Source organism: Cricetulus griseus, chromosome 7 (assembly GCF_003668045.3).
Source record: "Cricetulus griseus strain 17A/GY chromosome 7, alternate assembly CriGri-PICRH-1.0, whole genome shotgun sequence".
In the NCBI taxonomy this organism is placed as follows: Eukaryota; Metazoa; Chordata; class Mammalia; order Rodentia; family Cricetidae; genus Cricetulus; species Cricetulus griseus.
The window spans coordinates 85,847,559-85,991,257 of NC_048600.1; the positions used below are offsets into that span (position 1 = coordinate 85,847,559).

General features: G+C 48.6%; 3 protein-coding genes and 1 pseudogene across 3 annotated transcripts; 2 read left to right on the top strand and 2 right to left on the bottom strand.

The window, feature by feature from the left end:
* Positions 1–9,730: 9,730 nt before the first annotated feature.
* LOC113836843 lies at positions 9,731–9,825 on the top strand (annotated as a pseudogene).
* An 11,894-nt stretch (positions 9,826–21,719) lies between these two features.
* On the bottom strand, positions 21,720–30,832 carry Aipl1 (aryl hydrocarbon receptor interacting protein like 1). The gene is made up of 6 exons (XM_027426179.1): positions 30,737–30,832; positions 30,003–30,182; positions 24,207–24,395; positions 23,231–23,407; positions 23,016–23,157; positions 21,720–21,922 (listed from the first exon to the last, which is right to left on the bottom strand). Exons 1-6 carry the CDS (start codon positions 30,830–30,832, stop codon positions 21,720–21,722), a joined length of 987 nt encoding a protein of 328 aa, XP_027281980.1.
* A 5,844-nt stretch (positions 30,833–36,676) lies between these two features.
* Pimreg (PICALM interacting mitotic regulator) lies at positions 36,677–39,927 on the top strand. Its single transcript, XM_035447469.1, has 4 exons — positions 36,677–36,961; positions 38,563–38,837; positions 39,251–39,346; positions 39,894–39,927. The coding sequence occupies exons 1-4, from the start codon at positions 36,677–36,679 to the stop codon at positions 39,925–39,927; spliced, it is 690 nt and encodes a 229-aa protein (XP_035303360.1).
* Positions 39,928–45,051: 5,124 nt separating this feature from the next.
* Positions 45,052–113,194, bottom strand: Pitpnm3 (PITPNM family member 3). The gene is made up of 20 exons (XM_035448128.1): positions 113,170–113,194; positions 112,750–112,845; positions 103,421–103,528; positions 85,040–85,087; positions 67,642–67,718; positions 67,061–67,296; positions 64,185–64,374; positions 63,663–63,785; positions 63,088–63,269; positions 59,756–59,928; positions 58,103–58,273; positions 56,698–56,892; positions 55,568–55,716; positions 54,210–54,326; positions 51,146–51,262; positions 50,701–50,849; positions 50,372–50,521; positions 48,331–48,514; positions 45,831–45,959; positions 45,052–45,357 (listed from the first exon to the last, which is right to left on the bottom strand). The coding sequence occupies exons 1-20, from the start codon at positions 113,192–113,194 to the stop codon at positions 45,052–45,054; spliced, it is 2,925 nt and encodes a 974-aa protein (XP_035304019.1).
* Between the last annotated feature and the right edge of the window lie 30,505 nt (positions 113,195–143,699).

The following is a 143,699-nucleotide window of genomic DNA, read 5'->3' on the forward strand; positions in this document are numbered from 1 at the left end:
TGCCACCCCTGGGCAGTGGTCCTGGGTGCTATAAGAAAATAGGCTGGGCAAGTTGGTAAACAGTGTTCCTCCATGGTCTCTTCACCAGTTCCTACCTCCAGGTTCCTTCCTTGAGTTCCTGCCTTGACGTTACTGGAAGGTGGACTATAAGCTGAAGGATGACATAAACCCTTTCCTCCCCAAGTTACTTTGATCATATTATTATTATTATTATTATTATTATTATTATTATTATTATTATTGAATAGACATTGTAACTAAGCTGGAGACGGAAACTCCTCACATGGTACAAACCAGGAAGCAAAGAATGCAGAGGGTCCCCAGACGTGAGTGAAACCTCCAAAGACCTATCCCTAGAGGTCTACTTCCACCAGGTAGTCTGCCACATCCAGAAGATTCCACAGCAGCGCCACCGTCAGGGATGCTAGTGCCCACACACATGAGCCTGTGGGGATGCTTCACACTCAAACCAAGGCACCCACTCTCTTCGTATTACAGAACAAGACTGAAGGCCTGGGAAGTGAAGTGACCCCTCAAGATCACACAACCAGGTGTGCAAACCAGACCTGGAGATCAGAGCTACTTTTGAAATCAGTGAGAATTCAACTTTCTCCCGGCCTGTGGTTCTAACTTGAGAACATTGCAGCCACTCAGCATGCATTTCTAGAATTTAGCACACATTAGACCAGCCTGTATCTTCTCTAAGGAAACATGATATGAGGCGTGTATGTATTTCAAATAAAAAGTAGCTTCAATTTTTCAAGGTTTATGAAATGAAGCGGCCTGAGGCATGTCTTGCAAGGGGGTCGGATTTACACAAAACAAGCTGCTGGTGCTGGGAGACATTCGCTTATCCCCTGACCTCTGGCAAGTCTCTTCCTCACCCAACAGTTTATTCTCAGCTGTTACACACCGGAATGGGATCAATGCTCACTGGAGTCTCTCTCTACTCGAAGAAAAATGCTTTAATCAATTAGGTCTGGGCATTAGGCCAACATTTTCACATTCTCACCATAAACCATTCTGTAAGCTGAAAGAGGAGGCAGAGGTATTTGGGGTTCACTGAAAGGAGTCTGAAGTGATCTCCCTCTAGGCCATGGGGCCTCTGGACATCAAAGCCAGCAGGAGCCAGAAAATGGGCAGGCCACTGTTGTAACTTTGCAGGTGGCCAGCAGCCTCTCCCTCCCAAAAAAAAATCACATACTTCTCAGACCTATACACTAGGGACCTCTGATCACAACCCAGCATTTCACAAGGGCACTAGACCTGAACAGGGTCTCTCTTCCTGTTCAGGAAGAGATCACAGCTAATACAACTTCCGTGAGGAGCTGGGGAGACAGCTCGATGGGTAAAGTGCTTGCTGCATGAGTGTGAAGACCTAGCTTTGAGTCCCCAGAATACACATCAAATCTGGGAGTAGTAGATCACATCAGTAATCCCAGCACTCCTACAATGAGACGGGAGCGGAAACAGGAGAATCCCCAGAAGCTAGAGGACCAGCTAGCCTGGAATGCACAGCAGGGAACAATAAAAGAGAGACTCTGTCTCAAAAAAAGATAGAAAGCAAAGATCAAAACCCAAGGTTATCCTCCAGCCTCCACACATGTACTGCAGCAAGCATTCATTCACCTGTGCTCATGAACTCACACTGGCATGCACACCCACAAACATGCAAATAAATAAATGTGGAAAATAAAAACTGTGACCTGGAGGAGCCAAAGCAACCCCTCACATATCCATCACTCCTTGAGGGAAGCTCAGCAGCCAGTTCCTCATCAGCACTGGGTCTCCAGCTCACCCAGCATCCATCTTCCCGGTGCTGCTCTGAGTACATGGTAGAGCCAATTGCCTGAAGTGGAGGAAAGAAAGCAGGTCAGAAATGGGGCTAGTGGGAATTATAGAGCATGTGTGGGGAAGGAAGCATTTGACGGAACTTCCTGGTCCATTCTGAATAGTAATGAGTGGCGTGTAGAAGTCAAGATTTTTATTTCTTGTTTTTCAAAAGCCACATTGATGGGAGAAGACTCACAATACAAACAGTGGTGATTGCAATCACTTGCTGTTCCCATGGCAACAGACAAGATTAAAAGGGCAAACAACGGAGCTGGAACTCTCTTCAGATTAAACTCTCCCGATTTTAATTGCCAGGCAGCACGCTGACACATGAAATCCCAGACTCTGTTTAACAAAATCAAAACCTCCCCTCTGCTACTGATGGGACTAATTCAGGCTGACCAGCCTAGTCCTCACTCTCCTCATTCAGAACTTGAAACACCACAAAAAGTCAAACCTCGAATATCTCCAGCACTGGAGTGTTCATTAGCTGCAGCAGAGAATGCCCCTATGTTGTACCCGTTGCTAGACTCCATTTAGGATCCCCTACTCTCACAGACACCAGCACCAAGCAGTCTTGTGCTTCCTGCTTTGCAGGCGAGGGGGCTGCAACTTGGGGAGATTAGGGTTAAAGTTATGTACTAGAAGGGGAAGAACCAAAAATGACACTCAGTACCATTCCATCTGTTCCCAGAATCCAGGTACTTTGCCAACCCTCTGCCCCTGGAGGAAGGAATGGAAAAGCATGGAGATGGTTGGCTTACAGGGGTGGCATAAGAATAGGACGGCTGGAGACAGCTAGACAGTTGACACCTGGTCCTGACCAAACTGTTCCCTGCTGGCCCCTGTCCCTCCCTAGAGAAGCTGCAGTTCTGAGTGAGGCCTCAGCTGTACCTCAGTGGCACTCAGCAGGGTGGCATTGTTGCTGTAGTATTCTTGGGTTTTCTTCATTCCTGGATGCCTGCTTTCCTTGGCTCCAGCTTCTTTCTCCCCTGAGTGGTGAGTTTCTGCCTCACACAGCTGCTCTGAGTTTGATCAGTCTGGTTCAAAGCCACCTCTGCAAGCCTAGGGGGGAGCAGACCTTCAGAAAAACAACACTGAAATGAAACAACAAAGAATTCGCTGGGAAATGATAATTGAACAAGCCACACGGGGCATCTGCTCTCCAGCCCTAGAAAAATGAAATCTATCTCTAAACTGTGCAGCCAGACATCAGTTGCCGCTCAACTTCTTATTGGGTACCTACTGTACTCAAGAGAAAATTGCTACATCATTCAGCACTGGGGCATACATCCAGGTGTTGCCACCAGCAATCACAGAGCAAGATACAAAGTAGCACATGATGCTGGACCACTGATGCTGAGCCCCGGTCCTGGAACGGAGGAAAGGAGCCTTTCCATCACTCACTCAGAGCAGCAACTTACCAAGTGTCCATACTTGCCCACTGCAAGTGTGAGTAGCAGGTTGGTTCCTACAGCCTGGAAGCCAGTCTGGAGAAGCCTGGAGAAAACAGTAAAAAGATTAAACATTCCCCTCACCACCCTAGAGTCCCTGGAGGGGCAAGAAGGGAAATAAAACACAGAAACTGATCTTGGACTTAATCCCTGGGTTGAGATGGGAGGAAAGGAGTTAGGAGGAGAGAGGGTTATTGAGGATGAGGGGTCTCCCTTGAAAACGAATGGCCCAAGCCAGACAATTCAGCTAGACTGACTGGTCAAAAGCCCCCAACAATCCTCCTGTCTCCACCTCCCCAACACTGGGGTTACAGACACATGCTGCCACACAATGGCTTATAAGTGGGTTCTGGCTTGAACATGAGTCCTCACACTTACACAGCAAGCCTGTTGAGCCATGTCTCCAGCCCCCAAAGCTATGAACAGTTTTGATAAACAAAATTTATAACTACCTCATACAAAAATGTTGTTATGACTCAGACCCTCATTCAGATGAGGGGCCCTGTGTGGCTTCAGGTCCATTCATCCTAAAGCATGCATTACAGGGCACACAGACCTGTGATCTGCCAAGGTGTAATGAACATCGGGTAACCAGGTTCCTTCCCTCTGTTTCCAGCCTCACATTTCTCTAAATGGTTTGTGCTACACTTAGTCATTTTAGTTTTTCTTCACATGAAACACAAACGCACATTCCTTCCCAAGTGGATTTTTAACACAGCTGCAGCAGACTGAAAGAGGAAAAAAACCCACTGGTGACGGATGCACCCTTACAGTGAGACTGAAGCCGAAACTGAAAACCAAGGACTGATCTTTGTGTACCTTTCAAATGGATGTGCTTTTTAAATTGGCAATTTGAAAAAATAAAATCAGTTTGAAGAATACAGTGCAAAGGGGGAACAGGCTGGGGTGTCGTTATAATTCTAAGTAGAGACTTCCTCCCTCTCAATTCAGATTTGCTTACAGAACAATTTGGTTTTAATGGGAAGACGCCCTTACTTCTCCTCTAGATTCTCTTCCTGCTGAGCCATCCCTCCAGCCCCCAAAGCTACAAACAGTTTTAATAAACAAACTTTAGAACTACCTAATGCAAAAATGCTGTTGCTGCTCTGACCTTCCCTTAAATGGGGGGGGGGGAAGGGCTGTGATTACTGCTATGGAGTTTTGCTTACATTGGGGTGGACTGCAAGGCCCTGGGGAGCATGGACTCAGAGGGACCAAGACAGGGTCACTTTCTCTTGCTACTAAAAAGAACTGCTGACCAAACACAGTAGAATCCCCTCAGAAACACAATGGCTACTCTTCTGTTTCTTTATTTCAAGTGTCCTGAGTGTTCCAAAAACAAATGGAGGTTTTACACTATCGAGGGTACCTGGAAGAACACGTGGGGGGGGCAGTGCCACAGCAGCCCCATCCTGTCACCATGGTTCAGGCACATCCCCGCTCTGGCTGATGGAGTTTTGGCAGCATGAGTAGAAATGTAAGGACTCCCCAGAAAATGTCAGGCTCAGATAGTTTGAGAGTCAGGAAACTCATGGTGGGGCTGTAAAAAGATTCATAGAAAACAGCTGTGGGGCTGGAGAGATGGCTCAGGGGTTAAGAGTTGCTGCCTGCTCTTCCAGAGGTCCTGAGTTCAATTCCCTGCAACCACATGGTGGCTCACAATCATCTATAATGAAGTCTGGTGCCCTCTTCTGACTTGCAGGCATACCTGCATGCAAAACATTATGTGTGATAAATAAATCTTTAAAAAAAAATAAAAGACAGCTGTGAAATGGAAAGACAAGAAGAGAAGTACAAAGCCTGGTGTGAGAATTCATGCTTGTTATCCCAACACATGATAGGCTGAGACGGGGAATAGTGAGTTTGTGGCCACCCTGAGCTACACAGTCAGAAGGTGGCTTGAACTCAACCTTGTCTCAAAAGGAAGAGGAGGGGAAGGGAGGGGAAAAGAAAAGGGAACAGAAGGGAGGGGAGGGGAGGAAAGGGGAAAGAGTAAGACAATAAAGATACAGGGAGGACAGTAAGAAAAGCAGATGTGTCAAGTCAATGAAAATGTCTGTTTCTGTGGTCCATGAAGAAAGAGAATCTAGAAAAGAATCCACTGTGGAATGAATCTTAGGCCAAACCTTTACGTTGACTTGGCTCTGGATGCTACTATTGCTAAATGCCAGCTAAACTTTGAACCAACATCCTAGAAGCTCATCAATGGACCTCCCCATCTGAGATCCATGCTGGTTACTCTCAAGACCATAACTACATACTCTACTGAGCCATGCTGGCTTTCTGTGGCTGGTTTAGCAATTTTCCATAACCAGTGGCTAAAAACAAAACACATTTATTATCCTATGCTTCTAGGGGTCAGAAGTCCAAGATGGGACACTGGGCTGGACTAACAATGCTGGGTCCCTGCTGGTAACTCAGTGTACTGGAGTGAGTGAACTATTTCCTTGGTTGTCCAGCATCTGAATCCTGGCTACACCCCTTCTCCATCTTCAAAGCCCTGTCCTTCCCATGCCATCCCATAGCCATCTCTCCCTTCCCTCTTCCATCGTAAAGACTCTCTGTGCATGTTGAGTACAGACAGAAGACTTAGGGTAATATTCCCATTTTTAAAATCAGCTCATTAGCAACCCAATACCCTCTTCCCTATAAATACTCATTTCACAGGTACTAGGAATGAAGATGTGGACAATGGTTGGGCCTTATCATTCTTGGATTAGAGAGTGCCTTAGAGTATTTCTATTTCTGTGAAGAGACACCATGACCACAGAAACTTATAAAGGAAAAGATTTAATTGGGACTGGCTTACAGTTCAGAGGTTTAGTCCATTGTCATCACAGTGGGGAGCATGTTGGCACATAGGCAGACTTGGTGCTGGAGAAGAAACCAAGATATTCTATATCTGGATCAGCAGGCAGCAGAAAGAGAGAATGACACTGTCCTGGCTTAAACATTTGAAACCTCAAATCCATACTTCAGCGACACACTTCCTCCAACAAGACCACAACTACTCTAACAGGGCTACACCTCCTAATAGTGTCACTCCCTATGAGCCTGCCTATTGGTGCTATTTTCTTTCAAACCACTATTGTGAGTTTTACTATTATACTTCAATGGGTAGAGAGCTTATCTAACATGCAAAAAGGCCTGGGTTCAATCCTACAATACCTTTGGCTACACAGCACATTTGAGGCCAGCCTGATTACACAGGCCATCTTTAAAAATGAGAGAGAAAGAGGAGAGAGAGAGAGAGAGAGAGAGAGAGAGAGAGAGAGAGAGAGACCTAACAATGCATTCATTCATAAATTCATCCCTCCCCATAGTGGCCTGTCTCTAGAGCCCCATTGTGACCCTTTTGGAAGAATAAGTTGCTAGTGAGAAACCACTGCACTCTGTGGTGGAGGGCCAGTTCATCAAGTCCTCTTGGACCAAGCTTTTCCTGTGAATGTCTCAGAATATGGGAGGGGGTTGTTAAGTCTCAAACCCTGGGACAAATAGCTGAGATGCCTATTTAATATATCAAAGTGATCAGGCCTGCCAAATTCTCCCAGCATCCCTCAGTCTCTACATGTTACAGAGTATAGCTGGTATACCCCACCCTCTACCTGTTAACTCTCCAGCCCTGGGGCTGAACTGCCCTTCCCCCAGAGGCTTTTCCCTATGTAATCCAGCCATTTTGGTCCCCTGCCCCCTTGGCTGCTGCACCTGGTTCCCCTCTCTCTCCTCCCTTTTCCCCTCCCCTTCTCCCCACATGGCCCAGTTCAGTCAGGGTCATGTCCACATTGGACTGTCCCAGATGGCCCTGTCTCTGCCTATACTCTCCCTTTTATCTACAATAAACTTTCTCCTCCAACATGCCTTGGAGCAGTCATGTCCTTTCCTTATTTCTTTTTTTCATTCAGAGGTCACTGTGGAAAATGGGACTTAAAACATTAGGACGCACTCTTGGCCCCCAAAGAGATGTCACACAGGCAGACCCATCCCCACAGGGACTCGGTCTCCAGCCCATTTGGCTCTGCAGTTTTCCTAACAATTTGTCAGGAGAAACCTCATCTCACCACAGACCCTGATGCCTTGATAAAGGATCAAGATGAGTGCCCTGAGTCCCCACATTGGAGGAGTACCAGGTTTCCAACTTCATCCATCATGTTCCCTTCTGAGGGCTATCAAAGAGAAGGCCTCCCAGCCCTGGGTTCCAACAAGTGAATTTGGATGCTATAAGATGTATTGAGATGGTGGTGTTCCGGCCTCTGACTCAACCCCTCCACTAGTTAAATCTGCATCTAATTTTAACCCAAATTACTGAAGAACATGACATCCTTCTATGGTGGGGACTCCTGCTTCCCAGAGCTATCATGGTGTGAATTCACATGAGAAAGCACAGCTGACACGTGTGGAGCCCGCAAGACTCTGATTCCAACTGCACGGTGTTATGAGGTGTTTGTCTGACACTGAGGGACCCCTTGCATCTGTGCAAAGTCACTATCCCTGAAATGGTTGGATGCACCCCCTCAGAATCCAAGCATTGACACTGAATGACAGTATTATAGCACTAAGAAGGAGGACCTTCCGTTGGCAAGAGGCTCATGACAGTGGGACTCTCCAAGCTGGAATCAGATGTCCCTATAGAAGAGCTTAACGGGGAATCATCCCTTTTGCCCCCACGTGAGGACAGTGTTCTCAAAGAGGATATAGGAGCCTCACCAAACAACCAACACCTTGACTTTAGAACTTCCAGCCTCCAGAACTGAGAAATAAAACAGTTTCATCTCTTCATAAGTTACCCAGTCCATGGTATTTTGTTATATCAGCATATGCAGACCTGCTGGCTAGTTTTATGTCAACTTGACATAGGCTAGAGTCATCTGAGAGGAGAGAACCTCAATTGAGAAAATGCCTTCATAAGATTGGGCTGTAGGGCATTTTCTTAATTAGTAATTGATGAGGTAGGGCCCAGCCCATTGCGGGTGGGACCACCCCTGAGCTGGTGGTCCTGGGTTCTATAAGAAAGTAGGCTGAGCCAGTAAACAGCACCCCCCATGACCTCTGCATCAGATCCTGCCTTCTGGTTCCTGCCCTGCATGAGTTACTACCCTCACTGGTTTTGATGATGAACTGTTACATGGAAGTGTGAACAAAATAAGCTCTTTCCTCCTCACATTGCATTTGGGCATGGTGTTTCATCACAGCAATAGAAACTTTAACTACGAAAACAGACTGAAAACACCAGAATATGCTCAAATAAAAGTCTTGAGGGAGGTCTGGAACTGCTGGGACAAAGTCTTATACCTAATCATGTAACAGTTGCATGTATCACCTTTCAGTCCAGGTTCCATGTACACCCAGGCTTCCCCATCTCCACAGGAGCCTCTCAGACACAGGAGTTCTCTGGGGCAAGGCAAGTGGTGTGTATGCCTCCATCCTATTCCATTGGCTGGGATGAAGGCCATGGGAGGCAGAATCACAGGACAGCTCCCAGGGGTCAGGGGAACAGTTTTGTGACCATCCACTCAGCCTGCCATGGGTTTCTCTCCACCAGAGTTCTAGGTTCTCAATTTGCTTTTAACTCTCCCAGAATATCCAAGTTCATTTACTCATCCTTGATAATGGAGGCCCTCACCAAGGGAAGAAAATGTCTTTGTAACATAGACTAAGGATCCCCAGCCTTCCTGTACCAAGGCTGGGTGGGATGGGAGAAGCAATTGTAGGGACCACTGCAGCTTCAGTGGATATGAGGAAAACCCAACCTCCACCAAGCCTCCTACTTCTGCAGGGCCAAAGGTTGTCTTTCATAATCTTCCCTCTGAATTTCAGGCCATTTTCACATCCCAGGACAGCAGCCTGGGAACAGCCAGGAGGAGTCAGCCAGGACTACCACTTCCCAGAAGCTCTCCTGAGAGGCCGGGGTTCCTAAGAGATAGACGTGAAGTTACTAGCAGAATGAATATCAAGCTGGGAGTCCGTGTCACTTGTCTTGCTTCAAATTCCCCAAAGTGTGTTCTTAAAAGAATCCATGAAAGAACTGAAGACTCTGTGCTGGCCACTTGGAATATTCATCACAGAAAAGGGACAATAGTGAAATGTGGCACACTGATGGAGTAGGCAGCAGCTTCCAAGGCCATGACGCTGCATCTCTCTCTGGAGTTGGCAATATTCACTCTCACCTAAAGCAGAATACAGAGGCCAACTGAGAAGATAGGGGTGGCAGGGTGAGCTCACAGGTGAGCCCAGGGTGTTGTTACATGAAAGTCACTGTAACAGAAGCAGACACTATGTACCTCAGTGAGATAGCAAAAATTATGAACTCCAGTGTACAAATGGAGAAACATTTGTAGCTCAGAGATGTTAAGCAAAATGTGTAAAAGCTGATTGTAATGTAAACTTGTGTAACCATTATGGAAGTCAATATGGAAGTTTCTCAGAGCGGGGAGGACTAAAAGTATGTACTGTATGAAAGGACAGAAGGTCAGCACACCCCTTGACAAGGATGGAAGAGGCCCATTGCCAACTGCTTTGTGGCATGTAACCACTGTCCTATGAAAGGAAAGCAGCAACTCCTGCAAGTTGTCCTGACTCCCACCTCAAATAAACACGTTTTTAAAAAGAAATAGGATGATCACATGACCCAGCTATGCCGCTCAGTAAACACACACCATGACACACCAAGCATGCTCAGTGCTGCTCTATCAAAAAAAAAAAAAGCCAACCTGATGACTGGATAAAGACAATATGGCCCATAGGCATGGCGGAATTTTATTCAGCTGTTAAGGAAAATGAAATCGTGACATTTGCAAGAAAATGGATGGAAATAGAGATCATTCTGTGAAGCAAAATAAGCCAGACTTGGAAAGACAAACATCACCTGTCATGTTCTTTCATCTACAGAATCCAGATTTAAAATTGGGAGGGCGGGTGGTTGCATGTGTGAACAGCCATGCAACTGGTAAATGTTCAGACCTAGTTAGGAACCCAGGTTTGTTTGACTATCCCTTTGTCTTAGCCTCCATTCTATCCTGGCCCCAGATGTGGACATAGAAGGACAGGTGTCTCTGAGATGGTCTCTGAGTGGACCCCTGGCCAGTCATAATTGAGTCAATGTAACACACGGACTGGCAACAGTGACCCTGTGTTGGAGGAAGGGGATGGCGAGGGGAACCAAAGAGGAACAATTTTTTTTTTTTTTGGTTTTGTGGTTTGTTTGGGTTTTTTTTGTTTGTTTGCTTTATTTTTAATCACCACACAGGGGGGAAATGTTTGGGATGGGGATGCTGCAAGTCAAGCTGTGAGAGGCAGGAGCACCAGGAATGGCAGCTCAGGTTTGGAGTCAGAGAGTCGATCTGCTGTAAATCCTGCCTCTGGACACTTTACCCTCAAATTCTCTAACAATAAAGTGGGAGATACATTGCAAAAATTGCTAAAAAGATTAAATCAGATTGGCAGTGACAGTCAGGCTTCTTAGAGGTCCAAAATTCCAACGCGCAACAGTGCCCTCTGCAGGCAACTTGAGGAATATCGGGTTGGGGTGGAGCTCAGCAAAAAGTTAATCTCCAGAAACACAGTCATCACATCAACAAACAACCTGAAGAAAAGAACACAATTTCTACAAAATTGAAACCTGAATGGCCATGACTACTGAAAATGTGTTTAGCATCCTCAGCCACTAGGAAAATAATAATTAAAACTGCCTTGAAAATCCTTCTTGCCCCAGGCAGGATGACTGTCATCAAGAAACGAATGACAACAAATGCTGGAAAGGATGTGGAGAAAGGGGAGCCCTGACTCACTGTTGGTGAGAGTTTAAACACTACAAAAATCAGTATCCAGGTTCATAAAAAATAATCTAGAAAAAGAACTTCCACAAGATTCAGCTATGCCACTCCTGGGCATACTCCCAAAGGACTCTAAGACAACACACCAGAGAGCTACTTGCCCATTCATAATTATTGCTGCACTGTTCATAATAACCAGAAAATGGTGTCAGCCTATATGTCCATCAACAGATGGATAAAGACAGTGTATAAGATAGACAGACAGACACACGGATGATGATCCATAAAAAGAAGATAGACAGATAGAAGATAGACAGATAGACAGACAGACAGACAGACAGATAGATAGATAGATAGATAGATAGATAGATAGATAGATAGATTTTATTAAATCATAAAGAAAATTAAATCATTACATTTTCAGGAAAGTGAATGAATCCAGAAATTGTTACATTAAGTAAAATAAGACTGACTTAGACAAAACAGCACACATTTTCTTTCACATACAGAACTTGGATTTAAATGTGTATGATTGACAAAAAATAGAAAGGGAACCATGAGAGAGAAGGAAGAGATCGTAAGAGAGGCTACTAGAACTCATGGGACATGAAAGAATGGGGCACTGTCTAGAGAAAGGAAAGAAGAAGACCATTGTGGGGGAGGGGTGTCATGGGACATAAGTGAGAATGTGGCATAAGGAATTCCATCACTTTGTATGCTAACTCAAAAAATTAATTAAAAACTAAAACTCAGAAAGAAGATACGTTAGAGTGGTGAGCACCCGGTGTGAGAAGTCACAGGAAACAGGTGAGCACCCTGAGGCCAACAGCAGCCAGGGGCCATTTACACCCCAGGAAGGAGGGGAGAGATGATCCCAGACAACATGTGTGCATTGCCCTTCAAAACTAAAATCCATGGGCCAACTGAGCTGTCACACAGATTCTGACCTAGCCAATATGGGAACTCTGCAAATTAGACAGAGGTGCCTTCTTCAATCTCTCTCTTGCCATCTACTGGGAACTGGCAGGCACTGCACATATCTAAGGAAGATGCGATGTGGTTAGGGTAGGGAGGCTGGAATTCTGCAGTCTATGGTACGTACAACCACAATAGCCCTTCCCAAGCCTCTCTGCCAGGTTAGCTGCATCCACAACACTAGTGTCTTCCATGAAGCCCCTTCTCTCCCCCAACACTGTTTCTTGCCTAAACTACTGCATGACTTTCCAAGCCGGCTTCCCCACTTCAATACAACTCAAACTTGCCACGGAAAGATCTTTCTAGAAAGCTAATTTGATCATATCCCCTTCCTGTGGGTGTTTCTTAAAGCCTCCTCACTAGCTTTCAAGATCCTTGGATATGGCCCTCTCTCACCCTCATGGCTTTTTCCTAAGGCATCCTGGTATATATAGGTTCCCCCAGTCCTCACCTAGACAACCCGTAGACCAGCCTCATGTCCAATTTACACTGTTCTGTCCTATATCAAGCAGAATGAAAAGCAAATGCCTGGTCTGGTGACAATAACGCCCTCCCTAGTGAGGGCCTTGAGAATTTTAATCAAGCAGAATGAAAAGCAAATGCCTGGTCTGGTAAAAATAACGCCCTCCCTAGTGAGGGCCTTGAGAATTTTCTAAGAAGGAAGTGTGGAGACAGAGATGTTTCTACAACCCAAGGCAACTGAGGAGTGCAAGCACACAACGATCCTCTGGAGACAGGCCCAGGACAAGCTTCTCCCTCAGAGCCTCAGAAGGAACCACCCACTGACACCTTGGTATGTAGCATTTGACCTCCAGAATTGACTGGTGACATTCTTGTATCAAGTTAAGTGGGCTCTCAGGCACCCGGAAGTTTAGTGGACTTTATACTTGACATGCACAAGAAGGTTTCAGGATGGGTTGACATTTGCATCAGTAGGTTCTCTTCCTCCTGTGGGTAGATCGAATCCAACCAGCTGAAGGTCTGACTAGACCAAGAAAGCCGACCTTCCCTCTTGCATGAGGTCCTCCTGCCTGGCTGCCTCAGGTGTTGGTCATAGAACTTACATACCCCTGAGCCAAGACACATGGGGGTGGACCTAGGCCCTATCCCAAAGGATATGATAGACTCTGATGACCTCCTATGGAAGGCCTCACCATCCAGGGGGAGCAGAAAGGATATGTGATAGGTAGGGTTTTAGTTGGAGGGGGTGGGGGGGAGAAGGGAACTGGGATTATGATGTAAAACAATCTTGTTTCTAATTCAAATTTTTAAAAATCTGCAAAAAAAAGGGGGGGGGACTTACATACCAGCTGTCCTGGCTCCCAGACCTATACACCTGACTCTCCTAAGTCCCATGCTTGCCCACTTAATCATGAGGAGGACCCTTGAACATCATCAAGACAACTCTGTCTTTGTGGGTAATAGAAAAGGCTGGGGAGAGGGTGCACTCGACACAGATGGTCAGAAAAGAGGCGTGGCCACATCTCAGCTTCTGCCTCACACTGTCTGCATGCTGGCCTATGAGAAACCGTGGTGAAGGACATCTCCAACTCTTTCGCTCAGAACCCAGCTCACACAGACCAAAGCAGAACAAGAAAAGCTTCTGACTGTCTGCTCCTGGTACCTGCATCCTCCAGAGGATAGTAGGGGACATTTAAGTCCATACCATGTTTTTCCTAAAGAACATGAACACATCTGTGAAGAGCAACAGACAAGACAGGCTGAGCAGCTACAGAAATTGCATTTGCAACCATCTGTCGCAAGGGGTGCTAGCAGGCTCCTTCCACCGCCAAGCTTTGTGTATCTCAATTCCCCAAACCTCTGCCTTTCCTTCCTAGAGGCTGGACAGGGTCTGCATGCCTCTTCAGCTACACCAAAAGGAGTTGGCAGACCTGGGGTCCTAACCCCAGCCAGGTAGAAGCTGTGTCTCCTTTTTCCCTTTCCAAGGGAGGCTGGGAACTTGGGAGTTGGCCGCCAAGCAATCTGCCCTGGGAGGCTACAAGCCAGAGGCTCATAAGAAATGAGAGGGAGGTACTGGAAAGATGGCTCAGCAGTTAAGAGCACTGGCTGCTCTTCTAGAGGATATGGGTTCAGTTCCCAGGACCCTCATGGCAGCTGACAACCATAAATCCAGTTCCAGAGGATCCAATGCCCTCTTCTGGCCTCTGTGAGTACCAGGCACAAATATGGGACATAGACATAGGCAAACTTCTACACACATAAAATCAAAATAAATCTTTTTTAAGAAAAAGAAATAGGAGGGAAGGAAATAACAGGGGTGCTGGTTTTAAGAGGAGAAGAAATTAAGACAAAATAAAGTTTAAAAGAGGAGCTTGGAAGATGGCTCAGCAGTCAAGAATATAAACTGCTCTTGCAAAGGACCTGAGTTTGGTTCCCAGCACCCATGTCAAGAAGCTCACAATTGCCTGTAACTCCAGCTCCAGGGAGGTCTGATACATCTGACTTCCAAGGGTCCCTGCACTCATGTACATAGAGCCCCACACAGACACATACACATAATTAAAAATAAAATATTTTTTAAAAAGAATGAGGAAGTTCAGGCCAGCAAGATGGCTCAGTATGAAATGGCCCCTGACACCAAGGCTGAGTTCGATTCCCCAAGCCCCACATGGTAGAAGGAGAGAACTGACTCCCATGAGTTGTCTTCTAACTTCCACACATAGTTACACAGGCTTACACAAAACAGTAATAATAATAGAAGAAAGTTCTCCAATGAGTCCACAGTGGGAGCAGGAGGGGAGCTGCAACAATGAGAAAATGTCAAGGCTATGGCTACAAAGGCCTGGATTTCATCCCTGGGACTGCAAGAACAAAATGACAACATCCAAAGCCTAAATAAAAGACGGCCATCAGAAAAAAAAAAGTTAAAAAAAAAAAAGAAGAAAAATCATGGGTGTGTTGACAGAAGTGACGTCAGACCAGAAGCCAATAAATATTCCCAGCTGTCCTGCCAGACTTTCTGCTTCCCCTTAGCCTTGGCTACTGTTGCTGGGCTTCAGTGGCCCTCTCCGCACAGCACTGTGTTGGACTAGTAAGTTTCTGAGAGTCTTTTCTCAGGCAGCAGCATGGACACGAGTTTTTCAAGGGGCGCCCATGGTTCTCACCAGGAGGAGACATTTCAGTGGTTCACCCCCGCCCGACACCTCTGTCTTGAAGAAGCACTGGCAATGGGTCCACCAGCCCTGACATTGCTGAGGAAACACAAGCACTCAGGCTCCTCCTCAGATGATATTTTTATTGATGGTGATAGGGAAGGTGAGACTCCTTGCTCGTCATAGTCTCGCACTAATGAGAACGGCAGAAGGAACGGAGCCATCAAAATTAGGCCAGGAGCTGCGCAGATTTGGGGCACGGGAAACAAGCATGAGGGCTTACCTTCAAGGAGGAGGTGGGAGGGATAAAGCAGAGCTCCAAACGGCCTCCCTGCCAAACAGTATGATGCCACCACCCACAGACCAGTGGATCAAGGTGAAGTTCAACATGGCACCTCCAGACACAAAACCTGGCAAGTCCAGGGAGGGAGAGTCCAGAGGATGACTGTCAGAGAAAGTAATAGTAGAGACCAGCCTCCTGGAAACTGTCATGAGCTGGGATGATGCCAGGGTTCCCTGACTTTGCACTGGAAGGACCTAGTGCTCAAATGAAAGCCCAAGTATGCCACATGCACTGTGTGTGTGTGTGTGTGTGTGTGAGAGAGAGAGAGAGAGAGAGAGAGAGAGAGAGAGAGAGAGAGGAGAGAGAGAGTATGCATATGTGAGTTGTGCGAGTGTGTGTGTGTGTGTGTGTGTGTGTGTGAGAGAGAGAGAGAGAGAGAGAATGTACATGTGAGTTGTGCAAGTGTGTGTATGAGAGAGACAGAGAGAGAGGGGGTGATGGGGCTTGACCTTCTGTGTATATGTTTCTCTTATTGGTTGATGAGTAAAACACTGTCTAGCCAATTAGACAGGAAGATAGGCAGGACTAGGATGAGGAGAATTCTGGAAAAGGTAGGCAGAGAGGGCCTGCCAGAACAGTCGCCATGTAAGCCACCAAAGGAGTAGCAGGTCCAGACCCTTCTCTGGTAAGATAAGACCACATGGAAATACTTAGATTAATAGAAATGGCTCAGTAATTAAGACATAGCTAGCCAATAAGAAGCCTTAGTCACTGGCCAACAGTTTTATAATTAATTAATATAAGTCTCTGTGTGTTCATTTGGGGCTGAAGCAGTGGCGGGACCTAGGTGGGAAAGAAAACCCACCAGCAACACATGTGTGAAAGTGTGTGTGTGTGTGTGTGTGTGTGTGTGTGTGTGTGTGTGTGTGTGTATGTATGTGTATGTGTGTGAGTGTAGTGTGTGTGTATGTGTATGTGTGAGTGTGTGTGTGTGGTGTGTGTGTGTGTATGTGTATGTGTGTGAGTGTGTGGTGTGTGGTGTGTGTATGTGTGTATGTGTGTGAGTATGTGAATGTGTGTGTGTGATAGAGAGAGTGTGAGTGTGTATGAGTGTGTGAGTGAGTGTGGGGGGTGGCTTCCCCCAGGTTGGAAGGGACCAGTGCCATCTTGAATCAGAATTGTGACTGCTCCCATGAGACCCTCACAAGATTGGAATTATTAACATCTTGGGTGGAAAGGGACTCATAGGCTTCATGAAATCAAGGCCCCTCCCTTCCCTGAGGTAAACAGTTAAATGGGGTGAGACTCTTCAGTGGCATAACTGCCAGGGGACTTCCCCACAGAGTAGCTGCCTTTGAGTGCTCCATGTTCTGTAAGTAACCCCAGCATACTCACTAGTCTACCAAGCTGACATTGAGCAGAATCCTCTCTTTAGTCCACCAGTATCCTCTCTGTTTGGGGCAAATAGACATTTCTTTATAGCACCCCAAGAAATCATGTGACTATGGTTACTATAGGTAAGACACACCTAGCCTCTGACTCTCAGGCTCCTCCCACCCTAAACTATTGCCAAGAACAATAGCCTTACAGGAAATTAAAGAAATGTCAGCCAGGCATGGTGGTGCACACGTGCAATCCCAGCACTTGGGAGACAGTGGCAGACAGATCCACAGTTCAAGGATAACAGTGACCACATGACACTATGTCTCAAGAAAAAAAAAGAGCCAAGCTCTGTTCACCCCACAGCCACTTAATGACCATCAGACACTCAGGTGAAAGGGCTCCAAGGTTTGGCTCTAAGCCCTGTCTATCAGTTCTGGCCTCTGCCACTTACAGCTGTGTGACCAACCCTGCTGTGCCAGCTACCTCCCAAAATGGTGGCTCCTCTGTCAAGTGTAGCTATGAGGCCCACCTTGAGGTGGGGAGAAGATAGTGAGGGGGACTATGGTTGTTATATTCCCCTGCTAAGCAAGCACACTGCAAAGCACAGAGCTGTTGTGTCAATTCAACATGACTGAGGCTATCTAGCCATTTCTCACAGACAGGTGCCTTGGTCTAATGACAAGCAAGCACTGGGCATGAACTTGTCCAGCTGCCAAGTCCCACCCGCAATGATGTGGACCCTAAGACTGTGTTCCTGGAAAACAGTTCTTCACTTGAAGCCATCAGACAATGTCAACTGAGAAGAGTCCCTGTAAGGGGTGAGGATAGGCTAAGACAGGAAAATGTCACCTCTGGTCCCTTTTGTGACTTCTGGGACTGAACCAATCCTGGCTCTGCCCTGCCTGCCTATGTCACCTAAGCTCACTCTCAGCCTGGCACTGCCCTACAGCCTGAAGGACACTTGACAGAAAATAGGTAGCCATTTGAAGAATCTGTGAGTGCCCAATGGAGGGGAGGAAGAAACAGAATGATGGACACCAGGAGCCTGGAGGGATCCATGACCACAGGCAGGCATGAAGAGCACATTACTGCCACTCTAGGGACATGGAGAGCTGGGACCAGGCAGCCCATGGGACCACAGGTCAAATATCATAACAGCTGTCCAGCTATGTCCAGCAAGGAGGAACTTGGAGTAACAAGTGTCCACAAATCTTTCTTCCACCTGAGGTTCCTGGAACCACCTGTTGGCCAAATCAAGTGGAAAATACAGGTGAAGGAGCAAGCTATGGTGTCTGTGTTCAGCCTTCAGGACACAGAACATGGTAGATGGGGACAACAGAGACCAGCTGACTGTGGTGAGATGAGTGATATCCCCCAGTAATGCCCATGTTCCCATCTCTAGAGCCTGCATATGGCTTGTGTGATATCACAAAGACTGTGCAGGTGTGGTCAAGTCAAGAGTCCCAAGGTAGAGACAGTCTTCTGAGCTATCCAGGTAGGCTTAGCACCATCCCAAGGGTTCCATAAGAAGGAAACAGAAAAGTCAAGAGGCACAGAGATGGTGACAGTCCAGGAGGACACAGAGACTGGAAGATGTTCCCCTACTGGCTTGGAAGGGGGAAGGGAACAGGAGCTAAGAAACAGGGGGTCTCTAGAAGCTAAAAAGGCAAGACAGATTCTCCCAGGAGAGTCTAGAGAGAAAGCTGACCTATTCCAGAACTTCTGCCCTCAGACCGAGAAGGGGTAATGTGTCATTTTCAAGCACTGTTTGTAGCACCTTGCTATAGGAACTATAAGCCCTAACATACCTGCAAAGGATGGGAGAAACCCACATGATTCCCACTCTCTGATCTCTGGATCTTTGCTACTCCAGCTAGCGCACAGTTCAAACAGCAGTTCACGCCTGGCCCAAATACCCTGACTAACCTGTATTGCCTCTAAGAGGGAGGGATCATGGCTAAGGAACCACATGGGCCCTGTCTTGGCCTTTCTAACTGTTCCCATGCAAAGACTACCAGTAAGCAGGCTTGCTTCGTCGTGTGAGTTTTACATTTTTCTCCTTTCCTTTTTAATGCATCATTTCCAGCATGGATCGGCTGCTGAGAAGCCCAGAGCCGCACAAGAAGTTCCAGTCAGGAGCCTAAACCTGAGTGTCCATGTAGGATCTACCTTCAGTTTGATTCTGGCCACTCTCTGAGCCTCAGTTTCCCAGACTGTACAAAGCCGATGGGAACTAGACTGTCTCCGAGTCCCTACTCTTCCAGTGATCTCATTCTACAGTTCTAAGTGTCCCCTTGGCTATGACCACTCTGTAGGCATCAGGGGTAATCACAGGGGCCTGAGAATGGCATCAGACCACCCAGGGACCTCAGGTAGCTTGTTGTCTGCTGCCCCCTGCTGGATAGACTCTGGCAAAGAAGCCTTCTGAAGACTACCTGTGAGATAAGCCCACCTCCTAAACCACTCAGCCAGAATCTCATAGGAGACTGCTTCTGGAGCACAGAAGGAAACCCAGGCAAGCACCAGAGCCCTGGATGGATAGCTGGCTGCATCTCTGCCACTTCCGCATCATGCTGTCTGCACTAGTGAGCTAACTATAAGATGCAGTGTCTTCTGAACAGGACTTGTATGGTCCCTTCATCATCTTTGGGTACCAGTAACAATAGGACTCTATCTCCAGTGTACTTCCCAGTGTAGTCCACAGGTGACCTGAGCCACAGCTTTCTTGGTTCTTGGTCTTGTAAATGTCCGAGAGCAGCAGAAGGGAAGATCCCCACCTAGGAGGGCCATAGAGGACCTACCAGGGCCCCGAGATGCCTTGAGGTATTGGTCATGCTGGGGAGCTGTGAGCTGTTTACTAACAAATAAGATGGGATCCTCTCTGTCTGCATAAGGGAGGGCATTGGAGTAGACAGCTCACACAGAAAAGGATAGCATGTTGGCCAGCCCCATGCTGCAATCCCAGCACATGGAAAGCAGAAGCAGGAGGATACAAAGTTCCAAGCCAGTCTGGGCTACACAGGGAGATCCTATCTCCAAAACAACACCTGGAAGAGGGAAGAGAGGATAGAAGAAAGGGGAGGGAAAGAGAGGAGAAAAAGAGGGAGAAATGTGAGGTGGGGAGAGGAAAGGGGAAGCCTAGGACCATCATTCCTGGCCCTTCAACAATGCTCCTCATCTGCTCAGAACCACACAGATGGCAATGTGCACCATCCAGGAGTCTCCTGGGGCAGCACTGCCGGAGGAGGTGGTGAAGGTCCTTCTGCCCTCCCCTGCTCCACAATTCAGGACTCTGCGGCCTTGTGACACTCCTCCCTGTACTTCAGCAGGTCACGATGACCCTTCCTCTGTCCACTCCTGCCTCATGCTCCCTCCTCACCATGGACACAGGTGGTCTAGTAGACTTAGACCCAGGTCAATTAAAAATGAGCCACCTCTTCTCCTAGGCTAGGTGGGCTGACACTGAAACCCCTAGATGGCAGGAGCATCCTCATTCTGGTGGCCTGGAGTTCAAAGAATTGGGAGAACTGCAGCAGAAGCCCTGCAGAGAAGGCACTAGCACAGCCACAATTATGTCAATGTTGTTTATTGATTTTCAGATTTTCCAGCCAACCTGAGCACCAAGTACCTCGTTTGTTTGTTGAGCTCAAGGTGGATGTTAACTACAGGCATGATGGAAAGGAAAGTACACCCCACCCTTGTGGAGAGAGGAGCACAGTAGCTACTGGCACTATCCCTCTTCCAGGAGTCCCCAGAGCCACCAAGGTCAATGACATTCCAAGGGGTTCTATGTCTAGTGACTATAAAGTGACAAAAAGAAAAAAAGGAGCCAACAGAATCAGAAATCCTAAAATACAGCTACCCAAATGCAGGAAAAAGGTAGGGGGAGTCCCTTTTGTAATCAGCATTGATAAAAGATACAGCAAGAGGTGCAGTGGGGACTAATATGGGGACAGAGGGAAAAACTAACAGAAAAATAAAACTGGGCACAATAGAAAGGGTGAAGGGAGAATCAACAAAACTAATTTTCTTGAAAACACCATAATGACAACTAATATTATGAGCACTATTTAAAAATATCTTTTCTTTTGGGCCTGGAGAGAAGGCTCTTGCTGCTCTTCCAGAGGACCTGAGTTTGGTTCTCAGAACTCAGGTAGGGCAGCTCACAACCACCTGTAACTCTGGCTTTACAGAATCGCAAACCCTCTTCTGGCCTCCTTGGGAACCCATACGTGTGTGGCATACACTCCCACAGACACGCTATACACACAAATTAAAATTGGTAAATCTTTTTAAAATATTTTAATTTAAAGTAAGGTTGATTTCTACACCTGAGCTAAGAAATGGGGGCTAGTCTGTGTCTTTTGTTAATTTGTTTTTTTGGGGGGGATGCTTTTGATTTTCATGGGCATCTATGACTTTAATCCCACAAAATACATATTTGTGTGTGGGGTGTGTGGGGGGGGTGTGGGTGTGTATGCGCGCGCGCGTGTCCATTTATTTATTACTGGAGATCAAACCCAGGGCTCCAGGGTTGCTAAACAAGCTCCCTACCAGTGAGCTATAACCCCAGCCCTCAGAAATTAGTTTTAATATGATTCAATATGAGGATGTGCTAAAAAGTGACACTGAAGTCCTGGTTAATTGAACCAGGGATGCTCGGGCCACACTTGGACCATAGGCTATGGAACCTCAGAGGAGTCACCGGCAGCCTCATGGTAGACAAGAAAACTGCTCCCTGGGGCACCCTGCAGCAAGTGGGGCAGTGTGAACGCAGCGCTCAGTCCCTAACCCAAGTCCTCAGCCCAGCATTTCAGCAAGCAGCTCTTACCCTACCTAACCCAACCCAGCCCAGCCCAGCCTGCCTCCATGCCCCCACGCCCCAGCGCAGTCCTCCAGTCCTGCCAGCCTAGCCCAGCATGCTCCGGCAGCGCTGCCGCTCCTCCTCCTGCTTGTCCGCCAGGCGGCTCTCCAGCTGCTGCAGTTCCCTGAGCACCGCCTTGCGCATGGAAGGCTCCAGCTCCAGTACTTTCTCGAGGTCCGCCTTGGCCTCCTCGGCGTTCCACACCTCTGCGTGAGCGCGTGCGCGCACATAGTAGGCCTTCACGATCCCTGCGGGGAAGAGTGAGCTGTATCTACCCAGCCACGCCAGAGAGCTTTGGCATCAGACCTCCTGACCTCGGTTTCTTCCAAGTCCTATAACCAATTTCATTTTCAGAACTCTTGCACTGTTCCCTCTGAGGACCCAAGCTTTGTCACCATCAGACCCCGTCCTTGTACCTGACCAATCTGGGTGGCTGTGGGGCTCAATAATAATGATAGAGTACTTAGGCGCCGGAAGCAAGTATGTGCTGTCACGCTTAGTGTTAGTCAAACGCCTTCTCAGATGCTGCCAGAGATTGATTTCCTATTTTTCTCTAGATTACCGGCCTCCTTTCAAAGCCTGGCTACTACTCCAAAATTCATGGAATACATGGCCACATGCACATTTGAAAAGCATAAAAATAAATAAGATTTAAAAACCACCTCTCCAAAGCCAATGGTGGTGCACACCTGTAAAACCCAGATCTCTGAAGGCTGAGGCAGGAGGATGGAAAGTTCCAAGTGAGCCTTGGCTAAATAGCCAGCCTCAGTCTGAAACAAACACCTCCCACAGTAAATGTCACCTCCCCAGAAGCACCTATAATACAGTTGCAGGCTTGGGAAAGTCAACTGGGTGAAGACAAGTTTCCATGCCTCACACCATGGAAAGGGTCCACTGAGGCCTTGGCAAGAGGCTGTGGCCCGGCTGCCTGTATCTCCCCCACCCCCACCCCATCTCCACGACCCCTATTCCTCTACCCTCACTCCCACTCCTTCTCTCCCACTCCCCCCACCCACAACTGTAGGGAGACACTGTAGCCCCGCCTCCTAGTAGCCCCTACAGGTGTGCCTGGCCACGCCTGTGAGGGCGTGGTCAGGGGAGGTCAAAGATGACAATTCTTAAGGGACCGGGCACACATGGATGCCCTCTCTCTGGCCACGCTAGCTTGCGGCCTCTGGGCACACTCTGGCTTGTGTTTGGGCTGATGTTTATCTGAATAAAGAAATCTTAGCCTTATGGACTACGGATCATCTTTGAGCGCAGGCAGCAGGCCATACTCAATACTCATCACCCAACTCTCCCACCCCTACTCCTACTCCCTCACCCCGGCCGGGGCTGCACCTGGGTGGTGTCGTAGGATGTCGCTGGTGTGCTCCAACACCTCGTAGTACTCCTCCCTCTTCAGCAGGCACTGGCAGTAGTTGAGGATCAGGGTGTTGATCATCTTCTCCAATTTCAGCCACTCAACATCCCAGGGCTTCTCCTGTGGGGCAGAGGCTCAGCCACCAGCTGATGAAGGCTCATCCCAGCCCACCCAGACGGAGATAGCTCCCAACCTTAGTCTGAAGGTTCCTCAGGCACACGATGGCCTCCTGGTACTTGGTGGCAGCCTGATCATAGCGACCCAGCTTGTAGAGCCTGTTGCCTTCCCCATGCAGGAGAGGCACGGCCTGCATCTTCTCCTCATTATTCAGATTCCACGTCTCCCTCTGGTACTCACTTGGGGCCTCCACCTAGCCCAGGAGCCACAGGTTAGCCAGGCGACGACCAGGCAAGATGACCCCAGCATCCTTCTGAAGTGGTTTGCCATGACCCACAGTGAGGCATCACACCAGAGTCAGGCATGATGGTCAAGACCTTGAGAACAAAGCAGGGAAGCAACAAGACCCAGCCCTGCCCTAAGCAAGTCAGCGCCTTCGGGTAAATCATGAAAAGGCTCCTTTCTAGGAAAAGTTTACTTCCAATAGTTGGAAAATTGTCATGAGTATTCACTGTGTTAGAACAAGACACTTTTATTGCCATCTGGTGGGAATTTGCCATTATAATAACACAAACATGTAGTATCTACAAAGAGCATCTTTGCTTAACACAACTGTTCTTTTTTAGTTTTTCTTCCCCATGTTTAGTTTTATTTTCTCAGGTTGGGCCTCAGCCTTGGTGATAAGCTGAGTCCTGACCTGGCCTCGACCTCGAGCCTGGCTCTCCTAGCTCCATGCAGGCTCTCTTACCGTGCCTGACGAAGTCCAAACCCACAGATCATAGAAACCAAGGAAGAGGCTGCAATTCTAAATCTTGCAGAAATGAAAGAAGATGACCAATTAAACAACAATGCTTCAAAAATGAAATGAAATCCCACTTTTCAGACACTGGTTCTAAATGAGCTTTTTGGGGGCCAAGGGTTTGCAACTTTCAATTCTGCTGGGGTCCCTGACCAGCCTCTTGTTTCCTAGAGAAGCAAATGAAATGGGCATGGGGGCGGGGCTGCAGGATCCCTCCTGACCTGGGCCAGCTCCTCCCACACCTGGCTCCCACCTGCAGCAGCTCAATCAGGAAGATGAGAGGCTGCGGCTCTTTCTGCAGTTCATCCAGGTCCTCGTAGCCCAGAGTATGGTACGCAAACATGTTAGCCAGTCCACACGTGTGTACATGCCAGCCTGTGGGGTCCTTGCCTTCAGCCACCTGCCGTAGACTGCGGGACAACATAGGGTAGACCCCTGTGTGCTGTAGGAGAAATGAAGGGAGGTGTCTTAGCTGTCTTTTAGAGCTAGCCAGGCCACACCTCACCCACGCTGCACCTTTCTCAACTGTCCTGCTGTCCCAGGACACCCACCAGAACAACTGTATTCTACAGTGTGCCAGCAACCGCTTTATACCTGTTGACACCTCTCACCCTTATGCCCACCCCGCCAAAGAGCCACTGTGAATATCCCTGTGCTACAGATGAAGAGACAGAAGCCCAGATGGGTTAAGCAACTTGCTCAAAGCTACACAATCAGGCACAACACAGACAGGACTTGAACCTGCCTCCCCAAGCTGTGCTTTTAGCCACATGGTGCCCCTTTATAGCCTGTGGTCAGCATTGCACATTTCTTCCCCAAGGAACCCTTGAGTCCCACAAGCCCAGGGCTCCCAGGATGCAGCAGTGGAGGGAGCAGGGTTCCAGATCTGAGAGAGCCATCTAATGCAACAGTGCAAATGCATGTCTGGTCTGATCCAGCTGCATCCAGCGTGGAGTTGGCCCTTGGGATTCAGCAAGGCCTGCTCCATACTAGCCCTCAGCTTTCCAGTAGAGCCTCAAAGCCCGTCTCCACAAAGGTGAAGCTGCCCAGTTCAGACTCCTTCAAAAACAACTCCAGTCCCTCCACTGGTGGAAAGGACAGATGCTGAAGGCTGAAGGTCACTCTCTCCACCCCACCCCTCCCCAACGGCCTGGATTAGCTCAAGATGCCCTGGGCTGACTTCTAAGATGCACAGCCAGATGGCAGGTGTCTAAAGGATTAAGGCTAGAATAAGGGAGGGAGCACCCACCTCCCACCAACTTGCTTTGGGGAGGAACCCACTGAGGCTATTTACATAGCACCTCAGACAAAGGCTATATTCTGCTAGATACCTGCCAACCTGGCAGGCCTGGTGCCCAGTGCCCATGCCTAGGGTTGTAGAATGTCATCAGGAGCAGAATAGAATCTAGAAGAAGGAACCAAGGATGAGGACAAGGCAGGTCTTCATTCTCCTAGCACCAACTTTGAGAAAGGGAAGGATCCTGGATCCACTTGTCCTTCACAGTGTGTTGGGCTTTGGAGGGGTAGGGTGGGGATCTGGTTTTTAAATTAATTGTCAGTGTTTAAACACAGAGAGTAATGCAGAGATGTCCAGAGCCCAAGTGTCCTGCCACTGCTAGCCCATTCCCTCCCATGGACTTGGAAAAGTTGCCCCTGCCCATTGGGCAACTGGGGAAACAGCTCCTGTGGAATCAGTTTGTTTCTCTGGCTTCACAAGACTGAGCACTAACAACAGGCCCTAAATGGAGACAGGCCCTTGGTGGCTGACAAAGGACCAGAAGCTCTCACCCACCCTGTCCCTCTGTATTGGGGGAGAGAAGGAGGAAACCCCTGTTCCTGCAAAGATCTAACTTCAAGGTGAATGAGCAAGGACAGTCCAGGAAGAGTGCAGGACAAGGAATGACACACAACAACTGTTTAATCGGGCCCTCTTTGGACCTGTGGTTACTGGGCTGGTGGCTGAGTCCATCTAGATCTCTGGTTCCTAAGTAGACACAGCTCACAGAGAAGGGGCTAACTAAATGTAGTTATACATACCCTTCCTAGACCAAGTATTTTAGTTAAGTTTCTATTGCTGTAATAAAAACACCATGACCAAAAGCAACTTGAGGAAGAAAAGGTTAATTTCAGCAGACAGGTCCATATCACAGGCCATCATCAAAGTAGTCAGGGCAGGAACCTGGAGGCAGGAGCTGATGCAGAAGCCATGGAGGATGCTGCTTACTAGTTTGCTCCTCATGGCTTGCTCATCCTGCTTTTTTATAGCACCCAGGACCACCAGGCACAATGGTCTGGGTCCTGCTAAAAACAATCATCAGTCATGAAAACGCCCCCACAGGCTTCCTCACAGGACAATATAGGGGGAGTTTTTTCACAGTTAAGGTTCCCTCTTCCAAAATGGCTTTAGCTTGTGTCAAGTTGACATAAAACTAGTCAGCACTCCATGTGAACTCTTACTCATCCTTCAAGATCCAACTCAATGTAACATTCTTGAAGAACTTCCCCCAAGACTCTAAAGCAGTTAGCTTCCCCCTTTTGTGACCCCAGAGCACTCCGCCCTTGTTCTTTATGGCATGCCCTGGTTGCCTGGAACCCAATAAAGGGGGACTAAGTGTCTGCTCTTCCAGAATTTGGTTCCTCCAGGGATGGAGACCACCTGTATCACTCCTAACACAGGAAACAGGCCAAATCAGGTGCCCTGCAAGGCTTGTTGATGTGAGAAAGAGAAAGGAGGAAGGAAAAAGAAAGCATAGGCAGATATGAGGAAATAAGGTAAAATATGCCATATATACATATGGTATAGATGTAGTTTTGAGTATTGGATTATGGGTACTCGGGAGATGGTACATTGGAGAAAGTCATTGCTGCACAAGTGTGAGGACCTAAGTTCAGATCCCTGGAAGTCACATAAAGCAGGTGTAGTAGGTGGTGCATCTACAGTCCTGGAGGACATAAAGCAGGCAAGGTAGGTGGTGCATCTATAGTCCCTGCAGTCCTACAGGCAAATGATAAGCAGAGACAGAAGAATCCCTGGAAACTCACAGGCCAGTTGGCCTGGTAAACTCAACAGTGAGCAACAATAGACTCTATCTCTAACGAAGAGGAAGGTGAGGATGACCATCTGAGATTGATCATGACCTCTGACCTCTACACATGCACAGACACACATACAGAAACAAAACCAAAAGCCTCAATTGTGAATGAACATTGAATTGAAACCTGGGTAGAATCATAGATGGATGGATAGATGAATGGATAGATGGGTGAATGGAAGGATGAGTGGAGATTGAGTAGATGGATAAAATCGTGGAGATGTGGGAGGTTTAATGATGACAGACTGGATTGCGACTGAACACTAGTTGAAAAGAAGTGTGAATGAACTGGTGCCTGGGTAGGTGGGTGGGTAGATGGATAAAATATGGCTGTATAGGTGGACAGTGACTCATATGCACATACACAAAAGCTATGACCATTGGGAAAACCAACAGTCACTGTGTCCTAAAACTTACCAACCTATGAGATGGACATCATATAACTGATGGCATGGCCAAAAGACCACAGAGTCGCATGGGACAGCTCCGAGAGGGAGCAGCAGCTTGTGACTTTGCCCAACAAATCAATCAACGGATCAAGATCGTGTTAAGAGCCTTCTATGCATGCAGCCTACCATGTTAGCAAATATGTACCCTGAGGAGGTGGGGGGCTCTTGCTGGTGACAAAGCCTTGTAGACATAAAGCCTGAAGCAGATACACACGGGTCTCAGGGATGCTTCACTCCCTGAGAGCAAAGGCAAGAGGGGTGCTTCTAAACTAACATATCACAGAGTAAGAAAACTGGATGAAGTCCCAAACTTACAGAAACACATTTTTCAAGTTAAAGGACATTAAAATTAAAGTAATAACAATGGGATTGTTGCAAAGAAAAGATGCTGGGCTCCCATATGCTGAGGATCACATGGGAGTAATGTGTTGCATGGCATCCCCTAGTGGTAGACAGTGGCACGGCCGTCTGGCTGTGTTAAAAGGTGCATGTACCCAACAAGAAGGCTAAGGTTCCCACTTGGATCCTGACCCTCAACTTGTTTGAACAATAGCAGGTTACTTCCTTCCTCAGACTATCACTCAGAATGAGGCTCCTCAGTAAAATTGGGGAGTTAATCTTCAACTTACTTCCAGCTCAAAATAATAGCTTCTACCCTTTAACCACCTTATGCACACCATGACTTCTGCTCATTGATATCATATCCTATGACTCCCAAAATAGCCCTGAACATGCCATTTGCTCATTTACAGAGGAGGAGACAGAGTGGCAAGAGGAGAAAGAGTCTCCCCAGGTCACTCCACACTAATAGAATACATCTCAAAAGCAATCTATCTCTCTAGCAAACTACTCTTTCAAAAAGGTCATTAGCTCCCCATGAAATAAAGAGGATCTATCCAGCATCCACTGGGAAGATCCAGAGGGAGCCTTGTGATGGACAGTTCAGCTTGTCAACACCTGAACTCACCCATCAATCTCAGTCTTACATGAGATAGACAGGCAGAGTGCCGCCCTCAGTGGGAAGTTCACAGAGCTCTCTGTGACTTTAAAACAAAAGCTGAGGGTAGGACTCTGTTGGTGGAGTGTTTGCCTGCCATGCATAAATCCCCAAGTTTGATCTCTAGTGCTACACAAACCAGATGTGGTGGTACACACCTGTAATCCTCACACTTGGGTGGTAGAGGCAGGAGGACCAGAAGTCCAAGGTCTTCCTCAGCTACACAGAAAGTTTGAGGCTAGCCTGGGCTACATGAAACCCTGCACATAAAAAAAGGAGAGGGGTAAGAAAGAACTAGAATCTTTTCAAGCTTTTGGGCAAAAAACAAAATGTTCATTTGTCAAAAGTGCAAGGAATAAAGGAACATATCAGACAATTACATTCAGAAGCAACCAGCAGAATCCAAATGTGCATCTCTCTAGGACTGCTAACTCAGTTACCTCCATGACCCAAATGGGGCAGGAGACCCAGGGAGAAAGGAGACACAGAGCCACACTGGTAAAGTCTAACACACTGGCTCTGCTTGGGTCCTGCTTGAGAACACACAAGTGCCACTCATTTCTAGGAATAAGTGAGAAAGCTGGGAGGATGGCTCAACAGTTAAGAGCATTTGCTGTTCTCTCAGAGGAGTGGAGTTCAGTTTCCACTACCCATGCCAGGCAGCTCACAACCATCTGCAACTCCAGGGGGTCGAACACCTGCTTCTGTACTCTTTGGGCACCTGCACTCATGTGAACGGATCCACACAGACACACAGAGGCATAAACACACTTAAAATAAAAAAATAAAGGTTTTAGAAGTGAATAAATGAGATGGTCAGAGAATTCTAACTGTGTCAGGCATGAGGGGAGTGTTTGGGTTTTCTGGAGATTTAATAATGTTGCTGTGGTTGTGTTTTTCAAATGTCCAGTAGTTTTAGCGTTCCCAGATGAATTGCCACAATGTCTGGAATTTCCCCATGTGGTGGGGGATGAGGAAGGAAAGTGCCCTGGAGGGAAGAGGACACAAGACAGAGGGGTGGGCTGGTGATGCCAGTCTAGAAGGCAGGAACTCGATAGCTTTTATCTTGACTTTTGCGTGTTTGAAAGTTTCTCTAAGAAACACTTGTCTCTCCAAATCAAGGAACAGAGGTTGTAAAGATGACTTATGAGTGATGTAACTCTGAGCTGAGCCATAGAGTTGGAAGGAATAGGGGGACGGCAAAAAGAACCCAGTGGCCACAAGTCTCCAGGATCTACAATGCTGAGCAAAAAGGGAAGGACAGGGGAGGCCCTCTCCTCCCATGAAAGTCCACATGCTCCCAAAGCCCTCCAGCCAACCATACGCTCCATGTCACTTTAAGGCATGCTTTGCCGGAAGGGCTGGGCACCATGTTTGTAACGGCAGAGAAATGGGTATTCAGACTATACCTACAGAGGCTTGTTTTGCCCTGACTTTCTTGAACCTTGACAGTTCTAGGGAGAGCGAGGGCGGGAGGGACCACAGGGGAAAGAGCCATGGGGCCTACTTACAATGGTGTCGCACCAATACTCAGCCACTTCACCGAGCCGCATGGATGTCAGCAGGGTCTCCCACACCTCCAGCTTGAACATGTTGCCAATGATGATGCTCATGGGTTGGCCCACCTGCCTGCTGTCATCAATCACTGTGTGTTCCGCATCACACTTCATAGTTCGGAAATGAAAGGTCACCTAGTCCCCAAAACAGAGGGTCCCGGTGTAGACATACCTCCTGAATTCCAGTGGCAGCCACCCCATCACCAGGGGCTCCTGGGGCTGTCCTCACTGTCATTTCACCCACACCTGACAAGCTAAGGTGCCTCAGGCACACACCCCCATACCTGCAAGTCCCCACAAGGAACCCATTCCTTTCTATTGTACTCCGTGCCCATTTATCACAGCCCGGCATCAAGAATCCCTTCCCTAATAAGTTCAAATGTCCAGGGATGTGTCCATCCTCCCCCAGAGACCCATCAAACACATGGTGACAAACATCACACTCAATTGACATTGGAGCTCTGAAAAATTCCCCCAAACTCCTCCTTTTAGCCCACACTAAAGTTACCCTGAAAACTACCAAAAAAAAAAGCCTGTTTATAAACTCCAAGGCAAGGCAGCCTAGGTGAGCCATTCCAGAGAAGGCCTGACTGGATGGATTAGGGCTGAGCCAAAAGCTATTTGAGATGCCCTGAGCACAGAAAGGGACCACGGGGTCCTGTCTGGGGGGGGGGGGGAAGGATACTCACTCGGGAGCCAGTGATGAAGGTAGGGAGTTCTCCCGTCCCCCCGTGCAGAATGGTCTTCTTGACACCCTCCACATTGAGGAGTAGAGAGACGTCCATGCTGCTGGTACGGGAGAGGTTTGTGCAGACCTAGATAATCCTACCAAAGCAGGGAGCAGTCATGTGGCTGACACCCGGTTAGAGGCCTGTGAGGGAATAGGTAATCCCACCAGAGGAGAGGACAGTTAAGCAGCTGACACCCAGAGGACTTCCCGGCAAGGAGGGAGACAGAAGGAAGGTAGGGCATCTGGCCGCTACAAACTCGTGGACTGCCATCGTACTCGGGACTCCTCGGTGGAGGCAAATACCGTCTGACACCCACAGTGACTACATCAAGCTTTGCTTTTGTTCCACCTCAACAAAAGAGGTCAGCAGATGTTTCTGTGAGGAGGGAGTGGAGAAGGAAGGCAGCAGGAGAGGCCTGGGGCCATCCGAGGCCCAAAGTCACCATTGCCCCTCCTCTGCCTGCAGTCCAGTCCAGTGCAGTCCAGCCTATGTCTCTTAGCACTTGCATTGTCCTCCAGGGAGCTGGGAGAAGCGGGCAGAGGGCAGCAGCGGGGTTCTGGCTTTAAGGTAACTAAGAGAGGTCAGAACAGTTCTGGGGGAAATTGAGGCATTCCTAGCACTGAGCTTCTGCCTCCACTCTAAGGTCTGGCTGGGCCTCAGTCCTGGGTCCAGCGAAACCAACAAAGCTTATTAGGAGCCCCAGGGACCCCCTTCGGGGACTAGAAAAAAAATGCAATGTGAGGGCTTGGTGTTTGGCGCCACCTTGTGGCCGGCTCAAGTTCTCATGCTTCTCTCCAGACTTAAGGCCGATAAAGGATTCCAAGCACAGCAAAACCAGTCTCTTCTGGACGTTGGCTTATGACCAGGAGAGACAACACTGACCTTGCCACAGGGTGACATTATAACTGGGCTAGGAACTTCCTACGTCAAAGTGAATGGCCTCATGGTCTTGTGTGTCTCCAATCCACCCTTCCTCAAGTCCCTTCTCCAGGAAGGCCAGGGTCCCGGGGCTCCCTATATCCAGCACCCTCAAAAGTCCTGATTTCCATGAGGACTCCTTGCCTTAAAGGACCACAAGCCTAGACCAACTGGTCAGATACAGAGTATGAAACTTGGAATTCTAGAAAGCCCTTCCTGAGTGGCATCTCCCCAACTCGGGGCTGGTTTCCATCCCAGTCTTGGGGAGCAGGTAAGACTGAAGGCCTTTTCCTTTTCTCTTCCATCTTTCTTTAGCCACATGGCAGCGTAATGGGGCATGTGTGCTGAGCGGATAGAACGGATAGTCAATGTGATTACCATGACCATGTAGTGGGCCGAGAACATAGGCCAGGGCCAGGCACTGACTCCGAGCTCCCTGCAGTAGTCTCCCCTGACATGGAGGATGGCCTTGTGCATTGCTTTATAATGACTCGTTATAATACAGTTTCTCCTTGGGACATTTCACTACCCTGATCAGATGCACAATGGGAGAAAAGGACCTGGTTGTGCTCCTTTTCACACTTGACACTTTGCTATTGTCTCTGTATCTTACTTTGCAGAGAGTCAAAAAGCAAACAGCAAAGAGAAGAGGCAAAGGAATTCTGAGGTGCAGACTTCGCTGCTGATGGGGATGCTCCATTGTCTATTCAGGCCATAGCCTCCAATCTTTTCAAAGCCTTTATTGGACTACAGTTCCGGTCACATGCTCCTCTCTTCAAAGCCAGCTGACTTCCCAACCCAGATCTATTCTAAGCCCCTGCCCTAACCTGGGCCTCTGCTCCTACCTATCCCACCCCACCCCTGGCCATGCCCTCTGCTTCTCTCTGCCTTAGTCCAGTCAGTCCTGGAATGTGGCAAGGTCTCTGACATCACTCTCCACCCAGTGCCTCAGCTAGAATGTCACATATTTGGAAAAGCCACCCAACCTCCAACCCCAGTAAGGTCCCTGGGTCCCCTTCACTTTCCATGGCCCCTGGTTCTTCATGTCCATGGCATTCTGCACATAGTAACTGTTGGGTGTCAGTTTTTTCTATGAGATGTGATAAATCCAGGGGTGGAGATGCTAGTGAAAGCTTTGTGGCTGGAGAGGAAGCTGGGAGAGAGGGGGCTGCTGAAGCACCCTCCCCCCCTCCCTCCTCAGCAGAGGAAAAGGTGGAGCTGAGCCCCACTTGTGCTACTTGCTGCATTGTTCTCCTCCAATGGAGCGGGAGACCCTGCACCCACCACTCATCTAAGAGTCATGCCTGTGTGGAGCCCCCACCCCCACCTCCAACAGCCACTCTCCATGCAAGGCTGAAGGGAGCAACTTCCCATTCAGAAGAAAATACTTCTTCTGCCTTCTTTCGTTGCCATGGAGACTTCCCTTCATTAACCTGGTCTGCCAGTTATGTCTCCAAGTGGCAAAAGGGGAGAGAGCTGCAAGCCCTGAGAATACTTGCTACACACATGCATGCACGCACACATTCCAGATGCTTGGCAAGGATGTGTGACCCGAAGACAGGAACACCGAGCTCAGAGGCAGAGACCCAGGATCTCGCCTGTCTGAATCTCCAGCTTCGTCATCAGTAATGAGAATAAAAATAGATCTGACTTCCTAGAGCTGCAGTGAGAACTGAGAAGGAAGCATATCGATACACTTAGCTGAGTGTCTGACACGTGGTAAGGACTCAGAAAATATAAGCTATTATTATGAATGCCTTGACACGCCAGGCGCTGCAGCAGGTGCTGAGGAGATGAATGTGGCGAAGTACTATTTGAGAGATCCATTCCCCAGTGTTTCATCTTCATTGAGACATTCCCTCGCTTTGAACTCTGCCTTCATAGAAACCACTCTCTCTTCCTCCATCTGATTCATTGCATGTAGCTTCTGATTGTGATCGCAAATACAAGTGTCATAAGCAGGTTGAGAGTCCTGGTAAACAGTCCCAGGGAGGAGAGGCTGGAGGACAAAGCAACAAGCCCATGAGAGCGGTGGCTTGCAAACCACAGCCTACACCCATTGTTTACCCGGGTGCAATAAAACCCCACAGAGCACATCACACAGTCACAAGCCACTCTCCAAAGAAGACTTATTTGGGATTGCATGTGTGTGTGTTTGTCAGGTTTCTTACTGAGAGTGGCCTTGAACATGATATGCCTTGTGCAAAAATGGCAAACACACATTGGCAAAGACGCATGCCTATAAAAACATAAATATGAGCATAAGCTCTGCCTGCCTTGGGCAGCTCATTCCCTGGGTCTCAGGTTTAGATAACATGTGGTTCGTTCTCTGCCTGATTATTAGAGATTTGATGTGGAAATATTCATCTCTCCAGACACGCTGTACTTGAGTCCCAGTTTCAGCCTATTTTTAGAACAGAGTTTAATAAATCACAAGTTCCCACTTGTAAGATTAGGGAGACCTGTAAGGGGGGTTGGGAAAACTAGGGTGGCTCCAACTTGGGTTTGTTAGCTCTCGGTAGCCAGCAGTTTGTGATAGGACCCAGGAGACTGCTGGCTTCAGAAGTCAGGGGAAAGATCCAGGCTGGGGAAGGAGGTGTAAGGTCTGAGAAGCAGCAATGAAGGAGTCAACCTGGTCCACATAGATGGTGCTCCTGTGTAGACAGCGTTTGGATCCTTCACCCTGTTGCATATTCACAATGAGTGAAATGTGACCAGCCTAAACTCTATACCATAGCCACCTCAAAGAGTTGTATGTCATTGGGGATAAAATGGGTTCATGAAAGTGCTATATACTAACCAATCATCATAGAGGGTTGGGAGGTGAACACAGAGGCTCAGGGAGAGGGTCAAACAATCCAGATACCAGGAGGAGGCCTGAAGAGTCTCTAGGAGTCCTACCCCAAACTTGGGCAAGGATGGGAAGGGAGAGGAGAGATAAGGCTTCTTGGAGAAGCAGGTAAGAGGGCCCCATTGTGCTGGAACAACTGGGCCCCTTGATCTCAATATTGGAGAGGCTGAGCCAGGAATGTGGCCAGTAAGAGCCCATCAAAAAAAAAAAAAAAAAAAAAAGGACAGATAGAGAGACAGAGACAGACTGACGGAGAGGTGGGGGAGAGATAGTTCAGTCCTTAAAAGCACTACTGCTCTTGCAGAAGGACCTGAGTCTGATTGTCAGCACCCACATGGGGTGCCTCACAACCACCTCTAACTCCAGCTCCGGAGGGTTTGACTTCCTTTTCTGCCTCACACCCCCACCCGGACCCTGCAAACACTCCCATGCATGAATCCACACAGAGACACATAATTAAAAACAAAAATAAAATCTTAAAAATAAAAAAGCATTGTCCCAGCATAGATATGGACTTCAAGAGCCCATTCCACATAGAGGAATACTCCCTGAGCCTAGACACAAAGGGGTGGGCCTAGGCCCTATACCAAAGGATACAATAGACTCTGATGACACCGTATGGAAGGCCTCACCATCCAGGGCAGCAGAAAGGATATGTGATAGGTAGGGTTTTAGTTGGGGGGGGAGTGGCAGGGGAGGAGGGAGGAGAGGAAACTGGGATTGTCATGTAAAACAATCTTGTTTCTAATTCAAATAAAAAATAAAAATAAATAAAATAAATAAAAAAGCAGAACATCAAAACAACAAAAATAAAAACTGGTACATGGGAGAAATCATAGCAGGCTGTTTGTTGTTGTTGTTGTTGTTGTTGTTGTTGTTGTTGTTGTTGTTGCTGTTGTTGTTGTTTTAAGCTTGCTGGGAAACTAAGGGAAAGATGGAAAGATGTCTGGGGCAAGACCAAGCGGAGGACCTGACTTAACGGGTGGAGAGGTGGTTCTACAGTCTGCCCCCTCCTCTGAGATGTGCTTTCTTGGGTGCCAGCCGGGTGGTGAGTTTGAGGAAATGACAGGGGCTGGGCGGTCTCTCAGGAAGGAAGAGGTTCAGGCGGGGGAATTTGAAACAAAACTTCCCAGGGAACGCAGAGTTCGGCAGTCCCAGCCGAACATTCTACAAAACTACTGGATGCGGGAAGTTAGGTGGGGTGAAGGACGGAAGGGATGCCCTGGGTGGCCGTGACCTGCGCTCTCGCAGCATCCCGCAGAGCAGCCTGACCGTAGGCTCTGGGAAGGGCCTGGACATGCGATGGACAAAGCGCGACCACTGGGAGGTGGCAAGGGGACTGGGCGGTGACTGACTGCTGGAACCTTTGCTGCGATCCAGGCGGGGGTCCCCAGAGATGTATGGGCGTGGCCCGGCCAATCCCAAAGCACGATTTATGGTCGCGAGAGAAACAGACCAATCGGAATTCAGGGGAGGTGGCGGCGGAGGGCTGATAGGGCCAATGGGCTGCGAGCACCAGGCTGGGGCGGGGCCGCGCGGAGTTTCAAATCTGCAGCGGTGGGCGAGGAGCGGGTGTTGATCTTCGGGTCCCCGGTATCAGAAAGGGAGGTGAGCGCACGGGGACATCGAAGGGCTTGGGGGGCGGGGTGCGGGGGGGACTCACGGGCAGCTCTGAGAGCGGAGCGGGCCAGGAGCTCTAGACAGGACCCGCAACGCAAAGGCGGTGTCTGGAAATTTAAAGCACCTTATCGGATTCGAGGCTTTGGCGGGGTGGCCAGAGTCTGCTCCATAGAGGAGCACGAATTTGTGAAAGAGCCGCTTGCTGATGGTGTCCTGCATAAGCGCCGAGACTCGGTAACCTCTGTGCCTCTCCGCTGAGCCTTAGTGAAGGAGGCTGGGATGGAAGTCAGACAATTTGCCGCCTTACAGTCGAGGCAGCTGCTGACCATGACGCCATGGTCATCTTTCTGGCATCCACAATTGCGCAACAGGCCCACCCAGATATGTTCCACTTCATCCCTTCCCCAGTTCCCAGGGTCTCTGACGCCTGGGAAATAGGGCCAGGGAGTATTCTGTTGACCTTTTGACCTCTCCAGGAACTAACCAGCAGAGGAGACTGGACCAAGCACATGGCGTCTCAGTGGCAGGGCATGACGGCCTCCATGCGCAGAAGATCACTCCTAAAAGAGGAACATCTAGAGAAGACGGTGACCCGGTCTGCTGAGGGCCATCAGGAGACTGGTCCCCTGGGCTCCCTGTGCAGACAGTTCCAAAGGAGGCTGCCACTGAGAGCTGTCAGCCTCAACCTCGGCACTGGCCCCTCCTGGAAACGCCTGGAAACCCCAGAGCCAGAGCAGCAGGGTCTTCAGGCTGCAGCTCGTTCCGCCAAAAGTGCTTTGGGTGCTATGTCCCAGGTAACAGTGACACCACTAGCCATTTGTTTACAGAAGTGTGCTATCCTCAGGAAGGCCCCAAGAATATAGAGTCAGTGGGGTCTTGGAGTTTGATTAGGTCCTGGCAGTTTCCCCCAACACCCTCAGTCATTCTGGCACATAATAGTTTTCCAACAAATCAGTGAGTGAGTGAGAAATCTCATGGAAGAAATTGATGCTCTCCGTGCAAGGTAACCTGCTGTGCCCTATGAGAGGAAATTGCAAGAAATGGCTAACTATAAAGAGATGCCAGTCTCAAGCTTAGTGGATAAAGACTCCCTAGAATAAAGACTTCCAAGATAACTCGGGAAAGGGGCGGTATATGGAGGCGCAGGACCAGGAGGATGGTGTGAGTCCAGCCTGGATGCTGAAGTGGCCTTGGTGTGAGGACTAAGTCACAGTGAGTGGGGACAGGGATGGTGTGTGATGACCCCTGTCTAGATTCTCCCAGTCAGACTACTTATTTCACTTTGGCTGTCAGCTACTTGGTGGGAAAAGGCAGAGGAGCAGGGCTTGCAGAAGGGTGCAACTTCTTGAGCGGTTCAGAGGCAGATTTGAGGGGTGGTGTCTGGGTGCAGTGTGCCCAGGAGCAGACATCTTTTTTAATGTTTATTTAAATGTTTGCGTTTATTTATGGGAGGAGAATTCACGTAATGGTATTCGTCTGGAGGTCAGAGAACAACGTGCAGAAGTACGTTCTCTCCTTCCACCTTGTGGATTCTGGGGATCAAACTCGAGTTGTCAAATTTTGGTGGCAAGAACCTCTACCTGATGAGCTATCTCACTGACCCCACACAGGTCTTTAACCCTGGAGTGGAAGATGCGGGCAGGTGTGCCCTGGAAAGGGCAGCAGCTATGAAAATGAGAATACCTGCAACGAGAGAAGCGGGGGGGGGGGGGCATCTCCCTGGGCATTCTGGTGGTGTGGAGAGAGAGCAGAGGCTCTTGGCAATGCTACAGAGAGGCCTCCTAGCCAAAGTCTAGCTCTGACTTGGAAGAGCCCTAAGATTGCTTTCAACAAATATAGCTCAGAGCAATGAAATGTGACATCTTGTCTAAGGTCACCCAACTCATCAAACTTACCTTGGGCCTTGCTCCAACCTCTGGGCTCTGATTTGCCAAGACAAAGGCAATCTAAGCAGAACTGTTTGATCAGGCCACATGTAAAAGATCCAAGGGTTGGGACTCGGCCCTGTAGATTATAGGGAGCCATAGAAGGGGTTATGATCAGAACTGTCATTGAAGGATCTGTGTGGACTAAGATGGAGGAGGGAAGAGAAGGAATGAGAGCAGAGGGGGATGGCAAGGGGTCCAGTAGTCAGGAAACTGTACCTCCCTCATTGTCTGGGTTAGTCTCTCCCAGAGGGCTTCAAATGTGGAGCCATCTTCTTGCGACTACCTGTTGTGTCCCTGCGCTGGGCCTCTGGGAAGGTCTTATAGGGAATCATACTCACTCTTAAGACTAACAGCAGACTGTATTAGTGGGACAGACCCTAGGATGGAGGGATAGCAAAAGGCTGGCAGCCCACCTTGGTCCTGTCTCTGCTAACCTCTGCTAACCTTCCCACATGAACCCATCACAGAGGATCCAGGAGTCCTGCCAAAGTGGCACCAAGTGGCTAATGCAAACACAGGTCAAAGTGAGGAGAAAGCGAGGAGCCCAGAAGGACAGAGGATCCCCGCCCAGTCTGAGCCAGAAGAACACTCGGCTATACAGGGCCAACCGGGATGCCAGAGTCGGGGGACATCCTCGCCTCTCTGGCCAGATGGGTCCACATGCCCATCGACGTCATCGGCTAAGGAGGGAGGCTGCCCTCCAGAGCCCCTGTTCCTCCACAGAACCTCTCTGCTCTCCCAGGCAAGTAGTCTCCGAGCCCAGTGTGATTTCCCTTTCTGTCCCACAAGTCTCCTCAGTGTTACCTAGGGTGAGGACACTCTGACCTGTCATATCCCTGTTCTGGCTCAGATCTGCCCCAGAGCTAGTGAGGACCTGAAGGGGAAAAAACCTCTCCAGAACTGTTTCCCTACCTGTGAAAGGGACAGGAGATGAGTTCTACTCCATTCTAGATAGGAAACATCTAGAAATCCCAGGCACTGGTGCAAGGCCAGCAGCAACCGTCATCTGACTACAAAATAATTTTCCATGGCTCAGCCTCACAGGTTTGCATGTCACATGCTGCAGTGAGGCTCTAGTGAGGCTTTCCCAGTCACCCGGGGTTGCCTGGCCCCTGCTCTGGGCTCTTGCTAACCCCTGCATCCTCTTGTGTTCAGTGAGTCTGACAGTGACCTAGAGCCTGTGGGGGCTGGAATCCAGCATCTCCAGAAGCTGTCACAAAAGCTGGACAAAGCCATCAAGGCTGAAGAGAGGTGAGCTGCATCCTGGGGTGCATCAGGGTGAAATGGCCATGGGCCCCTTGAGCCATACTGTATTTCTAGAGAGGGTTCTGGTTCCAACACCAATCTGCCACATGACCAAGACCAGTCCCTGTCCCTCTGGGCTTCAGTCTCCTGGGATGATGGTGGAGGATGCACTATGAGTCCTCCAGGCCTTGAACCCTCACCCTTGCCTATCACATTGAATTTCACATGTGGCTAGGTGGTTGCCTGCTTCCTGAGAGACATTCCCTTCCTCCAATACCTTTTGTGACTCCTCTATACCCTGTCTACCCATGGACTTGGCAAAAGTAACATGGACTCCCTGATCTATCTGCTCAGGATTCCAACCTGGAAGCAGAGCCTTTGAAAAATGTGTTCCCATTTGTATAATGGCCACAAAGGGTTCTGAGTCCATATGACCTCTGTGGCCATGTTCCCACCACGCTTCCAGGTTCTGGTCTTGTCTAGTCTGGGTTGGGATGCCTTCAGAACAGGAAGCATCCCAGGTCATCAGTCCCTCCCCCTTCTCTATCCTTAGTGGTGACATGACTGTCTCCCTTATTCGTGAATGAGGACAGCAAGCATCTTACAGGTAATGTCCCCCTCTCTCTTTCTCAGTCTTCTCCTCCTCTGTCACCTCCTCCTTCTCTACATGTAAATATTCATGCACACTTGCAGGAGTGCTAAAGAATGAATGGATTGAGAAAACCGCAGAGTAGGAAGTATCTGGGTCTTCTACTTCCCTCAGCCCAAGCTGCTACCCGTACTGATCACATCAGAACCCTGTGATTTCAAAGGACTGAAAGCCACCTTCCAGCTTTTGATTTGGAGAGAAGGGCTATAGCTTCCTCCATCTCCTGCCTTGAGAATAGGAAGAAGCACAATGGAAGTTCTGTCTTACAGGAAACAGGCCACCACGATGTCCGTGCCACCCACCCACGAACTTCCAGGAGGCAGCACTGGGCTCACCAGCATCACCAGGCCACTGCTAACAAGGACTTGATTAACATGGGATTCAGAACCCTTCTATTTCAGCAATGTCTGGGCCCACTGGTAACCACTGGCCACAGCCCAAAAGTGATTCAGGAAGACCTTAAAGAGGGGATAGGAACTGCCCATGCTCCCCCCAGGGGACTCATACCCACCCTGCTCTTCAGCTCACAGTGACCCATCAATATTAGGAATGTACCTTAAGATGCTAGACAGTTCTGAGCTGTGTCACTGGGACCAAAGCCCTGCAGGAGTCATACCATGAAACCATCCCCTTTATTCCCAGTGACGTGATTCTTGGAGGCCCACTATTACTCCTGCTCCCACAGGGCCCCACAGGAAGAGAGGGGATATTTGTAAACCGTGCAAGCCTGAGCTCTTGCTTATCAGCTCAGTGTGGGGTACTGTGGGCATGCAGGGAAAAGAACACTGTCCATGACCAGTTTCCGCTCTTTGTAAATTATTTAAGAAATCTGCTATGTCATTTTATTAGAAAGATACCAGAATGTCAGCCTCCCAAATCACATTGCTTTTTCGTAATAAAAATTTGCTTTTGACACTTGGCATTTTTTGAATGCACACACTCTGACACTGCACTGCATGACACAGCCATAGATCTGGAGCTCAGCTTTGTGACCCCCATCCCCTCGGCTCCTGTTCTTCTCTCAGAAAGAACCAAAGCAAAAGAAAATGGCTCAGTGGTTAAGAGCACTGATTATTCTTCCAGAGGACCCCATTTCTATTCCCAGCACCCACACGACAGCTCACAACTCCAGTTCCAGGGGACCTGACACCATGCAAAACACCAATGCACATAAAATAAAAATAAAGAAATTAAAGAAAACCTTTTTCAACTTATCCCAAAACGAAACACATGTTAAAGGCAAATAAGGTTTTTATTTAAGTGACAATGTTTCAGAGTTAAAAACAGCTCACATCAAAATCAAGACCAATTGTAAAAATCTTTTAACTCCACAATGCTGTTTTTGTCTTGTTAGAAATTGGATATTTTACATTTTCTTTTCTAACGGATTTTGTACAAGGCAGCCATGAGGACTATAATAAGCCTTTTCTAGCACAGAACCAGCCGTCACAGAGAGTACTGGAAGTTACACATGGGACAGGCAGACCGCAGACAAGGTCAGACTGGCTGCCACCACTGAGTAAACAAAGAGAAAAGAACAGTGGGTCTGGGTCTGAGGGGGCATGTCCCACGCTAGCCACTGGTGTCCCCCACCTCTTCCTCGCCACCACAGAGTGAAGTCAAATTCTGATTTTCTTCCCAACCTCCCTGTTAGTTTCCCAGCAAGGTCAGAACTCAGCAGGGCTTTGCTACTTGTACTCAACACTTAACTTGGATGTATAAGAAATTCCTCCCTGGCCCAGAAGGGAAAGAAAATGGGAGATATATATACATACATATATATGTATGTATGTATACATATATATATATTTTTTTATTTTCCAGAGCACTTGGAATGGAACCCCCCCGGGATTCCGCTGGAAAGTGGTTGTTTAAGGCGGGGTCAACTGCAAGACTCCTACAGTCAGGGGCCCCTCCCGGAGGGGGCTTCACCTGAGCTGGATGGAGAGTATGCCTGCAAAAGTGGCACCTCCTCTAGACCTGGACGCACTGGTCTGGCAGGGTCCATTCCTCAATGAAAGCTAAGTGCCATGTTTTGTCTGCAGGATACTTCCGGGGCACAGCTCTGGGCTGCAAAGTGCCCCAAGTACAGTTTAAAAACCATTAGGTACAGCCTTCCCTCCTTCTGAGAACCACCCCAATCTTAGGAATACCGGGGTTCAGATACATTTGTTGTAGCCCAGCACCCAGGCAGGAAGGCTGTTCGTCTGAATGCATGAAAATAATTTATTTCTTAAAAAATATGTTGTGATGCTTCGGGGAGGGGTCAGTCTTTGGGGGTGAGGGGCATGATCCTGAAAGAGCAGACTCCAGCAACCCACAACAGGACAAGGGATAAAGGAAGGTGTCAGGCATCCCTCAGCCACGTCAGGACAGCCACCACACGGGAAGAACAAACATGCCACTCAGATACAGGAACTTTGGTCAAGCAGGAACATGTTTCCAGCAGCTGGAGAGCAGGCACACCAGGAGCTAAAGGTTGCTAGAAAACAGCTAGATGGGGTGTCACAAAACTACTGGAGGAGGCAACAGCACTCCCCTCTGGAAAACACTAGGAAACAGCTCCTTTTGTCTCTGACCTAACTGAACACAGCACTAGTGAAAGCACACATGGAGTACAGTTGCCAGGAAGCAATACTGAGCTGTTCACTCAACAGAGCAGCGAGTGCGCACTTCACCCGCATTGGCCACAGCTCCTAGGGTGGTAGTCACAACACCTGTACACTAGCAGCATCTCAAAAGGGGTCACCCAGGCCCCAATGTGGGGCTCTAGCAAAAAAAGGGGTGGGGCCTCTGGCTGACTCTGACCCACAGAGCCCTGTCACTGGCTCCAGTCTCCCTGGGGGGTCCCTCATTCACACATACACTCAGCCTGGGGTTCTCAGAAAAGGAAGAAGCGCTTATCATTTGAAAGTTAGACTCGGTGGCTCCTGCTGAGAGAAGACAAAGGGCTGTGAGAGAATCAATCGGGTGTATCCAAACTCAAATCACAGCATTCAGGGGAAAGGGCTGCAACTCAGGTGGCTATGCCATATGATCTGGTGACAAAAGATAGGCAAGAATGATGGGGGTATGAACTTCTAAGAGGAATGGTGGTGGGGGCAGGTATGAACTTCTAGGAGGAATGATGCGAGCAGGTATAAACTTCTAGGAGGAATGATGGGAGCAGGTATGAACTTCTAGGAGGAATGATGCGAGCAGGTATGAACTTCTAGGAGGAATGGTGGTGGTTGCAGGTATGACCTTCCAGGAGGAATGATGGGGGGCAGGTATGAACCTCTAGGAGGCGGGACAGAAAGAGAAGCTAAAGCTGGTCCCATACCTCCTTGCCCTGTCTGCAGCCCCCTGGCAGTGATGGGCTCAGTTTGCCAACTGCAGTGCTGATGGTTCAGTAGAAGAGCTGGCAGATAGGATGGGATGGGCCGAGGGAACAGGAGCTGGCAGGCTGGAGAAGACATTTGAGTGGAAACAGCAGGGTGGGGACTGGGAGCCCACAGCCCCTCCAGCCCAAGTGAGGCACCCAGTTTGCTGGGCAACTCACAACATGGTGCCAGCCACCCCCATCAGCAGCCGCCACAGGCTGCATGGGAGCTGCAAGAGGTAGACATTGAACAGAAGCGACACTGAGCTGACAAGTGCCTGCTGTGTACACAGATATTTGGCTCTGGCCTCACTGGCAGCCCAGGGGGTTCTAAGATACCCAGCTGGCCATACAACAGGTATCAGCCTGGGCCAGGGAGCAAGGGCAGACTGTGCCGAGGCCAGGGTCTTGGCAGCAAAGAAACATCCCCTGTCACCATCCTAAGGGGTCTGACTACCCTAGAGGAGGTTCTAGGCTCAAACCAAACTGAGTGGCCAGGGAGGGGAAGAGAATACAACAGCTTGAGCCAATATTCCATGAACCTCCAGAACCCAAGATCTCAGCTCTATGTGCTCCAGAAACCTAAAGAGAAAAAGTCAGTCTGAGCAGAGCTATGGAAGGGGCAGCCATGTTGTCCCCTTTGTTGGTGGAAGGAAGAAGTTTCTGTTTCCCTCAGTGTACACAAGCCAGCATGTTCTCCATGAAGTAGTACCTTCCTTCCTCTGAGGTCTGGGTTCCCTTTCAGCCTCACCCCAGAATCTTTCTCTCCCAGAGTGGGGAGGGATGGGATGAGGAGGAGGCTCACTGGGCATTCTGCAAACCCCCAGAGAGCAGAAATGCTTGACAGCCTGGGAGTCAAACCTAGGACCCATCTCAGCCAGGAGGCCCTTTTAGTTACAGAAAAAGGCAGGGCCCAAAGATGATATGCTACAGACTCAAGGGCACACAGCCAGACCAACTCTGGCCAGAGTCCAAGGCTGCAGCCTCTCGGGGAAATGTACAAGGCAAGACTCAAGGAAGAGGGACATCTGTCTTCAAGGGCTACAGGAGAATAAAGATACTGAGAACAAGAAGGGGAACAAAGAACAGCTGTGAGGCGGACAGTCAGCACCAGACCCGATCGATCCCCAGGGTTGTGGACAGACGCCGCATACATAGATTGAACCCAGGGAAAGTCCTCTCCCGTAAAGTGATCTCACTGCGTCATAAGACAGCCAGCCCCAAAGTGGTGACCCAGATGTCACAAGGAGGGCAGGCACAAATACCACTCACTCCTCTACACACAGTCAAGTTGCTGCACCTGCAAGCTGCTGGGGACGAACACCTGTCCGGCCGTGTGCCCAGCGCTGGGGGCTTCTCTGGTTTGAGCCTGCCTAGCGCGGCTACAGAAACCTTGGGACTCGAAAAGATGGTCGACTTTACCCAAACACTGGGCACAGGCAGGCTTGACCCAAAGGTCACACTCACACATCACTCCTGACTCGGGCTTGTGGACACAGGCATGGGGAGATGGATTTCACCCCATCGCAGCCCAGAGAGCTCCCCAATGTCAGGGCAAGGTCCCTCCCTGCTCTGGTCGGACACTGCTGGACAGACACGGGAGGGAAAAAGCAGGAAAACGCCTGTGTCAGGGAGAAGGCAACCCTTCCCTTCCCTGCAGGCTGCCTAGCTGTCCCCACTGTTCTGAGCACCGCCCACCCCTCAGGGCACCGACTCGAACTTAGGGGGGCCACGCGCCCAGCTGAGCGCGGGCAGCGGCCGCTCATGGTCCTTGTCGGACTCAGGCTGGCTTTGTGCCCGCTCGGGCTTAGGGTTAGGGGCCGGTGGGTCTGGCTGCTGCACCGACATGGTCCTGCGCAGGTGGTTGCGCTTGCGCAGAAACTCCGGTTGAGCGTGCAACCCGAAACTGCCCTTGCGCAGGATCATGCGCGAGTTATTCTTCTTGGGGCGCGAGCGGTGGCTGGCCTCCAGTGCCGCCAGGTGTGCGGCGTAGCCTTCACTCAGGAACTGTGGAGGGGACAAGCATCAGGCTAGCACCTGACCCTGTATCCCAACATCGCCACTTCCCTGGGGCATCCTCCAAGAGAATCTGTAGCTTCTCGGGGACCCCAAAAGCAGTGGCAGGGAGACTCATTACAGTTCTAGGGTTCCCTTGGGCCACTAAGTACATCTGTACCCCTGCACTCTGACACAATCCCAGGCTCTTTCTGACTGTCCTTCGTCGTCCTCCCCATCCCTTCCCGGAGGCCAGCATTGCCCTGGAGTCTAAGTTTGCCGCTCATCTCCAGGGCCCCATCATTCTGTCATTCAGAATGGTACTTGGTCTGCTATAAACAGTCATTGCCATTTCCCCTTCCCCTAGATGCAGGATTCTCCCCTGCATCCAGCAGGGGGCCTGGCCCAAAGCATTGCTAAATGAATGAGCAAGTAACTGAATGATCAGGAGCTGCCCTTAACGCCTTTCCCCGGCCCTCACACACCTGGCACTGGGTTTGGTACTTCTTGGTGGGCCGGCCCACAATGAAGATCTGGGATGCAGGGAGGCCCAGCACACTGTAGACAGAGATGTCTTTCGTGGAGCCGTAGGCAGCAGTAATTTTGATGAAGCACTAAAAAACAAAGCAAGCTGGTGAAGGAGGAAGGCCTAAAGAGAGCCTGCTGGGGAACCCTTCATCTACACTCAGACAACCACCCATCAGTTCACCTTTGCTAGGAGCCATGCCCCAGATGACTGCCCCTCTCACCCAGTTCCTCACGTAGATCTGAGGTAGGGTTCTATGGTTCTACCAGGGAATGGCTACATTACTTGCTGACACCACTACCCAGTTCCAACCCCCCACTCCCACCTACCTACTCGCCTGCCCCACACACCTCCCAAATACCCTCCCTCCTTTACTTTGCCAGTGTGTTCTCCAGTGAGCTGCCAGAGGGATCCTTCTACAACCCAAATTAGATGATGTGTCCAAACACCCCCCCCATTGCTCCACACTGCCCTCAGCAGAGAGCCCAAGATCTTGATCTGGTTTCCAGGGTTTCTAAACCACCAAGTTTGGATCCCTCATGACCTCTAAGGTCTCAGATCCCACCGGTCCTTGATTTGACCCTGCCTGCAATACCCCCATCCTGTATGCCTTCAGCTCTGAGAACACCCCAGGCTACTTCTCACTCCTGCACTTTTGCATCTGGTGAAAGTTGTCAAAATCATAATGGAATCACTTGGGCCAACCCCATCAAAAAAACACCAAGCCAAGAGATTATGAAGGAGATGTTCACACCCATGATGACCTGTTTCTCTCTCTCTCTCTCTCTCTCTCTCTCTCTCTCTCTCTCTCTCTCTCACGCACGCACGCGCGCGCACACACACACACACACACACACACACACACACACACACACACAATCTTCCAGGACTACAACCTTACACAAAAGCCTGCAGTGGCCAGGCATGGTGGCACATGCCCCTAATTCCAGCACTTAGGAGGTAGAAGCAGATGAATCTTTGTGAGTTTGAGGCCACCCTGGTTTACACTGGGAGCCCCAGGCAAGCCAGAGTTACACAGTTCGACCTGGTCTAAAATATAAAAATTAACTTGTAAGAAGGAGACAGCAATCTCACACAGCAATATTTCTCTAAGAACATATTTGCTCAGCACCTGTCCGTTCACCCTCAGACTGAGGTCGTCATTGTTATTACTTGTTATGGCCAAACAGTATTGTCTAAGGATGTATTTTGTCATCCTCCTCCATTATTGCCTTTAAAAATCTCCCTTGCCTCAGCCTCTTTGAGTAGTCCCATAAACCACTATGGCACATGTATCCTCCCACAGAGCTATTTCCAAATAAAGCTTGATTTCACTTCCATCCTAACTTCTTTGTATTTCCCCAGGTCCAGCACATTCCGTTTCATTGTCTACCTGACAACTTATACTCATATGTCAAGACTAAGCCCAGAAGTTATTACCTACTAGAATCCACTCGGGCTTTCCCAGGCGAACCTAAGTCCTTGCTCCTCTGTTTGCCAATATTGCCCTGTTTCTGCCACACACCAGTAATTGTCAATTTACATGCCTTTCTTTCTCTAGATCAGCGATTGGCAGACTTTTTTCTTCGAAAAGCCAAATAGTAAATATTTTAGGCTTTGAGCTCTGCCACAGCAACTTGACTCGGCTCTTTCACTGCATCGCAAAGGCAGCCACAGACAATACATAAACAGATGAGCTTGGCTGGGTGCCAATAAAACTTTATTTATGGACACTGAAATTTGAACTCATGTAATTTCCATTTGCCTACTCCTGCTTTTCCATTTTCCATCTGTGAGTCAGTCAATCAGTCTCTCTCTCTCTCTCTCTCTCTCTCTCTCTCTCTCTCTCTCTCTCTCTTTCTCGCTCTCTCTCTCTCTCTCCTTCACCCCCTCCCCCACTCCCAGCCCCACAGGGTAAGGATTTCATGGAGGGCTTGCACAAAGATGTCCCAGCCTCCTCCCAGAGTTTCTGCTGCCTGGCTGAGCCTAGGAATTTGCCTTTTTTTTTTTTTTTTTTGATTCCTAGGTGCAGCTAGAGAATCACAGCTCTAGGCAACAGATTCAGGAAAGTAGGCTAGAAACGCCAGCACCTTGCAGTGAGGAACACAACAAAGCCTGAAGGTCTCAATAGGCACTGCGATATCTATTGAAGGAATAGCCAGATGTAGAGACAAGAATTTAGGTCTTGGAGTCAGGAGAAGATAAAGCGTGAATATCTGTCAATAAATGTAATACCTGCCTCCTAGGTCTGTTAAGACGACCCAGTGAGAGCCATGATGCCAACAAAATGCTTTTCCCTTCCCTACACCAGCAGAGGCTCCCGATGCCCAACCCCTTGGGATTGAAAAAAGAGTGGACAGGGTCCAGAGTTAACTCCCCCATGAGTAATGGAGGCCTGCAGCTGAGGCCCCGCCTTTCTCATGGGTGTGGCCACAGTCCCGCCCCAGTCCCACACTCACCTCCTGCATGAGGTTGCGAAGGAAGATTGCCTTTTGCCTCAGCGGATCATGTACGAGTCCGTCCGAGAAGAAGATCATGCCCTGTGGGAAGTTGTGCTGGGACAGCCACGACACTACCCGCTGCTTCTGCATGTCCGGCCGCCCGGTGATGTAAAGGATCATGTAGCCCAGGTCCTGCCAGTGCCTGGCGAGATGGCATTGCTGGGTCCGGCTGGGCCCCTGCAGGCAGCCCAATGCCCAAGTACCTGTCCAACAGCTGCTGCCCTCAGGAGAAGCCAGAGGTAGTAGTAAGGGGGCTCTTAAGTCCTCCCTCCCGGTAGGTGAGTAGTGTACATTACCTCTGGATGGACCATAAGGACTGGTCCAATCTGGTTCCTCACCTTTACCTCTCCTGCTTCTGCTTTCTCCACTAACAAGAGAGCTTCCAATACTCCAAGGCCAGAGGCTTCAGTGCCTGGTCCTTAGTTCCACCTCATCTTTCCCATGGATCAGTACAAAAGTCGTTGGTGGCCACTTTCCCTCTGGTTCTCCCACTTGGATCTGACTTTGTGTAAACTTGAACTTTCTCTCTCTCTCTCTCTCTCTCTCTCTCTCTCTCTCTCTCTCTCTCTCTCTTTCTCTCATATTTAGTTTCCCCATCTATAACATGGGATTAATCATCCAAATACCCCATAGGGGTAAAGTCATTAAACCCAACCCCAACTGGCATGGTCTGCCTGGCAGAGTTGGCTTCATTATCATCCTTGACTGTTTCATGGCAGTTTCTGTAAACCACAAACCCAACCCCATTGCACCTTTTCCTGAAATCATGCCTAGCTCCCTAGTACTGAACTAATATTTCAAGGCTTCCCTCTACTCTTAGGCTCTGCCCTGATGAGTAGAATCTCCCTATCCACATAGGACTGCACTGATATCCATGTACAAACCCTGTGTTCCTGGCTCAGAACCCTCCTCTAGACAGCCTGCCTGTCTACATCTTAATCCTTCAGGGTCCCTCTTCTAGGAAATTCTCTTCACTTCCCAGATAGAATCAGTTCTTTAACCCTGTTTTCCATGGGTGGCCCAAGGTACAGATGAGCCAAGACCTAGGTAGGTATTTTTGTGGCACTAGCCACCAACTGGATGTCATAGATTGGGTTTTCTAAAGCCAGATGGTGATCTGACCATCTGGGAAAATGGGAAGATGCAAGTGCAGGTGTTACAGGGATTCTGGGAGCTCCCAGAGGGACCTCCAGGCAGGTGGGGTGGGTATGGGAGCTCCCAGTGAGACCTCCAGGCAGGTGGGGTCTGTATGGGAGCTCCCAGAGAGACCCCCAGGCACGCAGGGTCTTATTAGACTCAGAGAAAGCAGCTTCTGGCAACTAGCAAGGTGTGGCAGTATGGAGATGGAGGACAGAGGAACCACAGAGGGAGAGAGCACAGCTCCCATGTCTGCTGAGAGAGAAACCAGTCAACCTTTCCAGCAGGCTGTGCAGGACCTCTCCTCCAGAGCCAGAAAGCAGCTGATGACAACTGTCTCTCCAGAGCCCCAAAGTCAGCCCAGCTTCTCTCCCCAAGTAAGTCAGGGCAGTCCCTACCCCAGCTGCCACAAACTCCCAGTGCCCCCCCCATTCCTGTCCATTCTTGGGGTCTAAGCTTCTATTGTCACCAAGACTATTTCTCATTCCTGTTTTATTTTCCTCCACTGGTCTCACAGTCTCCCACTGGCAGCAATCTTTACTGCAGAACCAAAACCAGAGCCTGGTCTGGAGCTGACCTGGACGGGGCTAGAGAAGGGGGAGGTGAACGGATGCCCAGGAGAAGAGGAGGAGGGAGGAACAAATGAATGAGCTAAAGTCTACAAAAGGGCTTGATCTCTCCAAAGACTCCCAGTGAATGACTACTGGAGGTAAAGCCAGAACTTTGCAGTGCCTAGGCCCAGAGACCCACAGAAGTCCTAGAGAAAGCTGGGGGGGGGGCGGGGTGACGACTAAGGCACTTCCCCCAAAGCCTCTGGCTCCTGCCCCGGGGAGACACCTTCTTTAGGGGAAGTAACACTCACCGAACAACATCCACTGCACCTGGCCGGACCTTGGGGTCACTTCCCATGATAGACACACTGGCCGCAAAGGATCCATCAATGCTGAACACAACACACTCCATGCCTCGGGGCAGCACAGTGAGGTAGCTCATCGCACAGGTCTGGTCACCCCTGAAAGGTAACAGCTTGAGGTCAACCTGCAGCTGAAATCAGTCAGTCTGGGGCCAGGTTTTGGGTGGTGCCTCCTGATACCATGTAAACAGAAATAAACTCTATCTTCCAGCCATGCTTGGACAGGAGAGCCACCCCAAAAGTTCACCATGAGAACCTCACACACACCCTGGTCCTACCTGACCACCATCTTCACAGGATAGACACCAACCCCCAGGCGCCGAGGCCGGGGCACATTGTATGTGATCCTGCCACTGTTGTTGGTGATCTCTGTGTCCAGGTGGACCCAGCGGCCTGATGATGGCTCTGTCATCACCAGGATGTCCACCTGCAGCCAGTGAGGGAAGCAAGAGACCTGCCGAAGGCTGAAGGACTACACGATTGACAGCCAAAACAACAGAGCCCTGGGCACAGGTCCCTGCCTGCTGTATCCTAGAGTTTTCCATAACCCTCCCTCCCTGTGGCAGTCACAGGGGCTTCCCCACCTCTTTAATCTGCTGGGCAGGGAGGGAAAGGGCTCCCTGCTTTGGGCTCCAGCACTGTTGCTTCTATCACCCTTTCTGCCCTGTGGTACTATGAGTCATGTGAGGCAGGTGAGCCAAGGAGATGCTCAACCCTTGGTACCTTCTCTCCAGTCAGAGCCACCATGTCAAGAGGGCCATACATGAAGCGCCCCACCAGAACCTGGGGGCCATCTTCAGCAGCAATTACATCATTGGCACGGTGGTTCGCAGTAACATTCTGCAAGGACAGAAACAAACAACCCAGATCAGCCTTTGCAGACAAGGCTCACTCTTGCTTTAAAGCCTTGTAAGGATGGCTTCTGGGCTGGGACCCAACTGAGTCAGGTGTCCCATGAGCTGCCTGCACTACGATTCCAGAAACAGACTGTGTTACCAAACCTGCTTCTCAGGCTGCCTACTGAAGTGTACCCCATGCTGTTGAGTCTGCACGCCTCCTGAAGTGACAACTGGCCTCTACAGCCTGTCACTCAGTTTTAGATTCCTGGGCTGGAAACTACCCAGTGACCAATGGGTCTTTCTTCTGCATAAACAGCCATTTACCATGTGTCCTTTTTAACGGAAATTTTCAAAGACACAAGAATAAAAAGAATATAGACAAGCTTGTGAGCCTGACCAGAGCACAGGCACTGATCAGCTGACTACTGCCCAGGTGTCCTTTCCCTGAAGCCTCAGCCCCGAACAGGATTCTCAGGGCAGTGTCTTGGGTGGTGACTCATTCCCTCCCTCAATATCTCAGCACCCTTGTCTTTCAGTTCTGCCCCATGCATTCTGCAACTCCAAGTCCTGTGTTGGCCCCAACTGTCCACCACTCCCAGGCTGGCCTTAGAGACCCTAGTCCCTCAATCTGGTTATCTTTTTACTTCATACTGGTCAAGTCTCTGTGTGTGCCATGCCCACAACTGTTTCATTTGGACTCTGAGAGAAGCTTCCTAATGGATCTCTGTATTTCAGGACTGCCTCCTGACAGAAATTCTGTCTTTACAAGGCACAGATCTGATCCTATCTGGGCAGTATCCCACGCCTTACACTGAAGTCCAAACACAAGTGTGGCACACTGAGCAAGCCTTGCAGAAGACCCTCTGCACTCTGATTTCCTGGTGCTCCTCCTCTACCCTCTTGTCCTGACACCCCCTTGTTCCCAAACTTCGGCCTTTGCCCTAGCAACAAGACTCTACTCCATCCCACTATTATCATTAGCTCCCCAAAGATGTGATCTACCTCCTCTCAGCTTGTAAAGCCATGTGATTCAGTCTCCCTGCCTTCCCCCCTCCAAAAAAAAAAAAAAAAAAAAAAAAAAAAAAAAAAAAAAAAAAAAAACTCTGCAGAACTCATTGACACCAGTCCTTGAGAGAAACCTGATGGGGATGTTCTTCTGTGCATATGTTTCTCTTATTGGTTGATGGATAAAACACTGTTTGGTCAGTAGAGGCAGGAAGATAGGCGGGACTAGGAGACGAGGAGAATTCTGGGAAAGATAGGCAGAGAGAGACAGCAAAGAGACACCATGTAGAAACCAGGAGAATAGGATGCACCAGACATTCTCTGGTGAAATAAGGTCATGTAGAAATACATAGATCAGCAGTTATGGGTTAATAATTAAGACAGAGCTAGCCAAATTAATATAAGTCTCTGACTGTTTACTTGGGGCTGAAACGGCAGCAGGACCAGGCAGGAAAGAAGCTCCAGCTATAGAAACCTGTCATGGGACCTGGTCTGGCATGGGATTGGAGGTTTCTTTATGGGATCACTGTGGAGGATGGATGGGTACTTGGAAACAAGCACGTGCAATAGGCAATCAGCCATAGTGGGGATAGTCACACACTAAGATATCCAGAGTCAAAGAGACAGACAATAATGGATGCTGTGAGGAGGATGTGCCGAAATCAGAACCCTCAGACGCTTCTGGTGGAACTAAAATGAGGGCAGCCACTGTGGAAAGCAGAAGGGTAGCTCCTTGAGAGATTAAGTGTAGAATTACCACTTCCCATCTATACCCAATGAAAACAAAAATATATGCCCACACAAAGTGTGTAGACAAATATGTAAAGCAGTATTATTCAAAATAGCCAACAGGTAGAAGCAACCCAAATGCCTATCGGCTGACAACTGGATGAACAGAAGGTATGCATACAGTAGAATAGTATGCAGTCAGGAAAAGGAGACAAGTTGCTATACATGTTACAACATGGGTGAACCTTGGAAACATGCTATGTGAAAGAAGAAATACACAAACACATAAGTGACTTCATATACATGAAATGCAGAGGATAGTTGAGTCTTGACAACAGAGACCAACATCAGAGTCAAGAATAGGTGAGTCTGCAGAGACCAAAACTAGATGACTGGTTGGCTACTCAGGGAGGAGCCAGGACCAGTGGGGAAGGAAATAGAGCTGCAGGGAAAGGGGTTTCCTTTATGAAGTGACAAAAATGTTCTAAAACTGACTTTGGGGGTGGGTAGCATACAACTGTGAATAGACTAAAATCCACTGAATTTGACACTGTAAACGGCTGGATTATATGACAGGCGAATTACATCACAATAAGTATGTCCATGCACAAAAATGTTGATTCATGAAGCATTAGTCACTCTGCCTTTCAGGACTATTTGTAGGATCCACGCTTGATGTTCCTTCTCACCAGAGTGAAACTGCTCACCAGAGCAACACTGAGTCGCTATATTCTGGCATGATGCAGGCCATCCCAGCAGAGGGATTGAGACAGCACAGGCAGTGATGGCAGTTGGCTGAGAGAATAAGTGAATGAATGTCTCCCCAAACTCCTCTTTATCCCCCAACACCCTACAGAAGAGCCCCGTCTTTAGAGAAGTCTAGTGTGATCTGCCCTGGTAACCCTAGCCATCTTCATCCTGATGTGTACGTGGCTGAGAGACCTGGAGCACAGGCAAAATCATCTATGTCAAGGCCATATCTTTAGAATCTTGGCATTCCACAACTGCCCTGCCTTTACCATCCCCAGGGCCCTGGTCCCCTAGGTGCAGCCAGACCCTGGGAGACCAGCTCACACTTGCTCCCTCATACAGGCACTCTGTACAGCAGGAGTGGAAACAAACTCTACCAGGAAACCAAAGTTCTTACCTGGCACATGGCTGCCCAGACTCCCAAGGTCACCTGTCCAACAAATACAACTGCAGCAAGCTCTTACCCGCAACTTGACCTGGGTCCGCTTGCGCAGCCACTTCTCACGGGGGTTAGCGGGGCTTAGAGCCGCGGGGTCCAGGCCAGTGTTCTCCTTCACACTTGCGCTCTCATAACGCATCACCTAGCCAAAAGCGAGAAGGGGCTTGGTAGCATGTTCTCAACCCTTCTGCCTCTCACCAGCCAAACCCTGCTTCTGGCCTCCCTAGGACATCACCTGGACCCTGCTGGAGCTCTGGGAGCCGTCTCTCTTCCTACCTATCTGGACAGCTGGTGCCAGAGAACTGTCCCATTAGTAGCTCTGCTTTGGGGGCAGCCTCTGACCTTCATGCACTCTATCTCCACTTCCTCACCTACCTTCTCCCCTCTGTCCATCCCAATCCGTGTCCTCAGCACTCCACTGAAGTCACTTCACTGTGTCCCTGGAACTTCCATCACGCCTGTTCCAGGTTCTCCTCCAACCTATGGGGATGCCCTCTTCCACCCCCTCAGTCTTCCCTGTGTCCCTGGGGAGTTCTAGACTTGTCACTGAACTGCTTTCTGTGTTGACCTCGTGGGTATCCTTGTGAGTTTTCAAGAACAGCCAAAGTCTGATGACAGCCACCTTTTCATCTCCAGCCCTGATAATTTCTCCAGGCTCCAAACTTACTGCCCCCAAGTGTCTCACCCCTCAGAAGCACAGCCTCCACTCCCCCAGCCCAGTACAGCTCTGCAAAAGTTCTAGGAAATGGCTTCCATGGCTTCCATGGGAAGACAGGGTTACTTAGGTGGCCCCTTCCCTCAGCTCAGACCTCGGTAAGTACTGCCACTACAATCCATGTGTCACCACCCCTTGGCACTTAGTCCAAGCTTTCATGTCCTGGTGGCCTCTCATACTATCTCTGCTCATACTATCTCTGCTCCCCAGGGACTCTAAGCCTCCTCTCTTGGATCCCCTAACAATAGCGCCAAAGCTTCCTTCTCAAAGCAAGTGTCAGCTGATACATAGCTCTCCCTTGCTGGCATCCCTGCCATTCTCAAGTGAATCCACACCAGCCCCCAACTCTATGTCTCCCAACCTCCAGGTTCTGGCCTTCCTGCCATTCCTTTTTAAAGACAAAGGCACTGAGAGACCAGGCATGCATTTCTCCAGCCTCTATGTTGACAAATAGGCATGACTTCCTCTGAAGGTTCTACTTAATTACCTACAGAGTTGGTGTTCTTGTAGGAGCCCTTTCACTGGCCTGTCACTTTCTCTTGGCTTCAATGCCCCAGTGTTTTCTCAGCACTGTCAGAGAGAGGCCAACTGCTCCATGTGGCCTCAGGAGAATCCTGGGATTCCCTAGAGAGGCCAACAGGCTGGGTCTGATAAAGAAGCCACAGTACCTGTCTCAAGATGAAGGCGACCACATCAGTAGACTCCCAGTAGCTGGCGTGGAAGAGGTGGGGCAGGGCCACAGTGGGGAAGGCGGTGAGGACATCAGGGCAGTACAGGGCATAGTCAATCCTCTTGGTTCCCCACCACTTGGCTGTGACTGTGGGGCCAAGAGGGAGATGAGGACAGAATGCCAAAAGCGAGCAGGCACAGACTCAGTGGTGATGTGCCAACAAGCTTGGGGTCTCAGCACCTGCCCTGAATGAGCTGGTTGGGGAGGGGACTCCTGTCCTTTCACCAGCCCTTATAATCACCCTCTACTAAGACATGGGCTCCCAGCTAGTCACAAGAAGGAGAACTAGGCCCTAGGAGACAGTCATAGTTGTACCCCACAGCATAGCTCCATAGTAATTTCCCAGGAGCTCTCTCCAAGGTGAGGAATCAGTCTATGTCTGCAGAGGCCAGGGCACAGTGCTTGATCAAGAGATCAGAGGCAGCTGTTAGTGGCGCATGCCTTTAATCCCAGCACTCAGGAGGCAGAGGCAGATATGATCTCTGTGAGTTTGAGACCAGCCTGGTCTACAAGAGCTAGTTCCAGGACAGCCTCCAAAGCCACAGAGAAACCTTGTCTAGAAAAAAAAAATCAGAGGCATGTATAGGGTCAAGGTCAAGACTATGTTTGAGGTCAAAACTCAGTGGGCTATGATCAAAGGTCAAAGTTCCATTCAAAATCAGAACTCAGACTCAAAGCCTGGCAATGAGGCTTAGCTGTCAGTGTTGGCCTAGCATGTGGCTTGGGCTTAATACCCAGCACTGAGTTTGGGGGTGGGAGGAAGCATAGCTCTAGCTGGTACATTTGGGGCTCTATCCTGGGTTAGAGCTTAGTCTAGGAAATCAGTGAGGATTCAGTGGGAAACCAAATCAATCCTCCTTCCATCCCCACCCCCATACCTCCATGCCCATACCTTTATTCCCATACCCCCATCTCCACCCCTTTTCTAAAACACAGGAATGTCACCATGGCTTCTTTCACAGCTCCTCCCAACACAAGAGCCTGCCCACAATAGCCCTGCTTCAGACCCACCACCACCCAGAGAAGGCCCCTCAAATGCAGGCTGGGCCCCAAAAGGACCTCACTCACTGCGGGAGGCTCCCATAGGTGCCAGGCTGTCCGAGGACTCTGAACTGTCACTATGGGAGCTGCCTTCACTTAGCCTCCGTCCTGGGCGCTGGAATCTTGAGGCCTGAGGGGGCGAGGCAGGGGCATCCAGAAGCGGGGGGCTTCCCCAGGAGCTGCCCTCCAGGAATAGGGGGCTGTGGGTGTGCAGGGCATCAGCTGGAGGGGGAATTGCAAGGTCAGGCTAAGCAAGTCTCCAACAGAGTGGCTTACTTAGTGCCAGCCCTATGCTGGGCAAGAGACTGGAAATGCAGAGAAGCCTGCCCAGGCCTAGCAGGCCATCAGCACCCCCAACCCCTGTTTCCACACACACCAGCATAGCACATTGTTAGGGTTCACCTCTTATTAAACTGTGAGTAGTACAGACATGAGTGGGAATCTCAACATCTCCCAAAAGCTACAGGGAAGCCTAAGGCCTAGCAGAGGCCATGATGTGATGCTTAACAAGGTCCTCTCTCATCATATCCTCGCATGACCCAAAAAGCATATGGCTGAGGTGGAAGTAGATGAAAATGACTCCAGCCTGCAAGCTGAGGTCACAGGAGAAGAGACCTCTAAGACTGGGGGATCCACTTTTTGGAGGGAACATTCAAGGTAGCAGAAGGGAGCTTTGGGGCCTTACTTCTACATGGAAGTCCTAGGCAAATATATCCCTTTAAGATGAAGAACAAGGAAGGGTAGGTTTTAACCCTGAAACAAATCACAAGTATAGCATCCCCTAATTCCTGGCCCAAACCTCTGAAAAGGATTAGGCTGGAGTTCCTCAATGGCGATACAGAGCTATCTCTGATTGCCAAGTGTCTAGCTGTCCACTCCTGGACTGCCTTTGCCAATATACATTCCCCCTTTGAACCTAGAAGCCACTGTTCCTTCTCTAAACCCACCTGCCCTGCTCTTATTGTCCCTCAATGCCTCTGTACCTATCCAAACACACCTCTCCTCCAGGCCCTGGCCAAAGGCCACTCTGTCCATAAAACCTACCAGGATGACACACTCCCTGATGTGTCCTTGCAGGGTATGGTGTGGCCATGGGAAGCAACACTGGGAATGTACCTTTAACTTGCCCTTCAGGGTCAACAACTCCACTGCTTTTCTAGTCTTAGCCATAGAAGCACAAATGGGAACCTGCCAGGGTGTGGAGTGAGCAAAGCCCTGGCACCAAGATGCCTGGCACAGGCAGGTCCTTGGCATAAGCAGCTACTCTAGAGCACTAAAGCCAGTTGGCTTCCTGCCACTCACTCCTCTAACAGCACAGCCCTGCTCCCGTGAGCCACACCATAGCTGACAGCTTGAGAGGCTAAGCCAGAAAGAATATTCCCGGAACCTACCAGCCTCCAGCTCAGCACACTCTCACAGCCCCAGGACCTACCGAGCAGAAGAGACTGTCCATCACCCAGGGGGAACCTCTGGTAGCGAGGCACGCTGACGGGAGGCACCAGGTGGAACTTGGGCTCCAGCAGTGGCTCAAGCCGTGAGGCAGAGGGATCCGCACAGTGGAAGAAGCTGTAGACCTGGCTACAGGCAGGACGCATCTGGAAACCTGGGTGTGTGGGAAGAAGACACATGCAGAAGTCCCTTTCTTGTGGCTCTAAAGGGTCCCCTGGAATGCAGCCTGGAGTAGCCCTCTCTCCTGCTCAGACACATGCAAAGCCCCTTTCTACTGGCTCTGAAAGGCTCCTGGAATTCAGCCTTGAGTAGCCTTCTCTCCTGCTCAAGAACCTCCCCTGGGTCCTTGCTACCAATCTTAGTGAGGGTTTCTATTGCTTTGATGAAAACACCATGGCCAAAAGCAACTTGGGGAGGGAATGGGTTTATTTCATCTTACAACTCTCTGGTCACACTCCATCAGTGGGGGAAGTCAGGGCAGGAACTCAAGGCAGGAACCTAGAGGCAGGAACTGAAGCAGAAGCCATGGAGGAGTGCTGCTTACTGACTTACTCAGTTTGCTTTCTTACACACCCAGGACCACCCTCCCAGGGACAGGACCACCCACAGTGAGCTGGGCCCTTCCACATCAACCATCAGTTATAAAAATGCCACCCACAGTCTTGCCTACAGGCCAATCTCATACAGACACTCTCTCCATGGTGGTTCCCTCCTCTCAGATGAATCTAGATTGTGTTGTTTGACAGAAAACTAGCCATCACACTACCCAGGACTTGACAATCTGCCCCACCTAGGGCCACAACTGTAGGTATCCAGCGCTGTCACCCTGGTGAACATTCCCTTTCTCTGTATTTCAACAGTCCTTTCTGCAGAACACCAGGCCCTCCTTTTACTGCTCACACTGGGATACTTCTCTCACTTCCTCTAACTACCACTCAGTCACTACCTGATCTATTAAGCCAATCCAAGTCCCTTCCTTCAGTCACGTCAGTGGCCCCTTGATCCAGTGCTCTCAATGTTAAGACAATGAAGGTGAAGCACTTTCTTCACTGGCCAGCAGGTGTCTCCATAGAGGCCCTTGCCTCCCACCTGTCCTGGGTCAAGGGCTTGAGTCTGCTGCACTCAGGAGTCCTAAGGCTCCTCTGCAACAATGAGAGTGGCCCTGAGTTCCACCTCACCTCAGTTCAGCTCCTCACTTCAGAGTCTCAACAGAGAGTAATGAATGACAGCCTGCACCACTCCTGTTCTTGGACTCTCCTAAGGCCCAGGCTGGTCAAATGGCATTGTGAGTCTACTTTGTAAGAGCTTTAGCTTCAGATGCTACATGGGCAAAGGCACCAGTACCAGTTTGGGTAAAGAGGTTCTGAGACCTATCTGGCTTCAGGAAGTCTGCTAGGGACAGGGAGGGAGGGTTTGCTGCAATAGGGTAAATGTTGGTGGCCTATGTTCTCATGGGACATGACAGAGAGGCCAGTAATCTAGGGGTACATGGAAGAGACAGTGAAGTCCATCAAGCTACCTCTGTCCTCTCCTCCAGCGTCTATCACTTCTCTGCATCTACCCTGCCTCCATCGCTCTGTCCACCCTCCCACTCTACCAGTTTGATCCCCTGAGCCATTGGCCTAACCATACCCACCATCTATCCCAGGCAGCACTGTCCTCCGCATGGCCAGGACCAGGCCCAGGGGTGAGCCAAAGAGGAAGAAGTCAGACACGTCAAAGTCAAAGCGACCCAAGCTGACCTCAGATTGCTGGGGTGTGCCAGCTGCAGGAACCTCGGCCTCATCCTTCAGCACACTGGAGTGGATGCTACCAGAGGGAAGAATGGCAGATCAGAGAAAGGCCAGGACTGTGGGAGTATCCCCTCACCAGCTCAGCTGCATACTGAGAGCAGGCTACCCAGCCCTCTATCACTGGAATGGGACTCAGAACCAGAGATCACTGTTGACATCATCCACACAGAATTAGCCACATTTGGCTGCAGCAGAGTTGAGCAAATGTTTTCTGCACAGGGCCAGGTGGTAAGTTTGAAAACTGTGGACCACCTGAATCCACCACCTGGACTTATTCTACCATGTGAGACAACCACAGACCATGTTTAAGCAATCTGTGTAGCTGGGATCTGCCACAACTTTCCTTATGAAACCTGGCAGAGCACCTGAGAGCATCTGAATCCCCTGCACAGACAGACCTGGTTCTCCATACTGTTTGTTAACAGGTACCCGGAAAGCCCCTGCACTTTCCACAGGAAAAGCCCATCCTGGCCAGCACAGTGATCAGCTGGCTGTTGCTGGCACTGCCAGCACCAGGGCTCTCACATTAACTCATGCTCCAGGCAACAGGCAGACACAGGTACAAACAGCCTGGCCTCCCCACTCCTCTGGACAGTTGCCTGAGAACAGGATCCCACATTTTTCATCCCAAAAGCCCAGTGTACCCAGGTTGTGTTTAGCCACAGATGCAAAGCTGAGCACTGAAGGTAAACAGAAGCCAAAGCTGCCTCTCTGGCCTTCCAACAAGCACCAGGAAAAGTACAGAGATTAAATCACACAGCAGGAGAATGACATGATGCATCAGTCAACTTCTGAAAGCAAATCCATCTAAAATATTCAAGCTGGAGAAAAACCTTTCAAGGTAACAGTTAAAATGCTACAGGCAAGGGGTCCACCCTCAGGAGTGAGCCAGCATGCAGACAGGGCACCCAGTCTTCACTCTGCCTTCTGCTCTCTCAGCCAATGATGACCAAGTTTAGCCATGTATATTTCATGTACAGCATGGTCCCTAAACACATGCCAACTACTTAGTTACCAGAGAAACAGCCATCTGTTCCTGCACCACAACCCAACAACCTGGCTGTTGGGCTAGCTAGTGAAAGTGGCAGGTGTCTGGCTCTCTTCAGATTTGGGCTTCCGTAAAGGATGCTTGAAAGATGAACTGGAAATGTTGAGGTTTTCACCTCACAACCCTCCTTTGCACAGGGCTACTGTTCCAGAGGCTAGTCTGATAGAGGCGCCTTAACATTCAAAGCTTAACCCACAGAACCTGCAGCCTCCTAACCGGCTTCCTGGAATCCACCTGCAGGAAGTACAGAGGTCCCCACTCATCCACAAGAACATATCCCAAGACTTCAGTGGAAAGAGCCAAACCCTTTGCATATGGTGCTTTTTCCTATACTTAAAGTGCCTGGGATAAAGTTTAATTTGTACACTAGGCAATTAAGAGAACAATTAATAATAAAATGTAACAAGTATAACAATATGTTGTAAAAAAAAAAAAGGTATATAGGTGTCTCTTGCAAAATGTTGCACATTCACATTTTCTCTTAGAGAGGACACCCCACAATATCTCTTTGTCATATCTGAACTGCCAGCATCATTACTCTTACACCTTGGAACCATTACAAAGTAAAGCAAGGGTCACATGAACACAAGCACTGTGGTACCATGCCAGTGGATCTGATACCTGAGATGGTAGCCAAGTGATCAACAGGTAAGTAGCACACACAGAGTGGATACAATGGACAAAGGAGTGATTCGTGCCCAGAGTAGGACAGCATGAGACTTTATCATGCTACTCTGTAGAGTATACAACTTACAATTTAGAACTGACTTACTTCTGGAATTTTCTAGTTAACATGTTCAGACCATTGTTGGTCATAAATAAGTGGAAACATGCAAAACCATGGACAAGGCAAGACTACTGTAAGTCTAGCATACACATTAATGTTTGTACATAAATATCTCCAGCCTAGGAACTAGAGAGATGGTTCAGTGGTCAAGAACATTGTGCTCTTGCAGACAACTGGATCCCAGCACCCACCGTCAGGTAGCTCACACAATGCTCTCTTTCAATCTATGCAGGTACTTGAACATACATACACAGACACACATATACATAAGTAAAACTAAAAGCAATCTTTTTAAAAAAATATGTACAATGCAGTGCTTTTTATGACTGCAAAGAACTGGAAGAACACAAAGTAGCCAATTAGTGGGATTAAGGAAGTAGTTATCACGTTATCACCCAAATTTATATTGCATTAAGAATCTTTACCAGCTGGGTGGTGGTGGCGCATGCCTTTAGTCCCAGCACTTAGGAGGCAGAGACAGGAGATCTCTGTGAGTTCAAGGCCAGCCTGAACTACAAAGTAAGTTTCGGGACAGCCAGAGTGGTTACATAGAGAAACCCTGTCTCAAAAAAACAAAAAACAAAAAACAAAAAATAATCTTTACCACGTATTTTTAATTACATGAGGGAAAGGTCACAGTATAGGAGGCTGGGTTCTTTGTTTTTAAGTAAAACTATATATAAATTACGTTTAAAAAACACTCTTCTGATAACTCATGATACTTATCTCTTAGGGAGCAAGTGATGGAAGGTGGAGAGGAGAGAGAAGAGGACAATTGAAGAGAAAGGGAGAGGAAAGGTGCCCCCACCCTGTACCAATTTCTGTCCATGTTCAGTGCTCATTTCTCTCAATCTGAATCAATGTGCAGACGGTTCATTTAACTGCTCATCAACCATTTCCTCTAGAAAGTGAAAGGACAGTTTATGGAGTTTATCACATCCAAGACACTGATGTGAGGATAGGAAGAACAGAATGCTGGCCCCAGATCTTCAGGACCCAGGGTATTCCACGAAGTATACTCCTATCTGTGACCTCTCCAGATTCTCCAAGCTATACCAAGAAGCAGCTGGGCAGCCCTATCCTTTCTCAGAAGAGAAAACCAAAACCCAGAGAGGTGGGATAGATCATGTCAGTGTCTGCAGGTTTGAACAGAGCAGAGATGAACAGGAAATGCCCTGGTGAGGACACAGGGCCAATGACAAGTGGTTCCAGAATTTCCACTATCTATGGGTCTCTGTGGAAGGGTCTGGGATGACTGCCTGGTCACAGCCCCCCTTGGTGACTCTGAGCCGAGGTCCTTATTCTCATGGATACTGTTATGTGGGGCAGGGGGGGAGTACCTTGAGAGGAAGGCGTGATGCTGGGTGATGGCCTCGCAGTCGTAGGTGGAGGAGGCACTCTGTTTCCGTGGCAATGGCCTCTTGGGCTCCTCATCCTCCACTCCACTGGATACATCAATGTTACTCTTGCTGAGACGCTTGCTGCTGGCCAGATCACAGTCCTCCTCCACCACAGCGGTGTCCTTGAGCAGAAAGCATGGTGATCACAGGGGCCCTGGGGCCCTGCCTCATCTCCTGGGCATAAATGAATCCCTTCTTCCAAACATGTGAAAACTATGCTTCCAAAAGACTCATGGATGTAGGGGATAGGGGGTGGGGTGGTAGGCACAGACCATCTCCTATGTCCACAAGGATAGACCACCCAGGGAGACAAACACTAGTAGGCCTCCTCTGGGCCTGTGTCTTGGTCTGTGCTAACATGCTCTTGCTATTTCCATATAACCCTTTGTACCACAGACACCATAATGCCAACATGAAAGCCCAGCACTACCTTCCCTGGGAGAGCCACCTGATCCTCTGTTCTTATGAGAGATACCTAGGGACACACCCTCTCCCATCCCCCCGCCTGACCACACCTGGGTACTGCTGATGCTCCCCTTCCGGCTGCTGCTGCCAGGGCTGTCCCCTGAGGGCCCCGCACTGTAGCAGATGGCATCGAAAGCCAGGAGGCCGCCCACACAGTCTCCGATGAGACACACCTGCAGAGGCACAGCTGGGCTGCAGGCTTGCCTGCCACAACCCTCTCACCCCAAATCCAGTCAGAGCAGGGGCATGTTCACATGAGAGAATAAGGACTCTATCCTAACAAGTTGCTAAGAGTGCAAATGGAGAGTAGGCTCATCCTGACAATAGATTTTCTTCGATGCCAGCCTGAGGTTAGTGATCAGGCCATGCCAGGCCATGCTTAGGGATCAGACTAACTAAGGGTCAGCATGGACTCCAAATCAGCACAGTTTTTCTGTCTGTAAAATGGGGATACCGGCTCCCCCATCAAAAACCCCCTTCAATCTCAGATGTTACAATTCTAGCCTGCAGCAGACCTCAGCCCCTCTTTTAGGCACAGCTGACGCAGAGTGGGAGAAAGCAGGCTGTCCTACCTGCCCACTGAATCCAATCCCATCTGAAGACTTGAGAAACTCTCCATAGATGTGGTTGGCTCGCTCGATGACTGTGGCAACAGCATTCTGGTACTGTGGAGAGGAGATGGCCAGCAGGGGAAGGGCAGCCAGGGGAACGTGATCCTGGCTGGTGCTGAGGCAGCCCTCGTCGTGGCTATAGGGGTTCAGGCTGCAGACACGGGGACCCAAAGTCAGCCTAGCCAGGACCAAGAGGTGTGTGGTGTGGGGCTGCCAGCTCTTTGGAAGAACATATATGCTGCCTGGGCACCAGGCCCAGCTCCATAAAAAATTTTAGGACCCTGGTTAGGTCCCATGAGGCAAAGCACAAGCATGAGGAGGGAGAAAAAGGATGACGACTCAAGGCTGTGCTGACTCCATATATGCCAGCCCATGCCAGCCTGTTGTGTAGAACAGCCATGCTGTCTGGCAGGAGCCTAAAAACACACCAATTCTAAAAGAGCCTAGAAAATCAGCTAAGGTAGAAGAGTGTGGGAAAGTGACATCTGGTAGACCTCCAGGAGGAGGAAGGAGCTGAATTAGAGGGCACATCAATCATGGAGATGGAACAATGGCTTCAGTATGAAGGTGGCACCTAGCTGACTGTATGAAGGTATGTTCTATGTTCAGGGGACAGATTCACCCCCAGAGGACTGCATCCCTCCATCTCCTTACTAGGAAGTCCCGCCCCCTCTGGACAGCTCAGCCCCCCACCCGCCTTCCCATCCCTACCTGGATTGCCTCTGTCCCCCAGCACACCCAGCCATGATGCTTTGTTGGGCTTGGATTTTTAGAACAGACACAGAGGAGTCCAAGAACTTCCTAACCCGGGGCCAACAGCCTGTCCTTACCCCACATGCCTAGCTCTAGAGCCAACGGGGCTACGGACCAGCAGAATCTAGGGCAGGTGACAGGGCTCAGGCACCCTCAGTAGGTGGCAGAGTACTAGCACTGTGCAAGGCAGGCCCCACCAACCATTTCTCATCTCCAAAAAACACACACAAATTAGAGGAAACAGGCCTCGATTGCAGCCGGAGAGATTTTAATTAGCCGAGAAGTAGCTCCCTCCCAGCAGTGATTACGGGTGATTAATGGCCCTGGCAAGAGCTGCCTGGGGGAGAGGTAAGCTCCCTCCTGCTGTCCCCTCAAATGGCCTGGCCATCCATCTTCTTGGAGATAAGGATGACCCAGCTCTGGGGGTCAGCCATCCTGGGGGTGGGTCTTGAGATGGATTGTGGACCAGTAAGATTAACTCTAGGACTGCTGTGAGTGTGAGGGACCAGAGCCTGTCACTGGCTCAGCTGCTCCTAAATCCTATAAGAGAAGAGCAGCAGCAAGCCCTTGTCTAAAAAGCAGATTCCAGAGTACATCTTGCGTTTGACATGGTTTGCATCAGATACTGGGACAATTGGCTAAGCTAGGAAGCCATAGACCTAACCTGCTTCCTGACTTGTATATCTGATGGAGATCCACCAGAGAGCATCCTGGGAACCCAGGAAAACCAGCCTCTGAGCACCATTCAGGGAGTGAACAGGAAGGTGAATGGTCCAGACCCTGCTAGATCCTGAGCCACTGAAAGTGAAAGACAGGGCTCTGGGCCCCTCTGACACTGGAGCCCCTGGGATCAGAGCCCCATCTGGCTGAAGCTAAGCACATGGCTCCCCTTCTTTTAAAAATGTGAGTGCGTTTCCACACAAGGAAGAAAGCCTGGAGGAGAGACTTGAAGGAGGGGCTTTCCAAAGTCATGGGGTAGGGAGGCAAAGGATGCCAACGGCTCCTCTTCATCCCACCTGTGGGAAAGTCCGGCCTCCCCACTTCAGTCTCAATAGTTTACTCAGTGTCAAGGCCATGTGGGCTCTGCAGGTGCACAGTGACTATTTTGCAGACAATTGGAAAGAAAGCAGGTGTCCAATCGGTTCCAGGAACCCACCACTATTTCAACAGTGACACCTAGGGCTCTATGGCATTGGAGCCCTCAAGCCTAGCATGGTGGGTAAAATTTCCCCCATTGGACCCAGTTCCCATAGAGCCCCTGGTCTCTCAGTCTGCCCCTCACTGGTTCCTGGATCCACAGTGAGAGGAGGGGTGTACTGGAACTTTCAGAAAATGGCCTAGTGTTCAGTCTGTGATTCTGCAAACCAATCTTTCTCTCCCTGCTCCTATGAATCGGGTCTCTACTGTGAGCTAGGACAGGACCCTATTATCTTCATTCTCCACCAACAGGAAACAGGCTGAGCATGCCCCTGACCCTATGAGGATGTTAGTGCAGCAGCCAGTGGCAGCCCAACTCTGTGTGGACACCTCCCATGCACCGTGATGTGCTTAGACAACCTGCATACCAGCATTAGCATCGCCTTCATCTTACAGATGGAGTTACTTAAGGTAGGAAGGTGACATAATTCCCCAAGGTCACACAGCCAGGACTCAAGTCCAGGCTGATCAAAGAGGACATACACTTAGCCACATTGTGGCATCAATCAACTCTCCTCCAGGAAATCTTCCCTGACTGAGTACTAGCCATACCTAAGGGCTACCTCCATTAAAGTGCCTATCCCTATAGGGCTGGTTTCTGGAGTGAGGCTGCCTTTGTGTGTCTTCTGGCTCCATTCTCTGGATAGCTGGGGGAAATGGATAAATTCTTTCATTCAAACCGAATCACAGGAAATGGTTCCAGGCTAGCGTGGGGACCCTGGCACTCCCAGATCCCTGACAGAGGACTCTTAATGACCATAACCCACTAAGGATTCTCTCTGCAGTTCTGATTTGACACCAGACGGCCCTCCCAAGGAAGGGGTATCCCCTCCATTTACACCTCCCACACCAAACCCAGACTGTACAAATAAGCCAAAATGACTCACTTAGAGACGAGCGAGAAAGCCTCCGAGCAGATGGCAGGACAAGGGACAAATTTGATGAGGATGTGACCCAGGGCAGCAGGGAAGTGGGCACGCGTGACCTTCTCCAGCACAGAACTGAAGGTGTGAATGTCGGCCGCCTTACAGGAAGGGTCACTAGAGCCGGTGTCTAGGACGTTGCCCCCATGCAGCACCAGCAGGAGGACATGTGTCTTGCAGGAACGCTGTGAGCAGCCTTCCTGAGAGGGACATAGCAAAGATATAGACAGGCAGGCAGCAGGACCCCAGGAAGCACAAGGACAGAGACACAGGAACTATGGCTGACACTCCATGACCTGTGTAGGACTCTGGTGCATTCAGAAGGCTATGGGGCAGGGGGCAGACCCTCAATGGACGGCATAGCAAGATGAGTCTACAGTGACTCTTCTTGTTTCTATAGGAGCCTGAAGCCCAGAGAACAGGGAGCTACCCAAGGGTTATACAGCAAAGAACTGGATGGAGGCTAGGCAGCCTGTCTACCCTCCTAGGGTTCTTCCTAAGATGCTGGCTACAGATGGAATGGATGCCTCCAAAACCCATCACACCTCGCCATCTTCATGGATCTCGATGCTTCCTTGGGCTGGGAATCTCTGTCTTCTCAGGGACACCCGATACAGTTCTCCTGCAGAAAGGACAGAAAGAATGCAGCAGGCTCCCACTGTACTAGCACTCCCGAGGTGTAGCTGGCCACATAAGGGAGGCCCTGATTTATTGGGATGATGGAGTTATAGTCAGGAGCTAGGGAGGGTCACCCGGTCCAGGCCTCTGTCTCTGGAGTATATACCACACAAAATGGCTTTGCCGTTCTAAGGAAAAGAAGCCCAGCTGAGACCAGCCATCACAGACAAGACAGGATGTCCTAAGAAAGAGCTGCCCTGCTTACTTCACCAGTAATGGCAGCTGTGCTAGAGACCTCTGACATCCAGGGACTTGATGCACATGCCTTGAGAACAGCTGGAGAGCTGCTGTGTTTTGTGCCATGTAAGTGCAACCAGGCTAAGAGATGCCCTGGGTGTGCCTGTGAGGGACTTCCAGGAGGGTTTAACTCTAACCACAGAGGCTGATTTGAGAACATTCAGCCCCTGGGGTAGGCAGGAGCCATCCCCTCTGCTGAGGTCTGAATAAAACAAAAGGGTTGGGATGGTCACAGTGTCAGCTTTAGGATATCCACCTTTCAGCTGGAGTTGGGAACTCTACATCCCTGGCTCCCCTGCAGCTCAGGCCTTTGGTCTTGGACAGAAACGATACCACTATGGTTTTTACGGGCTTTGGGCAGAGGGCAGATTACAGGGCTTCTCAGTCTTTGTTGTTGTGCAAGCGCAGTACTCATTAGAAAAATTCCATTTTTATTTTCCTGCTTTTTGTGTGGGGGGAGTGTTGTTGCTGGGTTTTCTTGTATTACGTTATTTATTTTGTTTGTATATGCATTCAGAGGACAACCATAGCAGTCAGTTCTCTCCTTGGATCATGTGGGCCCCAGGAACTGAACTCGGGTTATCAGGGTTAGTGGCAAGTGTCTTAATCTGCCAAACCATTTTACCAGCCTGTTTTTGTTGTTTTGTTGGTTTTTTATATCTATGATTTATGTTTTGCCTTAATGTATACCTGTGTAATATGTGTGCCACTGTTGTCCACAAAAGGTGAGACTATTATGGGACATCAGATCCCCTGAGACCAGAGTTACAAAGAATTGTGAGCCACCATGTGGATGCTGGTAATTGACCCCAGATCCTCTGCAAGAACAAATGCTTTTAACCTCTGTGTCAACTCTCCAGTTCCAGGCTGCTTAAAAAAATAATAGCATTTTTAAAAATATCTGCTTGGGACCAGGAGTGTAGCTCCAAGGTAGAGCACACTTGCCTACCATGCACAATGTCCTGGCTAAGTTCTATTTCCACCACAAATAAATAAAATAGTAGTGCCTGGTTGAAGCTCTTAGTGACATAGCAAGGTTTTGAACTATAGGACCATGATCCAGAAGTAGGTAAACATTCAGAAAGGGAAGGCCACCATCTGGCATGACACTTGGCATCAAGCAGGCACTTTGGGGTCACTTGGAAGTGCTTTTCTCTCACTTCTGCTAGCTTCCTAAGCCAACACCTACCCCCCAGGAAGGGCTTCTCAGGCCTCTAAGATCCCACTGCTTTAAGACAGGGGTCTCTAGCCAAGGATAGAATTGGCCACTTGTTTTGTAAATAAAGTTTACATCCATTTATGAATCATCTATGGCTGCTGTCACACCACAGGCCTGACTTCAGTAGTGGCAACCGGCTCAGAGCCCTCAAACCATAAGATATTTATCTGGTCTTTTCCAGAATCACGTGTCAATGCTTGGTCTAAGACCCATGCTCTGTGTTACATCAGACGGAGTCAGACTTTCATATGGAAAGAGATCTCAGATATCCCACAGCCATCCTTTACATAAATAATGTCTGCCACCCCAAGAGTTCTTGCTTCATCCAGACTGCCAAGCCACATCTCCCTCCCCCAGGAGATGGAAAGTATCGCCTGCATGTGGCTGAAACTCACAGCTGGACTATAAAGCACTTATTTGCCTCTGTTGATGGGAAACTCACCTTCTCATTCAGAAGTCCTTTCTAGGTGAGGTTAACCCTCCCCAGTGCCTGTCTCACCGCTGCAGAGTTAGTGGAGGTCCTTCCCATGACTCTTTAGGCATCCCTAGCAAACCCAGTTCTAAATCAAGATTCCCCAACCTGGTCCAGAGAGAACAATCTGCAAAGAACTCCAGACAAGGAGTTGTTCTCAGCTGGGAAGAGCAGTTCTAAACCATCTGGTCCTTAAGATACAACCCTGGGCTAGAGGAAACTGCTTTGTGAGCTCTGAGATGCTTCTGTGTGGTTGAAAATTGTTTCTTGGGTAATGGAGCAGTTTGGCTTTTATGAGGAGGAGGCCAGGACAAACATTCCTGAGGCCTGGCTCCACCTGACACTTTTTCTAATTAATATGTATGTATGTATGTATGTATGTATGTATGTATGTATGTATGTATGTATATATGTATATATATATATATATATATATATTGTGTGTGTGATATGTATGCATATACATACAAACAATGCCACAGCCTCAGGCATTGGTCCTCACCTTTCACCTCATTTGAGACAGGGTCACTAGCATGCTTCTGAGAATTCTGTCTCAGTTTCCCATCTTCCAGCAAGAACACTGGAATTATAGATACCTGGTCTATTGTGTCCAGCTTTATGTGAGTTCTGGGAATTCAAACTCGGGCACTCACACTTGTATGGCAAGTGCTTTACTCACCCCTGCTTCTTGTTTACAAGGAGACAAGGTCTCCTTAAGTAGCCTAGGCTGGCATGGAATTCACCATCCTCCTCGCCTCTGCCTCCTGGGTGCCGAGTTTGAAGGCCAGTGCCACTCTTCCCCCAGCCCTCCTGTCTTTTTCTAACTACAAAAGATCTGAGCCTGAGCCTAAAGGGGTTGGGGGAGGGGCTTAAATTCTGCACTCAGGACAGGATGACAATAAAAGACAATAGGAATGGGCCCACTTCAGTGAGCCCTTATTAAGGGTTGACATGTGTCAACTCACCCACCCACCCCCATCTGCTTCTTCAGTTTAGATGGCTCTTGTCCTTAGCCCCATTTTACAGATGAGTAAACTCTAAAATATATAATTTATACAGCCCAGTTCATTTGGGCCCACCATATAACAAATAAGGCCAAGGATTCCCCGCTAGAGGGCCCCACCTCCATAGAAGAGGGCACTAAGCCAGGTGGTGCCCCGCCCTACTGAGTTGAAAGCTGCAGGCTGTCCCTCTCTGCAGAAGCAAAATGCAGAGAGCATCTGATAAATTGAGTATGGGTCTGCTGCCCAAGTACTCTTTCTACAGCCATATGTCACTGGGGAAATTATCTGGGAAAGAAGCCAATGCCAACACAAAGTAAAAAGTAGTCTTGAGGTGCATGAAGCCTCTTGAGCACACATGCTCCTCCATAGCAGGTGCATGGAGGAACCCAGAGTGTCACGGTTAACAGCAGGGGGGGGAGGGGGGGCGGGGGGCTGGATAGAGCATCTCTACTTCTGAGACTGTGGTCTCCAAAACCATGGGCTTTGAAAACAAAAGGCCTGAATTTAAGCCAGGTCTTTTAATAACAGCTGTGTGACCTAAGCTTGTTTCCTCACCCAGAGTGCAGGGATGCCACAGTGATAACTCCCTTATGGAGCAGCAGAGATAAGTGAGTTCCTACGGGTGACACCTGTGAAATGTGTTAGTTGCTATTGTTATTCGTATTATCCAGGGTGCAGTGGGTGGGGCATGGCTGACAAGATGGGGTGGAAGCAGATAGGGACATCACCGCCTCCACACTCCCTGCCCTGCCGCCAAGTCCCTCCCGGAGCCCTGGCAGGCTCACCGACCTCACTGGGCTGGGTGCCTGCTTGCAGTGTGATTACAGGATTAAATGCTGTGATTGCCACAAATTACCATTTCGAGGCTATAAATAACTTGCAGGGAAGACATGAGGGTCCTGCTGTCTTCCGGGCACCATGCCCTCTGCTAGATGGGGGCTGAATCCTGCATCTTCACTGGTGACACAGACCTAGGAGCTCCTACAGCCTCCGTCTGCCTGGTGTCAGCTCCCTAGAGCCCACACAATACTCATGGAATTGGTGAATGCACACGGCATCTTGGCTATAGATGATGCTGAAACAGTTCCCCCAATCAGTGGGGATGAGAGCTGAGGGCTAGAGACTGGGTAGGGGTATCTGCAGCATCACTTCTCCCTGCCTTACCCTCCAACAGAAAGGAAGTATCTCATTGCCTCTGCAGTTTGGGGATAGAAACTTGCTTCCTTGGATGAACAGAGCCATAGGCCGTGTGCTCTCAGTCATGGAGGCCAGGAGTCCTTGACAGGTAGATGCAGACTCTGGTCTCTTGAGCGCTTCCTGCCAGGACCAGAGTCACCCACAGGATAGCAGAGGCTTCTGTGAACAAGCATGAGTGCAGCCTTAAGACTGCCCTGTCTGTCGTATGTACGTATGTATGTCTGTACCCTTCCCATAGGCTTTGCATTGTTGCTATTGTTGCTGCCGCTGCTGTCTCAAAACTAGATCTTACTATGTATCTCAGGCTGGCTTCCAATCCTTTACAATCCTCCTGCCTCAGCCTTCTGCATACTGAGATTATAGGCAGGTACCCCCACACCCACCAAAACCTAGTACTCTTAAGAACCTCGAACAATAATCAAGATGCCTGGGGTTGATTCTCCCACAAGGCAGAACTCTTCTGCTCCTGGTCACCTTTGTTTATGCCAAGTTGGTGCCTACAATCCTTTCTTCCCTTTGCAAACTAGAAGATGCATGTGTGTTTCATAAAACCGTACTCAATAGCCACTCCTTCTGGAAAGTCCGTTGCGATCTATCTAAAACAGGATATTACCTCACTTGCAGAATGGGGTGTGACCTGCTATTATAGTGTTATTTAATTTTCCTTCCAACTAGGAGCCTCGTAAAAGCAGAAGTTGCCAGCTCTCTGGGTCTGATACTTTTGTAAAAACTGGTTAGAAGTGATGATCCCATGCCTCGCCCAGCCTTGACGTAGGAGGGGAGGAGCTTGGTCCTGCCTCAACTTGATATGTCATGCTTTGTTGACTCCCATGGGAAGCCTTACCCTTTCTGAATGGAGATGGAGGAAAAGTGAATGGGTGGGGGTGTAGAAGGGAGATGGGGGGAAGGAACGGGAGGAGAAGAGGGAGGGGAAACGGGTTGTATGGAAAAATAAATTTTAAAATTTAATAAAAAAAACTTAATTAAAAAAAGTGATGATCCTAGGTGCTCACAGCTACACAGCTTCTCCAAGCAGCTGGAGCCCCAGAGACCCCAGGTTCAAGGAATAGCCCCTTCTCCTCTTCCTGGGTGAGGCAGAATTCCCTGAGCAAGTCCTGAGATGAGCAAGGATCTAAGGTACTCTGGGAATGCTAGCACATCCTGACCTGAGTGTTACTCCACCTCTGGAGGATCCCCAGGTTTTCTGCTGCGGAGAGGCTAGCAAAGGATCCCAAGTGGTGGAAAGCCACCAGCAAAGGGCCCCAAGACCTGGTCATCGATCCACCTGTTTCTCTCTGCCACCTGTTTATTTCTGTTTGCATGACCCTGTTCCGGGTGGGTCCCTATGAGGCTCATACTTAGGGGAGGTAAGCTGGGTTTGTGTCAGTATTTTATGACGGGCTTTGGAGCAAGCCAGCTACCACAGTGCTTGCTCCCAGAACTCTGCCAGTGCCAGCTCTGGGATTGGTGACCCACCCAGCTCACCATGGCTCTTTCTGCCGGCTGAAAGAGCTGAAGAATAGAGGCTATTTTTGCTTAATCACAGCCTTAGGAAAGCACAAATCCTGATCATCCCTTCTAATTACCATGCACCATACTGCTCCAGAGACAAAAGCCAAGGTCAGCACCCACGTGCTTGGTTCCCTAAGCAAAACATCACCCTAGCCTGGTAGGAGAGCCCAACTGTTCCTAGTCACTTGCCACCTACTGCCAGGACCCAGCGGGTATGAATGCTCACTACTAAGTTTCATTCTCCATTCTACCAGTCCTCTGGCACTGGCTATCACATCTACCAGCTACCCATGGGAGGAACTGAGTGGAGCTGGCCCAGCCTAAGACCATGTAGCTTGTCCTGAAAGGGACCTAAATGTCTGCAAGACAGAATCACGAATGTAGGTAGAAGCATCATTTTGCATAAACCGGTAGCTTTGCTCTCTTGATCTGAATTACATCTTGAATGTCCCACCAGTGCCTGTGTGTTGGGGGCTTGGTTCTACTGGAAAATGGGACCTGGTATGAGGAAGGGGTGTGGACTTGAAGTATCTCTGGGGTCTCCAGGCCCTTCCTGTCTCTCTTTTTGCTTCCTGGCCGGCAGTAGGTGAACAGCTTCCCCCACTACATGTTCTCAACATGGTACACTGTGCCACCCAGACTCCAAGCAACCATAGACTGACACCTCGGAAACTCTGAGCAAAAATCACAGGTGGGGATTAATCTCCAATAGCAGAATGCAGACAGGACAGAGGCTGCAGATCCATGCTGCAAATCCACACTGCATGCCCAGGCTGCAGAATCCACACTACAGATCCATTCTGAAGATCCATGTGGATTTCCATAGCAGATTTACAACACAAATTAATGCTGCAGATGCACACTTCAGATCCATACCATGGAGTCCCCACCACAGACCTACTTACTCTGTGGATACACACTGAAGATACACACCATACATCCACAAACCACAAACCCACTTCACAGATTCATACTATAGATCACTTAGTAAATATACATTGTTGTTTCACACCACAGATCTACAGTGAAGATCACACCATAAATCTACACTGTAGATCCAGTTCTAGATGCATGCTGAGCTGAACCATGCCCGAGCCAAGGAAGTAGAGGGCAGAACAACAACATGTCATGGTGGGGTGAGCATCTCCCGGTTCAACATATTTTGGGAGCGTGTACAGCTGTACACAACGGCCTGTACTGGCCTGCAGACAGGGAGTTCTCTTTCACTGAGGTTATGCAAGCAAGTTATGTAATATCCACTTGGTAGGGATGCTGGGATAGAATTTTCATCCAGTGTTAGTGGGATCTAGAAACTGAGATCCCTCCTGTGCCTCCTTAACCCTCCTCAAGGTCAAAATTCAATTGTATCCACCTGACTTTGCCTAGCTAACAGGCAGAGGTATTGTGTGTAGACCTTCAATAAACCAGGGACTTTAAAGAGATTCTAGCCAGATGAAAACTTGCTCCTTGCCCCTTACTCCTTACCTCTTGCCCCTTGCCCCTTACCCCTTGCTCCTTGCTAGGGTCTGGGCCCTAGACCCTACCTCTTAAGAACATACTGTTGGGTACCCTAAATGAGTATGGGAACAGCTTGGAGAAAATAACTCAGCTAAGGAAACCCATTTCAGGACTAGAAAGCCACCATCTTGAATTAGGTCTAGTGAGATTGCCAGAAGAGTGTGGCATCCCCAACCCTGGTGTCCCCACTGAACCCTCTATACTGAATACAGGTCCTTTCACCTGTGTCTCCAGTGTCCAGTCCTCACCCCATGACTCAGGCAGTCTCCACATTCTCCTGAGAAGCCAGGATATCCTAACTGTCTCACAGAAAGCCAAGACTCTGGATGGAAGCGAAAGGCTTGAGTGCAGAATGTCCCCCAGGGGCTTCAGTTTCTGAACAACCAGTCCCCAGATGGTGTTATTTTGGGAAGGTTATAGACATGGCTTCTAGGAGGCAGATATTGACCTCTAAGATCGAGCCTTTGAAGGCTATAGCCATCCCTGCTTCCTGATCCTCCAAGGTATGAATGAGCGACTCCACAGGCCCTTACCACATGATAAACTCAAGCTGTAAGTAAAAAAAAAAATTCTCCTTTAAATTCCTAACAGATATTTTGTCACAGTATGGGGAAAGCTAGCTGACACACATTAGATGATTTGAACTCAGGTCACAGGTCAGGGTCAGACTTCTAACTTCCTAAAGTTAGGAAGGGAGAAGTAAAGGGGTGATCTCTTCAGTCTTCAATGCCTCCTCCACCACAGCCCTGTCCCCTCACAAAGAGCTAGGGCTGGAAGGGAAAGCAGGCACCCCTTGTCATTGGGCACAGGAGCTTGCTGGGACAGTGGGACTACCTCTGCTAGGATTTCCTGTCTAGTCAATCCTGGGCTTGCCCGCCTGGAAGTCCACACTCTCACAATGGAATGTAGCAGCCTCATCCAGCCCAAACCCCCTTCAATCATTCCTTCCCAACTCAGTGGCTCCCAGCCAAGGGACAGGAAATGACTCTCACACACAAAAAGGTGCTGAGAACCTGCAATTTACTGAAATCATCCACAATTCCTTGCCTTTGTTTCTCAGATCAACCACTGTCAACACCTTGTGAGAAAACAGATTTTCTTCATTCCTTGCTGGTGAGAGTAAAAACCAATACAACTTCTCTGGAGGGCCATCTGGCAACACCATTCAAAATATAAAACACCTATGACCTAGCAATGCCAAGTCCATGTGAGGAATCTGTTACATGTACCGCATTAACCACAGCTACGTTGTTTACAATACTGAGTAGTGACAGGCAACCTATAGGGGACAAGCTAAATAAAATACATAGCAGGAAAAAAAATATATCACAGAGATCCAGCACACACTCAAGGCCAAGATCAATGAGCCTGAGCATTGTAGACGTTCTGAGGCAGAAAGAGAATCGTGGTAGATGATCCACAGAAGGCAAGGAGGGAAACAGAGCACACAGAGCACTCCCATCTGTGTGGGGTATATATAAAAATATATATGGAGTGAATATTTATGGATATGTTCATGTTTTCAGAGTCTGGAGTAGGACATGAGATACTTGTCATCCTCTTCACTTCTGGGAAGAAGGGCTGGGTGAGCTGAGCTGGGCACAGAGAGGGAGAGAGGGAGGTATGTGCGTCATCCTTCATGGCTTTTGAGTTTTTTACCTTGTTCATGCACGGCCTACTCAAAAAAACCAGATCAAAACTAAGAATATTTTCAAAGTGCATATAACAAGGTGATTTTTTTTTTCCTTCCTGAGATTTTTTTTTCTTTTCTTGACTTTATTTTTTATGCCTGTTCCAACTCCTTTGCCACAAGGTTTGTGGCAAAGCTCCCCAGATCTTTTCCCTTTGTTACCAAGAAAAGCAGATTTGAAGACACAAGAGAATTTCTTCAAGTTAAAGATAAAAGATTTCCACCTGGTCACCCCAGTTGAGGGGAAGACGAAGACCTGGGCTGGGCCCTTCACAATCTCATGAGGGAGGGGAACTCAAAGGCCTGGCCACTTTGAGACCCAGGAATCCACCAGGAGCTACAGATGGAGACAAATAGGAGACCAGGGACTGGGTTAAAGCTCCCTGACCCATCAGGTGTGGGCACAGGGATCCTGCCCACGTGTGCATGGCACAGAGCTGCAGACACCAACCAATGTTGGGGAAGATGCTGAGTCTCAGGGATAATGACAGGAAAATTAGGGAAGGAGATACCTGTAGAGGGAGCCTTCATCTGCTCAACTACGTGGCAAACAAGGTCAAAGCCACACTGGCTTTCAGAGAAACAGAGGACACCGTGGTTCCTCCACATCAAGTCAGTGGTCTATACTGATTGGCTTCCAGTGCCCCTCCCACCGGCCACACACCCTAAGCCCCGCCCCTGAAGTGGAGGCTTCTGGTAAGCGTGAGCCATAGGAGGTGCCATAGGAAAACTAGGAAGAGGCATGCTCCCTCTGTGTCAGGCACTCTCAAGGAAGCTGCCCCCACGGATGCCAACTGGGTCATCCGAGAATTGGGTCCCTCTGCAAGGCTCTCCTCCTGTCATGTGCTTTATGAGCCTTCCCTCTGCCGGGCCCCTGCCTGAGGCCCAGACCACATTCTACAGTTCTGTGAGGCACCATGTCCTCCGGTGCCACCTTTCCTCTTGCTTCACACTTCTTTGCCAACCCTAGTCTGCCCACCGTCCCCACTCAGCCCATCTCTACCTCTGTTCCCTCTTTCCCTCCAAACTCAGCCATTTCTGCCTTTCAGACAGTTGGCAAATACCGCCTTTTCCCTCTTACCACAGGGACATTGAGCCTCTGCTTCTTACACTTGGACTTTGAATACTGCTCATGTGTCCAGATTTCTTACAGAAACATCCATGTTCCTTCCTCCTTGAGAGAGGATGATACACACAAACACAAACACACATATTTATAATATATAAATATTTATAATTATATATTTATATATACATATATAATCATATAAAATATAAATATTTATAATTGCCTTTAAATTTTATGAGTATAGGTATTCTGTTACATGTGTGTGTATGCACAACTGCATGCCTAGTAACCCTGGATGCCAGAAGAAGATGTAGGATCCCCTGGAATTTGAGTTAGAGATGGTTGTTAGCTTCCATGTAGGTACTGGGAATTGAACCTGGGTCCTCTGGAAGGACAGACAGTCCTCTTAACTGCTAAGTCAACTCTCTAGCCCAGAAATCCTTACAATTTTGTGTGTGTGTGTGTATGTGTGTGTGTGTGTGTGTGCGCGTTCATGAGTATGCATTATGCACAAGCAGGCAAATGTCAGCACTCATGTGCCATGGCACACATGTGGAGAACAGAAGACAACTTAGGAACTGATTCTCGCCTACCATGCTGGTTCCAGGGATAAAATTTAGGTTGTCAGCCTCGGCAGCAAGCGCCATTATCTGCTGAGCCATCAGCCCACAATTATAATTTTATAGTTATTTGAGGACTCTTTCCTCCAGCTTCCAGACTATAAAACCCTTAAAAGATAGACTGTGTTCATTTGGCTCTGCTTTGTTTTATCCCCAGAGACTATCATGGCCCTGGTTAATAAAGGTGTTCATTAAATATTTTTTTCAACAAACAAGCAAACGGACTAATGATTTGTTCCCATTCTGCACCACAAGCATCAGAACTGTGCACAGCCCCAACACAAGAGATGCTGTGCAGAGAGAACTGCATCTGTGCACGAGACACATGCTAGTCCCAGGTAAATGAGCACAGCAGTGCACTGCCACATATTAGTGGACAACCACAGGTGTGGGGGCATGTGTCCGTGCACGCGCACAAAGCAAAGAAGCATGCCAGGCCCAAACATACGCACACATGCAAGATAAAGTGCTCCCAAGGCGGACGTCTGCCACCCTGAGCTCATTAAAGCTGGCTAAATATAGCCTGTCTGCAGCTGTGCTCAGCAAGCTGCCCACACAGGCCAGGAAAAGATACCAGTTACCAGGCGGAGGAGGGGAGGCCAGCTGTGGGCAAGGGGCTTTGTACATGGTGTCTGGGGGGTCATCCCAGGTGGATGATGATATGAGGGTTTGTGGGGAAGGAAACTGTCCTCTGGTTTTTTTATTCTAGACAATGGGGTACGAAGTCAGCCTTGACCAGTGGGGAAGGTTGATGAGGAGCTGCCTTCATCATACCCATCTGAGTTGAGGATCCAAGCTCAGACTAGAGCCAGGGGCTGAAGCCTTAAGTTAGCCCCCAGATATATCTGGCTCTTATAGAGGCTACGGTAAGGATGAAGATGCAGATTCAGTCGAGGGCCAGGAAATTGGCGCCTAATATTGGTCAGTGCGAGGTTCTGGTCTGGGAACTAGAGGGAGTTAGACTCCCATTGAGCACCCCCACTTTGATCTCCAAACATGACTGTGGTGAATTGTGCCACACCTGGGACAGATGTAGCTGGTGCCAGCACTGGCCTTTGGGAAAGTCAGCTGACAGCCAGCATGTGTCAAGTTCTTGTATGCCACGTGGGCCAGGCCCACCCCTGAGGGCCACAGTAGGTAAACTTTTTCCATGCAAAAGAAGCTTCGGGTGGCCTCACATGTCCCTGTCCTATGCACAGTCTGGACCCAAAGAGATTTGGGGCGGGGGTGATGTGTGGTATTGAAGCTAGTCTTTCAGAAAGTGCAGACAAAGTACTTTCCCGGGTACCTGAGCAACTTCAGGAAAGGAGGGAACTTAGATCCAAACTGGCCAAGCATGGTCAAGCTCTGAGGTTGGAGGAGTGGAGAGAGCGGGATGACCACCTGCCTTAGAAGTCATCTGCTCCTGGCCGTCTTTGTTTTCACATTGTGCCCCTCAAGTCATGGTTTCAGCCCTTCCAAGCTCCGGGTTTAATGGGTATCAGAGGGGAAAGCCTGGGCAGTTCCCAGCACACCAAGCACCTACTGAGCCAGAGTGACCCAGGAGGTCTTTGGGGAGTAAGTCTCATATCTTCCCATGACACTTGTGTGGGATATGAGTAGAGGCGGTAGACCTCCATCCTGTAGACAATAGCTCACAGCAAGGACAGCACAGCTCCCTACATGTAGCACGCCATCTAGTGTCTGCAGCCATGAAGCGGGAAGTGAGGGGTTCCCCTGGGACCTGTGTCTTTCCTGCCATCTGCCAGGCAGGAGGGTGCCTCTGTCCCTCCCTGGGATGCTGGGGTAGGTAGGGTCTCAGGCTTCCCCACTATTCTATGAGAAGTGTGTGCTGCAGACCATTCTGTAGAAAAGACAGGATTGCATGGATGCACACAATTAACATTCAAACTACAACAAAGGAGAAACACTGCTGGAAGGAGGAGGTGGGTAGATGGGGATAGGGAGCACTGGGCAGCGAGTGAATGAGGCAAGCAGGGTTACAAGTCCTAGATTTCCTACAAAGACCCCCCTGCCATCCCTAAAGACAAGAATGGGAGATACTGGAGACATGAAGGTGTAGGAAGACAGGGCAGGTTGGCAAGAGAAGGCTGGGCTTCCTATAAATGAGGGATGGTAGACAAGAGAAGGAGGTGAGCCTGAGTTCTGCTAGAGGCAGTGTACTGTCCTATTGGGGTCCAATTTGGCAAGGTGGTGGTGAAGATAGTGGGGGTGTTGTCTAGAATTCGGGTTTGTGGAGAATGGTGCTTTTCTCTCTGAAGGGAAGAACAGAGCTGTGAGCTTCAGTCCCTCAGGACCCACATCCAGGGGAGGGCTCACTCAGGCACAAGGGAAATATCTGAAAATGTCCCTGTGATCAGTAGGCAGTGACAGGCAGAAATGCAAAGAGATATGGACAAAGGAAAGTAGGAGACAAAGAGGCAGCAGCAGAGACACCTAGAATAACAGACCCAGAGGGACCCCGTGTGACGACAGAACAGAGGGCTCGGCCCCCAGTCCTGGCCATGACTGCAAGGCAAGCTGGAAGGAATGACCCAGGCTCCCTGCTCCCCAGGCCAAGCCCCAACACTGTCCCCACGCCCAAGCCCTCCCTGGTTTCTTCCCACCTGGTTCTAAATAACTTCTAGGACATCTGTCCAATAGCAGACAAATACAGGATTGTGTGGAAGCCACCAAGGAGCAGGGAGTCCAAGGAACACACACATCCCAAGCTGCAAAGCATAGGGCCTGGCAACATCCCACCAGTTAGTTAGCTTTTTATCATTGTGACCAAATGTCACAGAGAAACAATGTAAAGGTGTAAGGGTCTATTGAGGCTCAGGTATGACTGTGATGTGCCAAGGCAAAGCATCAGGGCAGAAAGATGTGAAGCTGCAAACTTATTCATCCCAAGGTGGCCAGGAAGTAGAGGGAGAGGCAGGGCAAGGAGCTAGGGACAAGATTAAACTCTAAGAATATGACTCCAGTAATTTCTGTCATCTCCCAGTAACAACATCAAATTATGAATCTATCACTTCTCAGTGATTGGACCCTCCAGCTGGACACCATTGGCCAGGGGAGTGGTACTTCGTATCTGAACTATAACAGAGGAGAATGCTGTTGACATGATGGCCAGCCAGAATGAGCTCCATAAGATACACATGGCCCAGAGGTTCCAGCTGTGAAAGCTTACACAAACACAAGGTATAACCGAGAGTGGTAAGACCTTTCCTGTGCATCCTTTCCACAGCCTCTGATACCCTCAGCTGTCCTAGACATTAAGAGAGTTCAGCCATATTTCCACATATAATGAGGCTCAGAGATGCTAAGTCACATTCCCAGAGAGTCACAGCATCTAAATAGAAACACCAAGCCTCAAGTCATGGACCTTCTCCCTTTAAACACCAGACATGTCAGCATCAGTCCCAGGTGGGCAGGGAATCTGATTCCTTACCCAGAGTGATATCTTCTTTTCAAAGAGTGTTCAAACAGCCAGTGGGAAAAGCCAATGGGGTAAAATGTACAGATGCACACTGTCAGTGGAAACACACATTCTAAACATAAGCCCCGGATATAGCCTTTTCAAATTCAGGTCACAAACTTTTATTTTGCCTATTTCGGATTTGAAATAAACAAACACATTACCATCAATTACCACCATTACTTCATAAAAGAAAAATGATTTTCATGTCCAGAATTGTAGACTGGACATAATTATAGAGTTATGTGAAAAGCTTTGCTCTCAGCTAAAGACTTTTGCCATCATAGGAAAGCATGTCCCTGCTGAACATACTGGGCTTAGACTTGGGTAGCACCAACCCAGAAAGCCTCCCAGACAAACATTTGATGGCTCTAAAATTCTTCTGCACATCAACTGATATTCTTTCCTTCATAAAAATATCCTCAAGGAGCAGCATACAATGGCAGCTTTCAGTAATATAATTTTGACCAAATTCTATAATCATGAAATAAAAAAAGACTTCAATACTGCTGAAATGCAATTTTTTTTCCCCAGGGAGTCACAAAAGATATGAAGCATCCTGTCAATCAATTGTGTATGTGGGAATATGTGAAAGGGAACTGTGACTGGCCTCCAGGTGACAAAGCCTGTTGTAGGTGACTAGCTTACACCTCCAAGCCGCTGCTAAGGCCCAACAACAGCGAGTCATAAAGGTATATAACTGTACTCCCATCACTTGGGAGGCTGAGGCAAGAGGATTGCCAGAAGTTTGAGGCCAGCTTGGGCTATACAGTGAGACTCTGTCTCTAAAATAAATATAAAATAAACAAGAAGGGAGTCCCGAACAGATGATCTGGGCTCTTCCTGTCTTGCATATTTATATTGTTTTTTGTTTTGTTTTTTGTTTTTTGGTTTTTGGTTTTTTTTTTTACTTGTTGATGGTTCAACATGTTGGGGACTTCCTGGTCAGTGAGACACTGGCAATCCTACATGGGCTAATTCAGACAGAAACCAAACTTGCCCATGAATAGGCCTTTCAAAGCCAGCCAACCACACCCCAATCCACACCCAGCCTATTGTAGCTAGCACTCAAACACCACACCTGTCTTCCTCTGCCTGAGGCAATCAGGGCCAGATGCCAGGTAACCAGGGACCAGCAGAGTGAAAATCCTCAGTCAGTACTCAAACCACGAGTCCCACCCAAGCTGTTCCCCTGCCCTCCTCCTCCAAAAGAAGTCCACCCACCTACCACCACACAACACACACACACACACACACACACACACACACACAGGCCGCAGCCAGGGCCAGGGCCTTCCTCGCTTCCTGCCTCCTATTGTAGTGGCTCAGCTCTTGCAAATTCTGTAACCATTTCTTTTCATTAATGGCTTTGGTCTCTGTGTCACTACTGTCACCTCTATGATATAAGATCCTGCAGGCACAATTTTAACTGCCCCTCTTTCCTAGCACCCTGTCCTTTCTCTTTGTTATTATGCTGGAGGTTGGAACCTGAGGGCTGCTCCTGACAGAGGGACTCATGACCACCAGCCCTTTGTGGCTTTGTGCTTTGTGACTTCAGGGACCAGTGAAGCTGTGCTAGAGGCCAGTGTAGCCGCTTGGGCTGGACGGCGGTTATGGATGCTGATGTTGACACACCCTCCATAAAAGATCAGCTGAGGAGGGGAGAGCTTGAAGGAAGGCCTTATGCTAGGACCTGGGGAGCTAGGAAGCAAAATGGGTTGAACCATCCCCTGTGATAAATCTTTCCGCCAAAGCCACCGAGCCGCACCGCCACATGTGTGCTCTACACCAGCCACCCGCCCGAGTTAGGGCCCAAATTAATGCACAGAGAGACTCGTATTAGGTACAAAGCTGCTTGGCCAATGACTAGGATTCTCATCTGCTAGCTCAGTCTTAATTATCATAAATCTATATATTTTATAAGACTTATCTTATCGAACGCCTTATTGGCATCCCTCCTTGCCAGTGGCTCACATCCCGCCGCTGGAGGAAGAAGGGGAAAAGGGGCACTTCCTCTCCCCCCTTGCTTAGATATGAGTCTCCTTGCTATGTCACTTTCTGCCTGGAACACCACTTCTCTACTACATTTCCCAGAATCCTCTTTGACTCTTAGTCCTGTCTAACTTGCTGTTTCATTGGCCAAACAGAATTTTATTTAACAATTAATAAGATAAACATACACAGTACATTCCCCATCAATCCCCCAAAGCTATAGCCACAAGCCAAACAACAGACAGGAAAATGAGGGTAGTTTTGAGTCCTTGCCCCCAACTCAGCCTCTTATGGAAGTCAGGATTGCCCATAGCGAAGACAAGATTTGCCAAAGGTGCTGCCCACCAAGTTCACATTGGTGTGTTCATGGGACATGTGACCAGTGTGCTGGCATGACCTTAGCACACCCAATCCCATAGCCATTTTCCTAAGAAATCTGGCAGAAAGAAAAGACAAGCTGTTCTCTCTCTCTCTCTCTCTCTCTCTCTCTCTCTCTCTCTCTCTCTCTCTCTCTCTCAGACACACACACACACACACACACACACACACACACACACACACACGTGACAAGGCAGGTAGGAAACCCCAGAACTCAGTCCCAGGATTCCTGACTGAAGAGTTAGCCATCTATGAAGGGGTTTTTAAGGAGCAGTATGTCCAGGGCCAGTGAAATGACTCAGTGATAGAAGCACTTGCTGTGTGTGTGCAAGCCTGGACCTAAGTTTAATCCCCAGAACCCATGTTGGAGAGAACCAACTCCAGAAAGATGTCCTCTGACTTCACACACGTCCACACTCACACACACAATGACAGTATCTGGAAAGTAAAACATGTTTTAAAGGGACCACGCTCTAGAGCGCAGCCTTGAATGACCTCATTCATTCTGATCTTGATAACCACAGGACCAACTGTGACTGCTGGAAGTTGGCATCCAAATGTTGATGGCCACAAAACCTCAAGAAGGCTGCCTCCCCAGTCCCCCCCCCCCGGGTTCCAGTCACCAAACTCCCAGTGATCCCCTATCAGGGCCATCAGCCTCATGCCATGGCTCTAGCTCTGACACCAGAACTGCCCAGTGTGGATGGCTTAGAAACCACAGGTTCTCAGGAGAGCCACCTATATCCAGCCTAAGTGGCCCTAGGCGCTACTCCCGCCCAGGAGCTAGATGGGAGAGCTCCTTCCACCTTTGGAGCTTTAAGCCTGAGAGTGGACCAGGCCCAGGGGCACCCCTCTTCTAATGGAAGGAAAGGCTCTGCGGGGCTGGATATAACTCACGCTGCTTCTCCTGCAAGATGCTCGATGTGCACGATGCGGCCCCTTCTCCTGTGGAAACAAGAAGGACATGAGCATCTGAGTCCCTGCTCTGATGCACCAATGCTGCACTCCCCAAAGGAGCTGCTGACAGCTGCTGCTACCCCTCCAGAGCCAGGGCTGGCAGAGGCATCACCCAAGTTTCCCATCTCAGAGTTAGCCCCTGGACATTGTGTCCTGAGCCCCCGCATGATGTCATTGCTGAGTGCCGGCTGGCTCCTTGGTGATGGACGCCCTGGACCTTAGCCTTCCCAGGGCTCTTTTCTGACTCCTCCCCTCTCCTACTTTATGAAGCAGCTGCTGACAGATGCTGTCCTCTGCCCCCCTCACCGGATCTTGTGAGGGTCTGAGCTGGGCACTGTGTTCAAACAACAGTAGTTAAACCTCTCCCTAGCCCAGACCTCTGTCCTCCATTCTTGGTCTGTGCATCCTGCTGCCTCTGGCTCTAGTGGACACTTCCCAGATACCTCACATTCTCCATGACTGGGACCTCCTGAGTAACTCTGAGTAGATTCAAAAAAAAAAAAAAATGCCTGAAAGAAACCCTGGTTCTCTAAGGAAGGGCTCAGGGCACTTTGGGACATCACCTCTAGGATCTCCTAGACCATGTGAGGCTGCCCTGTTCCCTTCTCCACAGGACTCCTACGGGCTTGCTGTGACTCCAGGATGCCATCACCAGAGCCCCTGTTTCCACAGCCCTCTGCCTGCCACAACTGCCTTCATGTCACCTGGATCCAAGTCTCTCTGGTTCCCTCCTATGAGTGGAAGGAGCACACAGCTGTGGTTTGAAAGCTAGAATTTGGTTCACACCAACCCACTGTGTGATCTGATGCACCTCCCTCTCCATCTCTGGGCTTCATTCCTACAAAACACTGTGGACCCAATGCTTTCTAGCGATCCCCTAGGTACTAAAAGCCTGATGGTTAGACATCTGCTGATGTCCTTCACTTAACTGTGTCTGCTGGAGCCAGTTACATAGCCTCTATGCCAGTCTTCTAGAATGAATGGTCCACTGGTACCTTGCTCAGAGGTTGTTTGTGCAGTGAGAATTAGAGCTCTTAGAACATAGTCAGGAAGCTAACTCTTGCTTCATGAGGACTACCCTTTGCTGCTGCTGCTGCTGCTGTTGTTGATGGTGATGCTTATTTGTGAGACAGGGTCTCACTGCATAGTCCTGTCTGGCCTGGAACTGTGCAGCTCAGGCTGCCCTTGAACTCAGAGATCTGCCTGCTCTTATCCTCCCTTGTGCTGAGATCAAAGGTGTACACCACCACGCCCAGTTTACCCTTACTGTTTTATTTACTGATTTACATGTGACAACTGGCTCATGGCTTTGTCTTTTGTCCCCATCACAACATGAGGTGGAGCCAGATAGACAGAGCCAATAGCTAATATATGCATGGCTTAGAGTGCTCTCCAGGCACAGTGGCAGGACAGAGCCTGTGTCCAAGAAGAGTCCAGTTGGAGAAAAGAGGCCTGGACCTTCATGGAGTGGCTCCCATCCAGCATGGTAAGGTGGCTACAAACTGTGTCCCAGAAATGAGAGTAACCCAGATGTAGACAAAAACCAGGAATGGCCCAGCATAGACACCAATAACAGGTACCACTCTTAGGTATCATCTGAGGCCACAGAACATAGGTGCATCTGGGCAAAGTCACTTTCCCTAACACAGAAATGAGGTCACACATTCAGGGTACATGTTCTATTTCCCATTCATGGTGCCCAGTGCCGTGGGTAATAGAGAGATGAAGAGCAAAGTGTGTACAAGGCAAGAAAACCTCTGCATAGAACACAGTGCTGAATGCAGTCATCCATGATGGATGACGAACAGGGGCAGGGGCTGGGGGCCGTTTCTCCACCTGAAGCCTCAGGAAGCCTATAGCAAAGCCATGATTTGAGCTTCCAAGATAAGAGAAAAGGACAGGGTTTCAAGTGGCCAGCAAACACCATGCTCAAGGCATGCCAAGTCCAGGGGAGGCAGGATGCGGGGGTGGGTGACCCTGGGCTGGAAGCCCATTCACATGAATATAATACGTAAAACAGCCAAGCTTTGGTTCAGCAAGGACTTACAATATCTCCCACACCCCCAAGCTCCTGCCGCTTCTATTGCACCCAGAAAAAGCTACACAAAAGCTGGGTTCTAGGCAAAAGGAACAGCAATGGCTCTGCCCAGAAAACAAGAACAACAACAAAGGTGCTGACTTTGTTCTGAAGACTGGGTCTGCGAAATGCCAGTGTGTGCTCCCTCGTACTCAGGGATCCTTACAAGCACAGCGGTGGCTCTCAATGTCCTGGGACACCCACTCCATGACTTAGAGCACACCCTGGGAGCTCACCATCTCCCAAGTCCTCCACTACTAACCTCTGCCAGCTACAATGCATAATGGCCAGCTGGGGAGTGGAGGGATACACCTGTCCTCCTGTGTACCTGCTGTCCGCAGCTAGGACTGACAAAAGTCCTCACCCTCTAGGAAGGGAACACTTGCTTTCTGGATAGGATGAATAATAGTTTCCTCCCTCTGAGTTACACTGCCAGGCTAGGGAGACACAGCAGGTGAAAGCACCTGGCCCCTACCCTGCCTGTGCCCAGGCTCCTATTGGAGGGAGAGGAGAGGTGGGACGGGACAGCCAGATAGAACTGAGGAAGGTCTAGCACCCATCTTGGGAGGCCTCAAGGTGCTGCAGCACAGGACCACTGCAACAAAGCCTCAGCCTGGGGCACATGATCTTCAGACTTCACTCACAAACCACAACACTGGAGATAAAATAATTCAGAACTGGAAACAGTAAAGCCCAAATGAAGGGCTCTTTGTATCACTGGTCACAGCCCTGACCATAATAAACAATGCCCTGGCATTTCTTACGCACCTACCAGATGAGGGAGACCATTCTGGTTCACCATCTCTGGGTCCTCCCCGCCCCCAGGCCACCCAAGTTCCACATCTAGACCCCTTTATGAGTGCTCATCCCATTTGGTGCTCTAATGACCACAAGGCGAATACAGCTTTGAGCTGGGGCAGGATTTTCACCAGCAAGATTATCTGATAGAGAAGTGGCCCAAGGGCCTGAGAGTCTCCCACTGCTGGGGAATCTGGGATGTAGAGAGTGGGGGAAGCCAGGAGGCCAGCACTTTGAGATACTCACACACAGGATGCTAATAGATCTGGAGAAGGGAGTGTTAGGACGGAGATCAAGCAACCTCAGAGATCTCACAGTCAGCCAGAAACATGGCTCCTGCTATGTGAACTCAGCAGGCTATATCTAGGAGTATAGATACTTTATGTCCTTCCCCGTGCTTCCCACACCTGAAAGAACTGTGTCTTCCACCTATGCAAAGCAGGGCCCCTTTGCAGATACAGAGATGGAGACTGGGGCTCCAACCCTTGGCCACGATGAGGGCTTCTCCTTCCCATTCCCCTGTCTCCCCCTCCTGTGATTTCTAGGCTGTGGCTTCCTGGGAGGGCTCAGGTGGTGAGGGGGGAAGTATTTGAGGCAGAGAGGGTGGGTAGAAAGAGAGCCGAGAAGGGACTCTAAGCAGAGGGTGTTGAGACTGGCCAATGTTTCCTAAAGCTGAGACCCCCTACAGTGATGATGGAGCCAGGACACTGAGGTAGGCCATTGTTGCCATTTTGTTTCTCTTTATCAATTTTGTTCTTTGATACTTTGTAAATATATACAATGCATTCTGATTATTCTTGCCACTTACCTACCTTGTCTCCCTCTAATCCCTATCAACCCCTTGTTTTTTGTTTTGTTTTGTTTTTTTGAGAGAGGGTCTCAACTGTGTTGCCCAGGCTGGCCTGGAATTCAAATCTTCCTGTCTTAGCCACACCACCACTCAGTGTGCTCTGGGGATTACAGAACTGTCACCATACTATAAATGATGTATATGGGGGGAGGCAGCAACAGCAATAGGCTGGCTCTGCCTGCTCAGCCCAAACTGGCTTTACTCCCCTCAGAGCCACCAGTGACAGAGTAATCATCTAAGCTTCGAAACCTGGTCTCCTGATTAGCAGGCTCCCAGGACGTGGGCCATTAACCAAATGTGCAGCTGGTTCAGCGTTGCCTAAATGAGACCCCACTTGGCCTAGAACTTTCTAGGGCCCCTGGGCCCAACCACTCTGTCTCAGCTTAAGCTTGCTTCTATCACAGGAGCTACTGAAATCATCCAGCTTAAGCTTGCTTCTATCACAGGAGTTGCTGGAATCATCCATAAACCGAATAGTTGTGCAAAGAGGGCTGATGGTTGGGGACTGGGATTGGAGATTGGGGCTAGGAGCTGGAGTTATAGACTAAGGGATCATGACTAGGGTTGGAGGCTGAGAGCTCATGGCTGGGGTTGGAAGTTGAGGGTTCATGGCTGGGATTGGAGGCTAAGAATTGAGCCAGGAACTGGGGCCACTGCTGCTTCATGACGTAGTCCCATAAATCTTGCCTTTCTCAAGTTCATACAGTCTGGGGAGTTTGGCCACAGCATCTCTCCAGAGAAGACACTTCCAACCCTTGCTAATGACTTCCGATGTGATCTCTTTCCTCTTCCCACTCATCTTCCTGAAAACCACCAGCTCTCTCCAATAAGAGAAGTAAAATGTGAGCCGATCTCTTTCAACAACACACAGAACAACAGAAGCCATTCCCTGCATCCAAAGGGTGGTTGTGTGGCTGCTGGGGAGGACATCAGTCCCTGAAGAAGGATCTGGAAATTCTCGATCCATTCTTCCAGGGCAAGGATGCTAAAGCCCCGATGTTCCCTATACTCTCCTGTTCCTGGGTCTTGGAAGCCCTAACAGGCTCAGGCCAGCTATTAGTTCAGTTCACAAAGGAGGCTGGGGAGACCTACCTGCCCTCCTAAACAGGCTGTTCCCCAAATGCTGAGCACTGTTCATTACCTCCAATCCCCAGCCATAGGTGACTTGGTCCTGGGGTGCTCTTTCGGTCCTCCACATTGCTTTTCAGAATGAGGTCTGCCAAAATTAGTTCATCGCTACCCTGCTTAGATCATTTCACAGAACCAAGGCCATTCCCAAGAAAGCCCCTATTCCTCAGCCTCCATACGGCACCTTTGGCTTTAGCTTTCTTTCCCTGCCTCCTCCCAAGACTCACCCATCCCCTTTTATTCCCCATCTAATGCCTAATACCCCAACTTCCGTGAGAACAAACTTTGTAGGCCAGGCATGGTGCAACACACCTGTAATCTCAGCACTCAAGAAACCCAGACAGGAGGGTTTCCAGCTCACAGCTAGGCCGAGCTAGCTAGTTGAGACCCTATCTCAAAAAAAAAAGAAAGAAAGAAAGAAAGAAAGAAAGAAAGAAAGAAAGAAAGAAAGAAAATAAGATGAACTCCACATGCTTCCCAAACCTCCCTACCTCTCTGATGTTCCTCTTCACCTTTACACTTGTTCCCTCTGCCTGTCATGTCCTGCTTGGTCTATCCTGATCCCAGAACAGCTTCCTTAGCCCCTGGAGTCTCAGCTCTGGCTCCATGTCCTCTTTATTTCACCCCCATCTTGTTAGAGTGACTGGTTACGTGAACTGTAACAGCTCCAAGTGGGCTGGAGGATGGGCAATCAATAAACTTGTGGATTTTCCCAAATTATCTACACTGAGTAGCTCAGGGTCTGACACAAAGTAACATGTGAGTGAGTGATGGGATGTGTGGATGCAGGAGGACACCTGACTGACTGAGCTGGAGTCAAGAGGGACTTACATGCCAGGCTGTGGAAGGAAAGTGCAAACCCAGAAAGATACGACTGTGCTTAGATGGGCAAGTAAGGGGCAGATGAGCTATGCTGGGCAGGACAGGGTGAGACTGGGATCTCAGGGCAGCTTCCTGAAGGAAAAGCCAAGGATAGTGAGAACCAGAGATGAAGCAGGGAAGGAAGTAGGCGATCCAAGTGGAACCCTAATCCTCTCCATGGAACTAGAAACACAAAGTGATTGGAGGAAGAGGGGAAGAATGTCTAGAACACCAGAGGTGATCTTGGTATCTCAGGCCTCAGCAATAGTTTGATACCCCCTTTTTAGTGTCCTTCATGGGAAATGACAACTGTGGGCAACAGGGATAGTCATGCATGCCAGGCTGAGGGCTTTATGCTCCATTCTGCAGGTAGCAATGACTCAGTTCCCACTACCACAGAAACACAGTGTTACTGCTCTCCTATTTTAGGAACATCACAGAAGGGAAGGATGAAGACAGTAAATTGATTGCATGACCCAGACTTTTTCCTCTGCCCCAAATCTCTACTAAGAACATAAATTACTTCCATCTGAATCTCCAGCAACAAAGGAAAATAAGAAGGAATGTCTTGGCCGGGCATTGGTGGTGCACGCCTTTAATCCCAGCACTCGGGAGGCAGAGGCAGGCAGATCTCTGTGAGTTCGAGGCCAGCCTGGTCTCCAGAGCGAGTGCCAGGATAGGCTCCAAAGCTACACAGAGAAACCCTGTCTCTAAAAACAAGAAGAAGAAGAAGAAGAAGAAGAAGAAGAAGAAGAAGAAGAAGAAGAAGAAGAAGAAAGAATGTCTTCTGAAAACCAAAACTGTACATAAGCACCTCCCCACCCCAAGAAAAGGTAGAAGGCAGAGAGTACAGAAGGACAGAGCTGGGGATGGCTACAGAATTGATTGGACCCAGTGCAAAATGGAAGCTCAAATCGCCTTATTCAAAACCATTAAGGATTTCAAGATGGCGACAGCAAAGTATAACATGGACCCCTCTCGGTGTGGAGCCTTGTGTGACTGCAAAGGCTGAATGCCCAGAGAGCCAGCTTGGCAGAGAGGAGAGCCTAAGCTCGGCTCTACAGGGGAAGGTCTGGGGCATGTGGAGGAAGCGAACACAGCAGGCTCAGGAGGAAGCACCAGAGACCCCAAATTCTTCAAGAAGCTGGGCATCCACAGAGGTTGAGGCAGGGCAATGAGCCTTCCCGGACCCCTGTGTGTACCAAGGAAAGACAACTGTCCCTATATGTGAGAAAAGGTGAACACATGAGGGAGAAAGACGCTCTGAGAAGTTGGAAATATGCAGGAGGAAAAATCAGGAGCTGTTTTACTCACCCCGTAGTATTTCCTAACCCTCCCTAATAATCACACAGCAGTGGGCTGTGCTAAATAGACAGTTCCCATCACTCAGAGCTCTGCTAACAGGCAGCTACAAACAAAGTGGAACACAAAGCCAAATGTTGCTAAACATGAAAGGAAAAGCCAAAGCTTTGCAAGAAAGATATCAAACTCAGCAACTGAAATAAGGCATGTAGAGGGAAATGGGGCTGTGCATCCCCTGAACCAGCACAGCATCCTAATCTTTAATCACCCTTAAGTTTGAACATGCAGCAGAGTCCCTTAGAGAACCAGTTAAACAGCTCCTAAGTGCTTCTAGAATTGGGCTGGCTCTGTATGGCTGGGTGGGACTGCCTCCCTTACATTGCTGACAAGTCCCAGAGTGATGCTAATGCCATTGGCCCAGGGACAACTCTTTGGAAACCATGTGTCTAGATGCAGGGGCATAAACCACAGTTGTGAGAGAACAGCTGGGTAGCAGCAATCTTTGCAGAGACGGGGGCAGAGAAATTTCTCAGGGATACCTAAACACAAACTGCTTTTTGCCATCAGTGATGATGTGATTGTTTAGGAATGAAAAGATCCCTGATCATAGATGACTCTGAAGGGAGAGCTCATAGACTATTAGTATAAATGATTCTGGAAGATATGAACCATGAACATAAGAGGTTAGCAATATTGCAGAACCTATCAAGAACCTCAAAAGGTTACTTACTGCACAAAAATCAAATTATATATATATATATATATATATATATATATATATATATATATATCAAAGAGACAGAACAAAAGATGAAAAACATATAAGCATCTCAATAGATGAGCATAAACAGGCACCTTCAAACAATAATAATCCCCCCAACAAGTAGGAATCCGAGGGACACCTTTCCCTCAGCGATGCTGAGGGAAAAGCGATGGGTCCACCGTTAAGAACAGTTGCTGCCCTTGCAGAAGACCTGGATTCAATTCCCAGCACCCACACAGAGGCTCAAAACCATCTCTAACTCCAGTTCCAGGTGATCTAGGCCCCTCTTCTGACCTCTGCAGGCACCAGGCATGAATGTGGTACAAAAACACACATGCGGCAAAACATCCCATTCACATAACAGCGCATCAATGAAAAAGAATCACTGCAATGAGCATAAGTAATGGTAACAGACTGAAAACACCCCCAAGTGGTCAGGGAATAAGGCAAGGCTCTGCTCTTCCCACTTCTATTCAACATTACTCTCGAGGACCTAGTCAGGGAAATTAGGCAACAGGGAGAAATAAAATGTAACTAGAAAGAAAGAGGCAAAACGACCTCTATTTGGAGATGGCGTGATCTTACATATAGGAAATCCTAAGGAATTCTTCTGCTCTTACACACACACATATACACACACGTACACCCTAGTAAACGAATCTATCAGGGTTTCAGAATACGTGACCGCATGCAGGGTCCCTTGCGTTGCCACATATTTGCAATGAATAGTCTGGAAATGCAATTGAACAATTCCAGTTACAATAAAAGAAAACATTGAAGAGTGAATTTAATAAAAACAAGGGTTCAGACTTGTTCATTGAAAACTATAAAACATCACTGGAAGAAATTAAAGAAGAGGAGCTGGAGAGATAGCTCAGGAGGTGAGAGCACTGGCTGTGCAAGCACAAGGACCAGATTTCAAATCCTAGCACACATGTGAGCAGCAGAATGTGGCCACATGTGCCACAGGAGGCAGAGACAGGAGGACTGCTGGGCTTGCTAGCAACCAGCCTAGCTCCAGGCTCAGTGAGAGACCACCCCTCAAGGCAATAGAGGAGATGACAGAGCAGGACCCACTAGCCTCTGCGCACATGCATGGCCATTTACTTACCACACTCTCACATATACATATGCACATACTCACATTAGTTTTAATTAATTAATTAATCAATTAATTAAAGAAGACCTAGGCAAATGTAAAGACACTCCATATTGATGTGTTAGGACTGATAATGCCATGAAGGTAAGACTCCAGGCTGACCTCCAGATTCAGCACAGTCCCAGCTGTCCCCTTTGCAGAAATGAGCAAACTGACCCTAAATTTCATATAGGGATACAGAATAGCCAGAGAAATCTTGCAAAAGAAAAACAAATATGTTGGTGTCCTACATGTGATTTCAAACTTATAGCAAATACACAGAACTCCCTGGCACATACATATAATCACAGTAAGACGGAACATCTAGAAATAAGGCCACATGCCTATGGCCAGCTGACTTTGACAAAGATGCCCAAGCAAGTCAATAAGGACAAAAATCATTTCAACACATGATGCTAGGACAACTTGTTACCTATGTGCAAAAGAATATAGCTGATGAGCAGGAGAGACAGCTCAACGGTTACGGGAGCTTGCTGCTCTTGCAGAGGACCTAAGTTTGGGTGCCAACACCCATACCAGGCAGCTCAAAACCACCTAAAATTTCACCTCCAGGGAATCTGATGCCTCTCGCCTCCTTCACACAGAGACAAGCACAGATACCCATAAAACTTTAAAAACGAAAAATGCTTAAGAGTAAAGTTGAATCCCTACCTCATATCATACACAAAAACAAACTCCAAGTACATTGACCTTTTTTAAAAAAATCTAAATTTAAGAGCTAAAACTATAAAACTCTTGAAACACATAAATCTTCATGCTCTTGGATATGGGACCAGCACAGACAATGTAAAAAGATTATTTGGTCTTCAATAAAATTTTAAATCTTTGTGCTACTAAAGACACTGTTGGGGAAATGAAACAACCAGCAAGATTGGGAAAATACTTATAACTCATGCATCTGGTAGGGTACCAGTGATGAAGGTACATCAAAAGCTCTTATAGCTCAACAGAATAAAGACAGCTACTGGGCAAAAGATTTGAGTAGGAAGTTCTCCAAAAAGAAAAGCAAATGACCAATAACCACACGAAAGATGCTAACATAACCAGCCATTAGGGAAATGAAAATCCAAAGCACTCACCGGGAGGCAATAACCTAAAAGGCAGAGGAGATGAGCATCGAGCATCACTGAGAATCTGGAGACCCAGGGTCCTTTCATATCACCAGAGGAAATGTGAAATGGGCACTGCTTTGTAAGACTCTGGAAACTCTTCAGAAAATTAGCATGTGTACAAAAATTCTAACTCTTAGGTGTGTATAAAGAGAGTTTATTGCACACATGTGGGGACACACACACACACACACACACACAGAGAGAGAGAGAGAGAGAGAGAGAGAGAGAGAGAGAGTTATTCACAATCACCAAAAAAATGGAAATAATTCAATGCCCATCAACTGATAAACGAATAAGCAGGGTGTGGCATGTCTGCACCACAGAGTAACATGCAGCCATAAGATAGAATGAAGTGCTCATATACACTGCAATATAGGAGAGGCTCAGAAAGTGATGGCAAAGCAAAGAAGTCAGACACAAAGGGTCACATCTGCTGGATTCCACTGACAGGGATAGGAATGATTACTGAGTGGAATGGGGTTTCTTTTAGGGGACAACAGATGTTCTGGAACTAGGCAACAGTGATGTCTATGCACAGACATACAAAAACCACTGGGAAGAACACTTTGAGAGAGTGAATTCTGTGGCATATAAATAATACCTCCATTTAAAAATAGAATTTGGCAAGAGGTATTTCACTTGGACAATGTTCACAGCAGCTGCACGTTCCTGAGATAATGGAATCACAGAGCCACTGCCCTGTGCAGCCATCTCACTTTCAATCCGTGGCTAATTAATCATGCCTCGAGTGTGTGGTCTGTTCTCACTCATCTCCAATCAACAGAAAATTCTGAACATTAATAGACCAGGCAAAAGGGAACTTCAGAAAACATAGAATGAACCTGTGGTCTCTATGACTCTGTGCCAGATTGTTAGGCAAAAATCAAACAGAGGAGAGCATAACAAAGTGGAAATATGATTTCTGAGAGCAAAACCAGCTCCACAGATGCCGACAGAAAGTGCTGAGGAAGAGAGAATGGACAAGCCGCTGTTCAGAGCTAAGGAAAACCATTCAGAACCCAAACAGGATCAAGAGATAAGAAAACAGACAAATTAGCCAAATGTAGTGCATATCATTTAATCCCAGCATTTGGGAGGCAGAGGCGGGCATATCTGTTAGTTCAAGGCCAGCCTGGTTTATGTAACAAGTTCCAGGACAGCCAGAGCTACATAGTGAGACCCTGTCTCAAAAAAAAAAAAAAAAAAAAAAAAAAAAGGTGGGGTAGGGAGAATAAGGACAAGTTGAAATGTGACTACAAAAATTCCTGCAACAGTCTATCATAAATATTGGAAGAACAAACAGGAAAAATGTTCTTGAATTGAAGGAACAACGAAAAGGAAGCTTCCCAGCAATGATGAGTGCATCCAGGTGCCAGTGCAAAAACAACGCCAGTGAATCTCACTGAGAAACTGAGCAGAATGCAAAGAGGAAAGCGCTGAGACATTTACAGCTTCGGAGACAGAAACCCCAGGTTCTCCACACAGGAGTGAGGATTACATTTACCTCCAACCGATCACCAGAGATGCCCCATACAAGAAAGCCACTGACAAACATCCTCTGGGTGTAAGTGAAGTTGCATTCAAAGCAAAAACAAAGGCATGTTCAGAGACACGGGGACTTGTGGAACAGGCCAGATGGCTCAGGGGGTAAAGCTGCTTGCTACCAAGTCTGACCTGTGTTTGATCCCCAGAACCCATATGGTAGAAGAAAAGACCAGACTCTCAGAAACCGTCTCCTGGTCTACACACATGCACACATACAAATAAATGTTTAAAAATGCAAGCTTTTAGAAATACAAAAAAAGGATGTGTAAGAAATTTGGTTATGCCAATTAAAGGCATTTTAAAAATTGAAGGGAGAAAGCTATCCTGGTTGATACGTTTGACCGACAGATGGAGAAAATAGAACCTACAAGCAGGGGGGATTTATTTTTTAAAAAAACATGTACCGAAGCCTTGTGTGGTGAACACATCTTTAATCCCAGCTTTAGCAAAGCAGAAGCAGACAGATCTCTGAGACCAGCCTGACCTACAGAGAGAGTTCCAGGGCAGCCAGAGCTATATAGACAGGCCCAGTCTCAAAAAACAAAAACAACACAAAAATTGTATGGAGTATTCAGAGAGGGGGGAAAACATGTATAAAATAAGAAGGGACTTCAAAGGAATAATACTTAAAATCAAACATTTTAATCACAAGGTACTCAAAATCCCAACTTAACAATAAAATTAATCTATTCACCAAGATTTTTATGAATGGGTCCAAATACTCACAGGATCAAGAAGAAAATGGAGGTTTTGAACTCTTTGGGCATGGTTGAGTGAGAAGATTCCTTATTCAGACCCTGTGAGACAGACCAGTGGGCAGGACATATGTTTTGTGCTGATTAAAATGTGTACAATTTAGGAGTCCCCTTTAAGGAAAAAAATCAGCAAAAGTTTGATGTTTGCAGAATTAATCTCCCAGTGGAAAAATAGTCCCCCAACACCTCAGAAAGGACTAGTGAGTGTCTTCTGTTCTCTCTAAAATGCATCACATGGAGAGTAGGAGGGGAAACCACAGAATAAAAGCAACATCAATTTATATAAATTACATAGGGAAAAAAACAGAGTTGGCAGCAGAGCTGATTAAAAATAAAACTAAGAACCATACTTTTTGTCAAAATTGATAAGTCTTTGACAACAAGGATTAAGAATGATAGGGAAGAATGAATCCCTAACAGGGGAAACTGGAAAAGACAATTTTTCTAGAAATTTTTTTTTCAACCTGATGGTGGACATTTCTGAAACTATAAGGTAGGGGCTTTTCTTACTTGTAAAGTGAGTGGCATCACTGCCATCAGAATCAAACAAACCCCCCCTCATGTTTCCTGCTAGGTACTGGCCTAGGGATGCCAAACAGCTCAGGTACTTACTGTACATATATGCAATATTTTTATTGTGAATTGTGATTTTTGGCATTAAAAGTGGATCACTGGGGCTGGAGAGATGGCTCAGTGATTAAGAGAACTTGCTGCTCTTCCATGGGACCCAATTTCAGTTTCCAGCACCCACATAGCCGCTTACAGCCACCTCTAACTCCAGTTCTATATAATTGGATGCCCTCTTCTGGCCTCTGTAAGCACCTGCATGTATGTGGTGCATATAAATTCATGTATTTAAGCACATATGCACATAAATAAAAATAAATAAATTGCTTTTTAAAGTGAGTTACCCTGCTATAGAGACGGCAGTAAATACAGAGACAAATTTCTAAGATAGCTATACGATGCAATTTAAAAAGGAAAATAAGTAGTATAAATATTGGCAAGAATATTACTGCTGAGATTTTTAAATGATATGGCACATTGAAAAGCCCAAAAGAATCAGCTGACAAACTGTTAGTGCTGGTACAAGATTTTGAAGAAGCAGAATTTCAAATACACAGCTGTGATGGCTCATTTTGATTGTCAATTTTATTGCACTACAGAAAGTCTAGGACATTAGTGAGACACAATTTTGGAACTGTAAGGGTCTTCATAAAGGGTTTCCGGAGAGGATTAATTGAGGGAGGAAGACACACCCCAAATGTGGGCAACACTATCCTATTGCCTGGTGCACCATACTGAATGAACAGGACAAAAGGAGAGGATGGAATCATGACAAAGCATTCCCTTGCTGCACAAGTGTGAGGACCCGAGTTCAGATCCTTAGCACTCATAAATGTGGGCAGGCATGGCAGCCTGACTGTGGTATCAGCCCCCCGCAAGCTAGCTAGTCAGACTAACCAGATGAGTAAACTCCGAGAAACCCTGCCTCAATGTATAAGGTAGAAAATGATTGAGAACAGTACCTGATATCAAACTCTGGTCTCACATGCATGTGTTCATGCACACATATAACATATATAGACATGCAGACACACATGCACACATACCACACACATAGACACCTGTTTAAAAAACAAAACAAAACAAAAACAAGGAAAAAGCCAGCTGAGTCAGGACATGTCCCTTTCTCCATTTCTTGATCCAGGAAGACGGGGTCCCTTTTCAGACATGATAGATTGTATCCCCTGACACAAAATAACCTTTCCTCCTTTAAGATGCCTCTGTCAAGCCTGAGTCACAGTCATGAGAAAAGTAACTAATTCATTAACAGAAAAAAGTTACATCCAGAATGTATGAAGTCTTCCTTGTCAATATAAGCAAAGGACAAATATTCCAATAGGAGATGGACAAAAAAATGTGTTTAAGAAAATCAGGAACTCTGGAGGCAAAGGTGGACAGATCTCTGTGAGTTCAAGGCCAACCAGGTCTATATAGTGAGTTCCAGGACAGCCTGATGCTGTTTCAACATACACACTAATCATCATCATCATCATCATCATCATCATCATCATCATCATCCAGAGGGGGGCGAGAGAGAGAGAGAGAGAGAGCTCAGCAGCTGAGAGTGCACACTGCTCTTGCAGAGGACCTGAGTTTGGTTCCCAGCATCCATATCAGGAAGAACACAACCACCTGTAGCTCCAGTTCCAGGAAACCTGATGCCCTCTTCTGGCCTCTATAGTTACTTGCACTCATGTGCATATACTCACACACAGATACACAGTATAAATAATTTTTGAAAATAAATCGTTAAGCATTCTTTTAATAATGAAAAATGACTGTCACTACAGAATGTTTATGTAAATGATGGTGCATCTATTGTACAAGTAAAAAGAATGGGATGAATCTGTTTCCCATATAAAAAGCTCTCTAAAGCTTTTAATTTTTTTAAAGGTGATTTGCAATACTAATGTCTAATTTGAGCCATTGAACTATGCACATTGGAAAGCTGTACAATGAGGTCTTTGGTGGAAGAGACCGGGAAGGAAGACTCAGGTTTTTTTATTGTTTGATTTTCTTCCAACAAGAATATATTCAAGAAAGGAGGTGGATGTCTGTACACTAATGTTCACAGCTGCATTAGTCACAATAGGTAAAAAATGGAAACAGCCTGAATGTCCATCAACAGATGAATGGATAAACACAATGGGTATATACAATGGAGAATTATTCAGCCACAAAACAGAATGAAGTCCTGGTTCATGCCACAACATGGATTAATCTCAAAAACATTATGCTAAAGATAAAAGCCAGACACAAAAGGACAAACACTGTATGATCTTACTTCTGAGGGACCTAGAGAAGTGACAGAAGGCAGCCTGCTATTTGTCAGGGGCAGAGGGGTGAGGACTGGTTCTCAATACAATGTGTCAGTCTGGAATGGTAACAAAGTCCCAGAGATGCATGGTGGCAGCTAGACAGCCATGTGACTTCATGCTACTGAACCAGACACTTAACATATTTTAAAAATTATATTTTATGTTATGTGGATTTGACTGCAATAAAAAATGCTAAGTAAAAATAGGACAAGTAATGGTCAAACAATAATAACTAAAGCACACAGGGCTAACATTGAAGGGTCTCCTTTCAGTGAAATACACATCACCCAAAATGTGAATACATAGCCAGGCCTATAATAAAGAGTAGTAATAGGCAAAGGACAGAAGCAAAGGCAGAAGTGCACTGGAGAGGAAGACAACAGCTTCACAGAGCAGACCTGGGATCCTGGAAACCCATGGATGGAGGCTCCCAGGCTAAGGGCTGAGTACAAACTGCCAACACCAGACTTGACCCCAGTCTGTGAGGAGCTAAAGTATATCCTTGAAGGGATGTGACATCCATTAAGGAATATTCACACATGAGCACCCACACCCAAATACACACATATACATACAAACACATATACACACAAATGCACATATATATACACAAATACTTAGATACACACATATATATACAATATACACACATACAAACAAATATACATACAAACACATATACATATATATGCACACAACATAAACATACACACAAACACATACATGTACACATAAATGTATACACACAAACTCACATACACATACCCACATACTTAGACATCATTCCTTTGGGGCAGCAGCAAAAAAAACATTCACAGACAGTGAGAAAGAAAAAGTCACACATGGGTAATTAACACTCTAAGGCTGTGCCACTTATGGGTATGGGGTCTAAATTTATACCACCCATGGGGAGTAGAAACCGTGAACTGCAAATTTAGCATAAAAAATATTCAAGGTGAGTGAAACTCTCCAGTACAGAGAAAGAAAAACAAGACCAGCTAGGCACGGTGGCACACGCCTTTAATTCCAGCACTCAGGAGGAAGAGGAGGGAGGATCTCTGTGAGTTTGAGATAGCCTGGTCTACAGAGTGAGTCCCAGGAGAGCAAGAACCACATACAGAGACCCTGTCATTAAAAACCAGAAAAAGAAAATGAGAGAAAGCAAAACCAGTCTCTCTAGGAACATGTTTATGGTCTAGAAAATGAAGAAACCCACAGAACAGACAACTGGGTGTCTAAAATGTGCTCGCAATTAGAGGAGGAGGAGGAGGAGAAGGAAGAGGAGGAGGAGGAGGAGGAGGAAGAGGAGGAGGAGGGGGAGAACAGCAGCAGCAGCTCAAGAGCATGTGCACACAGGTACACTCTCCTCGGAGTCAGCACCCTCAAGGGCTGGACTTTAGGATGGCCAAGAAGCGCCTGTGTGGCATGACAGAAACAGTGATGGACAGAAAAGACAGAATACAAAAGATAACTCGAGGGGCAGAGGAAGGTCAGCTGCATTCAGAAGTTGCAGAGCGTGAGGAGTCTTTTAGTCATGCAAAACCATGCTTTTAGACAGAGTGCTGCCAACAAACAGGAGTCTGGAGCTCCTAAGAGGTCTTAGGCGGAGGAAAGATAATCAGTCAGGCACTGCCATGAAAGGGGTCCTGGGGATGAGGTGTGAGTGCAAGGGTAGAAAGCTGGAAGCAGGCAGGAGCATAATGATGAAGTATAGGGTTGTTCACTCCATCATTATAATGACCTGAGTGCATTTTTGCAAGTATTATCTCATAATCCTCACACCCTTGTTACTCTGCCCCCGCACTGCAGCTGAAGAAACCAAGACTCAGGGAGGTACTGGGATGTGGCAGGACTGGGGCTCCTGTCCAGACCTTATACTTTGGAGGCTCTGCCTGACCTATGAACCTCCCTTCTGCTTCCTTCTCCCTTCCCCTCTCCCCCACCACCACCATACCACCCTCACAGTTCAGTTGGCACTGCCTCTCCCTCACCCCTGCTGAGCTCACACTGGGTCTGAGTCACAAGCCTCAGCAGACAGGTGGGGGTGGGTGGAAGTGAGGAGGGAAGGCCAACTGAGCAGTGAGTACAAACCTGGACTTGTCTTTTTTGTGGCTACCAAGCATGGTTGGAGAGGGGGATCCAGAATATGTGACCCATTCTGGATTCTTTCTGAGCTCCTGGGATGAAGCAAAGAGCAGACTGGGGACCCATCTGCAAAAATGTACATGGCTGGGACACTGTCTCTCAGACCAGTAGGACCAGGTTTTTAAATGGTCCCTAGATTACTGTCACATTCAAGGAAGGATCCAGTCTTCATCTAGCCCCTAAGGCTAATTTAAAGATGTCCCAGTCTAGAAGGACCTTAAATAAGACCCAGGCCCAGCTTCTCATAGCTTCTCCACTCATAAATTGAAAACAATACCTTGAGCCTACACATCTCTCAGGATAGGCACTTCCACATGGGACAAGCTCTGGCCCAAAGTATAAGGGATATGAGATAAGAAAAGGAGTGAGCACTGGGGCAAGATGGCCACTTTCTCAGGCTGGGCCAATACCTCCTTCTCTACTTAGCAACTCTGGTTTGCTCAGACTAAAACTGTCCAGTGTCAAGGCCAAGAAAGGATTGGAAAAGTGAAATGAATGTTAGGGATTGGATGTATTTGTTCCCAAAGGTTCATAAGCTGGGAGCTTAGTCCCCAGTGTAATAGCATGGAGACAGTGGAACCTCTTAAAGATGGAGCTTGGTAGAAAGTGATTGGGCTGTGACTGCCTTGGGAAGGGATTCATGCAGGTCTTGTGAGTGGGTAAGTTCCTGGGAGCCTATCTTATCTAAATGATCTCAACTTTCACATACCTAGAACTCTAACAGTTTGACCTAGATTGCCCCTAATTACCTATGGTTCCTGAGTGCCACTCTATGAACAAAGGAAGTATCCTGTTGAAGTGCCCTGTAGTTGTTTTGGCCTAGGCAACCCCAGATGCCCCCCCACACAGAGAGTCCTATAGGTCCCAGGCACAATGGTAGCCTCTACCCCCATCCTGTAACACACATGCACAGCAAGGTCTTGGGGGAAGCAGAGGCTCACCTTGATGCTCATCCAGTTTCCCCATGGTCTCAATCTGCTCCACCAGGTCATTGGAGCTCCACTGGCTCATTCCAATAAGGATGGCGCTCTTACCTTCAGCCACCTCCTCTGAGGGAAGGGGAGAGATGGATATTAGTAGACAGGGCTGGGTAGGGTTGGCCTTAACCATAGCTGTGTCAGGGAGTACTCATTTCACCCATAAATTGAAATATACTTGAACATTTTCATTTGCAGTGCTAGAGATGGAACCCGGGGCCTTGCACATGCCAGACAAGTGCTCTACCACTGAGCTTCATCCTCCACCCAAGACTTTGACTACTGAAAGAATCTTCACCTACAGGACTAAACTATTGAGGAATTTGTCATTGCAACCATGCCTTGTTGCTGTGACTCACTAGGGTCCTATGTGCTACAGCAAAAGAAAGTGACAACGAGGCAATCATCCACTCCTAGAATGGAGACTGGCATTTCTTGGAAAGAAAGAACCAAAAACTCATGATTTGCCCACAGTCTTTCTTCAGGAATGTGTCTGGACTTCTATGAACCTCCATTTTCCCCATCAGTAAAATGAGACAGGCAATGTCCAGCTCACAGGGTTCTGGGAAGGATCAAATGAGGTGAAGGATTTCAGAGCCTCAGTGCACAGAGGGCACCCAGAGATAAGAGCCACTGTGCTCATTTCTTCTCCTGACAAGTCATTCACGAGCAGGACTTAGGCTGGCTGGGACTGGAGAGCTGCTGGAACAGCTCTGAGGTAAGGAGTGGGGGGAGTCTTCTGGTTCTAAGCTGTATGAACTGTATGGAGACCTTAGCTTCCATCTCAACTGCAGAAACCTTTTAATGTCTCCATTCCTGCTCAACTCCCCCAGCCCTGTCTCTGTACTTAATGATTATTCTGGCAAGAAGCAGTGGGATCATATTCCCTGTCCACACCATAAACAAGCCTCTGGGTCTCCCACCACACATGTGACACAGTCCCTTATCATGGGAAGGAAAAGAGCACACCTGTGGGAACAGACACACTTCTCATTGCCAGTGCCCACCCCTAGATGAGCCCTTGTGGTGAAGAGCTTTGTGCCTTCCTTCACATCACAGTCAGCAAGGATGTTGAGAAGGTTCAGGATAATGAACAATAAAAGCTGATATCTGCCTTTCTGTTAGAGGGTTTCTCCAGCAACCAACATGGTGGACTGAAAGGTTTGGGAGCTGTCCAGCGTTCTGACTCACACTAGCACTCAGCAATTCAGATCTCATCTCTGAAAATGCCTCCTGCCTTATTGTGTTATTTATTTGATTGATTTAACAGTCCTTATGAAACTTTTTCTAGTGATATGGGTATACGTGATTTACAAATATTAATTCATAAGCTAAACATAGTGGTGCATGTCTGCAATCCTAGCACTCAGAAGGTGAAGGCAGGAGACTAGAAGTTCAAGGCAGCTTTAGTTACATAGTGAATTCAAGCCCAGCCCAGACTACATAAAACCCTATCTCAAACCACATCAAGCAAAAAAAAAAAAGAAAATTAATTAAATTCTCACAAAAATGGGACTAATAATGGGGCTAGAAATGGCTTTGTCAATAACATCATGCTACACAAGCATGAAGACTTACAGATTACCAGAACCTACAAAAAAAATAGCATCACATTCCTGTAACCCCAGTGCTGGAAGTTGTGGGGCAGAGACAGGTGGATCCTGAAGCTGCTTGACCAGAACAGCCTTGTCAAATCGAGTTTCAGACCCTGCCTCAAAAAGTAAAGATGAAGAGTCATCAAAAAAAGAAAAAAAAAAAAAAGCACCCGACATCAACCTCTGGTTTCCACGTCACACACACACACACACACACACACACACACACACACACACACACACACGAGCAAACCCACAGTAATGAGTATATGCACCCTACAAACACAACCCAACATCTTATACACACAACAACAACAAGAAGAAGAAACAATGATTACTATCTTTATTTTGTAGACAAGAAAACTGAAAAAAACAGAAGTTGAATAATCCTTGCTCAAGATTTCTGCCTTGCACCCAGATTCAAAACCAGATATAGTGGGAATTGGGTGCACTCAGTTATCCCTAAGCCTGCCATTGTGGCATATATCTGTAATCCCAGCACTTGGGAAGCCATGGTAGGAGGATCATAAGTTTGGGGCCAACCTAGGGTACATGTGAGAATCTGTCTCACAAAATAGAGGGTAAAGAAAGCCCTACCCTGACATTTCACCCTCTCAATACTCTGTCCCAGACATCCTGTATTGGTTGGCCTCATACACCTGGACAGCTTTCTCAGCCAGGTGTGTTCTTTCTGGTGACAAGTTCACACCTGTTAAGTAGTATCTAATACTGGGCAGAGCTCTAACCAGCTTCTGGTGTCAATTGTAAAAGCTATGAGCTTTGTTTTTGCACACACACACACACACACACACACACACACACACACACACACACACACAGAGGTAGCTCTCCAACTCTTCTAGCAAGCTGCCACAGGGACAAATACTATAATAAACTTGAAAGAATTACACAAGCTAAAACACTGTAAATATATAAGGTGGTGTTATCCTTGAAGAAACAGAACCACAAAGCCAGGCATAGTGGCACATGCCTTAATTCTGTCTCTTGGCTCAGTTGGTTACCCAAGCAAGCAAGTATTCCTTTGCCCATTTCAACAACCATGCTACAGCGAATAGACTCCTAAGCACATAATGTGTGTGTGTAGGATGTTTTCTCTGTCCCACAGGAAACCAGTGATGTGGAGGACACCACCATAAAGAACTACGATGTGGGAAGACCAGAGAGTGGAATGCCAGGTGCAGTGCCAGGTAGGTGATCATTACATGCTAATTAGTGATTCCTATAATGCAAGAGATTCCACCCCAGGGGTGTATGTGAGGCCTTTAGTGCCCTTGGGGGTCTGAAAGGGCTCCCTAGCTCTGAGCATGCTGACTTCTATATAACTTTCTATTTCTTTCTGTCTCTCTCTCCCTGGTTCCTATATGGCTCAATTCCCTTTGTTTTTGGTCTCTTGTCTTGTTTTTGGCCAAACACCTCTTTCTTTCACAAACTCAGCACGATCTCTCCTGCCTGGTTTCCAGTCCCTTCAGCCCAAAGGTGGGCTCTTTGGGGTTCTCTTCCCATGAGCCTGTACCTTCCATGGTCCTTGAACTTGGCTGTGCTCTCCCAAGACTTCCTCACTGTCTCTCCCTTGTTCTACCACACCCAGTATCTGTCCCCCTCCCCTGCCTCTGGGTCTCTCCTTTTCTCTGAGAGGAAGGGCCTGTTTAATCTCTCCCATGTCTTTGGAGTTGCATTCCTTCTGCAGGATCTTGTCTCCTCCTACTTAGAGTCCTCACTCCATATGCAAGGCTTATCCTGCCCTTTGCCCTCTCCTCTTCTGGATCACTGGCTGTCTTATGCACCCCACACCTCCACCCCACACCTCAGTCTCAGTCTGTCTCCCTCCCTCCCTCCCTCCCTGCCTCCTGCTCCCTTTCTCAAATCTCCCCCTGGGTTGTTCCCTCTCCCTGTCGCTCTGCCCTGTTCTCACTCTCACTTGCCCACCCCTCCAAAATGCTTTGTCTCTCGTCTTTCCCTCCCTCTGGAATTCTGGCTGTCTCCACTCTCCACATTCATCCTTCAGATACTCACTGTGGAAACAATGGGCTTTGTCCCCTACAGGGCACAGAGAGAAAACACACACACACACAAAGAGAGAGAGAGAGAGAGAGAGAGAGAGAGAGAGAGAGAGAGAGAGAGAGAGAAGGAAGCAGAGGGGGGAAGAATGCAAAGCATGCAAAATGGCTCCTTTCAGAGTGTTTCCTAACAGAGGGGCTACAAGGTCCATCTCTAACCTCCCTCTACCTGCTCTCCCTGTAAAGCTGCCTCCCCACAGCACCCACAGAACCTCAGAGGAAACATCTAGATGACTGTTCTGGGTATTGAGTGTTTGTTCCTTTGGAGGCTAATTCCCATACCCATGTAGCCTCTGGTGCAGACATGACTTTGGAGCTCCAATCCCTCCCCGTGCCAGTGTGCCAGTCTCCATGCTGAGCCTCGCTCACCATCAGTATTAGCCAGACTCAGCCCCTGACCAAAGCCTGGGAGCGCCCTGTAAGCCCAGCCTCCAGAGCTATCAGGAAGCCTTCCTTCCTTCCCAGAGCTCAGGGACTGTCCTGAGCCTTCAGGACTTGTCTCTTCTCTAGTTGGTTTCCAATATCATCCATATCAGGCCCGTAAAAATCAGTCTTTCTCAGGACCTGGATGCTTGCTGCTTGGTCCTCACCTTCACCTTGCACTGACACAGACCTCATCTCCTGGACTTCTTACACTCTACTCACTCTCCCTCACCTTGATGATGGTTCCCACTCTACCTGTTATGATAATACACGAGGGAAACCTTAGCCGATGGATTCCATATCAGGTGAGAGTGACTGAGGCAGGGGACAGACATGCCGGGCAGACAGCTTAGTGAAAAGTTATTAGAAAAAAGGGGGGAGGAAAGAGAAAAGAGGTAAAGAGACATAGAGAGGACAGAAGAGAAGAGGGAGACAGGAAAACTCCTGTCTGCCCCAGGGGAACAGTGGGAAAGATCAGGAAGGAGTGTAAGTGGACTGGGGTCTGTCTTTTAAAGGGGTTCTTTGCACCTGCATGGAGACTAGTAGTCCTGGAACCCTGGGCTGACCAGGGTACTGCCTGAGTGCATTCTGCCAGGTGACAGGGGCAGGCCAGAATAATGCCTGAATCCTTACACTACCCACCCCCAGAAACTTCAAGGCAACATCATTGCACTCCTTGCCTCCAGTCCCATAACAAGGGATTAGGGCAGGGCCTTAGAGACCCCCTATGGTTTGAATCTATAATAGTTCCTCTGTCTAGCAATCACCACTCTACTCACTCTTTATCCATGGGCTAAATGCCTACATCCCTATTGTCTTCTAGAGGAAAATTCCAGCCAGTGATTTGAGACATGCCTAAGCTCAGAGAGAAGCCTGTCGGTGGCACTACCATGATCAAAGACCTGGGCCCTCAGACCCCAGGTTTTCTTCTCTCTCTCTTGTCCCAACTTGGAGCCTCTGGGGGTCCATGTGCTCACAGTCAAAGCCCAACCAAGGAAAAAGACCTGGGCTAAGCTCCCTATCAGCTATGATGACCTTGCGTTCTGTAAAATGTGGTTATTAACCCAGCATCATCTTCTCCTAGTTGCTATGGAAGGCAAGGGGCTACAACTATGAATAGACTATGCTGCCCAGCATCCAGTTCTACAGCCTCCAGCCTTAAGTGAAGCAGAGATGGGGACTAACCTAGCCCTGAGTACCAAGAAAAAGAGAATAGAGATAAATAAAGGACAGAAGGTTGGCGTCCTGTGAGGGGGAGATTGTCTTTTTGCTTTGTTCTTGACTAGCCTTCCCAGCACCAGCATACCTAAATATAATAAGGCTCCAGATCCCTCATTTCCCCAGCCACTGGCCCTGTAAAAGCCATGCCCAGCTTGCTCATACATATTCATGGAAGGAGGAGTGGGCACTTAGATGCCAGAGAGGAGACCCAAAAGGAACAGGTGCTTTAAATCTGGACATCACGGGCCACAAGAATAGTAATCCCTAACAGTTTTTATTTTGATCTTGATACCTTTCAACTTTCTTTAGTTTTTATTGTGTAAATTTAAATATCCTAATAAAAATTTGGGAGAAATGAATTAATTAATTAATTAAATGAAACAGATAATGTGATGTTTTGACAACTGTAAGTACTGCAAGGCAGTAATTGCGAACTCGTCACAGCCAGTTTTCTCCTGGTATTTTCACCCTCCTTCCCACTCTGAGAAACCATTGATCTGCTCCTGTTGCTGCAGGCTGCTTGGCATTTTCTAGATTTTTATTTTTGGTCAGGGCCGTCACACAGTATGCTCTGCTTCAGTCAGACTTGTTTCTGTCAGGGTGACTTCTGATGATGTCCACACGGTTGCATGCTTCAGCTCATTCCTTTCTTCCAGACCAGACTCTGCTAATCCATTTGCTCACTGCTTCTCATTTGGAATGTTTTCAGATTGGGACTAGAATAAATTAAGCTGGCATAACATTCCCCTTAGATTTGAGTGAACACCTAGCAGTAGAAGAGTTATAAGACAGGATGAAGCCCCGGCCCTTGTGCATGCCTGGGATACTCCATGTTAAGTTACATGCCCCATCCCTCTTTAGTAACTGCCATCCATTTTCTGAAATTGTCCGTTTCTTCTAAGAATAGTTTAAAAGAACCAATTCTTCCACCAATTTCAGCCAGCTATTCTAATAAACTCTTCTAATAGGTACATAGCAGTGTCATTACAGTATAAACAATTCATTATATTTATATTTGTTTATTTTGTGTGCATATGGAGAGGTACTCTTGTACCACAGAGCACATGTGGAGGTCAGAGGGCAACTCTCAGGAGATGGTTCTCAAACTCAGGTCATCAGGCTTGGCAACAAGCACCTCTACCAACTGAGCCATCTCACCAACCCATCTTTACGGGTTTTTTTTTTAATGTGTGCCCATATCCACACATGTATGTACACGTGCATGTGGAGACCAGATGACAACCTCAGCATCATCCTCAGGAACACAATCCACTTCCTTGAGACAGAGCCTCTCATTGGTGCTCATCAATTAGACTAGACTGGCTGGCCAGTGAGCTCTGAGGGATTTCTTGTAGGCCTCCGCAGTTCCGGGATCACAACAATGTCTGGTGTCTTCATGTAAGTGGATTGCTGGGGATTGAACTCAGGCCCTTGTACTTGCAAGGCAAACACTTTACCAGCTGAGCCACCCTTCCAGTCCTCTCTGCAGTTTTGATTTTCCTTTCCTTGGTGACTGATGGTATTGAGCAACTTTTCATGTGTTCATTTGCCATTCAAACACCCTTTGCAATGAAATGTTTATTGCTTTGTGTCGTTTTTTTTATAGCAATTCTCAATATGTTTTATTTGCTTGTGCATTGTCTCCTCCCTTTTCACCTGTTATCTAAGCCATAGTAGCTCCATGAGTACTGGAATGGGGTCTGTCTTCAACCTCTACACTGAGGGTGGAACCTAACACTTGTTGAACATATACTCAAAAAAATACCCGTGAAGGAAGTGATAAATGAGGTAGAATTCTACCCCCTGCTCTGCTATAGTCTGTAGCCCTTAATAAATCCCCTGCCTCAGTTTCTCACCTTGTAAAATGGAATGGGACTGTGAAGATGGCTTAGCTTGTAAAGTGTTTGCTGTGTTTAATCCCTAACACCCAAGTAAAAGGCTGGGTAATTTGCAATCCCAGAGCTGGGGAGAGGGAAACAAGTGGATCTCTGGGACTCTTTGACCAGCCTGGCTAGTCGAACTGCTGTTCCTCAGGTCAATGAAAGGTCCTGTCTTCAAAACCAAGGTGGATGGCACCTGAAGAATGACACTTGAGGTTGACTTCAATTGTCTACACACAAAAAGCATATCACATACACAAACATGTTGCACACACACACATACACACACAACACACACAACACACACACACACACACAAGATCTTGAGGGGCATCCCAGCTCTTATATGATCTGGGTTTGAGGCCACTCCCTGAAGCAGAGTCTAGAATCCCGGGAGAATAGAGAGGAGAAAAGAAGGAGATGACAGACAAAGGGAGGGAAGGACAAAGAGGTATGCCATGAAGACAGGGGAGTATATGGGAAGGTCAAGTTCACTGAGATTAGGGAAGGGAGAACAGACACAGCTGAGGGCGGCTGAGAGAGACAGTGGTCCCAGGGATGGGGGCAGGAAAGACCCTCAGCTGCTCACAGGGGAGACAGGTCAGCAGGTCCAAGACAGATTTGACCCATTGTTATCCACAGATGCTTGCCTCCTGCAGCAAACCATCATAGCAGCTAGGGACACACAGCCTTGATGAACTGCAGAAATATTGAAATGAAACTCTTCTGCGTATCAAAATATTGAAGCTGTGTTGTCACACTGTGGGCTAGTTGCTATGGAGAAACGCAGCCCTGGCAGCCACTCCAATCAGACACCAAGGGAAGATGGGAAATGAGCCCCCAACGGGCTGGTTTAGGGACAGCACTGGGGAGAAGTTTCCCTGCCCAGAGCCAAGGACGTGGAAGCCTTGAGTGGGGACAGCCCTGGCATCTCGTCAGGCTTCCCTGGAAATCCCCTGAACCCCAATATTTGGGAAATGTTCTCCAACTAGGAATATACAGAACTGATAGGGGAAACTGAGACCCCCACCCCCCAAGAAGGGGAAAGGCATTCCTGAAGCCAAAGGCAGGTTCTTGTTGTCCTGTTCTAGGTCTAGATACAGTCTAGCACCATCTATCTATCTTCAAGATCATGTTTACCGGGCATTCCAAATTAACCCCATTCCAAATAAGTCAGCACCTCAGCCTTGGTGACATCCCAGGGCGGGACCACCAAGGTTAGGAATGCACCGGGACCCTCTTCAGCTGGGATCAGGCTAGCCAGGTTTTTCACCATTTGCACCCAGCCTGGCTCCTAATTTCACCACCCACACCCAGCCTCTCCTAATTCCGGATTGACTCACCTCCTGCCCCTGCATCTGCCTGGTACAATCACACCTTGACCCCTGTTTTCTCTCTACCTGAAATGCCACTCTTTGGGTCCCTCTGGGTGCCATTTGGATGCCCACTATCTGTCATAGGTCCCCCGAGCATCACTGGTGGCTCTCTTCATCTCTGTGAGGCCTGTCTTAGAAACCACATAGATACCGTAGGCATCCAGGAGCAGTCTCATCTATCACTCCTTTTCCCCTGGTGTACCGCATCCAACCACCACTACCACGTGGGCATCCCTTCAGAGCCCAAAACATTCTTCAGTCTTTCCTAATTCAGAGCCACCATACCTGCTGCCACATCTGTCTGGAAGGTTCTTTCTTCTCCTCACCTGACAAGCTCCTACTTCCTGGCTCTGCAGAAGGATATACTGCCCATATCAAAGCCCTGTGCCCTGGCTATATTCTCCCTCATGTCAGCTGGTACTTTTAACGTGATGACGTCACACCCACCAGTGACCTTTGGATCATCTTGTGATGTTTGCCTCTCGAGCTAGACTATATGGTTATGAGGGCCGCAAGAAAACCCACTGTATTCCATGGTATCCTAACGACCTTGCACACATTAGGAGCTTTAAAAAAAAATTCAAATCCCACCAATTGTCTGAGTATGGAGTGTGAAACTAAAAGTGTGGGTGGAGAAGGTGCTAGTCCCCAGCAGGGATCCACCTTCTGGGACTTCTCAAAAGGTCACCCAGCTGGTGTGTGCAGATGGAGCTCACTTACCTCTAGCATCAAAGAATTCATCATCGGAACTCTCCACTGAATCGCTGAGGACATTCCGAAGGTGCCAGGAGGCACTGCCACCTGGGGAAGGGCCACCTACCAAAGAAAGCATATATGTTAGTCAAGACCAAGAGAGAGTTCCAATATGGTAGGGCCAGTTCCAGGCCCCTCTGACAAAGGTCAGCTATAGCCTCCATGTCTGAGTTCTCCCCTCTGTAGTCTCACACCACACCAATCCTTCTCCCCAGTGTTTTCATTTAAGTCCAAAAGCTCTCTCTCAGGAAGCTCCATGGGGAAAGAGTTGGGGGTAGCCGAGAGACTTAGCCAAGCCAAGGAGACCAAGTATCTGTCAGCAGAAGCTGAGCTGTGGTAATAAATTATCTCAGCTGTTTATAGCAACAGTGATTCATTTCCACTTACATGGGTCAGATACGGCTCTTTTCATCACGCCCGCTTCAAGGGGCCACCACCTTATGATGTCACCATCTCAAAATGAGATGTCAAGGTCCGGTGAAGCAAGGAGACAGTTTTAAACTCTGCTGCCCAGAAATGGCATGCTCTGTTCACATTTCATTGGCCAAAGCCACATGGGAAGACCAGGAATCCTGTTGACCACCAAAGAAGTCAGCCACATACAGCACATGCAGGCCGTGACAGGACTCAGCACTGCACACTTCCAAGTGAAGAGGGACATGATGATGTGTCCTGTCTGTGCCATTAGCAATCTGAACGGCCATTCCCTTTCCATCCCAGCCTCAGATTCCCCCTGAAGATAATCGCTCTCCAGATGAATGGATAAGAAATTATGTATTCAGAGCCCAAGTTTCAGGAGACTCAGAAATGGCAGCAGCTACTATTAGTCTCCTCAGAAAGCAGCATGCAGGGCTAAGGGCCCTCCAGAGCAGGGTAGAAACGTGGACACTGAGATTCATCCCTCACACAAAGCTCTGCCCCATCTTACTTCCTGCCCTGGAGCCAAAGGGAAGTAGGGCAAGAACACAGCTGGCACCTTCCCCCATTCTCTAGCCCTCTCTATTCAGCACTCTGGACTTCACATGAGACCAGCATGCACATGAAGCCCTCTGCACACACACTCCGAGGTGTGTGAGATGCAAGACATTGCAGGTAGACTGTAATCTGGTTTTAGAATGAAAACCATGGAAGTGGTAGATGAAAATCAACCTGGTAATTTTCCTGGGGAAGTTCCCAAAGGCAGAGATGTAAATTGTTCTTCTTAGTATTTCAGTGATACCTATACTGCAGGAGAAACCCCAGTGTTCATCCACAGGAGATGAGCTACACACATCCATATACAGCTATATGAGATTCCCAGCAACTGTTGAAAGGATGAAGTCGTGCTTTAGGTGCTAACATGGAAAGATGCCCATGGAGTATGGTTAGGAGAAAGGCATAAGAAAGTTCCAGAACATTCTTTTGACCCATTTTTAAAAATTACATACACCTGCATACTAAAGGATCTGTACACAGCATGTTGGTTGAGTGCTCAGGCCTGAGTTCAAGCTCAGGACTTGCCTCTTAGAAGCTGTATGATATCAAGAGAGTTGCCTCTCCTCTCTGTGGGACTAGTCCATGCCAGCCTTATGAGCTTATTGCAAAGATTAAACAAAACGCATTGAAAAGCTTAGCATCATTTCTTGCAAAGATCAAGTGTTTGGAACAGTAATTATTACATAAATATACTTCCAGAGGTGTTAAAATGTTTGGGAGGACACACGCCAAAATGCCATTTATAAACATTTATCTCTATGGAGTGGAATTTGATAAGAGAAGGCGGAGAGAACCCGGCTTTAATACTGCATGTGTAATTTTATATGATTACCAAGATTTTTTGTCTCCTTTACCAGTTCTAAGAGGCACGTTCCCCACACTAGCATCTTTGGAATTGGGTGGTGACTTAGTTGATGGTACATCATGAGCTAAATAGAATCACTCATTCCTTCCCCTCAATGATATGTAAAATAAGGCTGCATCCTGCAGTCTGTGCACGTTCAATAAAAACAGTAAAATCACCATGAGGTACGTCTTCCCTGGGACAGAGGCTTTGGCCATCAGACTCTCATGCCCTGCCCCCACAGAAGCTTGGAGGCTAATACCAATAACATTCCTACCTCAGCTTTCCCAACTGTATGGTGAGAAATGTGATTGAGTCTTCCCCATGGGGAAAAATGTAACTCTGAATCTAGAGGAGTCCATCTGGGATACAGTTGGCACCGAGAACCGTGAGAGGTGGACTCCTCCCCAGCCTCAGGGAGGGAGCACCTTACAATGCAGTCTGTGAAGAGTCTGCTACAGCCCCAGCTTACCCCATCCCACCAACCTATTCCCCCACCCTGTGCATGAACAGTTTCTGGAGAGGCCAGCCCTCCTGCCCTGCCCAGCACAAACTCTCAGACACATACCCAGGTTATGCTCTATGGTTTGCAGCCAAGAGAGAGAACATTCTGAAACACAAAAGGGCAGAGGTCACAGGAAGCACCAATGTGGAATCCCCTTTAGATGCAAAGTCATATCTGCTCCCACACTTCCGATGGAGTCCTTTGAAACGTCAGTAGGACAGAGGCACTTGGTTTCCCACCCTTAAGCCCTGGATTTACTGAAAGGAGGTGTGAACAGAGGTGTGCCATTACAAATAGTGGTCGGGGAGTAGTGGTGCACACCTTTAATCCCATTGCTTGGTAGGCAGAGGCAAGCAGATCTCAAAGCTAGCCTGGTCTACAGAGTGAGTTCCAGGACAGCCAGGGCCATACAGAGAAACCCTGTCTCAGAAAAAAATCATTTAAAATTTGTTCCAAACTTACATTAACTTAATTAATACAATTCTCTCAAGAAACAAATGTCAGTTATTAAAATTATCATATAGCCTGTATGAATACATGCTATATATTGATACATAAACATCCCTTACTATCCAACTCCATTTTATTCCAAAGAAGTAACAGCTTGCTTGGGTGGTTAAAAAAAAAAAAAAAGTGTTGTCACTGGGCAACGATAGCACATGCCTTTGATCCCAGCACTCGGGAGATAGAGGCAGGCAGATCTGTGAGTTCAAGGCCAGCCTGGCCTACAAAGCGAGCTCCAGGACAGCCAGGACTATTACACAGAGAAACCCTATCTCAAAAACAAAACCAAAAAAAGGGAAAAAGAAAACAAGGAGAATAATCATGAATAAGTCAAAATGCACAATTGAAAATAAACCCAAAGATACAATTTGAACACAGTGGAAGGGGAAGGAAGGATTGGAGAGAAGAGCTGCTATGAGCAGCAGAAGAAGGGAGCTGCCAGGTTGGTCCACAAGTAAAACCAGCATGTGTTACCAAGTGCTTCCCATGAGCAAGGCTGGGTTACAGACCCCATGCATGCACCTGTCTTCTTCAGGCAGTGATAACACTGTTAGAAACACTGTGGAAGGAAGAGGTTGAAAGGGACAGGTCTAAGTTTATAGCATCTTTCCCCACTGGGGTGATTTTTGTTCTTTAGGTGATCCAGGTGACCTTTCAGCAGGCTGGTATTTCTTAAAGGCATGCACCATCACTGCCTGGTACCCTCCTTGCTTTCAAGCTGCATGCCTGCATTCTTTTAACCTATACTGTAAGTTTGTTTAAAGAAGACATGAGGTCTTCTCTCCCATTGGGTACAGTCTACCCAAAACAACCTCTATAGAGGTTACAGGGGACCCCTCCTATATATAAATGTACTGGCTGGTTTTGAGTTTCAACTTGACACAAGCTAGAGTCATCAGAGAGGAAGGAGTCTCAGTTGAGGAAATGCCTCCATGAGATCCAGCTCTAAGGCATTTTCTCAACAGTGGGGGAGGGCCCAGCCCATGGTGGGAGGTGCCATCCCTTGCTGGTGATCCTATGTTCTATAATAAAGCAAGCTGAGCAAGCCAGGGGAAACAAGCCAGTAAGCAGCACTCCTCCATGGCCTCTGTATCAGCTCCTGTTTCCAGGTCCCTGCCCTGTTCCTATCCTGACTTAACTGTGGTGATGAACAGCAATATGGAAGTGTAAGCTGAATTAACCTTTTCCTCCCCAACTTGCTTTTTGGTTATAGTGTTTCATCACAGCAATAGTACAGGTGTGATGGCAAAACTTTAGTCCCAGTACTCAGCAGGCAGAGGCAGACAGATCTCCGTCAGTTCTGAGCCATCTGAGTGTACATAGTGAGTTCCAGGACAGCCAGAGCTACATGGTGATATCCTATTTTTAAAAAAATAAATAGATAAAAATGCACCTATAAAAATGATCATGTCAAGAAGTAACTGTCAAGGCCAGCAAGATGGCTCAGCAGGTAAGGCCTGATGACTTGCATTTGATCCTGGACTCCACACAGTTGAACAGAAAGTTGTGGCAAATGCATGCCTATGTATATACATGTGTGTGCATGCATACACACACACACACACACACACACACACACACACACACACACACACACACACACACACACACATACACACACAGGCTCCAGGATGGGAGAGGACAGTCTGTGGGCAGACCTTCCTATAGGTTGGCAGAGCCTCCTGTACGCTGATTTTAGCAAATGTGTGTGTGTGTGTGTGTGTGTGTGTGTGTGTGTGTGTGTGTGTGTGTGTGTGTGTGTATTCCTTGAGGGATGTGAGCTCCCAACCCTCCACTCTGCCTCTGTTCTTACATTACAGGCAATCAGTTGCCAGGCACGGGGAAAAGTTCTGCACAGAGCTTGGAGCGTGGGTTTTTTGAGTGACACGACCTTGCATTCACTTACTTCTCCATGATTCAAAGCAGATTAACCTCTCAGAGCATCAGTTTTTCTCATCTCTAAAATGGACATCATGAGCCTTACTTCATTGTTATAAGATTTCAATTACACTCAATCACCATAGTTTCCAGCCCACTGTCTGAAGGGATATTTTGTCATTCATATAACCAAGGCTCAAGGCAAGGAAAGAATACCCAAGAAACTGCTAGTTGCTGCTAGGGGACTCCTTCAGGCTTATGTCTTCCAAGGCTCAGCTGTCCCTGCCTGAGGACCATAACTGCCTAAAACCTAAAATCAGCAACAAGGAGAAGAGACACCCTAAACCCCACCTATAGAGGAACTACTGCTGTTCCACAGTCCCAGGCTGAGCCTGCAGGATGGGGGATGTTAGAGCCATCTCCAGTCTGCTTCCAAACTCATCAGCCCCCTACCTCAGTCCCAGTGTGATATCCAAGAACTTATGACAAGGTCCTGGTTTCTCCTACATGAATAAAGCCAGACATCAGTTCAGATCCATCTCATGCCCCACATCTATAATAGACAGAAAGGCAGACACAGCCAGACAGGAGCCTTCTTCTGTGTCCTAAGGACCTCAGGTCAGCCCCACCTGAAGGCAGAGTGCCCTCTTTAAGCAGTCACTGCGCTGTACTTAGGAGCCCTGGCAAGGGATGGGGGGAAGCCATCCCATGGAAAGGAGGCAGAAGTATAGGCCAATGCTTCCTGAGCCAAACCTTAGGACAGATGGTGCCTGGAGGGAGGGGGCCACAGAGAGGAACTGGAACCATCCTGGCCCTTTGGAGTGCTGGCTCAGGGCACAGCCCTGCTCTGCCTTGCAGAGAGCAGAGGGCAAGGAGATTGGTCCTTAGGCCAGATTCCATATAAGCAGTCTCTGTCCAGGCAGGGTTACACGGGGGTGGACCACACCCCAAGAAGACACCTAGTGCTCTTTCCTGGTGAGGAGACCCACACTGAGCATCAAAGGAAGAAGTGGGCATCACTGACAAGACAGAGGCAGAATAGGGCCAGGGAAAGGCATGGCCACAGTAGCAGCCAATTCCAGGCAAAGATGACATAGAACTTTCCCCCTGCCTCCAGTTAGTAACTCAATATGTCAGAGTAGGGGAAGGACCATGGACATTTGCTGGCAGCTGTAACTCTGGGGTATCCATGTAACATACATGACTCCTAGAATCAGACAAAGCAAGTACCTCTGAGCATGGCCTGGGTTGCACAGCCCTGGGCCTGTCTATACCCACACCTGCCTGCCTGGCAGTGACTGTTGTGTCACTGCATCTGAAACTGTCCTGGTGGCATGGATACACTGGAACATTGGTGTGTCAGCAAAGAAGGTAATAGAGAGGTAAGGTTACAGGCCTTAGATAACCACCCCTACCCACCATCATACACACACAGACAAGTAAGCTCTACAAGCCAGTGCTGTGGTCTAAGTTCTGGTCATTAGTGAAATGATCAGGTCTGGGACACACATGTGCGTGCACATGCACATCACTGATCCTCATGTCAGCCCTGGGGCCTCACAGTCGGGAGGCAGCATGTGGAGTATGACACTTTATGGAACCGGAGGGAGGTTCCACAGACAGACAGTGACTGACACCAAGGAAGCTGCCTCCTTACCACTGCTTCTGCTGCCATCTCCTCCTCCTCCTCCTCCTCCTCCTCCTCCTCCTCCTCCTCCTCATCCTCCTCCTCCTCCTTTTCCTCTTCTTTTTCCGATACTTTTCTCCTCCCTCCAGGAACCTGCCCACTTCCATTGGCCTCATTCCCAGCTTAGATATTTACCAATTACTTTGTGCCTCAGTTTCTCCTCTGTAAAACAGTGATAATGGCTATACTTATGTCACAAGTAATGAAGAGAGTAAAGGAATGAGTATTTGAGAAATGTTCAGCATAGTACCCAGTCTCTATTGCTGCCAAGATGACTCAGTGGATAAAGGCAATTATTGTGCAAGCCTGATGACCCTCGTTTGATCCCCAGAGTCTACATATCTGTCTGTCTGTCTGTCTCTTACTCTCTCTCTCTCTCTCTCTCTCTCTCTCTCTCTCTCTCACACACACACACACACACACACACACACACACACACACACACACACGTGCTCGATAAAGTGGAAAAAATAAGTAAAGGAATGTGTTAAATGGAATAAGAAGCCGGGATTATCCAAGGCTTTTCTTTGCTTATTTCTTAAGCAGAAATTTTTAAGAGAAGACCACTCTCCTGGGGCTCCTGGGATAGGAGCTGCTCCTCTCCTCTCCTCCCCTCATTCCACTCTCTCTCAGCCTATCCTCCCACCGTCTGGTCCTAGCCACACTAGCCACTGGGAACTTTCCATGCTTCTCCGTCTTCTTCCAGGCCTTTAATGGGTCCTCCATTCTCCAGCCTATTCCTGCTAGAAGGGGAGGCACTTCCCTGCTCCCAGGCCAGACTGGTTCCTGGTTCCTCACTAGTGTCCCTCCACAGTCAATGTTTGCATCCCTGCCATCCTGCCTCTCTGGACCATGGGCTTCCCTAGAGGAGACACCTGGCAGGAACCCTTTCCAGGCCCACAGCCTGTCCCTGCACAGGGCTGTGTGGTAAAAGTTCTCTTGGGGCTCAGCATGGAACAGCACAGGAAGCACCTCAGGAAGGTTGCTCTCTGGAGAGCAAGGTGTGCCCTCAGGTCCCCTTTGTAGGTCAAAGTGAGAATGGGGACCAGACAGTCCAGGGCCAACCAACTCATACTTGGCCTTCAAGGGGCTGTTCGGCCACCCAGGGAGGGATGAGAGGCCAGGAGAAGCTGCTTCCAGAAAAAGGCATTACTGAAGGAAACCAGTGCTGGTCGGGGGTTGGTTGCTATAGAAACAGTCCTAACTATCTCCTAAAATGCTAGATGTGCCACTGATGAGCGTGTGCTGATCTCTTTCAGGGGACTGTCAGGAACCCCAAAGGGGCTGTCTGCTATGTACCAAGCTTCAGAAGCCAGCATCCTGAAGGGCCCCAGAGGAGAGATCAGCTTTCAGGACAACCCAGTAGATCCAGTCCATGGGGTGTACACCCAAGTGCTGAGGCTGAGCCTTCTAGATGCAGAACCACCCTAACTACTAGAGTTCTTAAATCAACCATGGCCTAAACCTTGACCTCAACCATATCCTAACCCTTAGGTTCAGCTATTAACACAGACCAGCCTCAAACTAGAACCTGAGTCTGACCACAGGCCTGCCCTTCATCCAGTCACATGACAAGTGACAAGCATAGACACAGGAGGAACCTAGCCATGGCCACACATGGCACCTAGTCTAGACCCAGGACCACATCGAATAATTTGCAGGCATATCCAACCTGTGGCCTACAGCCCATGTGTGACTATGGAGTACTACAATTGAGGTCTATCACAAAACTGTAAATTTATTTAATGTATTAGGAGATTTTTATTTGTAACTCCATTGCACAGATCTCAGGCATTAACTCGTAAGTGACAGCACCATGCCACAATGTCATAAGGTTGTTTGTGCCTAAAGAATGTTTTTGCAGCCCCGTCAAGATGCTGCACTGCATTTTATACACTGCAGGGCTTTCTGTGACCTGTTGCCTTCCCAAGTGCAGAGATATCCCTGCACGGAGAAGTTCAGGGGGAAGAAAGGGTGGGTACAATACAGGGCCTAGAACCTTGGTCTCTGTGCCTGGCCCAGTTGGCCAAACCAGTTGCTTTGGGAAATATGTGCTTTTGAAGACCTGCTGGTATCTTATAAATATGCCACCTAAATACCCCTTAATTACCTTATTTAGGAGATAATGAGTGATTAATAGCTTTGGCTATCTATTGTACTTTCATTTGCTCTGCCAATTAGGCTTTCAGCAGTTCTGAATTCTTTGGAACAATTTCCCCAAGTCCCAGATGTCCCGTCCTGCCAACCCCCACCCCACCCCACCCCCCGCACGCCATGTCCCACCAGGCTCTTGCTCCATAAGGCAGAAGCTGTCTCCTCTACCCCACAGGAAATTCTCCATAGCACCTGCTGCTATGCCACATGTGGAAGAACATGGGATAGCCTGGGGTGTCGAGACAGAGGATGGTACGTCCCTTAATCATCCCAGGACCCCTTTGTATGGACCAGAGAATAAGAACTTGATCTATGAATCAAGCCAGTGGATAAGGAAGCCAGAGCAGAGCCAGAGACTCCTTGGAGGATGCCATGTATCTGCAGAATCACCACCTCAGTGAGACAGCAGGCTTTTAAAAGGGGCATCAAAGGCTGCCATCATCAGGAAGCAAACAGCAGGAAGGAACAGCTCCCTGCCACACCCCAACAACAGTCAGAGTGATCCCATAAGGACACCCCATTCCACACGCAACTCCCAGACTGCAAGAATGGGCTTCAAGGTGATCTCTGTCCTCGGGCCCCTCCATTTGGTGCCAAATCACAGTGCCAGGAATTGCTAGTGAGCCAGCGAAGCCCTGGAGGCAGGCCGGATAATTTTGTCTTTGCTGCCCCAGATTATACTACACAAGAAGGAAACAAAACACAGCAAAAGATAAACACATTCCCCACACCAGGCCGTAATAGGAGGCTCAAAATAGCTATGCTGCTAGGGGTGACTCCAGAATTGCTTAGTTCAGACCAGGCTCATGAAGGGAAGCACAGCAGAGCCGAAGGGAGTTCTGATCCAGGAGTATCGCACTTGAGACCAATCTGGAACAATCCAGGAAAGGTCAAGTGTGTGACCCATGAATGTATGCATGAAGACAGGCTCCTAGAACATGCTCAGAGCCTTCCAGCTGCCAGCCCACCTTGAGCTCATGGTCATAAAGTCTGTAGACCTAAATCTGCCCCTGAGGATGGCAGGAGGGCAGTGACGTACTCTGCAAATACCTAGAGCCGAACAAACACAGCGTCAGCAACAGCCGGCTCAGAAGAGGCCTCTCCATCCACCAGAACTCAGTGCCCCTCCCAGACGGAGCCCAGTGTGTTTCTATTTCTGATTTCAACCCTTGTTTGGCATCCCCAGCCAACAGACGGACTACTTCTCCTCCCTCCAGAATAATGGGTCATAGGGAGGTGGCACACTCCTCATTGGCCTTGCCTGCCCCGACACACCTAGCCACAACTTGACACCCAGAGACCCCATCAGCCTCCCACACCCAGCTGCAAGGGCCAACCTCTCACCTCCTGGTGCCTCAAGTGAATCCATACTGTGACCCACAGACACAGCCTCCCCATGCCACCAAACACACCTCATCAGCCCCAAAGTGAAAGCTGATTGTTATACTGGCTCAAAGCCTGGCCCCATCTGGGGTATGCTGGAAGAAGCAGGTCAGCTGACTAGGTCCCCTGCAGGAGCCAGGCTCTTACCCAGAGCCAAGACAAGCAGGAAGACCCTGTCACCCTACCCACATTCGTACCCCCTTTGGGGGCTGTGGCCACACAGCTGTACAGGCCTCCGCAGGCACACGTGGGACCTTGGAGGTGGCATTTACCTCCGGAGTGACTCATTATGGCTCCCATTCCTTGGAAAAGGGGGTGCAATTTAGCATTTTCTTTCTCTTTAGAAAACAAGAATTTTAAAAGAGAACGAGTAGAGAGATTTGAGGGGGTGGGTGGGGAGCTCAGATCTCATTTGATTTCCAAACTTATTTGCTATGCATTCTCTACTACCCCTCCCACCCCTAAACCTCTCCCTAGGGGGGCTCTGGCCAACCTCTTCCATGAGGCTTAGTGACAAGCTAGAGTCAAAGACCCCCTAGAAGGCTTAGGCTATAAAATCCTTGATTCCTCAGGGATCCTCAACTCTCAACTCCCCCAAATTCCATCCACATGAGGTGAGGTCCTTTCCTAGAGCAGTAAAGACAGACAGACCCCAGGGAGAGGGTGGGCAGAAAAGGAAGAGCACAGATAGAGCTGTGTAGGACTTCCAGCCCCTCCTGAACTCACACTCTTCCTCCCCATTCATTTTTGTTTGCTTTTGTTTTTGTTTTTGTTTTCCCAAACAGGGTTTCTCTGTATTGCTTTGGAGCCTGTCCTGGAACTTGCTCGTAGATCAGGCTGGCTTCGAACTCACAGAGATCTGCCTGCCTCTCTGCCTCCTGAGTTCTGGGATTAAAGGCATGCGACACCAACACCCAGCCCCATTCGTTTTTTTAGAGATGCAAAAGCTGAGGCTCAGAGGGGGCTATTCAAGGTCAACCCATGCCAGCCATATATATAATATAATATATAATATTGGATGCAAGAATGGAAGATTCCTATTTGCTAGCTTGTCTGCCTCCAAGTCCATGGGTGAGTCTAGAACCAGATGCTCAACCTTTCTGAGGTTCAGTTTCCCCATCTACAAAACGGAATAACATTGCGATTGCATGTGTCCATTCCCCCATTCGTAGCCCTCCTAACCCCCCCCCCATCCCACCTCTGCAGAGAGGTGCTATCTGTCCATCAGAATGGAAATAATGTTAAGAGCTTCCATAAAAAGGACCCAGATGCAAACCCCTCCTAGTTCCTGCAAGGCTGGCATTTCAGAGCATCCCTAGGAAGTGGCTGGTTCTTTCTCAGAAACTTCCAATTCCCAAAGCCTTGGTTTCTGGAGTTCACATTCCTTCCCTTAATTCAGAGAAGGATCCTTTGCCTCTCTGGACTCTGCCTGCCACTGTAAATTTTTAAATTAGATTTATTTCTCTTATTTTATGTATAAGTGTTTGGCTCACATATATGTGTATTTGTGATCATGTGTGCATGTGTACCATGTGTGTGCTTGGTGCCCACAGAGGTTAAAAGAGGACATCAGATCCTCTGGAACTGGAGTTATAGATGGTGGTGAATCCTGAACTTGGGTCCATTTCAAGAGCAACAAGTGCTCTTCACCACTGAGCCATCTCTTTATACCCCCTGCCTTTTGAATTTTTAACAGGCAGACTAGAAGTCTCCAAACTCCTTCTTACTAAGAACTACCCCAGTTTGCTGTGATGTACCCTACTCGCCAGCTGCAGACACAGCCCCGGAGAGCAATAGGGAATGCAAACCTGTCTTTAGTGTGTCTCCCCATGCTATACTCCAACACAGACCAAGGCACAGGGGCCTCTAGTGGGAATGAGGAGCTCTAGGCCCACACACACACAACCCCAGCCCTTACATGACAGATTGGTATTTTAGTGCTGTTGATGACTAGGCTTGCTTACCCCCTCAGCCAGCCCCTTCTCTTAAGAGCAGAGGCTAACACCTGGAAATGGCATAAACTGGTTCGTCCAGCCTAGAGTGCCTGCCTAGCCCTGTGGCATGGGCTCTGGGCTCTCCAAACATTCCTGCCCTTTTCCTTTAGCTTCACAAACTCTATTGTCTACCTGCTGTGTTTCTATTTAGCCTAAGGACACAGGCCTCCCATTTGCACTAGCCTGAGGACAGACCAACCCTGCTGGCCCACTGAAATAAGGGGGAGGGGGATAGCAAGGTTCACAGGAAGGGAGGGGCAGAACTGCTGGCAGAAGGCAGAGAAAGCCCTTCCCAACAGAGGCAGCTCCCATGCTGGCAACCCTCCAGCCGCCAGAGCCCTCACAGTGTGCCAGAGAGATTTATCCAAACACACAAGGCTTACTACCTTGCTGCTGTCCGTCTACCCCCCCACACCCCCGTGTTCTCTGGAGTTTCTGCCGACCTCTGCACCAAGCATCTAGGAACCCGGTACCCCAGCCAGTGAAGTTTCTCCGTAGCAGCCCCTGTACACTTGCTGTTTTCCTCTTTATCCAGACTCCCAGCCTTTATTCAAGCTTCTGCAGAACCAGAAAGCCTTGCCCTTGCCACCATCCTATCCAAACTATGTCCAAGAGCCAGCTAAACCATCCAGCCTTCACTGTTCCAACCTGCTGCCTCATCTGGCCCATGGGTGGCTCTATATAGAGAATTGTTATTTCCTTTATAGATGCCCAGTCCTCTCCTCCCCACCCCAATCACTGGTTTCCATCCTGTCTTCTTTTTGTCCATGAAGCAAAACCAAGGAGTGTTCTTCCTTTCCAAGTATTGTGGATGGCCAACTATAATGATTCCTATGTGGCTGAGTTGTCCCAGAGGTTGGAAACAGGGAATAGTCAAGTTAGATCCACTCTCTGCAAAAAAAAAAAAGCTTATCTTTTCTGGGATCTGCTTGCATTTTCTCTTGTACCTGGATTCTCCCAGCTACAGGAAAGTCCTTGAACTGTTTTCCTTCCACTCCTGGCACAGCTGGCATAGCCATGGCTGGCTGCTCAGCTCAGGTTGTGCACTGCACAGCTCCAGCACTGCCATTTACCATGATGTGATGACCCGGAGTCAGGGACCACAACAACCCAGGACCCAAATATCATCTCTTCCCTCAGCAGCTGGGCTACTGGCCAGTATTCAGAGGAAACCCCACACAAATCAGGAAGCAGACCCTTCCCTCATGGGCAGGATTTCCCACACCCTCTATACAAGGCCTACAATCTTCCTTTATTCTAACCTCAGAGTGAAGGTCTGACCCTTCTGTGTTTTGGTCTGTGGGTTGTAATAAAGCACCACCCTCCTCTCCTGTGCATCCCTTCCTTGGGCCTCAGTTTCCTCAGCTATGGACAGAAGGACTCGGCTCCCCCTGCTCTAAAGTTTACCTATACAGTTCAGCCTAAATGTAGTTGGTGAGAGAGACTAGACTTCCCTCTATACTGTGCATTTTTAAGTGACTGGCTTTAGAAAGCTGAAGAAAAGGGATGTTATCAAGCTGCCAAAGTTGCCTGGAAGAGCTGAGAAGGGACAAGTAGTCAGATCTTGCCAGAGGTCACCTGCAGAGTTCCTTGGGGTGGCAGCCGAATAAGGGAGGAAGCACTGGACAGCAGGTCACAGGGGAGGGAAGTCTGGCTTGCCCTGAGGGAAAGGACTCAGTGTGAAACCACAAAGTTGTAGAGCAGCTCCTGGCAATTTCTTCACCTTTCACCAGGTACTCATCCCCATGGACTGCCAAGCACCAAAGATCCCACAAGCCACTGCAGAGGACCTGAGGCTGCCCTCCCAGAATGGGGGGGGGGTAGGGGTGGGTAGAAAGATTCCTTTGCATCCAAGCAACTTGCTCTTGAATCCAGGCTCTGCCCAGCCCTTCCCAGCCACCTTGAGGAAGCTATTTGCTTCCAAAGGTTTTAAAAAGGGAGTGCCGTCCCACCTCTCCGGATCATGTGGCAGTAAAGGGCTTTAGCACATTTACTTGGTGCACAGTGCAAGAAGGGATTGCTCTAACTGCTGTTGCTACTGTGGTGCCCAGGCAAGAGACCTGGATCCGGGCATTCAGAACTGTGCACACATGAGCAGACAGAAACCCTTGCCCTTCCTTTGTAAAGAGTAGAGGTAGGGAGGGACCAAGACAGGAGAAAGAAAGGAGCAGAGAGCCTTTTCCAGCCTCCTGGTCTCATCTCATGTGCCTCCCTCAGGAGGGCAGGGGAGGGAAGTGGGAAAAGGGTTGTTTAGATGCATTTGGTTCTTGCTGTCTCACACAACCAGCCTCTCCCTGACAAGACTCCTCTGTAATAGCAGGGAGTATAGTCTCAGGCACCTGAGTCACAAGGCCAGGGATCGGGACCTTTCCTGGGTCACAGGGAGCTCACTGGCACTCACATCTAGAGTGTAGACAGCTGGCCATGTTCATTCCATCTTTACCATGCCTTATGGGTGGAGAAGTGGCGTTCACACCAGGCCCCACTGGGATGGCATGGCACCTCCCAACGTCACAGGCTGGGTGTGAGTTCATGGCAGATTCTCACACGCCAGCTCCCAAGCTCAGGACTCCTGAGACCAGCCTTGCATGTGTGTGGTCAGCCCTATGAACACAGGCTTTCCTCAACTTGGCCTCCCGGGGTATGGTAGGGGCCCAGGGTGCAGACTGGGGAATGGAGGTCCAATCTGGTCCCCTCCGGATCCCAGCCAACTCAGGGCCTGGCAACAGAGCAGATGCTGGTGAATGAATGTCTGGTGGATGAATGAAGGAATGACTAACACCCACTCCCTGAGATCCTCGGGCTATAGCACTGAGCTTGTGGGAGAGCAGAGCCCATGGGACCCCAGCAGAGGCCCCGCCTGCTTAGCCTGGCACCTAGGTTCTGCCTCCAGGTCGGATGGGGGGCGGGGCAGCTCCGCAGCGGAGGAGTACCCCTCCTGCGGTCAGACCAGGAATCAGGGTCTCCCGACCCAGCTGGCAGCCGGGGCGGGGGGCGGGGAGGGGGGCGGCTGTCGCATCCAGGATACAGAGTGACAAGACAAGGGGGCGCGTCCTGGTTTACGTGGCGGGGCGTAGGATGGATCGGCGGCCACGGGACATCCCCTTTGGGTCCCGATGCCGGGGTCTACTCCCGGGCCTCCCTGAGGGCAGCGACAGCTCCCAACTGCCGGACTGGACAAGGGAGCCGCAGACCTGATCCTCTGCTGCTGGGTGAGCAGGATGTCGTGTCCCGCGAGGTGACTGGGGGCGCGGGAAGGACGCAGGGCGCACGGAGCCCCCATATGCAAGCCTGGGGGATCTGGCCCGGTAGCCGCGGTACCTGTATCTCCGCCCACCTGGCGAGGGGCTCACCTGGGCCGCGGGATCCCTCCCGCCACCCGCCGAGCGCCCCGCGCTGCGCTCACCTGCGCCGCCCGCCTTGGCCATGTCCCGGGCGGCGGGCTCTGCTGCGCTGCCGGCGCTGCTCGCTCCCGGCCGGGCCCCGGCACCTCCGGCCGGAGCGGACTCTCCGTGCGCGCCGCGCCCCGCGCCCCCGCCCCGCTTGCTCGGCCGCCGCCACCGCAGCCGCCGCCGCCTCGCCTCTCCCTCCCGCTCCCTTAAAGGCGCCGAGCGGCGGCCGCGCCGCCCCCCTCCGCGCCGCCGGGGAGGGACTGACGACGGAAGGCGCCCGACACCGCCCCGCGGGCCCGCACCCCCGCCCAAGCCGCGCGGCCACCGCAGCGCGCTGGGAGGCGCAGCCCACGGGCCGGGGCCACCGAGACCCCGACCCGAGGCGAGCTGCCGACGTAAACAGACTAGGGTTCACAGCTCAGAGACCCTGAAAACTGAACAAGGATGGAGACACGGTCTGCGAGCCTGGGGCGCAGTGACCCTGAAACACTGAGCCAGAAAGAGACACTCCTACGGTAGAAACACCCTTGGGAGAGAGAAATTCAAGGAAATCCGAGCTGGCTAGAGCCGGTGAGAGGGACAGGGCGAGAGCAAAAATGACCAAGACTCAAGAGACGGAAAAACCTAGAACAAAGTCTTGCAGAGATGAGAGACAGTGGGGACTTCTCCATCAGCTCCCGACTCCTTGGACCTTCTCTAGCCTCAGCAGAAAGGGCTTTTGTCCTTTAACGCTTAGGGACCTTTAAACCTGCAAATCCCACCAGGCTGAGCAGGGTTTATGGGGGGCCTCGCAGGAAGCAGTATTGCTTAACACTTTCTTCGTGGAAGTGCAGACCTTTAATTTGTGGTTTCTGCCCAATGCAGTCCGGGGATCCACAGGAGATGGCCAGTCATTTTAGATGGGGTCTAGAAGGTAGGTTACAGGAGAGAATAGTCCTCTCGCTAGGTCAGTCCTAGGCCATCTGTGAGCCCAGAGGATGTGGAACCAGCCTTCTGCCTGGCTTCCTGATGCTGGATAGGGTGAGGGATAGGTTCTTCAGAGGACTGTTGGGCTTCTCCTGAACCCTGCTTTTCTCCTAAGTCCGCAGCCAAGGACCCATCCTGTGCACCAGATAGTTCCAGCCCGGACTTTAGTGTCATAGCACTGCCCCATGGAAACAGAGCACACAAAGGGACGTCCATGGACATTTAGTCCATCATGCACACACCCACTCCCTCTTGATTCTATCCAAAAGCAGTGGGCTCAGCACCTCGGGCAAGAGCTTTTCTGAAACTTTTGCAGAGCAACAGCAAAAATGTTCTTCACCTGGGTGGAAGTCTGAATCCTGTACCACGTACTCATGGGCTTCTCTCTACCTTCTGATGCCTCATCCACCAAACCAGGGTTTCCTAGGATCCTCTCTGCCACCATGCTTTGGCAGGGATTGCCCTAGTTTTAGCTATGAAAGTCTTCACCTCTCAAGAAACCCCTTAGTCCCAAGGACTCCAGACTCAGACAGCAACACAGACTCCTGTAGACATGCAAGTTCAGAAGCCCCAAAGTCATGAGTTCAAAGCTGTTCACCAGCTCATGCCACTGGCTACTAGCAGGGAGGGTGTGGATACCCCCCAACCTACCCCTCACGATGGAGTGCTCCCCCATCCACTGGAGCTGCAGTGAATATTACTGAAGGAGCAGTTTTTGTGTGGCTTTCTGTATGAACTTCAGTTAATTCCCGATGTGCCTTCTGGGGGATAATGTGTCATCCCCAGTTTACGCAGAGGAAAGACTAAGAAAATTCACTGCTCATGGTCCTACAGAATTCTGTTTCAGGCCCGTGCTCTATCCCTCTGGGTCTCCTTGTCCTCACACTCCCCTGCAGCTGTGGGAGTTTCGGAGGCCTAGCAGCTTGTACAATGTCTCGATTTGGCCACCTTATCTGTGGGTACGTGAGTGGTGACAGTGGACACCACTGACTACAGAAGACATAATAAACCAGTGTCAGAAGGGCCACAGCTGGGCTTAACCACCACCCCGGTCTTGGCTCACAGCAGGAACAGTAACTGCAAGCAGCCCTGTTTCCTGGCACATTGAGGGTGTGTGTGTGTGTGTGTGTGTGTGTGTGTGTGTGTGTGTGTGTATGTGTGTGTCACACACACATGATCCTGCAGGAGCGCATGTGCACATGATGTACATGAGTATGAGTACTCGTGTATAAGAATACCTGTGTGCACATTCACATACACACAGACCCAGGAAAACACACCTGCTTACAGGTGATACTCCATAGGAGCCCCTAAGACCCTCTTCTCTCTGAGTCTGGCCATCCCAAACTCTAGACCAGCGACCTTGGGGCAAGAGTGAATCATACAGGTGAGATGCCAAGCAGATGAGTACTTGTAAAGTCACCTCACAGTCTACCCATTCCATCCCTCATATAGAATGGCAATGGACCAGATAGGCCAGGTCAGAAAGCAGACTCCCTTTAAGCCTTCCCTGCATCCCCAGACAGTGAGAAGCTTCCCTGGAGGTGGTGTGGAGCCCAGCAGGGCTTGCATAGCCTGGCTTCTCATGCAGCTTCTATGCACAGACCTGGAATGACTGCCAAGGCAGTTTCTCAGCCCTGCCTTCAGACAGAGCAAACACATCGGGACTCAAGGCCATTAGATTAACTGGTGGGAGTTAACTTCCTGCATCAGAAGAATTGTCCTTAATTGAAGAAAGGAATAACTAGCAATTTGCAGCAGCTGACCTCACTGCCTGGTGGAGGGAGGAGCCTGAGCCAGCGGTGTCTCCTAGGCCTCCAGATCCTAGTGGGAGAATGCCTGTGTAAGGGCCTCCTTCTCTGAGTTCACAGTGCTTCTGCCATCATGGTGGCCAGCCACTCTCCAGCCCAGGAAAATACTAAAATCTGGAGAAAAGGCACAGAGCCCAGCCCACACTGAGGCTCAGATGTGGTCCAGTGGCAGAGTTCCAGGCAGGTGGGCAGAGGAATCTGGTGTCGGGATGATTCCTCAACTAGTCAGACCCCAGGCCTGAATATCAGCCCTGGAGAAATGGTATTTAAGTCTTTGGAATGAGGAGCAAGAACTGGGAGCCAGTGTGACTACAAGGAAAGTAGGCTGAGTCCAGCTCATTTTCTTTCTGGTCTTGGCTATAAAGGCTGGTAGAGTTGAGCACGACCACACCATCTGGGCTTGGGCACAGCTTCTGCTCAACTCTCTGATGGCAACACAGTGAGCCATGGGCAAGAGGATGACCTGATCACGTGATATGCCTGTCACTCTGGGATGGACTCCAGTGGAGGGTGGCCTTGGAGTCAACCATGCTTGTTAGCAAAAGTGTACCCAACCAAGAGGCAGAGAGCCATCTGGCAGGTGCATGGCAACTCACAGTGGTCTTCACAGCTGGGGCTATGAGCCACAGCCAAGAGGATGAGATAAACAAGGACTAAGAAGCATATCTAGGCCTGGTACCCTTTCTCCAAGTCTCTCCCAAGCTCCAGGCTTGTGTTCTCACCTCCAGGTTTCCACAGCCCTATTTCTCATCTCCCCTGCGCCCCCCCCATGCTGTGACCTTGCTACTAGCTCATCTTTATCCTGGGGCCACTGGCAGCTCCCTTCCTTCTAGAGGAGTCCTCAGGCTGACTTTTTGCCCTTGTCACCCCCTCCTTACTAGTTTCCACACTTCCAAGTCCCTCAGTTGCCATTCATGCCTGCTGGGACCACCTCCAATCACAGAACAGCCCCCAGACTGAGTTGCTCCTTGGGATTCCTAGAACAGCTCTGAGAGTAGCTACCTTGTTCACATCCTCACTTTCTCACTTCAAGCTGCCCTACTTCTGCCTGGAGTTGAGAACACAGTGTAGTGCATTTTGTCCTTGTGCCTTTCTTTCTCCTTCCTGGCAGGTAGGACTTATTACTGTGTGTGTCCACCTTCCTCCCAGGAGGGGTAGAACCATGCCTGTCCCAATTTCCATGGTGAGGGCCACCTGCCCAGTTGTGTGTGCATCCATGGCCTTACCCTCAAGGCAGATGCTATAAAGAAGAGCTGTGGCACCCAGGGACTCCTGAAGAAGCAGGAAGATTCCCTTAATGTCAACCCTGAGATCCAGGGTGTGAGGATCGAAGACAAGACAGGCCCCTATGTCATCGACTAGGCTGAAAGCACTTTCTCGTCAGTGGGTTTCTTCATGCTGCTCTCACTAGTGTGAGCTGTAAACACTAGAAGCCATGCGTGCATGTTGTTCCTCAGTGTGCTCCAAAGATCCATGCAACAACCTGCCGAGTCTGTGGAACTGGCCAAATGTTGGTATCATCCTAAGAGTTTAAGGGCAGCTGGAAGGAAGGAAGGAAGGAAGAAAGGAAGGAAGGAAGGAAGGAAGGAAGGAAGGAAGGAGGAAGAAGGAAGAAGCAAGGAAGGAGAAAAGAAGGGAGGAAGAAAGGGAAAAGGAAGGAAGAAAAACCCCACTGAGCTGAACTTTGTCAGGTTTTTAATTATATATATAATTATATAATCATATATATATACATATATATATATATATATATAATTTTTGTGGGGCTAGAGCAATGGTTCAGCAGTTAAAAGCACTTGCTGCTCTTCCAGAAGACCCAGAATAGCTTCCCAGCAACTACACAGTGGCTCACAAACTATAATTCCAGTTCTAGGGAACCTGGTGTCCTCTTCTGATCTTTGTGAGCACCATATATACACATGGTGCATGTATATACCTGCAGGCAAAACACTTATGCACATGACATAAAATAACCAAATGTAAAACACATTTTTTGTTATTGTTATGGCATACACCACACACACTATAGCGAGCATGTGGAGGCGGTTCTCTTCTTCTACCTTCATGTGGGGTCCAAGGATCAAACTCAGGTCACCCAACTTACACAGCCAGCATCCAGTAACAGGTGAACCATCTTCATCTGCTGCTTTTTCAGAAACTGTGGTGTGTTCCGCCTTCGTGGACGTCCATCTTACAGAGTGGGTGGGGCTGGTAGATAAGATTTGGGAGAGGAGGTATCAAGAGGTGATAAGTAAGTTTTTCAAGAAAAGAGAGTGTCGGGGAGGCAGGGGGAGAAGCAACAGCCCCAAGCTGAAGAATGGTAGGGAGAGAGCACACATCATGCATGTCCCACTGGCTCTGCCAGGACCCCTCTTCCCTGCCCATAGAAAGGACACCACAGTTTCACCCCCCTTGTGTTTTTCTGCAGGTGGGCCTGTGTTTTGCATTTGCTTAAGGTCCAGTCAAGCCCTGTTATTTTTAAATTATACCTGGTGTTGGGTAAAAATCTAAAACTCCCAGCAGCATCTGCTCTCTACTCTGTGCTCCTGGGAAGTAAGTGCCTGGCAGCATAGGGTGCTGGAACCAGCACTTCCAGGGGCTCTGACATCACAGTTCTCCCATTCCCGTCCCGTCACACACACACACACACACACACACACACACACACACACACACACACACACACACATTTATTTCTTATGAATTCTAGAATGCAGAAACTCAAACACAGTTGTAGATGATAAAGTACTGAAGAAAGGGTACATAAATGGGTAGGGGTGATTATTAATACAGCGCTATCAGCCAGGGCAGAATTCACTATCGGATTATGTAAATAGGTTGTGTAACAGATGGGCTTTATCAGCATGCATTATGCTATCTACACATATTACGGCCCCTGTCCGCCTGCCTCAGGTGAGGCTTGCCTCTCTGGCTCTGCTGCTCCGGAATTCTTCATTGTCTCCAGCTCTGACTATTCTTGTCAAACACAGGGGCACACAGAGTGGAGGAACCGAGGAGACCATGGAGGGCCAAAGAATGCTAGTCATTCTGTTTTAACCCAAGATGAGCATTGTTGAGTCTATTGTGTTTTCTGGCAGCCTGGCATCTCCGACCAGTCTTTTATTTACCTTTAAATCCCCTCCTCCCTTCTAAGGAGCCTCTCTGAAATGTGCATGTTTTCAGTCCAACTTCAAAAGCTTTCCCCATATATATGCATGCAAAGACACTATACAACCAAATGTTTACACAGCACACCGACACTGGGGCATGGTGTCTATGTGCTGTCTAAATTAAACACGCCTTTAATTAAAGCTCTGGAAGAGTCAGAGGCAGGCAGATCTCCAGAAGTTCCAGGCCAACCAGGGAGAGATATTCAATAAGACCTTATCTCAAAAAAAAAGAGAAAGAAAGAAAGAAAGAAAGAAAGAAAGAAAGAAAGAAAGAAAGATGGGAGGAGGGAGGAGGGAGGGAGGGAGGGAGGGAAAAGAAAAAGGCATTTATAAATATAGTACATTTGGTAGTATATTCCATTCCCTTTTAATGTTATCAGTACATTTTTATTTAGTGTGTATGAGCATGTGAATGCTCAGATGCCACACCCAGAGTGTGGAGATCAGGAGACAAGTTCCCAAAGTTCTCTCCTTCCACCATGTGCGCCAGGAGGCTTGCCAACAAACTCCTCTACTCGCTGAGCTATCTCGCCGGTCCTCCTTCTTTTTAACATTATTTTTTTTTTTTTAAGATTTTATTTACTATGTATACAATGTTCTGCCTGCATGTATGCCTGCAGGCCGGAAGAGGGCACCAGATCTCATTATAGATGGTCATAAGCCACCATGTGGTTCTGGGAATTGAACTCAGGACCTCTGGAAGAGCAGTCAGTGCTCTTAACCTCTGAGCCATCTCTCCAGCCCTTAACATTATTTTTAAGGTTGTCTGTAGGGGAAGACTAAAAGGGGAATTGTAGGGGAAGCTGTAGCCACGCCTACTTAGGGGCTGGCTACAGCTTCCCCTACAGTTGTCTTTTTCTCACATACAATGTTTTGAGACATGTATACATTGTACAGTGATTAAATCGAGATTATCATATACCCATCACCGTAAGCATGTAGCACTTTTTTGCAGTGAGGACCTTCAGCATCTTCCCTTGTGGCTAACTTGAAATATGCCAACACTGTGCATAGTCACCATGCTTGCAATAGAGTGCCAGCCACGTGGACGTTTGATTTGTCTTATTCCTTTTGTCGGCTGCATACTATTTTGTTGCATGATGCACTTCATTTTATTTTTCTAATTTTCTCCAAATAACCTTTGAGTATACAGTAGCATAATAAGGACAGCAATCTAATGGCCATTCACAGGGGACAGGTAAGGAAACTGAGGCACAGGAAGATCAGGGATCACCTGGATCTAATGTGTGATACTACAATAAATGCCTACTGCACTTGGCCTGTTCGCATGGGAAATTCAGACATGGTTTATTTCCACAAGCAACTGGGCAGTCTGCCGATGTCTGCATTTGGTTGTAAGACAATAAGCTCCAGAGCCCAGGTGTTTTGACATGCAGCCCAGGACCCCACTGCCCTTGCCTGGAGCCAGAGTTTCATTAGAACTAGCTATGGCTGCAGCCTCGAGCCCCAGGGTAGAAATATCTTTATTCTCTATGTTGGATACATGGTACCCATTACAAACCTTTATGGGAAGAGGGAGAAACAGGAGGGTCTGAACAGGAGCCATAATGGAAAGGTATCCTCTACAACAGAAATGGATACAGCCGGCAGAGTGCTTGCCTAGTATGTGTGAAGGCCCAGGGTGTGATCTAGATGTAGAGGCAGGAGGGTCAGAAGTTCAAGGTCATCCTCCACTACGAGTTAAGTTCAAGGCCAAACTGAGATACATGAGACCCTGACTCAGAAAAAACTAAAGCAAAAAACAAACATGGATCTTAGGGCTGGGTGTGGGTATGTAGCAGAGTCCTGGTCTAGCATGCATAAAATAAAGGAGAGAGAGAGAGAGAGAGAGAGAGAGAGAGAGAGAGAGAGAGAGAGAGAGAGAGAACCTTAAAGCTGAAGAAATCCCTTTACCCAGAGGGAGACTCCTGGTTCCCTAACACTGCCGGCTGGGAAGCTCTTGGCTGTGTTTGCTCTACAATCTCTACTGTAACAACACATTTTTATGTAATAAAAACAATGATAGTAACAGGTGTCTGTGGGTGAGGAGATCATGTTTTAGGAGTGTTCTGTTACATTTTAATTTTTATATCAAGAGAATGAGATAGGCATTCTGACCATGCTCATTTTAGAGATAAGATAATCAAAGCTCAGAGAGGTTCCACATCTTTTTTGAGACCCCATAGCTTGTGATAAGTAACAGAGCAAGAAAGCAAACTTGAAGCTTCCAATGTTCACAGCAGGGGAAAAAGGCAAAGGACCAGTGAAAATGCTCAGTGGATGGATAAACACACTTGCAGCCCAATTACTCAGGTCTGGGTTCAAGCCTCAGAATCTGAAGTAGAAAGTTACCGTTTGATCTCCACACCTGTGCCACACACACACATACATGCACACACACACGTACACACACACACACTCACACAGAGGCTACAGGAAATCCAGAAGCTGGGGCTCTCCACCAACTCCGCCGCAGCCTCAGCTGTTCACTAGCCCACTGTAGCTGTATGCTTCCTTGTCTGTGCTTGCTGCAAGCCCACTGGTCCCACGGGTTTCTCAGAGGTTTGGCAGCTCAGATAGGATCCTGTGGTTTTCCAAATCCCCAAGGGAGGTGTTCTGGCAGGTAGAGGAGCTGAGTCAGCAGGATTCTCTGGCTCACAGATGTGACTGCCTTTGTCTGAGCAGAGGCCTCCCAGGGCTATCAATGCAGCTGCCAAGCTGGTCTCCCAGGCAGATCTCCTGGGCTGCAGGGCTATCTATTCATATTGCAATTTGAATGCTTCTGGTCAGAATGACTAAAAGGCTGAATTTTTTACAAGGGTTTTGAAAGTGAATTGACTCCACTTATTAAAGATATACTAGATTACATGCCGAGGCAAAGGACACCCCAGGGACTTCTGGTGTCTTGGAGATGGAAACAGCCCTTTCCCAGCCACTCAGCAAGCCTCGGTGGGAGACATTTCACCAAGCAGGTGCCAATTAAATTGCAGGCTGAAGGATCGCAGTCCATCAAGGAAATATCTTGGCACAGAAAGGCTGCTGGGGAACTGTGGTTCTAGAAATCCCTTCTGGTTATTTTATATAAATCCATTTCTAAGGGCAGGAAGCAAAGGCTAAAAGGAAAGTGTTCACTGGCACTTTCGCTTTCAATCATAGAATTTACAAGGGACACGGGAGTGGGGGGTGCAATAGCGTGTGTGTTGATGGAGAGGTTGAGAGCACCTAGTGAGGGAATCCCCTGAAGGTAAGGGCTCCTTTACACTAATGAGGGAGCTGACAAATTAGAAGGATAACCCACTGTATCCCACCCAGCCCAGTGTGCCCAGTACCGCACTGTATGGTTGACAAGCTGGGATCCAAGATAAAACAAACCTGGGGCTGGAGAGACAGCTCTGCCAGTAAAGTGCTTGTGTGAGCCTGGGGACCTGAGTTCCCATCTTCAGCATCCTCTAGGGCACAGTAGCACTGAGCAGGCCGAGGTGGGAGGTTTGCTGGGGCTGAAAACCAGTATAGGCCAGCTGGTGAATTCCAGGGTCAGTGAAAAACATGTCTCAAATAGTGGCACTGAGGAGGTGGCTCAGCAGGAAAAGCACTTGCCATGAAAACATGAGGCCTGGACTTGATTCCCAGCACTCATGTTGGGTGTGTTGGACTGCTTGTAATTGAGCAAGCTGGCCAGCTAGCCAAGCTGAATCAGAGCTAGCTCTATGTTCAATTAAGAGACCTTGCCTCAATACATAAATAAGGTAGACAGCGGGTGAAGAAGACACCAAAAGTTAGCCTTCGTCCTCCACAAGCACAAGAACCCCACTTTTGACCCTGTGTAAACATATGTGTATACAACACACACACAGTGGAGGAGCAATTGTCTGTCGTCTGTCTTTCTGTCTGTGTGTCTCCTCTCCCTACTTCCTTTCTTCCCTCTCCATTCCCAAAAGGAAGTTTATTTTCCAGCCCTTGCTGCCAGGAGAAGTCCCATGTGTACTGTTCAGGCTGCATGGCTGGCAGCAGTCATAGGAGGTCCAGATGACAACTGCACCCCGATTGTAAGGAACAGACTCAGGCCCTTAGGAGTCCAAAGGGAGTTTATCAGCAGTCTGACAGGGTCTCTCAAGAGAGAGTAAAAGGAAACCCCCAGGAATGGCTCGGAAAGTAGACAGGAACTGAGGTAACTTGAGAGAGCCAGGAGCTACAAGCAGAGCAGCCATCTTTTCTTTGAACAACGATCTTGGCCAGACAGCACCTCCCCCCACCACATGCCAGACGCGAAACGATCTGAAAACCAGTGGCTGAGAAAGGAACATCATCGTTGCATTGCTCATTCAGGCCAGGCCTGGTTGGCCAGTGTTAGCCTGGATGAGTACATCCCAGGTTGGAAACCTGGAAATCCAGGAGCTATCACATGGAAGGAGTAGTGCAGCCATGACCAGTGAGAGTGTGATGGGGACCAGCACCATGAATTCCAAACAAAGACACTGGGGACAGGTTCATCCCCCAAAGCCCTGCCAAGGTAAAAGGTTACAGAAAGCTTCAGGAAACACAGCAGCTCCACCACCCCCTCATCCTCACCCCTACACACACACACACACACACACACACACACACACACACACACACACCTTGTAGTGGACCATGTGAGTTGAGCCAGGTATTCTGAACCTGCAGTGGGCACTCAGCAATGTTCCCTGCAGGGAGGAGTCTAATACACCTCCACAGGAGACTGCAGCCAAGGGGTCCAGGCCTCCAGATGTCCAGTCCCTGTCACCCCAGCCAGGCCAACAAAAGGGTTGTGGGTGTCATGTTGGGGTTGCTACAAGCTGTCAAGTTTTCAGTATCAGGACATTGAAATAGTTCCTCTTTGGGAAATTGGAACATCTAGGATTTTCAGAGTCAAGCTGTCTGAAGTAGAACTTAACCATAAGCCAAGATTTCTGTGGACCTCAACTGGGAAGCAGATTTCTCTCTCCCTCTCTCCCTCTCTCTCTCTCCCTCTCTCTCTCTCTCTCTCTCTCTCTCTCTCCCTCTCTCTCTCTCTCTCTCTCTCTCTCTCTCTCTCTCTCTCACACACACACACACACACACACACACACACACACACCAGTCAGTGAAAGCATTATAAATTCCTGGGGTGGGGGTATGAAGTGGTTTTTGTTTTGTGCATGAAAGAATAAGCAATAGCTAACCAGTCAGAGGCAGAACAAAACTACAAGCTGGGAAGAAGGCTGGAGAAGTCTCTCTCTCTCTCTCTCTCTCTCTCTCTCTCTCTCTCTCTCTCTCTCTCTCACACACACACACACACACACACACACACACACACACACACACTGCTTTCTGTGATTTCCTGGGAGTCCCACCCCACTCTGGGCTTTTGTTCTCATCTGCAGACAAGAGGATAGGATACTGAAAAACACTTGGTGCAGAGGACATGCATAAATGACTTCAGAGTGCTGAAGGGGACGGGCCAGGACTTGGAATTATTGCTTCTGGATGCATGACCTGAGGCTTGGCCTGCCTGAACCTTGGGATTCCAGACCCTAAATCTGGACAAGAAATCTTATGTGTACATATATGTGTATGCAAGGCCATACATACATCCATGCATGTGTATGTATAAAGGAACACATGTGCATTTACATTGCACTTACAGTCATGCATGTGCTTGTGTATATATGTGGCTATTTTTATGTGACTTTCTGTATATGCATTTTTCCTAAGGATCCAGGGCTTTGACCAGATTGTTGTCTGTTTCTCAGTGCTACCATCCCACCTAGGACCTTGCATGTGCTAGCTGAGCTTTACCTCACCCCTTTTTTACTTCTGAGACAAGGTCTCCCAAAGTTATTCAGACTGGCTATGAACTCAGTGCTTGCTCCCACTTGCACTCCTAATGCCTTAGCCTCCCAGGGAACTGGGATTACAGGTGTGCCCCAGCATGCCAGGCTTGATCAGGTTTAAAGGGATCTTGACATTTCAGATTAGCAGTAACTTCTGCTTTGATCCCTTTGTTCAGATGGAAATAGTCCCTTGAGTCCACGTGGGGGAATCTGGGGCTTGCTTTTGACTAGGAGCTGTGGACAGATACCAGTCAATTAAAAGCTTCAGTGAGCTCTCTGGCCAGCATCCTGTCTCCCAGGCTCAGATGGCCTGTCACACATACAGGTCATAAGACAATGCAGCAGTACTCTCCCAGTCGTGCGTATCAGGCCTCAGCTCAGAATGGAAGTAGGACCAGACACCCTGATAGAGAAAAGAACAGGTCTCCAACCCCCAGCCTGAACTGTTCACACCGAAGACCTGACTATCCAGGTGGCCTGTGTCTAACACACATGATTGGAATTTCTGAAAGCAAACGCTGGCCAGAGAGGCACCTAAATAGGTGACAAAGGCTGGGAGGGCTGGGAGGAGATTGGGTAGGTCTTGTAATTGCCAAGACTCCTCCATCACACAGAGCAGACACAAGCCAGAGAGCTGACAGGATATGCCTGCAGGGGCTTTGTGGTGAGGCTCACCTGCCCGACATGGCCATTCAGCCTTCAGCATCTGCCCTTCTGTAACGCCCTCAGCACAGTTCCCATTGTTTTCAATCCATTTTCTCATTCACCATAAAAGCCCAGGCACCCACAGACTCTTTCCACATTTATTGTGAGGCTGGAGTGTATGCCGGATTGGGTTTCAGAGGGATTGATTAACACAGATGGAGCACTTAGCAAGGGCCTGGGGCTCCCAGTAGACTCCCTCATTTAGACCTGTAATAAAGATTAGAGAGCTGGAGGGCAATCTAGGGCAAACCTTGCTTTCAAAGGAAGGGAGGCACAGGGGTGGAGGAAGCTGCCCATCCCAGTTCAAGGGCATCTTCTTGAAGCTGGATGAAATTCCTTGCCAGAAGGAAAAAATAAATAAGGCTGAAGCCGCTGCTGCCATTTAACACCCAGCCAGCCTCCTGAGTCCAGGAAGCTCTCCTGTTCACCTGCACTGAGATGATGTGGACAGGCCTCAATCCTGAAGCCCTCCAGCACCTATGATGTCTGAACCATACAGTACATTCACACCTGTGTCTACCCTCTCAGGACATTAGAGCCTTGTCTGTGCAGCCCCCTCTGCTGGTAGGACCTTCCTTCATTCTTGATGAATACAGGTCTGAACGATCTGCTGCTCAAGGTCTAATTCAAACCATCTTCTCAAGGAAGGCCATTCCAATGGCTGTCCTCATTCAGTAGAAATAAACCCCTCCTTTCCTTCCTTCTTCTTCAGCTCTGTTTTCATTCTGCCTGCTTTTGTATTTCTATGTACACAGTGAACTTTAACATTAACACAAATTGTAATTTGTTACCACCTCATCTCTAGACAATGGTGTGTTTGTTTTGCTTGTGTTGGGAACTGAACGTTGGGTCTTTGTGTGCCAAGTGCCTGCTCTACAACCTCCACCAGGGAGCTAGCATGCTTCTTTCACATTTACTGGCCATTTTTGCTTGGTTAGCTTCACTTCCTCCTGTCTGTTTTCCACCCTGATGCAGTCCATGTTATTGAGATGATGGTGAGCCATCCTCTGTCCAGAAGGTGGGTGTCTCTGAATGGACCATTCAGAGCAGAGCAGTTAGATGAGACTGGGTCTCATTACTGAAAATGGCCAATGCCAATGAGATAGCCCAGGGCCACCTTGGAAAGATGAAGGTCTTTGTGCCGTGGATGCTAAAGGGGCTATTGGTGCCCATGTGGCTCCACGTGGAACCTTGAATTTCTGATCCTCCTGACTCCAGGTCCTCTGGTCTGGGAATACTGATGTGTACCAATGTGCTGTTTATCTGGTGCTGAGGGTTGAATCTGAGGCTTTGAGCATGCTACCCACTGAGCTACAGCTCATAAGTAGACAACTCTTAGATCAACTAGCTGTCAGTTCCAAGTGCAGCCTTCCCTTTTAGTGGGAGCAAATGGTTACTGGGGTCCTGCTGTATGACTGCACTGCACTTGGTTCCGACCAGATGAAGGTGAGTGAGTCTTACATCTTCTCTTTTTGAGGCATCCTGCCACAGAGCCCATATTCTAGTCTAGCCACCGACACCATTTCCATCCTCTCCATCCTAATCTGTCTCCTTTGTTCCCTACTTTCTTGCTTAGGCTGGACCCTGCCTGAAGTTAGCGTCCATTAAGAGTAGTGACAACCAAGTCACTCTGTCACCTGGTTCGGTATTGATTCTCACACTAACACTGAGATTATTAATCTATTCTAATGATGGAACTGAAGCATCTCTGTGAGGTAGAGATTTTCTAACCACAAAGTAGTTATCATCAAGTCTGGCTTGAAATACTGTGTCCCTCCCCTTGTACTGCAGTGCCCCCTTCCCTGGGCCCTGGCATCCAGACAACTGTGATAAAATGGAAGGACGCTGGATCTGGAGGTGAAAAATAAAGATTGATATTGGGTTTGTCACTCTGTCTAGTTAGCCCTAATCGAGTCCCTCATTTCCATAAGCTTCAATTTTTCCATCTGTAAAATGGGCCTGATATTGAATCTACCGCACAGTTTAGAAAGCTCTGGTCACCTGGAGGCCCTAGACTAAGATGTGGGGGTGAGGCAGGACAGCAGACCAGCTGGACAGGCCCCAGATGTGCCTCTCAGGTGGAAAAAGACAAAGCTGGGAAAGGACTGCCAGGTGTCCAGATGGAAGAGCATGGCGAGTAGAAAAAAAGAAAGAGGCAGAACACTCCAGAGCCCAGATGCTTGGTGCATGCCAAGGCTCTCTCCTAACAGGTTCTATAAGAATCCTAACAGTGAATAAATATCAGAACTTATGGCCAGGTGCTAATTTCTGTGTTTTCATGGCCATATCCTTTAATCTTCACAATAACCTTGGGCAGGTATCATTTCTTGTCCACATTACAGACTAGGAAACTAAGGTGTGGGAGTTATAGGGAATTTAAACCACCTGAACTACTACTGGTACATAAAGGGGGCTGCTATCTGACCTAGAGAGAACAGCACACCTGGGAGTTTTTAGACAATGGGTAGATGTGCAGTGGTAAACCTAAGTGCATGTACAGCCTCTTTTGCTCTGGATAATGCCATTGGGTATCAGTAATGACAAAAAGCCCTCTGATCTCCCAGAGTACCTTGGAGTTGTGGCTCTCCTGAAGGTCTTAAGGGTTCTGAAGAATTCTGCAAACATTCTGGTAGCTGGCCCAGTCTCCATGGTCCCTGCTTCCTGTGTGCACCTGAGTAACCAGTGTTTGCCAGGCTTTTCTAGGTCAAATATAGCTTGGACTTGGTGACTTGTGAATCTGAGGCCTTAAGTACTCTTGCCTACCCTGGAACACAGATTCCTCAATAAGAAGCGCCTTGGAATTCTCCCATGCCCTTGAACTCTCAGGCACTGAGAGGCAGACTGGAGGTACCGAAGGCCCCACCCCAGCTGGGGACAGGAACATACAGGGGCCTTCTCAGTACACGCCAGTGACCTGCAGCCCATGAATGGGAGGTCTTAGGAGACCTCACCAAGACCAGGAAGTCAGAGGCATGGACACATGGGCAGGATGATTGGGAAAGAAATCGGGAAGGAAAAATGTGTGTCTAGGCTGGGGAGGGAGGCAGGGACTAGGATAGAGACAGGGGAGGGCACCTGGCGAGTGTAGGTATGAAATCCAAAATGCAGAAGGGGA

What these genes read in the sequence shown, in the direction of transcription:
- Aipl1 (XM_027426179.1), bottom strand. Translation starts at nt 30,832, where the DNA reads ATGGACGTCTCTCTACTCCTCAATGTGGAGGGTGTCAAGAAGACCATT. An exon ending in CCTTCATCACTGGCTCCCGA is followed by an intron (nt 30,183 to 30,736) that starts GTGAGTATCCTT and finishes TTTGGGGACTAG; the next exon opens with GTGACCTTTCATTTCCGAAC. An exon ending in CATCCTACGACACCACCCAG is followed by an intron (nt 21,923 to 23,015) that starts GTGCAGCCCCGG and finishes TCTTCCCCGCAG; the next exon opens with GGATCGTGAAGGCCTACTAT.
- Pimreg (XM_035447469.1), top strand. Translation starts at nt 36,677, where the DNA reads ATGGCGTCTCAGTGGCAGGGCATGACGGCCTCCATGCGCAGAAGATCA. An exon ending in GAACCTCTCTGCTCTCCCAG is followed by an intron (nt 38,838 to 39,250) that starts GCAAGTAGTCTC and finishes TCTTGTGTTCAG; the next exon opens with TGAGTCTGACAGTGACCTAG. An exon ending in GCCATCAAGGCTGAAGAGAG is followed by an intron (nt 39,347 to 39,893) that starts GTGAGCTGCATC and finishes CTCTATCCTTAG; the next exon opens with TGGTGACATGACTGTCTCCC.
- Pitpnm3 (XM_035448128.1), bottom strand. Translation starts at nt 113,194, where the DNA reads ATGAAAAGAGCCGTATCTGACCCAT. An exon ending in GGACCCAGGTCAAGTTGCGG is followed by an intron (nt 51,263 to 54,209) that starts GTAAGAGCTTGC and finishes CTGTCCTTGCAG; the next exon opens with AATGTTACTGCGAACCACCG. An exon ending in AGTACCAAACCCAGTGCCAG is followed by an intron (nt 45,358 to 45,830) that starts GTGTGTGAGGGC and finishes TCCCCTCCACAG; the next exon opens with TTCCTGAGTGAAGGCTACGC.